Raw genomic sequence first — 134,109 nt, forward strand, 5'->3', positions numbered from 1 at the left:
CCAATGCTGGGGGGGGCCACGCGGTGCAATTTGGGGGGGGTGAAATGTGGGGGCGGGTGTGTAATACTGGGGGGCCTTGAGGTGCGATGTGTGGGGGGGTGCAGTGCTGGGGGGGCCACGCGGTGCAATTTGGGGGGACTGTGCAACGTGGGGGGGGGGGGTGCAATGCTTGGAGGGGGGCACGCGGTGTAATGGGGGGGTGCTGTGCGATTTGAGGGGGCTGCGCGGGGTTCGGGGAGCCGGGGGCCATGTAACGGGAGGGGAGGATGCGGAGGAGGCGGGGGGGGGGAAGACCGGTACCGGCAGCGGGGGTCCCCGTCAGGGCACTGCTGGGTTTGGGGCTTTTTTTTTTTGTTGTTTTTTTTTTTAAATAAATGGGCGTAATTGATTGAAAATGCTGAAATAAATCCCAATAACTTGTAAAAACTATTAGATTACAGCGGAGCTATTCATTACGCCGGGACAACAATCGAGTTAGGAGGGCCAGCGGCCCGGGGGGGGCCTCAGCACAGCCCTGGGGACCCCCCAGCACCGCCCGGACAGACGGACCTGGGCAGGCCGGGACGGACGGATGGACGGACACAGGACGCTCCCACAGCCCCGGGGACGGACGGACGGACGGACAGCCGGGGGGGGGTCAGCTGGCGGGACACGGCCCTGGCACAGGCGCCGCCGGTTCACGGGGGTTGAGCGGCCGCCGCAGGGAGCGACGCCCGCGGACGGACGGATGGACGGACGGACACCCCGAGGGATGTGGGATGGCACCGGGAGCACAGAGGCAGCACGCGCAAAGGCCGCGCTGTCGGGGTGGGCACCGCGGGATTTCTCCTCCGCCGCGGTGAGGAGCGAGGGGGGGCACGCTGGGACCCCCCGGGGCCAGACCCTGGCTGTCCTGCCCCCCCGGCCCCCCCTCCCTGTGTGCTGCGCCCCAAAAAGCTCTTTTTTTTCCCCTTAATTGTTTTTCCCCCTGGTGTTTCAAAGCAGCGGATGGAGCCGAGCGCTGTGGCCGGGTCTGGGGGTCCCCCTCTCCCCCAGGGAGCGGGGCTGGCTGCGTCCTGACCCCCCGGGGAGCATCTTCCCGGGGGGGTGTGCGGCAGCGCCAGGAAACAAACTCAAATATCCCGCTGGGATCCCTCTGGGAAAGGGCTCCCCAGCCCCAAAAATCGCATCACGGATGAACCCGGCGTGGGGCGAGCCCCGGGGTTGGGGTACCGGGGGGTGGGGTGCTGCCGGCGCATGGTTTGGCCACCGGTAGTCGGGCAGCGCTCGGAAATGGTTTCTTGACGATAAAAAAAATACCTAAAAAAGTGGCTGCGAGGATCTTCCTTCCGCCAGTGAGCGCCGGGTGGGGGGAAGAGGGAGTGGGAAAGGGCTGGGAAACACCCCCCCCCCCGGTGCTGGGCCGAGCTGGGGGCTTGGGGAGTGTGAGATGTGTGAGCCTGCAGGTTGTAGCCCTGGGCACAGGGACATCCCCTGTGGGCAACCCACACCGCCCCCGCCCCCCGCCCCGTGGGGAGACTTTCCCCGTGGGCAAACCCCCCCCCCTTTGTGGGCAGACTCCCCCCCCTCCATGGGCAGATTTCCAGTGGGTAGACATCCCCCGTGGCCCCCCCCCCCCCCCGCCGTGGATATACATCCCCCGTGGGCAGCCCCCCCCCCTCCGTGGGCTCCCCCAGCGCGGTTGATCGATGAAGCGAGCCCAGATGAGCGCAATTAAAGCCCGTTTAATGACTCTCCCCTCCCTGGCCCTGTAGCCACCTTTGTCCGTGCCCAGGGTGGCCCCACCAGGACCAGAGACAAAGGGCCCCCCCCCAGAGCCGCTGCTGCGTGCGGGGACACCTTTGGGTGGGCAAGAGAGGACTCTGGGGAAGGGACACGGTGGCAGAGGTGGGGGGGGTCTTCCTCTGCCTTGGGCACGTCTGGGGGTGCAGCGAGGAGGCTGTGACCTGCGCGTTGGCCCCGGCGCGGCCCCCGGCTCCTGCCACCGGCGTTTCGGTGCTTCATCACCCCTGGAGCTGCCAAACCCCCTCGGAAAGGAGGGGGGGTCCCCCGCCACTCCTAGGGCTGAGGCCTGCGGCTCTCCCCAGCCCCCCCCAGCTAGGGGGACCCCCCCACGGCCCGTCGCAGGGCTCTGTGGCGCGGCAGGGTCGGTTTGTCGGCGCAGAGGGACGAGGCAGCTCAGCGTCCCCGTCACCTCCGCTCCCAGCCCAGGGACCTTGTCCCCCCGCCCCGGGGAGGTTCTGTGGGTGGGGGGCGGCGGGGGGGCACGGGGCCACAGCCGCTGGGGGGTCCCAGAGAAAAAAGCAGGAACTTAACTCCCATTAACTGTCCCATTGTATCGGCCGCGGTAATAATCAGGTTTGCTAATGCAATTGCTGCTGCGACGCGAAAATCCGACTGGAAAATGTATTAGAGCAATTATCCGTCTCACTCCACAGCCGGGTGTAGCATTAATATTCAATTTTGATGTGGAAGTCCTATTATGTTAATGACTTCGGTGACAAAAGTCGTTAATGTAAGACGTTTCCTTTATGGCGCGGCATTAGCCGGGGTGAACGCCGCGGTGACAGCGGCGCATGGCGGGGTTCAGCGGGGCGCGCCGCCAGGGCAGTGGGCTGGGGAGACGGGGAAGGGGGAAACCGGGCCAGGCCCCCTCCCCGGGCTCCGCACGGACCCGCACGTCTGGGCTGAGTGGCCTCAGTCCCCGGCGCGCGGCGGAGGGGACAGCCGGTGCGGGGCCGGCGGCGGCGGGGTGTGCCGGGCCCCCGAGGAGGGCGCGGGGCGGATTAGCCGCGCTGCAGCGCATCCGGCAGCGGCGCTCCCTCCGCCGCAGATGCCCTCCTTTGTTCTCTCCCCGAGCCAGGGGAGATGCAACCGGCGCTTCCCCGCCTGCCGGAGAGCGCGGCGGTGCCGGCCCGGGGCTCGCTGCCATCCCGGCCTCCGCCGGTGGCACCGGGGCTGCTCCTCTGCCTGGTCGCGGCCACGCTGCTGCCCGCGGGTTGGGCCCGGATGGACGGACAGACGGACACAGGCAGCCGGCCGGGAGCTGGGGGATCGTGCCGGGGGGACACGAAGCGCAGCTGGAGCCCGGTGAACGGGCCGTGGCTCCTGGCCGGGGGCGGCAGTGCCGTGGCCGGCACGAGGCTGAGCCCCCGCCACGACAGAGAGTCCCGGAGCGTGGGAAGGGGTTGGGATGGGAACCGTGAGCTGGTGGTAAAAACACCCGTGACCTTCACCTTCCGGCAAAGGGCTCATCTCACACAGCCACACTGGCCACCGCCGGCCTGGGAGCAACTTCATGTGACGGTTTGGCCACCAGCATGGCCCGATGGCAGCGGCACGTGGCCAGCCGGGTGCTGGGGCCGGTTGGGAAGCCTCTCACGACCGAGGAGGAACCAGCAGCTCCCGGACACAACCCGGGATTTCTGGGTGGCCCTTTCCGGGCTCCCTGGGAGGCTCCGTCCTGGCGCAGCCGCTGCCGCAGCTCCCCGCTCCCCGCCACGCCGTGGGTGCTCGGCAGTGCCGCGTCCCAACACACGGCGGCGGGTCCCAGCCCCGAGGGGCCGTGTCGGGGGGGTTGCAGCAGCCGGGCTTTGCTGCCGGGACCCCCCGCCCCGTCCCTGACGTGATGGCCCCCACCTGGCCCCCTGAGCACAGCGGAGCCCCCGCAGCACCCCTGGATGGAGCTGGAGGGATGCAGGGGGGGCCGGGGCACCCCCACTGGGGACACGGCCCGGTGTGGGGGGGTGCCCGGAGCCCCGTGTCCCTGGGGGTGCCCGTGGGGTGCGGCGGGGTGGGGGCGCCCCAGCCCGGCCGCGGGGTTCAGGGCCCGGGGGTGCCGCGGGAGGGGGCGTCACGGCCACGGCCCCCACCCGCGGGGAAGCGGCTCCGGGTGGGCGGGACCGTTTTTTCCGGCAGAGGGAGGACGCGAGGGGGGCGGCGAGGCCGGGGCTCGGCACGTCCCGGTCGCGGTCGCCGGGCCCCGGCGGTGGCGGCTCCGCGCGCACGTGGCCGGGCCGGGCCATACGCGGCCGCCCCGCCCCGCCCCTCCCCCCGCGCGCCCATTGGCCGGCCCTTCCCCCTTCCCGCGCTCCCATTGGCCCCCGGCGCCCTCCACAAACAAAGGCCGGCGCCCGCGGGGGGCCCGGCGCGCCGCTCTGATTGGCGAGACCGCGGCGGGGGGGCGGGACGAAGAGGGGGTGGGACGGCCCTTCGCGTGCCCCGCCCCCCGAGCCGCGCCAGTTGCCTTATAAGGAGCGGGGCGGGGCCGCCCATTCATGCGCGCGGGCGAGGGGCGGGTCTATCGCGTGGCTCCGCCCCCACCCGCGGCGCGCTCCGGGGGGGCGGGAGGACCACGCGTGTCTTCTGCTGGGGGGGGGCCGGGGACACGCACCCCGCGACCCGCCCCACGCCGAGCCCCGGCTGCGGGGCCCCACGGGGGGTGACGCCCCCCCGCAGCCTCCCCCCCCCCGCCATCCCCGTCACCACGACGGTTTCCGCTTCCCTCGTGGGTAAATCCCCCGACCCCGCGGGTCCCTTCGCGGGTCCCTTCGCCTCCATTTTCCTAACAGGGACCATAAATTTCTTGGCGCTTCCCGCTCCTGCCAGGTCCCCGCGTGACACGCGGCGGCTTCCAGCCCGTGATGTGGATTGAACTTTAGTCTCCGAGCAATTAAGGTGCCTGAAACTGCACTTCATTAATGGTTGTTATGCAATAAAACCGATAAAACTGCCCTTATTTGCAATATAAAAACGCAATTTGTTTTAATTTATGTTTTTAAATACTTGCCGGGTTGTTCCTGGGCTCTGCCAAGGCATCTGTCAGCGGGGCCGGCTGGGGAGCGGGGTGGCCATGGGCTGCTCGCAGGGGGTGGGTGCTGGCCCCCCGCCGTGGGGAAGGGGGATGTGGGGTGCTCTTGGGGGCAGGGGGGTGGGCGCAGACCCTTGGGTGCACCCGCCGTGGGGCTGCAGCCTGGGGAGGGGGTTCCCCTTCCTCCAGGCCCCTGCGCTGTGACACCCCCACCCTTCCGTCCCCACACCCCAGGGAAGGGAGGACAGGGATGCCCCTGGGGTGGGGCTCGTGCCCTGCGCCGTGGGTGGTTCGTGGGAGCCCCACACACACTGTGACACCCCCCCCTCGACCCGGAGCTGCCACGGAGGTGAAATCTTTGCAGAAAAAACATCCATGAGCAGAGAAAGGCCGGGGGGGTGGAGGGGGGAGCGCCCGGCTCTTGTCCTGGGACACCGTCACCCATGAGCGGTGCAGATGTGCCGCTGCGTGGTTCTGCACACGCGTGTGCACACGCGTGGAGGCACGTGCGTCTGCGCCGAGCAGCATCATATGAAGCAGCGGCCCCTGCCTGGCTGCTGCCAGACCTCCCCGGGGGGTTTTTTTTGCATTATCATAAAGCTGCGTGGGGTCCCCAGCCAGCCCTAAGCCACCTTTTCTAAGGACAGTAACCGTGGCCCCGTCAGCCTTCCGTGGCTCCGAATCCAGGCGGGAACGATCTGGCAGGACTGGGAAGGGCTGGGAGCCGCGGTGGGGACGCTGCCGCTGGCTCCGCTCCCCAAACTGGCCTCGCTTCGCCCTTTTACCACTCCAGGAGCTGCGGTGCCCCACGCCGCGGGGCTGGGGGTCCCCAGGGCAGCTCCGCTGGCCCAGTCCCTGTCCCCGTCCCCAGCTGGCATCTCCTGGTGCCGGCAGCTGGCCGTGCTCTGGGGGTGCAGGGAGCTTCAGGGCCTCCTGAGGAGTTTGGCGTTTGCTCTCGATTTGCGGTGGGGAAATGGCCCCGGTGGTGCTGGCGAGGGTTTGGCCATGGGCTGGGCATGGACAGACGCCTGGACAGCGGCAGGATTTGGCCCTGGGCTGTTAGTAGTGGGTGAGGAGCTGGAGAAAACCCTGGTCCCTCAGGATGGGCACGGACAAGCCCCAGGAGCAGTGGCACAGGAGGAGGGGACGCTGCTGGGGGGAAAAAAATAAATAAAATAACCCTGAGGAGGCGGCAGCAGAAAGCACGTGGCTGCTGCTGCAATATCGGGCAGTTATTGAGAGCAATAAATATATTTGCTGGCTCGCAGGGAGCCCTTTGGGCTGGCGGTAACTGCCTGTCGCAGCAGCTCCCACCGGCGGCTGTGGGGTGCCCCCAAACCCCCCCCCCGGTGCCACGGCCGGCCCTGCCTTCCTTCATTTTAGTCCTTATTTGTCTAATTATTTCATCCCTTTCACAGCCCGTCCCCTCTCCCGTTTGCTGAGCAGCGTCGCGTTGAGCACCTGTAGATTTGGGGGGAAGGAGGTGGGTTGGCTGGGGTGGGGGCCCTTGTCGTCCCCATCCCCCCCCCAAGTTCATGAGGATGCTGGGGAAGGGGAGCGATGGGGGCTGGTACCATGGGGGGCATCGGGGCTCCCCTGAGCAGCACCCAACTTGGGGCGCAGCCCTGGCACAGCCTGGGTGTCCCGGTCCTGTCCCCCCGTGCGTGGTGCCGATGGTGCCGGTGTGGAGAGCGCGGCTGCCCCACGGCATGGTGAGGGGTCACTGGCAGCCAGGCACTGGCCCACCGGCTACTACAGGCACCCATGGGAGGATGGGGCTATTTTTGGAGAGGACATACGTGCCAATGGTGTTCCTGGGATGGGGGTGGGATGGAGACCACCCCAGCGCCTGCAGGCAATGCCAGCCCCAGGTTTGCCCGGGGAAGCGGTGCCGTGGCAAGCGGTGGCCGTGCCGTGGGGAGTGGTGGCCGTGCCGCAGCGTGGGGCCGCGTGCGATCCATTTATTCGGTAGCGGGAGCTGATGGGTTGCAGGCGAGCGGCCGCAGGTGGTTTGGATTGCGGCAGGGCTGGCGACACGGCGATTGGAAACACATTGTCCCGGCAGCACCGGCAGAGCCGGGCTGTGCCCAAGCTGGCCCCGGCCTGGCCCAGCGACCCCTGGCCGCATCGTGGCCCCCCTGTGCTCACCCACCCTGTCCTGGTGACAAGGTCGGGGGTCACAGGGGTGGCAGAGCGGAAGCTGCTCCCCCTGGCACTCCGGTCCCACGGCGCGGGGGCTCACAGCCGGCTGGCTCTCGGCGCTTGCCGGGCTCCCGGTGGCCGCTCGCACGCGGAGAAGCCACCTGAGCCCTTTTTTTTCTGCCAGCGCAGAGTTAGGGGCCGTGTATCACTAATTGGATAAACATGATTTCCCCTCTAACTCGCTGCAGATGTCTCCTCCGCGCGGGAGCAAGGTGCTCGCCCTTCCCAGCGGCAGCTCTGCCCTCCCCGACGGGTGCTGGGGCACCCATGGGTGGGACATGCCCAGTCCCAACCCCACACCAGCACCCCCAGCCCCTGGCACCAGGGCTGCAGGGTGCTCCTGGCCCCCTCCGTAGCGTGCTCACACGCGTGCACACTTGTCTGTGGGTTTGCAGGGGGTGGCCGCACACATGGGCGTGCGTGTGCATTTGCACACGTGTGTGGGGTGAGCGTGTGTTTGCACCCTGCTGTGTGCTGGCCCCAGGGATGCCCCGGTGTGGGGTCCGGGGCTGTGGCAGCTTTCGGGGGGCAGGGGGGGTGTCACACGGGCCTCGCTGCATGTTCCTGGGGGCACAGGGGAGCCCCCACAGCACACAGGGTTCCCCTCCCCTGCAGCCCCCCCCATCTGACGTCCATCCCATGTCAGGCGACCGCGTCCCACGTCGGGGTGCCACGTCCCACACGCGGGTGCTGCAGGCCACGACTGGGGCTCCCCCAGACCAGGGCAGGGACCCCCCCACCCCACTCCAGGGACACACAAGGGACATGGCCCCGGCACAGGAGGCAGAGAAACGCAGCCGGTGCTGGGGCCCGTGAGCCCGCGCAGCACCTGGAGGGAATTAGGCAGCCGCGTTCACCTCCCTGCAAACCTTTTGTAGAGCAAATTCCTGCGGTTACCCATTGCAATTGCTGCAAATTATACAAGCGCCGTGTGTTTTGTTCCAACGGGAGCGTGCCGTTGGCGTGCGCCGCTCTGACCTGCCACGGTGCGTGGCCCCGGGGGAGCCATCCAGAGCCCCCCCCATGTCTTTCCTTTGATTTTCTTTCTATTTTTTTGCTTTCTCCTGCTCAGGGGATGGAGGTCAAGCAGGCAGGCGGGCAGGGAGCCCCCGGGTGCTGGGCGAGTGGCCGCCGTGGCCGTGTGGGTGCCTGATGGAGTTTATGGGGCTCAGGGTGCAGCACCCACAGCGAGTTGTCTGCACAGCGGGAGGCCCCTGGGGAGAGAAATCTTGGGGTGCTCAGACCCGCTGAGAGCGGGCTGCTGGGGTGACCCCATTGCGGACAGACAGAGCCCCAGGACCACTCCGGCCAGGATGGGGAGCAGACCGGCTGCGTGCGTTGCATGTGCACAGCTGGATGTGTGCCCAGATGTGCCCCCACGGGGCTGAGCACCCGGCTGCCCATCACCCGGGGTGCTCCCACCCGGGTGTCCCCGCTGCTGCAGGTGCTACAGCCCGGAGAGGTTTGGTGGGTTCTGACGGGGGTTTGGCCCAGTGAACAGCGATGCAGGGCACGGCGTGGGCAAGGGGCCTCAGCCCTCTGTGGAGCTTGGGATGCTGGGGTGCACGGCTCTGAACCCCCCACTGCGGGAGGCTGCTGTGCCTGGGGGATGCGTGTGCACGTGTGTGTGTGCGCGTGTATGTGTACATGTGCCATGTGGGTTATGTGTGTACATACGCATATATGTGCATGTGTGTACGTGCATGTGCATGCCTTTACATGCACACGTGTGCCTCTGCATGTGAGCATGTGTGTGCACACGTGTGTGTGTGTGCACGTGTGTACAGGCCTTTGCGTACACGCATACAGAATCCCAGAATCATCGGGGTTGGAAAAGCCCTTGAAGCTCCTCCAGTCCAACCATGAACCTCACCCTGACCGTTCCCAACTCCACCAGATCCCTCAGCGCTGGGTCAACCCGACTCTTCAACCCCTCCAGGGATGGGGACTCCCCCCCTGCCCTGGGCAGCCCATTCCAAGGCCCAACAGCCCCTTCTGCAAAGAAATCCTTCCTAAGAGCCAGTCTGACCCTGCCCTGGCGCAGCTTGAGGCCATTCCCTCTGGTCCTGGCGCTGGTTCCTTGGCTCAAGAGACTCCTCCCCCCTCTCTGCACCCTCCTTTCAGGGAGTTGTAGAGGGCCATGAGGTCTCCCCTCAGCCTCCTCTTCTCCAGACTAAACCCCCCCAGTTCCCTCAGCCGCTCCCCATCACACCTGTGCTCCAGACCCTGCACCAGCTCCGTTGCCCTTCTCTGGCCACGCTCGAGTCATTCAATGGCCTTTTTGGGGTGAGGGGCCCAAAACCGAACCCACTCATCGAGGGGCGGCCTCACCAGTGCCGAGCACAGGGGTGAGATCCCTTCCCTGTCCCTGCTGGCCACGCTATGGCTGATACAAGCCAGGATGCCATTGGCCTTCTGGGCCACCTGGGCACACTGCTGGCTCATTACCAACCCCCGCCCCCAGGTCCCTCTCTGACTGGCAGCTCTCCAGCCACTCCTCCCCAGGCCTGTAGCCCTGCTGGGGGTTGTGGTGGCCCAAGGGCAGAACTCAGCATTGGGCCTTGTTGAAACTCCCCCAGTTGGCCTCAGCCCGAAGCCCATGTGTGTGCATGTGTGTGTGCATTTGTGCACGTGTGTGCACGCCCCGGGGTGTGTCCGGCTCTCGGGGGTGCCCCCAAGCAGCGGAGGGGGGGGCACAAGACCCCCCGGCTTCGCTCCCGCCCCAGCTCCCCCAGGAGCAGCGAGCACGGTCCGCCAAGGCGGCAGGAGCAGCCCCGCTGGGCGCCGCTCTACCCCGCGCGTCTCGTTGCCCGCCCCCCGCCACTTCCCGGAAGCGCCAGCGGAGCAGCGGAACCCGGAAGTGCCGCTGTGGCCGGTGCCGGGGCCGGGTCGGGGCGGGTCCGGTCCGGCCATGGCGGGGACGGGCGGTTGAGGAGTCAGCGGGGGGCGCGGGTGGCGGCGAGCCAGGCCCGGCGCCGCGGGGACGGCCCCCCCCCCCCTACCATGGCGGCCGCGTCGGGCTCCAACTGGGGCCTGATCATGAACGTGGTGAACAGCATCGTGGGGGTCAGCGTGCTCACCGTGCCCTTCTGCTTCCGGCAGGTGAGCGCTCCGCCGCCCCCGCCGCCGGTCCCCGTACCCCCTCCGTGCTGGGGACGCTTCCCCAGGGCGGCCGGTTGCCCCCTCGTTGCCGTCTCCGGTCGGGTCTGGCGGGGTCGGGCACCGGCGGGTCTCCCCGAACCGAGCGGGGCGGGCGGGGGGGTCCTGCCCGTGTCCCCGGGGCCGGTGAGAGGCGGCGGGGCCCGCCGGTGGTTCCCCGTGGTGGGGAGTGGGGGATGTCGGTCTCTGCTCTTGTCAGCTTCGGGTCCCTGCGAGCTCCTCGGCGCCGCGTCTGCCCCGAGGCCGGGCTCCGGGCGGGAGGCGGGGGGGGTGCGGGCGGAGGCCCCAGCGGCACGTTTGTCCCTGGTCCAAATTCGGGGGCGGGTGGGTCGGTGTTTTGTGGTGGCGAGGGAAGCGCTAAAGGTGGAGATTGGCTGCCTCTTACACCAAACCATGTGGTTTTCTTTGTTGTGAGGTCTTCAGGTAATCATTTCTGACTTTCTTGTGAGTAGAAGGGAAAAAAATTTGATCCATATGATAAATGCGGGTTAGCTCGGAGGTGTCTGCAAACCAGCTGTCGAGCTGTGCCCCCACTCCCCCTCTCCAGGAGCCGCCACCATCCCTACGGCTGCACCAGATTTAAATACAGCAGAAAAAGGGGCAGCTGTGATTAGGATCTGGCACCACTCGTGCCTGTTTAAAGCCACCTGCTTAAAAACTGCCCAGCGTTTAACATCCCCCGCTGCAAACACGCGAACCAGCAAGGCAGCACGGCGCTGGGAGTGAGCTTGGTAGTTAGTTTATGTTATCAAATAGTTGTTATTTAATAAGTTCACAAGAGAGTTTGCACCTTGGGATTAGGACTGGTCTTTGCTCTGTGTGAACCCGCTGAGAGCTGCGGAGAGCACGGGGGGAGCTGTGGAAGTTGTGCTCCACAAACAGCTCCCAGTTCGCTCTTCGGTGCTTAAACTGGTGCAGCTGGAAGCTGTGGGAAACAGGTGGCTGCTCCGCCTTGTCCTTGGGCTGTGGAGAGAGTAAAACCGAGCTCTGCGTCATGTTTCTCTGGGCTGCGCTGAAGCGGAGGGAACTTCCCCTTAAGAGGCAAAAGTGGGGCTGGGGATACGCGAAGGAGCCTGAAGGCGAGCAGGGGCTGGACGCCACGACTGACTTTCCATCTCGCGCTCGTCTTTTCCCCGCTTTTCTCCCGTTTCAGTGTGGCATTGTCCTGGGAGCTCTGCTGCTGATTTTCTGTTCTTGGATGACTCATCAATCCTGCATGTTCCTGGTGAAATCGGCCAATCTCAGCAAGCGCAGGACCTACCCCGGCCTCGGTGAGAATTTTCAGCTCTAGGGCTTGTTTTTTCTTTTTTAACAGCAGTTTTACTTTGACCTCTTTAATTTACAACTTTCATACTGATATTGTTGGAGTCGCAAATGGTTTCTCGATGTAGTTTTCAATTTGTGTTGTTTTCCTCTGTCAGTCTTTCCCCCCCCCCTCCCGCCCCATGTCCCCAGGGGAACGTGAGGGTTTAATTCTGCTCTTGACAGTGAAGTTAATAGGCGCAGAATTGTTTTGACTCTGCAGGGCAGGGGAGGAGATGCAGCACTGACTGATCAAAACCCAAGTTTTCGGGAGCTGGCGTAGTGGGTGTCTGGTGTAAATTATTGGTCTCGGCACGAAAGCCGCGAGCTTCCCCACCCAGTGTGCTGCCGAGGACATCGGGTTCTGCCAGCGGAGAGCCTGGCATGGAGCTCGGGCTGCCTGGATCTGAGCTGTGTGTGCGTTTATGGCAGAGCAGAGAGGAAACAGCGCGCGAGGTTTCCAAGTGGTCAAGAAAATAAAAACATCTGCAAGATTCATGTGTGGGTTTTTGGCAGAGCCTGCCAGCCCTCTTCCTCGGAGATCGTCGCCTCTGCGCTGGCGCCAGGGTTGGCCTCTGCTTGTGACCTCTCTTCTGATTCTGACCGACTTGGGGGGTAGGAGGAGGTGGTCGGGTTCCAGTCCTCTCCATCGGCATGTAAAATGACGGGAAAAGTTGCCTTTTACACAGTTTCCCTTATTTCTCAGGGGGAGGAGGGAGTTGGCTGGCATTGCCCTTGGTAAAAGAGCTGAAGAAACGCACGGCTCGCTCGCCGACCGTGCTGTTGACAGATGGGTTTCCTCCATCCTCGGAGTGCCCGGGGTGCTGCTGCTGGGCCGCACGTCTTGGCTTCTGCCAAGTTATATCTGCTAGCAACTGAAAAGATCAAGAAGTTCCGTGGTCTCGAAGGTTGCGCCTGTGATGCTGGAGGGAACGGGGAGCCCCCAGGTAGCGTCTGACTTGTCCCCGCCGCTCCCAGCCCAGCTGCCCGCGTTGCCTCTCCCTGCCCCCTCACAACACGCCTTTGTGTGCCGCTTCCCCGAAGTACAGAGAGTCCCCTCCACCTTGGAGCGTCTCCCGGGAAGAAGGGATCCTCTGCGCTCTCTGAAGCCAAGGGCCTCGAATACACAGAGGGCCAGTAATGCTTCTAAACTTCCTGGCACGCAAACGCTGGCGCTGAAAGAAATGCCTCTGCTCCCTCCGTCTGCCCTGGGAGAGGTGCCACCGGGGAGGGACGGCCCTGGGAGGAAAGGCAGCGCTCCTATAGTGCATCCTAATGCATTAAGGTTGAGCAGCTCCACACAGACAGCCTTTGTCACCGTGGGCTTGTGCCCTGGTACATCTGCGAGAGATCCTGGCAGCCCCTTGCAGCTGATTCTGTGGGAGGCTTTGGCAGGGCTGAGAGATGTAAGAAAGTTTTGCAAATTAACTTCAGTCAGCCAGTCCCTTCCGGAGGAACATTGAGAGCGATCGTTACAGCTACAAAAGAGCCAGGGTTGTAACAGGCTGATATCTAGCCCAGACGCCTTCGCTCGGCAGCGCTCTGTGCCTCAAGGGGTTGGGTTATTAAAACTATTTTGCTCTTCACCGCTGTTCTCCCGCACTGCGTGGAAGGGAAGGGCCTCGGATGGAAGCGGGGTGCAGTTCCCGGGCAGCCTTTAACCGGGAGATGAGTTAATGCCTCCCCTCAGAGCTGCTGAGAGGGGCCTGGGCTGTTGCAGACTGCCTGTGCCGGGTGCCCACCCCATCAGCAGCACGCTGCACCCCTGGGAGCAGCTCGGCTCCGCTCCCTGCAGAGAAAAGTGCTCAAATATGGGTTGCCCGTTCTAGTAACCACTTGGTTCAAAAGGGCTTCTCTAATTACCGAGCAGATTCAGCCCTGCCCAGCTTGTTAGCCAGCTAGAGATCCCATTCCGAAGATGCTCGACTGGACAATTTATTTTAGAGTCATCATCTCCTTCCTCCTTGAGAAGATAAAGGATCTAATTTTTTCCAGTGTCCCAGATGGGGACATCTGGTGTAACGTTTGAAGGCTTGTTCTCGTTAGAACATCACTTACAGCCCAGGAGACCGGTTGTTTCTCAGCGTTTCTCCGCGTCTCCGGCCCCAGCTGTAGCTGTTACCGGGAGGCACCTACCTCTGTGCGCGGAGCGAAGAGGGAGCTGGCGGGAGCAGCGCAGCCCGGCTGGAGGCTGGCTCCTTAGTGACCCACTCTCCAGGAGGGATGTTTTCCTCTTGCTGGTTCCTCTCTCTCTCATCCCTGGCCCTTTGGCTGTGTGACCGAACCCCCCGAGGGCTGTTGCCTTTTCCCCTCATCCTCACGAGTTCCCAAACGAGGTGAGAGCTGGAGGCCGAAGCGGCGCGGCCGCTCTCCGCGCTCGGGCAATGTGCCTGGTGGCGGCTGTTCCACCCGGTCTGTCACCGAGCCATTGGCTATTTTCGGTGCTACCCCACATAACAGCTCCGGTTTATTTTTTTGCTGTGGGTCTCCTGCCATACTTTTTTCTCATTCTGTGGGAGAACATCTTGTTTCCTTAATTTTTAGCTCAAGCAGAGTCCAAAGAAATCAGAGTTTGTAAGTTCATATTTAAAATAGCAGGAGATGCTTCCAGAAGCGAATAAAGTTTGTTTTCTGGCGGCCTCCAGGAATGTGTGCTGTACCTTGAGAGAAGACAAAGGGGCGTCCAGGGTGGTGGTTTGCATGTTGGGCCTCTGCAGTTAAAGACCGACAGCATCGGGCGATGTGGTCGGTGCTTGGAACAGGAGGTCTCAATTCCCATTCTACCCAGTAAGATCTAAAAATACAAGCGGAGTTTTCTTGGCATTTTCTTTTTAAGAAAAAACACAATGATTTAAAGAGTACTGATCATTTTCTGCTACAAGTATGGGAGGGAGGAAAAAAAAAAAAAAAGTCTCTTGGCAGCAGCCCTTTGGTGTGGGTTGTGAGTACTGGGTATTCTGGGTATGGGATTGAACGTTCTGGGCACCATCTCAGATCTCCCATCCAGCAACGTCAGGCGGTTCAGTTATAGTGGGAAGATAAAAATAAAAATGAGAGTTTGATTGAAATTTTGCACTGCAGTAACTTTTTGCCACACAGCATCTTATACATGCATATTTTCTCTTCCGCGCTGACTTTCTTTTAATGGTTGCCATGTGTGACTGCTACTTCACACCACTTTTTTTTTTTTTTTTAAATAGAGGAAGAAAAAAAAAAAGAACCTGCTTTCTATCTTTTCCTCATCTTTGTTCCTGTCTTATGTGGTTTTCAATTTTCAGAGGGCATGTCTGAAAAGGAAAGTGGGAGGGCGGGCAAGGGAAACAGCCCCAAAACACAACACCGGTGGGTTCCTGCTGCACTGCCCTTTGTCACTATTATTGTTTAATTTCACACTGACGCGTGTGCCACGTCCTGGACCTTTCTTTGACTAACGACAACTTTTTTTTTTTCCTCTTATGCCAGCGTTTCATGCCTATGGAAAAGCAGGGAAAATGTTGGTGGAAACAAGGTAATCTGCTACTTATTTAAAGCTTGACTAGTTTGGTTTTCTTTAATGAAAATTACTGCTCTGTAGCATTTTGTGGCCTTGCTGCGCTCTCGTTTCTTACCCTCCTGCCTCCTCTGGTCTCGGAAGCCTTCCTTGCCACCTCCAACTTGAACAGGAGCGTAAGTGAGATCCCCTGAGCGCAGCTCGCAGGTGTTGCCTTCAGCATATCCCCCCCCCCCGTTCCTGCGTGGAGACAGGAGCGCCTTCCAGACAGTGGGAGCACAGAAGTCGGGCGATGAACTCATCTCCCGCTCTGCTGCGTGTGCTGTGAAATCATGGGCATGTCACTTGTGGCCGTTTTCCAGGGGTGAAATCCCTGCCAAGAGTGCCGTGAGTGAGTGGGAGGGAGAGCGTTCAGTACCTCGGATCCACCCTTTAGCTGCTCCGGTCCTGCCCGCCGCTCGCAGCGGGCGCTGCCTTCCTCCGCGAGACGCCGGGCGGGAGGAGATGCCTTGCGGGGGAAATCCTGTCTCCGTTTCAGGACAGAGCCCGGTGCCTCGCGTGACCCCAGTGCAAGCAGACCCCACTCCGTGGGTCTCGTGGTGGGTGCTGGGACGTCATTACAGCACTGCTTTTTCCAGCAGAGATTCTTTGGTGGAGGCGTCTTGAGCCCCGGCCAGTCAGTGGTGCTGGCTCCTTCCCTCTTCCCAGCTGCAAACTGCTGCACAACACTAAAAATACACAGAATATTTCTCAGATGTTACTTCTCCGTGCAAGCAGTTGCTGTAATTGCCACAGGGATGTTATATAATTGGAACTGGGAGGGAAAGTGGTCCGTGCAATCATGAATGGGAGGAGAAGCAGCTCATAAGACAATCTTTTCATTAAAGTGTGGTCCTTTTTGTGGAAAGAAGTTTGAGAGCTGATTTGGTATCGAGGCTTTCATGGTAGGCCCCTGCTGCGGGGCGTGGGGCCGAGAGAACCTCTTGCCGATTCTTTTAAATGTTTTTGCCAAGAAATAAAGGAGTTCTTGCCATCTCCAAGGTTTGTTTTTTTTTTTTCTGTGGCTCCAAACAGCCGTTCAACCCATAAATGGGTTGTTACCAGAACAGTATTTCTAGCCAAGATGTTCGGTGTGGATGGAGGTTCTCTGTTATTTATTTTGCTAGGGTTGAATGCAGAACTGGTGGCCCTTCACGAGCCTGAGGATAAAAGTGTGGTCCTCCCCTTCCGCACCAGTAGCGATGGGCAGCCTGGTCGTACAGCTCTGAGCGCGAGCTCTATCCCTGTAGACAGAAAACCTACTTTACTGCTGGTTGCCAAACGCATTTTCAGTGTAGCTGCAGCAAAATCTGGGGCTTGTCTCCACTGTGACTTGCCAGAAGGTTGTGTCAGAGGGTGGATGTACGCTGAAGCGAGGCACGCTGAGGCTGCTCTACCTCTGAACATGAGTGAGCGACTGCACGAGGGTTTAAGTCACTTTAAATGAACCTTTTAGCTGTTTAACTCTTCTGTGTGTTCCTTAGTAAACGGGGGGTGCAGCAGGGCCCTGACTAATCGTCGGCTGCTGCGGTTGTGCGTAGGGCGGTGCCCTTGAGACCTTGCTACTAAACTTTTTGTCTTAATCCTTCACCGTCAGCTGCAGTGGATGTGGGATGTCTCTTGCTCCCAGAGCAAGGTAGCCTCAGCCTTAAGCCTCGTCCTCTCGTGAGGGCTGTGCAGAGGTCAGATCCGCTGGGAACGCGCGTGCCCGGGAGCAGGACCCGCGTGCCAGGGTTGCTGCTCCAGCTTCCTAACCTGGGTGCGTTTTGTTGGTTTTGCAGCATGATTGGGCTGATGCTGGGAACTTGCATTGCTTTCTATGTCGTCATTGGTGATTTGGGGTCCAACTTCTTTGCCCGGCTGCTTGGATTTCAGGTAAATAAATCCGCGGTGGCAGTTCCTGCCGTAGATACGTCAGAGAGCGTCCTGCCTTAGCAGCGTGCTCAGCACCCTGCGAGGCGCCCGGGGGTCACCTCGTGGTGAGCTTTAATGGCACGCCTCGTGCACGGAGCGTTGAGCTCTGTGAAGTCCTGGAAGCCCAGACATATGGCAAACAATCCGATGTGTAAAACCTCCAATAAGGCACTTCCAACAAAGAAATTCTTTTTAACTTGGTCTCTATTAATTCTGGAGCAGATTCCTGGAGGAGATGATATTTCCTGTCTTAATTCCTTCCCCAACGAGCAGTGACAGACTGTTCCTCTGTCTGAGCTCTCGCCTCCTTGCAGCCCTCTAGTTCAAGAGGGGTTTTTGTCCCATCCCTTGCTGTTTTGGTGGCCAAAGTTACCATGTGCCTGCCTCCTCTTTAAGATAAAATAATCTGTGCGCCGAGCCCGGTGCTGGCTCAAGGCGCGTGGTGGCAGGGGGTGCTCCTCGTGGGCAGGAGGCTCTCACTGCTCTTCCTGGAGAGCTGTGAGCACCAGCACTCGGAGCCGGCGCGAGGGCTGTGCTAGGAAGCAAAATGGACATGTGGAAAGGTTTTTGGCGGGGCTGTTATCTGCTCCTCCTGATGCTGCTAAGCTCCGATTAAGGGACTGTGAAGTTAAAAAGGCGCGTTGTGGCTGCAGCCAAATTAGGTATTAAATATTTCCAAGCATTTCAGAGTGTTCTGCTATAATAAATACCAATGTGAGGTTTTGATTAATTTTCTGGATCAGAATTTTCAAGCCTTCAATCTCTTGTCTCCCAAGTAAGTTTAGTTTTTATTTAATTGCATGAACATACCTAAATAGCTTGTGCTGGATTAGCGTTTAAACACCCCCCCCCCCCCCCAATACTTCCCCTTCAGCACGGACCTGTCACGCACTGTGTAGAGCAACAGTGGCACCCAGTGACTGCATAAGCTAATCACAGACCTAGCCAAAGGAATGGCAAGCTTTCAGCATCAAATCTTTAAATACCGATAAAAGCAGAATTTCACACTAGAAATCTGTCCTGGCTTTGCGTTGTTTCTCACTCTGGAAAAGTTAAGCATGTCGGGGAGTTACTTTACTGATTTGGGGGGGTGTTTTGAGTATCCTCCGCGCTCCAGTTCTTTATGCAGGTCCCTTTTCCAGGTGTCGGGCAGTTTCCGGATAGTCCTGCTCTTCGCCGTCTCCCTGTGCATTGTACTTCCCCTGAGCCTCCAGAGGAACATGATGGCCTCCATACAGTCCTTCAGTGCCATGGCTCTCATCTTTTACACCGTCTTCATGTTCGTGGTGGGTATCGACGCTGGGAATGCTGTTTTCCTATTGTTTCCACACAGATGTTCCCGCTGGGACAGCCTGCAGGTGCAAGCCTCAAGTTTAAAACGTCCTTCCTGATAATTAGTGCTGCTGATGTCGGGCATAACGAGTGGTGTGGGTGCCCGTGCTCTTGAGCTGGCGAGGTACAGACGGTACAAACTGGCCGGTGGGTCTGTAAGCTATTACACATGCTAGGGACTGTGGTGGCACAAATAATAATAAACCACAATTCGAGTTGTGGTTTATTCTGCTTGTTGGTGTCTTATAATTTAGGGCTCTGAACTTGGAATCAAAGGAGGGAAGATGTGGGGCAGAGTGCCTGGAAGCAGAAGGACTTTCATCATGCGTTAGTGTTTTGCCTTGAAAACCTCAGTGCTTCTAATCTGTAGGGGGAAGGCAGCTCTCGTTAAGAACTCAAGCATATATTTTGCAAGCTTTTTTGCAGCTGAAGCTTAATGTCTTTCAGGCTGCAAGTAATTTTATTTGTTAGACACCAACGCTTCTGTTTTTCCAGCGTTGAAAGCTTCGTGAAGTCCTAAGTCTGGTATTTGGGCCTGTACTTGTTCTTAGATATTGCTAGAAAAGTTTTTCTCCACTGAGATGAATGGATTCTTGACCGTTCCGATTAAGCAGAGTAAGCTGAGAGTTACCTAAAGCTGGCCCTGTTTGGCTTGGCCAAGCCCCATTGTATGGCACCATTTACTGAGGGGCGGAGACTTTCACTTGCTCTTTAATGACTTCAAGTTTCGCCTCATGGATGTGGAGCCCCAGCCCCATCTCTCCCAAATTTCAGGACTGGAAGAGCTGAAACAAAAGGAAGAAAAGGGAGGTGGGGAAATTCTTTCTGCTTAACTTTTTTGAGTAGGTTGTGCTGGGTCACACTTCTGAGCTTGCCTCTGCAAGGAGGCTGGAGACTGTAAATGAGTGTTTTACAAAACTGCCGTGTTCCAGGAGCTGTGCCTTTAAGAAAACCACAACATTTCATGAGAGTTGGCTGCACTAAAACATAATCTCTGGGGATTAGAAAACCCCCATTCAGGCGATATTATAAACAGGCATTCAGACATATTTACCTTCTGTTTCCTGTGCAACCCAATGCCTGCCAGTTTCCCTGTCAGTGGCAAAAGAGCTCCCTGGCCTCCTCTGGGTGCCTCACTCCCCCTGTTTTCATGAAGTTTATCCTTGTCTTTGCTGAGCTGGTGGTGTTGAATGGCTCTGGAGTAGCAGCGTGCAGGTGGGGTCCTGTTTTAGAAACCTTTGTCTCCACTGAAAAAGGATTCTCCGAGGCAAATGTCGCTTCCCGTTTGGATTTAAAAACGTGTTTAAAAGAGTGCAAAAGAAATTGCTGGGAACAATAATTCTCCCAGTTAAATGTGTCAGCGGAAATTGTTCCACCCTGGTGCGCGCTATGATGTCTGATGGCATCAAACAAGGGGAGAATGTCATAGATCTTTTAAAATACACCCCAGGATCCTTGGTGGCAAGGGGCCCTTGGAGGCTGCTGGGAGCTTTCAAAAAGTGTGTGGGAGGGGTGGGGAGCTGGGGAATTTGACTAACAGAGATCGGGCTGTGGTAGGCAGCCTAAGCTGTTCCTCGCAGAGCTGCCACATGCCTCCTTTCATCCCAGCGCTGGCGTTACTGCTGCCGTGAAGTTGTTTGGGGTTGGATCTTAACCCCTTTTCTTTCTCTTGGCTACAGATTGTGCTGTCGTCCTTCAAGCACGGCCTCTTCGGCGGGCAGTGGCTGCAGCGAGTTAGTTACACTCGTTGGGAGGGCATTTTCCGCTGCATCCCCATCTTTGGCATGTCTTTTGCCTGTCAGTCGTAAGTACCTGCTGTTCCCACTTCTGGCAGTTGTGGTGCGCGATGAGTTTTTGTGAGGGCAGAGGGTCATGAGGATCTGCAAGGGATAGATACCATCTGTTTTCCTATTTTATTTTAATCAAAATATTTTACAGCCCACTGAAGTACAGCATCTCATTCAGTTGTGACCCTTTTGTTACCTAGGTGGAGGAGGGAGTTATATTTCACTGGGGAGTTATTGTACTCGAGCAACACAAGATCACTTGGGCCAAACAGATCCGCGGTGTAATGCACGTTGCTTCTGGTACAGCTGCATAAGCGATGAATTTCCCCCGTTTTGAAGGGAATGATTTAGTACCAGGGAGGGCAGCGGGGTTGTGTTGCCCCCCCCACAGGGTAGCGGACACTCGTGGCTGCTCTCTGCTTCCCCAAATTTCTTTGAGGGTACTGAGAAGATCGCACGGTCGTTGACTTTGGAGAGTTGTTCGCGCGTTTCCAGTTACCTGCTTTTAATGAGGGTTTCCGTTGGCACGGGGAAGGACGTGACGGCAGACCAGGCTATTTGCACGTTCCGAGCAGCGTTACCTTCGGCACCAAAACGGCAAGTGAGCAATACGTGCCTGGCCAGAATAGTAACAGACTTTAAATAGAAGTCTAAATCCAAATGTGGACACGGAAAAGACCATCCTCATTTGGAAGGCTGGCAGAGTCGGGCTTTCCCCCCTGTAGTTCTAGCAAATGGGTAGCATGCCAACAGTAAATGAATGTGACAGATAAAATTTGTTCAGACTGCTGTGTTTACACCCACACGCAAGATCCAAATCATCATTTTCCACTTATCGGCTCTCTTGGCAGCTCGGTTCCTACCCGAACACGCTCCAGTCTTGCTGTTTAATGTCTCCATTACAACTGGCGAAGGGAGTTGTATTCTTTTACAGCTTTACCTTGTTAACATTTTAGAGTTTTTAAATTCCTTTTTTTTTTTTTTTTTTTTCCTTACGGTAGCCACACAGCACCCAGCACAATTTTGCTGGGAGTTGGACATGCAGGGAAATCATTTGGTCTGGACCAGTGTGCATGTACCTAAATATAGGCTCCATTACAGCACTTACGTGGCAAGCTGAACCTAAAACTATGCATTTTTTTCCAAGCATCAGGGCATTACGCTGTCCCCAGCCCCAGCAATCTTTACAAGCATGTTATTCTCAGCTAGTTAGGTTTAATTTTGCTAACCCTGGAATCACCTGTTTAAAAAACAAATTAACAGAAAGCAGAAATCCTTTTCCTTCAGCACGTAAATGCAGCATACAGTAAGGATAAATAAATGCACTATTATTCTAGCTTGAAAAACTTGACCCTGCTTTACTTGTGAGTTCAATACCCTCTGCTCTTTAAAAGCTACCCTGTTGTTGCTGAAGTTGCAAAGTAGGTCGCTCCTCTGCAGTTATGTAGTGTGGAAGTTTGCTGGGGAGCTGGAGCGCGAGGACTCCAGGGTTCCCTCTGCTGCAGCCTCCTTGCGTGACCTTGGTCAAGTCACTGAACCCTCTAATTAAAGAGGAGTCAGTAGAGCTTTCCAGGAGAAAACTTCTGATTTCTGGAGGTGGCTATTCTGGTGCAGAGGGATGCAAAAATGCTGAAATCACAGGGATAATGGAAGTCAGGGGGCTGTTTGTTGCCTCTGTGAGCGTCAGGTGCCTGCTGGCCGCGTCAGGGCTGTGCTGGGAGAGCCGCTGCGAGGTGGTTCCTGCAGCGAAGGGGAAGAACAGCCGCTCCGAGGTAGCTCTGGCCATCTCTGGAGCAAGGCTGCTTTCTCCGAGGCTGCTTGTGCTGACTTGTCAGCACAGGAGGAACCATCTGCTTGTGCCTTCTTTGAGGCGCACAGATAACGCGGGGAAGGCTCCCTGATCCTTCGCTGGCCTTCAGTGTGGTCATTCTGCTTAAAAATAAACCCCGGGCCTCTCAGGACACGCTGCCTGTTGCATGTTTCTTGTCCTCTTGCTCTGCTTTGAGAGGTGGTGACAGTCAGGAGGGCCCGGCAGCATGTCGTGGGGGCTTGAGGGACATCGTGCTGGTCCTCCAAACCCATGTTGAGCAAACGGCTGTCGATAGGCCATGGCGGGAGGTGCAGCTGGACGTCGGGTGGCACTTCCCGCCGCGTCACTGCCGTTGCTCCTGCACTAACACGAACCTGGCCTGGCTGTGCCGCCCCACACACTGCACAGCCTCTTCGCTTCCCTCCTCCTCCTTCCTGGGCCCGGCTGTTTGGCTGGTCCCCTTCCCCTCGTGGGGCTGAGGTCCGGGACGTGGTTAATCTATCGGAGGTCGCTGCGTTGAGGGAGGGATCCGAAATGGAGAGGCTCCTGGAGAAGCTGGTCTGCTCGCTCCCTGCAGTCGGGCTCCTGCGAGCTGATGTGCTCGGCTTCCTTTGTGTGGAACCGTGTGACGTTAAGGGATTAAGGGTTAAGGATTTTTCTGCTTGGCCTCAGCTTGACACACTTTCTGTTAATGGCTTTGTGCCCGCTGGAGCTGGGGATACCCCCTTCCCATCTAACTGGGTGCTCCCCCCCTTCTCGCGAGAGTTACTTCAGTAACATGAAACCAGGATGTAGCTGCTTGAATTAAAGTAACAAGAGGTTAATGAGTTGCTAAAATATGCACCTGATGTCAAAAAGTACATTCCCCAGGCTTTCGAAGTCTGTAAATACCCCAAATCCCGTCTAATTGGTGCTTTCGATGAACTGAGCTCCAGCAGCAGCGCTGAAATATGACAGGCGCTGCATTTCGTTTTGTTTGTTTAACTTTTCTTTTAGACAGTGTGATGCTCTAACCTTCTTCCTGCTTTTACTCTGTAAACACTGCGTTGCTTTAATTATCAGCGCAGAGAGCTCCAAGAACAATAATCTCCAATGGCCTGGCCCGGTGCCACTGGTGTTTCACTGGAACAAACGGTCATTCATTTTGCAACACTTTTGAACCAAAATGTTTACATCACACGTTGAGCTCCACGTGGTGGGGTGGGGAGAACAGGAATATTTTTGCAACACTTAAAGTTATGAGTGCTCTGAAATCTCTTGGCATTAGCAATATAAATTGTGGAATAGCAGCGAGTGTTTATGCTCCATAGGGGGAAGGTGTCAGGGATTCTTTGCTGCTGGGCTGAGGCAGCAAACGTGCTGGAGTTGGGGTTTTTCTCTCTCTCTGCAGAAGGTTTCCTTAAATAATTTACTCTTTTTTTTTTTTTTTTTTTTACAGTCAGGTCTTGCCTACCTATGATAGCTTGGATGAGCCGTCTGTTAAAATCATGAGCTCCATATTTGCTTCCTCCCTACACGTGGTCACCACCTTTTACATTACGGTAAGAAACTTCCCCTTCTCTTTCCTTGCCAGAAGTCACGCTCTGGAGGGGCAACAGGGATGATGATTAATCTTCAGTTGGAGCTGCTTTCTGCTTATCTGTATTTATTCTGAAAGATAAGTCATTTTGCTGAAAGCAAAATTAGATGGGAGATGATGAACCGAACAGTGCAGGAGGCGTTTGGAGAGTCCAGATTTTCCACGTGGCACGTTTCCTTGGGGGGAGGCAGAGTGGAGACCCAGCTCCTCCATGCACGTCAGCCTGCTGTCTGCCTTCCAGGGCCCAGCCTGGAGCTGGAGGTGCTCCCTGCAGTTTAGGAGAGCTTCTTTCAGCCTGTTGCAGTTGGAAAGATGTGAAGGAAGCTGTGCCTCGTAAAGCACCAGTTAATGAAAACGAGTTAATAGTTCCTGAGAAGAGCCTTGCCCTGTGAGCTAGGCTGCTGTGGGGAGTTGTGACGGCTCCTCCTCCGTTGGGCCTGGCAGCCAGCAGAGCGTCGCTGCTCTGTGTCACGGGCAGTGGCAGCGTTCCCTCGCTGTGACATCCTCCGTGAAAGCCTCCTGTATTTGCTGAGAAACTTGCCTCTGCTTTTAGGAAGGTCCTGCTATTCGTTAAGTGCCTGTCTCAACTTTTGGGGGTGCTGCAGCTGGGGCTGCTGGCCGGTTGCCTGTGGAGGTGGCCCCACGCTGGCTCCTTGGCTGGCTGGTCCAACCTCATGGCGGGTCCCTGTCCTCAACCCTTTTGTAAAGAGCAGCTGTGAACGTGCCTTGGAACCAAACGCCACCCCTTCACCTCCCCTCTTGCCGGACAGGTCGGCTTCTTTGGCTACGTGAGTTACACTGAAGCCATTGCCGGGAACGTCCTCATGAATTTCCCTTCCAACCTGGTGACGGAGATGATTCGAGTGGGGTTCATGATGTCGGTAGCTGTGGGGTTTCCCATGATGATCCTTCCGTGCAGGCAGGCGCTGAACACCCTTCTCTTTGAGCAGCAGGTAAGATCCTCTTGTGTGGCCTCTTGCTGGCTGCCTTGGTGTGCACCTTTGAAACTGGCTTTTTGAAGGGCTGCTGTCACTCTTTGGCTTCTGCTGCTGACCCGGGTGACAAACGTGGGTCTGTGAGACTCCGTTGACAACTGCGTGTTTCCGACTCGTGGTAGGTACTCGCTATCCAGAGGGACGAACCCTCAACTCACAGTGAAACCAGAAGCACCTGCTGTGTGGTAACGGTGCAGCAGGAGGCCTGGGGCAAATCCTGCTCTGCAGAACGGTTAATCTCTGGTACTTTGAGGTTCTTGTCCTCTCTGCCGAGGAATTTCGTGGGCAGAAGTGCTGGAGCTGTGAGCCTGAGGCCTGCTACTGCTCTGCTGTGCCCCGAGCCCCGTGGCTGTGACTTCCCTGCTCCGCTGGGGATTTCGGCTCTTGCGCAGAAGTGTTACACAGTTCAGAGCCGAGGTGGTTCTCCCCCTCAGAAAGAGGGAGAAATGTGCTTTTGGAAACAGAGGAGCCTCCTTATTTCCTGCTGCTCCAGCTGGCATCCTTTTGCTGGCCAACTCGATCTTGCTTTGCATTTAGCTCAGGCTTCTGTTCCTGGCCTCAGAGCCCAGCCCAGCCTCGTTTCTTCTTCCTTCTCTGTGTGCCTGCTCATTTCTGCTCTTTTATTATTATTCTCGTCCTTGCACCTTTGTCAGTAGCCGCCTGAGCCGCCTTATCCCCTCGGGGTTCAGATGTCCCCTTCCTCCGGTGCCTCCCCTGGCTGTTTGGTGCCGCTCTGGGGCAGAAGCACGCGGTGGAACACAGCCCTCTCCCACACGTTCACCTTTCCCAGGGTCAGATCTTCAGACAGCCTTTGTGACTATAGTTGGTCTGTCTGATTTAGACTGTAAGTCCCTTGTGGCAGTAGCGTGTTCTCCTCTGTGTATTGTACGGCACTAAGCATGCCGATGGTATTCAGTAAATAACAGTAAGAGATTGTGGGAATGTTCTGAGGCCTTTGTGTATCTGCATAAATAGAAACCTCTTAGGGCAGGAAATAAAACTTGAGCAATTTATAGCTCTAAATCCTGCCACTTCTGCCTGTGAGAAGCCCCCAGCTCTTTTCTCACGTCGGGAGGGCCTGAGGATGGGGGAAGACGATCAGTGAAAGCCAGTGGGTGTAGAGGAGTAAGCGCTGGAGACACTTGGGAAGACTTTGGTTCCCGCCTGGGCTCAGTTTGTTGCTCTTTGGGCTCTGAACCTGCCATTTTGCTTTTCTCTCCCATCTGTGCAGCCCAGAGAGCGGGGATCCGCAGGTTCTCCAGGGAATGTGGGTTCGCTAGGTCCTCTGCCTTCCGCATCTCCCGCTCGGAGGGCGCGGACGGGAAGCGGAGGGCAACTGGAAACCCTCCAGGATCGGCAGCTCCCATCCCCGTCTCTGCCGTTTAGCTGGGGTGTCTTCCGACAGGTTGGAGGAGCTGGTACATGTGTTGTAACGTGGCGGGAGTAGCCCCACTCCCGGAGGTGTCGGGGGACACCTCGCCATAGCAAAACCAGAGCTCTTCCCCCTGTGACCATTCTCCCTCCTGCCTTCCTTTCTCATGCCCTTGGCCTTGGGGCTGCTCGCCGAGGCTGGGCGGCTGCGGCGCTGGCACGGGGACTGGGACACAGCTGTGTGGTTCACATCTGGGGCAGGATGGAACTGGCAGCTTTGGCTCTGTGCCCCCTGTCACTCTTGTTTCGAAGGTTCAAATGCAGTTGCGTATTAAAACTGCTCAACCGTGTCTAACTGCCCCCCCCACCCCCACAGCATTCACCTCCGCGGAGACCATAGCGTGGAGGTGATGAAGCTGCTGGAGCCTGCTGGGGTAATTGCTTAGGGGCCACGGGGTCGTGATGCAGGAGCTAAACTCATTCTCCCCCTCCTGCCCTTTCTCTTCCAGCAAAAAGATGGCACCTTTGCCGCCGGGGGTTACATGCCCCCGCTTCGGTTTAAAGCCCTGACGTTGGCTGTTGTGTTTGGAACCATGGTAGGAGGCATCATGATCCCGAACGGTGAGCGAGGGGTTGGGACCGAGGGCTGGTTGCTTGGTGGTTTTTCTCTGGTCTCTTTTATTTGCTTTTCTGGGTGGGATGGCCAGGCTCGCTGGGCTCGTGCCCCAGCCTGCCCGCGGGCTCAGCCAGCTGCCACGTGCTGCTGCTCTGGCAGTCCTGGAAGGGGCCTTTGCTGACTTCTCTTCTTCTTTGCCAGTGGAAACAGTCCTGGGCCTGACAGGTGCTACGATGGGAAGCCTCATTTGTTTTATCTGCCCGGCTCTTATTTACAAGAAGATCCACAAGAATGCACTTTGTTCACAGGTCAGTGCTGATGCTGCTTGACATCCCCCCTAAGCCCTCTGCAGAGCCTGGGAACGTAGTTAATTTGACTGCAGCGTAGAAACCGCTCAGCACCTCCTCCAGCCTCCCCCTCCAGTCTGCCCAGTACAAGTGGGAGCTGTTCTGGTCGGCTGCTCTGAGCAGTGGGCACGCAGACAGCAGCGGAGGAGGTGCTGGCCCGGTGCATGGCCTGCCCCGTGCTGGAACGCCAGCTCTTTTTGTCCTTCCAGCAGCAAGCGAAACATTCATTTGGTACAAAAAATGCTGCTTCCACCCCGCCTTCTGGTGGGCGTCGGGTTCTCTATCTGCAGAATGGGAAATCCAGGCAGCCTATAAAACCTTAACGGGCCTTACATCCCAACCTGCCCGGGCTGGGTAAAATAAACACGGTTTCTCAGCGATGCGGTTCTTGCTGCTGACCCTCAGCTTTCTGGTTTCAACCAAAATAATAATAAAAAGGAACACACACATAGAGGTGTTGCTTCAGGAATTGATCTTTAAAAAATTGGGGTCGTTCAGAGGCTGTAAGAAGTTTAGCTTTTCCTTTTGCTCCAGTTTGAATTGGCCTCCTCGGGGACTGAAACAAAGTGGCTCTTTGCTGGGCTTGATCTCTCTGCTCCTGCAAAGACTCTGCTTTTGTGGGGCTAAAATTAACAGGTTTTGTTTTTTTCTAACAATAACTTAATCCACTGCCTTTTAGCAGGCCTCTGCCCCCGTGTTACCAGGCACGACAGTGCTGGGCTGGGAATAAGGTTTTGGGCAAACTGCAGAGTCAGCAGGGGGAGAGCATGACATTTTTGTGGGTCCTACAGAACTAATGGCTTTTTCTGTGTTTAATGACTTGTGGGTTTGCAAACGTACATGAAGTTTTTAAGCAGGGTGTATTTTTTTTCTTTCCCCGTGCTTTCTCTGACACAAGGAAATAGTCCAACTTTCCAGCTTTCGCTCTGAATTCTGACACTTTGGTCCTAACTTCTTTGACTGAAACCCCAAGCAGGAGTCTGAATGCCAGCCTGGATTTTTCAGGGAAACAAAGAGCACTTTCAAGAATTGCTTTCTATTCCGGCTGAGCCAGAACGTTTCTCTGCAGTGCCTTCAAACTGCACTTAGGATGTGCTGAGCTCTTAGACTGCCTGCCCAGAGGCGACTGTCAGCTGCCCGGGGTTGAACACTGAGGCTCTCACAATGCTTGACCCGAAACGCTGGTCACAAGGCTGGTGAAGATGTTTGTCCTGCAGAAATCCCCACAAAGGAATAAAGGCTTATCTAAAGCATCAGCCCCCAGGTTACCCTGGCATTTCAAGGGGCTGGTAGCAAGCTGTCCAGCCTTCTCTTGAATGATCCATCGCCTGTCAAGTTTACATACTTGCTTTGACCGATGCTCTGAAGCGCTGCAGCGAGGGCACACCTGCCTTCAGGACGGCCTGGCTGCAGAGCACCTCCCCGCTTCCCCTCTGGAGCTGAATCCTGGGCCCACCCTCTCGTCGTTCCTCCAGGTCTTCTGCAAAGACTCATTTATTCTTTCCCTGAAGCTCCGTCTTTGGTCTCCTCCTTCATTCCTGCTTTTCTTTGATCAGGCGCTCCACTCCATCAAAATACGCTCCTGTGAAAAGTGGCAGTCAAGGGGGAGAAGGAGCCAGCCCTGGGCATAGCTGTCCCTCCCCGCTTTTCCCTGTCTAAACAATGTACGCCTGTGTTCTCCCTCCCTCCCTCCCTCCCTCATCTTTAGTTTTCTTCCAGAGCAGCAGACCTCAACGCCAGCTCTTACAGTTGCCTGAATTATCTCAAATCTTGCGGTGCTGCTGCTGAAAACCGGCTGCTTTTACCGGGCCACCTCTGGCATCCAGCAAAGTCCCGTGTCGGGCAGCTTACGGGGCCGGCAAGATAGGAAGTTCAGATCTACCGAGCTGGGAAGATGGTGCAAGCTGAGGGGAAGCTGCACTAAAAGTAATAAAGAGGGTTCCAGGGGGAGGGATATGGGCAGTCCCAGATGTTTGCTGGCCAGCGAAGAGCACTGGCAGCTTCTGCCAGCGAGTTGTTAATTATCGCAGCCGTTGGCCAACGGGCCGGGGGCTGGAGGCTCGGGCTAGGCTGGGGGGTGGCTCAGTTGAAAAACTTGCTGCTGGGTTGGAAAGACAGTCAGGTAACAGAGCAGTTAAAAAGCTTGAAGTCAGGCGTGCAGTGCCGTGAACGAACTGGGGAGAGCGTTCCCTTTCTTGTGGTTAAGCGTCGGGCGTGTTCCTGTAAAGGTGCGGGTCCGTGTGTCCCGCTGCCCTCCCCTTGAGAGGGGGCACGGGGTGAGGTTTGGCAGGGCGCTGCCGAAGGTCGCGTTGAGGTCTGTAAACAGAGTGTTTAACTTCTAACAGGAAGGTGTTGGCTTCCCAGTGTTGACACAAGCCTGTCCGAGAGGCCCCTCCTAGGGAGGCCGGAGTTGCTGTTGTCCCAGTTGGGGAAGAGGAGCTGCTCGAGGTCAGGAAATGACCCCTGGGTCTCACTCCTGTGTGGATGGAAAAGAGATTCCCCTCTGCCCTCCCCTGGCAGCGTGGCCAGCGCACCTTCACCGCAGGCGCTTTCGGTCAGTACGGCCCTTCAAACACGGCAGCTCTGTCGCAGCGCCGTGGAGAAACCCGGCAGTGACCGGGGCTCTGCATTCCTTCGCCATGACTCTGTCCCTCCAAACGCTCCGTGTCCAAGACAGCGCAGTTTGGAGGATGTCGTCACTCCACACAAATGCAGTTTCCCCACTGTTGGCTCGGGCGTGGTTAGAGGAGATGGTCTGAGCTAATGACACTTCTGTACAAAGTTCGAGTTATCTTCTGGGAGGAAGGACGGCCGAGGGAGAGCGAGCAGCAGAGGAAACGGCCGTGTAAACTTCCTCTCCTGAATTCCCGTCCGTGCTCAGAGCGCTCCTCTCGGGAGACAGGCCCTTGCCTTGCTGACCTGCCACGAGAGGAGGCCGTGGCCAGAGGGGTTTGCGCGTCCTCTTGCCGTGTCCTCGCTGAGAGGTGCTTCTGGAGAAGGGTCTCTGCTCTCTCTCTTTGCTTTTCAGAGGTGTGGGGGAGATCCTTCCTCTGGGACCAGGCACTGGCTTATAACTGCTCTGCAGTGTTGTCCCTCTCCTTGCTCCAGGTTCTCAGCTCTTGGACGCTTTGGGGGTAGGTGGCTCCTCTGCCTGTGTCTGGTTCCTCGAGCCACCGGGTCCTTGCACCCCACGTTCCTCTTCCTTCGATTGCCGGATTACCCTTGGTGGTCCCTTGAGTACAAACCGCCCGGTTTTCCGTGTCATAAGTGGAATTAAGCCAAATTGTGGAGCTCTTTATTCTGGTCTCCAGTTGCTGACGGGGTCGGTGAGGAGGAGGAGGAGGTGTGCTGACAGCGGGGGCTGAGGGACGGCTGCTGGGTCACGGACAGCCCAGCCTGTGGGCTGCTCGTGGGCTGCCACGTGTGCCCGTACCCGCTGTCTGGGAAGCTCACTCCGAATGTTAAACAATCAAAAGGGTTTGAATCTGAGGCATTCAAGCCCATGGTTCCCCACTAAGATAAGAAACAACAAAAATCCTTTTAAAACATTAATGTTTTCAGCCATTTCCTACAGTTCCCTTCTCTCCCACGTTGCTCCTAGTTCCTGTGGCACCAGAATAGATCCTCTTTATGGAAATGTTCTTCCTCTCCACTGTTGTTTCTGGAAGACGCCAGAACAGCTTTCCAGTTGCAAAATGCATTTCTGCCGGGGCCGTAGATTGTGTGAGGGGAGGAAGTGGCCGAGCTCCAAGCCCAGGGCAGCAGTGGCAGGGACCTGCTGACTCTGCTTTTGGCCCGAGCGGGGTGGCAGGATATCTGCTCTTTGTGCACCCACACGGCAAGGCAAGGAGCAGATTTTACTTCTGTTTCCTTTGCAACGTCTCTAAGGGCTGGCCTCTGCTCCCTGGCCACGCCGCTCGCCCCTTGTCCAGAGCTGCTTCACGTCCCGCCAACCTTTTCCTTCTGATGGCGTCTGTCTGTCTGCGGGGCTGTGCCGAGAGCGGGGTCTCCTGGGCCCGAGGCTGTGACCGCGCTGGCCCGCGTTTCTGGGCGATCTCCCTCAGCACGAGAAAGGAGAGGAAAATGGGGAAGGAGAAGAAAACGGGGAAGGAGAGGGAAATGTTAATGTCCCCTCCCTCCCCTGGAGGTGCCAACGCTTTAACTTCTCCTTTCAATTTTACTTTATTTTTGTTTTTTTGTTTTTTTTTGTTTTTTTTCCCCCTCTGGCAGCTTCCAGTTGTAGCAACGCTCTCCTGCGGCCGTGCCTGGTTTTCCTCACACTGAGTAGCATCCGTTTGTTGTGCTTTTTGTGAATCGTGATGTATAATGTTGCGGGGTAGGGATTTTTGGGGGAAGAGGATGAGTCCTGCGGGATGTGGTCCTCCGTGAGCTGGTATCACAGCCAGAGCCAGAATCACTGGTACTCGGGGTGTTGCAGAGGGGCTGGGCAGCTTGTGTGGTTCCTACTGGGCAGCAACCAGCTCGTGTCACAAAGCAGCAGTTTCCCTTGGCAGATCGAGGCTTTTACCCGACTGCCTCGTGAAGCAGAGCGAGTTGTTCTCGTTAGGCACGTGGTGGAAAAGGCGGTGTCCTCTCTGCAGCCCTCCTGCAGCGGGGTCGGGGGTGGGAAGTGGCAAACAGCGGAGGAGCAGCGCTGTGCTGCCTGCCAGCTCGGAGCGTCGCGCAGGGCGGCCGCGGGGTGCGAAGAAAAGGGGCAGTTTGCGGCGTTGTCTTGGGTCCTTTGCTGCTGGATGCAGAGCTGCAGAAATTAGGCAGGTCCCTGGCGTTCCAGAGAGCACCATGTACTTAAATAAAATAAAAATAAAAGAGGGGAGGGAGGAATTGCTGCTGCGTCATAAATACCAATTTGCTGCAAACTTTCAGCTTCCCAGCATTGCAGAGGCGTTTTCTGGTTTGTGTGTGATGGTTCCTGTTGCTTCCACAGTCCGTTGTGAAAAGGAGCTTGTGGAGAGACACAAGTTTTTAGCAGAGGGTGCCGCTTCTTCGCCCGTTTCCTTCAGCTCAAACTCTTGCTGACTTTCTCCTACCAGTCGTTCACAGCGCCGTTGTTGCATCGACATGCGAACCGGGTTCCACGAGAAGCCCTTACTGTGACAACTGCAATGATGAACTGGGTAAAAATAATCCATTAGAGTTTAATTAAACGTCCCCAGTCAGTGTCGTTGGCCAGCAATCCACCCGCTCGGCTCTCTGAGCTGGGACCGTGCTCGCCGGGAGGAGCAGGCAGGCGTTGGGCAGCGCCGGCACCCACGGCAGACTTCCCTTTGCCCCTGTTGCACGTCACCTTGCTTGTCCTCCTCGAGTTACCCTGTGAATTGCTACTGCTCCCAGAGACTTTTTTTTTTGTGTGCAGATAGGGTTTTTTAGTCTTTCTTACAGCTCATGTTGAACTAGACCCTTTTAGATCGATTTATTGTAGAAATGCTCTTTTTGGTGGTGGTCGCTTTCTCCTTTTTGAGCTAGAGAAATTCGTAGAGCCCTTCCCTCCACGGGATCCAGATTCTGTCTTTCTATTTTTATTCTATTTGGTTCCAGCTTTCTGGAAATCGGTGAGTTACTTCTTATCAGCTTCTTGAACGCTGGCCAACAGGACTTGTGTGTGGACATCTTATTCTTGTTTTCAAAAACAAGAATTTTTAAACAGCTCTCTGGAAACCTTTCTAGGCTGTAAAACAGGTCGGGCACCTCTGTTCTCAGCCCGACCTGATTTCATGGTGTTCGACCGTAGTTGCTGGAAATACCAGGGAATGAGTCTTTGCAGCTGGACTCGTGTCTGCCACATGCGTTTTTCTCTCCTTACATCCTGTCCGCTCGCTTTCGAGCCCTTCTGATACAGGAGTCGCCTTTTCAACAGCTTCCAGCTTCGGAAACTTTCATTTGTATATCTCTACATCCAAATACAAACCCGCAGCCAGAAACTACTGGTTTTTCTTTGTCGCCTCTTAAATTTCTCTCCTCTTTTCTCCCTCTTATTGACATGTGTAATTGCACTGAGCTTTGAATTGTTCGGAGACACTGTTTGCATGAAGAATGCTCTACAGAGCAGTCCTGGTTGTTTTGCTGTGCTAACTGAAGCTCTGGCACGTTGTGCAGATGATACTGTGGATTGGCCTGGGAATACTGGTTATCAGTACGTATACCACCCTGTCTGCCACGGAGGACGCCCCTGTGAAGCCAGAAGCTGTGGGCTTGGAGCACCTGGATGGAGAGGAGAACAGAATTGACCAGGATTCAGTTAAAATCCCAGGTATGTGTCTGCTTGAGTTGTGCTTCCCATCCCAGCCCTGCTCCCCGCTTCACCTCTTTAAAAATATATTTATTTTTTAAAAAGCGTGGGGGAAGCAAAGTCTTTTCCAGGCAGCTCTGTGCATCTTCACAGCGTCCTGGGGGCTTTTTTGCCTTCGGGAAAAGCCTGGTGTGAGCTCTGCTGGTACCTTGTGGGAGCTGTTCTTTCGGGAAGGGAAAGGTGGGGTGCGGGGGCCTGGGGTCCCCGGTAAGGCCTGCGCACGGGGTGATAAATGCAGCTCTGTGAGCACAGCCCAGCGATGGCTCCGCGCTGGCCACCTGTACGAGGGGTGTGAGTGGCCAAACAGGGCTGCTTTCACCATTTCTGCCAGCGTATTGTCCACGGTTCCAATAACAAGCCATTCATTGCACTCAAAGGTATGTAAATTTATGGGCACCGACTTTTTTTGGTGGCGAGGATATAAATTTGGATTCGGTTTTAGCTCTGACAAAGCCTGTGATTATGCCTCAGCTTTGTTTACTGGTTCATGTTATTTATTATTTGTTTACTGTGGCCGTTGATAGAATTACGGCCGATCCCTCCCTTCCCCAGCTGCAGGCTCGCCTTGCAAGGCCATCGCTAGCAGGTGTCGCGTGACCCCGCGCTGCCCCTCATCTGTGCCTGCGTCCTGTTTCTTTATTTTATTTTTGTTTGGTTCTGCTCGTGCTTTTTTTTTTTTTTTTTTTTTTTTTTGTTCTTCGGGGGCCTTGAAATATCCTCGCAGAGATTGAGAACGGAAGGGAGAGAAGGGCTGTCTCTTCTGGAGATTATCCTCCCTCCTGGTTGTTGGCTGTTTTCCTGCCGAGCAGCTTTGAGTGTCTCCGAGACACCGGTGCTGCCGCCGATAACATTCACTCCTGGGTTGCTCCGTCCTTGGCAGCGGTGGGGTTTTATGCGTTCGTGCTCATGGTTTACCCAAGGCGTGCACGCCTTCTCAGGCACTAGGATGCCCGTGAACTCTGAGCAAAAGATGCTCTCAATCCCTTAATCGAGCACACTCAGCAGGGCTGGGAGGAGGGATGCAATTGAATTCTTCCGTCTTGGTTAATTTTGGAGCAGTAATGGCCAAAGAACAGCTGCTCGTTTCAGGAGGAGTCGCTAATGACACGTGTTCTTGTGACTGGGAAAATAAAAAAAGTCCCATAAAAGATGGTGTCCGCTGGAGTTTGCTAAATCTCTTCTCCACTTCTCCGCGTGAACCGGGGCGGCGGAGCAGGACGCCTGCGTCTAATCATCGCGCAGCGCAGCGACTCGTCGCCCGCCCTGCCGTACCCACCGCGTGTGCCCGGAGCTCGTCAGCATTAGCCCTTATTGCCTGGTACTTGCTGCTGGAGTAAATAATCCTACCTGGGAGGAAGGCGCTTTTAATGCTCTTGGTTCATAAACTTCCCAGGGAGGAGCTGTGCAGCTCCTAACGCGTCTGCCTGGGGAAAGCTCCAGCTCCCCTCCAACTCCAGCGCCGTCCCTTTCGTAGTGGGGAGGGGGCTGCTGGCTCTGCCCCGGGTGCTCCATCCCCCGGGAGGGGGAAGCGGGAGGAGATGGAGCCGGGCAGAGGAAGGGGGGGGACAAGGACCTCGCAGGGCGAGTGGACTGGGGCTGCCCCGGGAGAGCCGCTGCTGCCAGCCGCCCCGCGCCTTGGATCCGTGCCTCCCCGTGCCTCCGCAGGATGTCGGCTTGACTAGCAATGAGAGGCGTTAAATGGTGCCCTTCTTCCCCACCGTGGCTCCCCCCCTCATCCTCACCCGGCTTGTTTTGCAGAGGCAGGAGCCTGCAGCCTGGAAAACACTGCAGCAGCTGCATCCTGTCGCTGGAGGGGCGTGCAGGATGCCGGCTGCCCCGCGTCACCGGGGTGCCCTCGGCGGCGACACGCGTCTGGTCCGGATCCCTCGCGCGAGGCCGTAGCAGAAGCACACGTCTTCTCCCCGGGCACCGGCGGTGGGTGCTCGGCCCCTTCCCCGGGCTGGGGGAGCCTCCGTGCCCCTTCCCCACACCCCCCCCCGGCCGGGAGCTGCCTGGCCGAGGCAAAGCTGGGGGCTGCACGGGGCCTTTTCCCAGTCCTGCCTTCACCGTCTGACTTTTGCCTGTCAGCATGTGAGAGGAGTTTTATTGGCCTCTTTGATGTTGCAGAGACCAGAACTGTACAGACTTTCATTAAAACCCTGCCCTGTGGGCCCTGGGATTATGAATATTAGAACATTGCCCTTTTATGTGAACACGTATTGACCAGCAAACTCTGAATAGTGTTTTTACTAACGACACCCAAGTGCCCATTACAGCCCCTGCCTGTATTGCTTGAGGTTTACTGTCAGCAGCTCTTCGGGAAAGGTATAAAACCCCTTTCAGAAACGTTCCGCCGCTCCATGCAGCGTGTGCGCGCGTGTTAAAAGGTTGCTAAGCTGTCTGTGAAAGCTCATGAAGGCAATTATCCATTTGAAAAAAAAAAAAAAAGCTAATTAGGCAATTTCTCTCTGTATTTGAAAGCACCCTAGAGGGTCTCATGGGGTGGATTAAGATTTTGTAATATTTTTCAGCTCCTTACTTGATCATTGCTGCTTCGGTTTCTTTCTCTGGCGTTGTGCAATATCGGGTAACAAAGACCCGATTCACGCTCCTTATGCAAGAGCGCCCTTTCCCCCGCGCTCCGGGAGCGGGGGACCCTTCTCCAGCCACCCCCCGTGTCCTCCCGGGTGCAGGGATCTGTGTCATAAGGACTTGGGCGAAACCCGGGGCTGCGTTCGGCTTCTCCGCGGGTGCCGGTGTGCAGCGGGGCGTGATGCCGAGGGCTCCTCCGTCCCCGCGCCGCAGCCGCGCGTTTGCTCCCGAAAAAGGGACCTGCCTGGCTGCGGGCTGCGTCCCCGCCGGCGTTATTAGCCAGAGCAGCCCCGAACATGTGTGAAACGTGGATTATGCACAGCTCCTAATAGCTGCAGGAACAGCTTGACTCTGCTGCAGCTCTCCCTGGTGCTTTGTGCGAGCGAGCTTTTAATAGTGCCTGTGACACAGAAAAGGAACTATCAGCCTCTTGTAATTTGGGTTCGTTTTTACTGCTGGTGCGTCAGGAGACAACTGTGAACTAATTTCAGTGATGCCATTCGATAACCTTGTGAAATCTGTAACCGTTTCAAGGGGGAGGGGAGGGGGGGGCTCCTGGAGGCACAGCTGGGGCCGAGGGGGGGCTTGTCCCTGCCCTGCTCGGGGGCGCAGGGCTGCTCGCACACGGGAGGGCAGCGGTTTGCCCCCACCCTTCCGTTCTTCGTTTCCCTTAGCACGAGCTCCCGGCTCTTGCTCCACTTCACCGCGCTGAAGCGATTTAAGCGAATCTGGAGCTGGATCGGCACAAGCAGATCCTGAACCTCCATGTCCCTCGGCCGACGCTCCGGGCGTCGCTCAGCGGCACGGAGAGGGTGGCGTGTCCCCCCTGCCCCGAGCTCCCCGTGCTGTCCCTGGGGCTCCCCCACTCCCTTTGCTGGGTCCCCCTCGGCTCGGGGCGGGGGGAGCGCAGAGCACAGCGGGGCCCGTCGCGCTGCCTCTGCCGAGAGGACGCAGCTTTTGGCTACAGTCGCTGCTGCGGTGGACGAGAGCGATAGGAAAACCATGTGAGGAGGGATTTAATGCCTTTCTGGGACCATTGCTACTACCCAAACCAGGAGCGGGGCGGGGGGCGGGGGGGGTGGGGGGGGGGAAGGGAAGCTTTTAGGTTGCTAATCATGAAATTTTATTGCAGCCTAGAGAGGCTGTTGGCAAACCACAACACATACGCGCACGCACACACACACAAATCAGTTGCAGAAAGCTCTGGCTTCCCCCGGCCGCCCCGTGCGTGTGAGCGGAGCCGCTGAAGAGCAGTGTGAGCTGGGGCGGCTCGGCAGGACCCGCCGGCTGCGCCGAGGCCGAGCAAACCCTCCCGGTGCTGCCGAACGCCCAGGCCCCGGTGCTGTAAGCCAAAAAGCTTTTACAGCCTTCTCAGCCCTCGCCTGTAAAGTCCAACGCCGCTCATAAAACATTAAGAGGCGCAGAATTACTGTAACGCTCTCCAAAGGGACCTGGAGGGCGACTAGACAGTTAGAGCGATTATTACACATCCTGAACAAAATTGTTCTCTGCAAACCACATATAGCCCCGTATAGATTTCCATGCAGCGTGCGAGGTCGTTAATTCACGCCCTGATGATGAACTTAATTTTGTTTCCTGCTGAGCAAATGACGGCTTAGAGGCAACTTTGTCTTATTATGGCATGGAGGCTTTTATTTTTGTTTGTGTTTTGGTCTTTTCTTGCATTGTTTGCAGAACGGGGACCAGGCATCTGCCTCTTGATTTACGATTGACGCTTCTCCCCGCAGCGGGGCCTCTCCCAGCCCCTCAGTCGTGTCCTGGACCCGTGGGGGGTTTCACCTGCTGCAGGGTCCTCTGGCCAAACCACGCCATGCAACGCGGGGCTAGTTCTGGTTTTAACTCCTCCATTTCCCGCTTGCATGGAAAGCTTCCCCCCCTCTTTCCGTTTTATTTCCCCTCTTGAACGTCATCTCGCTCTGCCGCGGGTCGTCATCCCCTTCTGCCGTGGGAACGGCTCTGCCCGTGCTACGGTTCTGGGGATCCTCTGGTTTCAGATGTGCCGCAGCCTTCTCCAAACGCAGCCATCTCCCGGCCTCATGAACTAATTAACGAAAAACTTCTCTCCAATAGAGTAAATAATTTTTTGCTGCGAGGCCAGAATTTAGCTGGGAACATCCGCAGCCGTGCCGAGCGCTCCCCTCCCCGGCCTCAGCCTCCTGCTTCCCAGGGCCCCCGTCCAGGGCTGGGCACTGGTTCCTGCAGTCCATTTTTTCCTGAAAGGAGGAGTGTCCTGCCCTGACTTGCTGAACCCTGGGAAGTCCCTCAATGGAGAGAGGGACCCTTGGGTACTAGACTCGAATTTCTCAGAAAATCCAAGTCCTTTTCCCCTCCCACTGTCATTCCCAAAGCAAAGAAACGTTGACAGCCAGCCAGCCCCAGCGCACGTCCCTTCAACTGGGTGCGGAGCTCTGGGCCAGAGAGTCCAGGTTTCTGGAAAGGCGTTGGATCCTTCTGGCACGGATCCCTCTGGACCAGGATTTTGTACTTATTTTGTTGTTTTTTGTTTTTTTTTTCTCCCCCAACTTGGGTAAGGCCCACGCAGCTGAAGTTGTGGCAATCTCTTCTTTCCCATGAGTTCATCTTGTAATAAATCGCACCAGCCCTGCGGAGGGGGAGGAGAAAATTGAAAGATGTTTATAGAATTAATTCCCCAAAGGAAATCGCATGGGGGAGGGCAAATGGGGGGAAGAGTTAGGAATTTTTTTTTTGTTACAGAAGATAGATTTTTTTTTTTTTTCAGTGTTTGTTGGATGGAAAAAAATCTGCAGAACAACTTCAGTGCTGGGAAACAATTAGATTTCCTCCTCTGCTGCTCTTCTAGGGAAGAGTTCACTCCCTGTTTGCGCTGTGTGCGTTGTCTTCTGCCACCCTGGGGTCGGAAGGGACCGTTCCCATCCCGTGGGACATGCCACGAATTCCACGTGGTTACTCCAGCGCTGAACCTAGTAACTGGTTTACACTGGGATGTGTCTTCCAGAAACATCCCATCTCTTTGAGGGAGAGATGGGGAGAGTCCCCCGTCTCCCCCGGGAGTTTCCCCTCATGCCTGTTTAATCGCGCTCCTCAAATCTTGGTGCCTTTTGCGGGGTCGGGCAGGTCTCCTCCCTCCCATCCTCCTTGCAGCGTTCGAAGGGCTGGCGAAACGCTCGTGTGCGACGAGGAGGAAAAAAACAAAAATAAAAGTGGTTTTGAGCTGCTTTGCAACACGCAGCCCGCGCAGGCGGGTGATGGGGGGCTGCAGCCTGACCCCACCTTGGTTTCTCCTGGTGCTCGGGGGTCCAGCGCGGGGGAGCCGGGAGGATGCTACCATCTGGCGGCATGGGCTCGCAGCGGCAGCCGGCTCCCTGCCGGCCCTGCCTCGGTGCCTGGCCTGGGTTTCCCTGCCGGCAGCTCCATCAAAAGCCACCGTAGGGAAAACAAACAGGCGACCCCAGAACAAAAGCCCTGACCCCTCCGTGCTAAGGCTGGAGGGAAAAGAGCTGCTCGGCTGGTGTCGATAAAGGGGGTTGCAGCAGACAAAGCAATCGCCTCGATCCTGCTGGTGGCCTGACGCTGCAGCCGCCCGTAACCTCGTGTAATTAACTGTCCTGCGTTTGCAGAGCAGAACCCGGCAGTGGAGGAGGCGGAGGATGACCGCGATAAACCGAAGCTGCTGGAGGAGAAGGAGGAGATGGAGCAGCCGCAAATCAAGGTGCCCATGGAGGTACCCAAGAGAGAGGAGGAGAGAGGAAAGCCGGAGGAGAAAGTGCAGCTTGACCGTCCTGATCAAGGTAACTAGGAAACTGGGGAAAGGGTGCCAGCTCTGGGGCTGGGAGGTGTACGTTGCAGGACTAGTTTAGATAAAGATCCTGCTCTCTGCTCGTTACCTCGCGGACTGAAGGTGATTTAGTATTTGATGCTGCCGAGGCTCGTTAGGAATGCAGCCTCCTGATGAGGCAGGGCTGAAACGGGGCAGCAGGTAGCTGGGGGTGCCTGTTGCTTTCTCCCGTCAGTCTCGAGCCCCCTGACCCTGCCTGTCGTCCGCCCTAGGGATTGCCCTGCCCGTGGGGGAAGCGCATCGCCACGAGCCACCCGTCCCACATGACGAAGTGGTGGTGGACATGGGGCGAGAGCGGGAGGAATCTGATGAGAACAAGCTCGTGCCTGGAGGAGCCGACGATCGTCTGCTGAAGCCGGCACTGGAGGAACCAGCCGCGCTGAATCCCCAGAAAGAGGCACTTGGCCCGAAACAAGGGAAGGAAGCAATTGCTGAGAGCCAACTGCGGGGAGGGACTGACGAGCCCGCTAAAAATCCGAAGAACGTCCTGGAGGTGATCGTGCAGCAGGATGGCAGGCTGCCACACAAAGAGCTGGAGCCAGACAAACAAGCGCTGGAAGCCAAGGCGCAAGCTGCCGCGTCGGACGGTGAGAAGAAAGCTGAGGCTGCAGGTGACAGGGAGAAATCAAAGCTCCAGCTCCCCAGGAAAGCAGAGGAGGCTGTGAAGTCTGTGGAGAAGGAAGCTGACCCTGGTAAGCTCCCTCCACGGTGGCTCGTCTGAACAAACTCTCCTCTTGGCCTGTAATCCCCCCCCTAGAGACTGGGCAATTTGGTTATTCCTACCTACACCCCAGTGTTTCCTTTTAATTTCACGAGATTAGCATGTGAGCGTGCACGGCCCCTTCAGCAGCTGTTGGGGAAAAGGGGGAATCTGGTGGCTTTGACAGCTACTGTAATATCTGTCAAACAGTTGTTTGCTAGCCTGCTAAATGTCAGGTGCCATGCTGTTCCTGTGCATCTCCGAACTCACTGGGGACACGGAGCCGGGAGATCTTGACAGGTAACACATTGCTAAGTGCCCGTCTAAAAGCTAGTTAGAACCGTTCTTGCATTTTAATTGGCTGAGGTAGTTAGTGCTGGCTCACTGCCACGAGTCTATAAGATTGTTAAATATTTTTTTTTATTACTTCCCTTGCAGTTATCGGGTTGAATATAAACTGTGCCGGCTCAGGCAGGGAGGGACAACGCAACGTGGAGTCATTTTAGAGAACATCTGCTGCCGGAGCATCCTTATTGACTGCAAAGGTCTGTCGATCTGTTTGTCCGCAGGTGAAAAGCAGGAGCTGCCGCTCCCGGACAGAGCGGATCAGCTGGAGCCGAGGGAGCTCCGAAACACCGAGGAGAAGCAGCAGGAGAACGTGGAGAGCAAGCTGGAGGGTGAGCGTGCGTCCCCGGGCTGTGCGGGGAGGGGAAGCTGGAGCTGTGAGCGCAGGATTTCTCTCTGTGGGAGGACGGTGCCAGCCGGCGCAGTTCTTGGCTCTTGCCAGCACATAGCTCGAGGCCGTAGTCACCTCCGCGCCGCAGCAATTAGTGCCTGTCTCCAGTGGGCTCAGGCCTGCGGCGCGGGCTGGCTGTTCCACGGCGCAGGGGCCGCTCGAGGACGTGAGTCACGCTGGCTCTGTGCTGGTGCTGAGCCCTTCCTCGGGCTGAGCTCGCTGCCTTCGGCCTCCGCCTCGCGAGAGGGGTGGGACCCCGAGCTCGGGCTGTGCGTGGCGGGTCCCGTGGCTCTTTGCTGTCCTGGTCCGGGGGTGATGGGAGTTTGGTCCGATGAGCGATGGCAGCGGGCGGGCTCTGCTCCTGGGGGGCATATCCCCGCTCCTGGGGGGCATATCCCCCTCCTCTTTGTTTAGTGGTTACATCTTGGTTTTCTGATTCTTTTCTTTCCATTCTGTGTTGCAACGGGACTTGAAAAACTGAGCGCAAAAAGCTTAGCGCTGGGTACGGACCGTGAAGAGACCCGAGTTTCCGTGGGGTTTTTTCCATCTCGGTCGATGCCGGGGATGCTCCCCCATGAGGGTGTCACCAAAAGGTGCTCTGGACTTGTTCTGCTCCTCTGCTCTGAGCTGAGCTCCATCCCCAGAGAGGGTGGAAAGGGTGAAAAGGCTTCACAGGAGCATGGTGGAGGGCGCGCAGCCCCCGCGATGCTCCCTGCAAACAGCTGCCTCGCCGGGACCATTGTTGGGTGCTCCGGGTGTATCTGCTCTGGGTACTTCCATTTTAGAACCGTTTAAGGTGTTTTTTATGAAGAATGCCTGTTAAAATCCAGCCCAAGCGCTGGCTGAGGCCTCCTTCCCCCACCATCAAAGGAGGAGGCGGGAGATAGCGTTGCCTTTTGTTTGTGTGGAAGAGGTGTGCTGCACAAATACAGGAGTTCCACGTGTTTGCAGAGCTCTCGGTGAGAAACGCTTTGATTTGGCGTTAAACCTTTGCCTGTGTGTGTTCAACCCAAACATTCCCAGGCCGAGCTGGGACCCGGCGGGCTCGGAGGGCGAGATAGTAGAAAGACTTCTGTTTTCATTGTTTATTCTGAGCAAAGTGCGAAAAATAAACAGATCTGGAGAAGTCAATTGCTCTCTTGAAAGGACTGAATTCCCCCTCGCAGCCCAGCTTTCTGTAAACGGAGTGGAAGGGGAATTCCAGGGGCCCTCAGCTAATAGTGCCATAATGTGAACTGGAAATATTTCTCTGTAATCACCTTGCGGGTGATTAGCGGGACAGGGGCAGGCAGTGCGTGCTGGAGGATTAACCTGGACAGCATCCCTTTTTAATTTAAATGGCATTTTACAGGCTGTTAATTTTGACATTATTTCCTGTGGGGTGTAATAGTCTAGAAACACCTTGAGTTTTGGAGGAAAGCTGCTTGCTGGTGGGGGAGGGAAGCGACACGCAGATACGACACAATACGTCTGCGTGTCTGTCCAGGTGGAGAAAAGGCAGCGACGTTTCCGTGCAGACCCGGGTCTCGTAGTTTGTGTGTGACGTGTCGCTTGCAGCGAGTGCATCCACGTGAGTCACTCCTGCTCGGCCCGAAACGCGCTCGTCTGCTTTGTGTGACTTCGTGGCTGCGAAGGGCAGGGCAGGGATTTCCTCCCGTCCCGTGGCGCGGGGAGCTGGGTTTTACTGTGGCTCGGCTCGGCGGGAGGTGGGGCTGCCTCTCTGCGCCGCCGTGGGTTCAACCTGCCTGACACCTGCGCGAGTACTCGGCCGTGAAACCTCTAATTGCTGCTGGGGATCGCGGCCCTTTCACTGTGCTCAAAGCCAGAAATTTCAGCAGGATCGTTCGGTGGGTGTTTTCCTGCCGTGGGCTGGGCTAGACCTTCACTTGGCTGAGCTGGGAGAAGAGACAACAGTGGCCTCTCATCACTCTGGCTGTAACCCAGGACTGGCTCCCTGAAAAGACCCAGCTCAGCCTCTGTACCTCACACATCGGGTCGATGTTTCCGTGTAGGTTTATCCCACTGCGGGGGGTGTCTCTCTCAGAGAGAGATCGTTCCCTCTGAGGGCAGCTCCCGGGGCTGTGCCTTAGCTGACTTCTTCCAGTTCCTCCTAAGATTTGCTGTTTGTGGCCTCTCCAGGCTTGGCTTAGCTGTGATGAAGTCTTCGCAGTGCATTCTGAGATGGTCTGGGTTTGAGAAGCCTGGCTGGTCTTGAGAGCTGCAGCAGCACTGGGGCTTCCCCAGGCACCGCAGGAGGCTTCAAAAGCAGCTCGTCTCGCTTGGGCCGCCGAGCCCCTCGCTCTCGACCGACTTCTGCCGGTCCTGTCCTCTTCCAGCTCCCGTGCCGAGCCGCCGCCTCGTCCTTCCTGCGCTGGGACCCCAGCAGACCTGCTCCCCTCTACCTTTTCTTCACGGCTTTTCTCCCTGAGCCATTAACGAGAGCTCAGTTTTGATCCCGCCACCCAAATCTTGGGAGGGCGACGTCCCGCGTGAGCCCGTGCGGTGGCGAGCGGCCAGGCCGGGCTCTCGGCAGGGGTACGGCGGAGCGGGGCCGCGTCCTTCCCCTCTCCTGGTGAGCGGGTGGTGTTTGCAGAGTAGGACCTTCCTGCCCAGGAAAACCCCTGCAGCCCCTCCAGCGCTGAGAAGATGATTAGTGAGGGATTTGGGTCGTGGATTTATTTTTGTTTTGCTTTCTTTTTTTTCTCCTTTTCTAGAAGTGGGACAGGCGAACCTGCTTGATCATGCTGTGCTGCTGCAGGTGATCAAAGAACAGCAGGTCCAGCAGAAGCAGCTACTTGACCAGCAGGCGAAACTGCTGGCTGTGATTGAAGAGCAGCACAAGGAGATCCACCAGCAAAGGCAGGAGGAGGGCGGAGAGGAGAAGCCAAAGCAAGGTAAGGACGTCACCAGAGAGCGTGAGCCCTCCGCGGCTGCTCCAAGCAGCTTTTAAAATCAGACAGAGAGAGCTCCGAGTCCCTTTGGCACGTGGCAGAGTCCGCTCTGCAAAGCCATTCCTGTGTCTGACCCCAGCCTCGGAGGGATAACGCAGGGGATAACGCTCTCCCCCGCGCTGGACCTGTTCTCCTGTGTGGCCGTTGATCTCTTCTCCTGTCCCCCATTGTGCAGAACGTGGTGGCAGGAGAAGGGGGTCTCTCTCGCTTGTAAGAAAAAAGCTTTTCTGTGTCTTTTTTTGTTCTGCAGCAGAAACACAGCAGGAGCCCGCTGCGCCTTTCTCCAAGAGCAAGGAGGACGAGGGCCTCGGGGCTAAGCAAGAAGCTGCTGCAAAGCTGCTCAGCAAAGAGCTGCTGGAGCACCCTGCGCCAGGCCCGGGCCGGCAGCCTGCTGACTCCATGGAGCAGCACAGGGGGGCTGCAGGAAAGCTGGAAGAGGCTGGGCACAGGCGTGAGATTCCCGGGGTTCCTCCCAAGGAGCGGAAGGTGCTGCCACAGGAGAATGACAGAGCTGTTAAAAATCCAGCGGAGAACTGGGATCCCCTTCACGGGGATGCCCAACGCATTCCAGCAGCCAGAAACCACCTAGAAAAGAAACCCTTGGCGGAGGATTTAGGAGGAGATCGTGAAGCCAAAGCTGGAAGAGACGTCCACGAGAAGAAGAATTCCCTGAAAGCTGTGGAAGTAGCTACAGCTCCCATCCAAAGAGAACAGCTGGGGGCTGCCAAAGTTCAGGGAAAGAGTCTGGAAAGAGACTCAGGAATAGACCTTAAAGCCAAAGCACTGAGTCAGGTGGAGCCCAAAGACCTGGCAGTGGCGCTGGGCTCCTCCAGAGTGGCAGCGAGCGAGCAGCGCCTGCGGGAGCCTCGGGGAGGTGCAGACGCCGAGGGAGCTGAGGGTGCTGGCGGGCGGCAGCGGGACTCGCACAGGGACCTGCCTGGCAGAGGGGATGTAAAGGAAGAAGCTCCTCGAGAGAACGTGGTGGACGAGGCCCAGGACCCGCAGGGAGGTCTGCGGAGCAAGCAGAGGCACGGTGACGGGGCGTTCTCCAACGATGCTGAGAAGAAACCAGGCCCTGAGAAAGGGTCTGAGAAAGGAGCAGCTGCCCAGGGGGACCAGAAACTGGACCTCGACGTCAAACCGAACCGTGACCTGAAACTGCAGGCGGACCTGGACCTCCGCCGGAGGAGACGGGACCTGCTGCCTCCCGAGGAGGAGGAAGAGGAGGCTGCGCAGGGGGCGGGGGTCTTCATTGGCCTCAACCCCCTTCCAGATGTGAAAGTAAACGACCTCCGGAGCGCTCTAGAGACACGATTAAACCAAGTTGCGGAGGGGGCTCAGCAGGTGGTCCACAGCCGGCAGATCAAGCAGATGACGCAGGCGGACGGGAGCGTGTGAGCGGGGTGGTCGTGCTCGGTGGGTGGCTGCGGGTGTTGGCGGGGCTGAGGAGCTCCGGGGGGAAGGTTCGACTCCACCAGCTGGTTTTTTGGCCGCTGTCGCTCAGGCAGGGGTTGGTCTGAGCCAGCAGCACTTTGCCGGACGCAGCGCTTGGGCCCACGCGATCTCCTCGGACCTGCGAGCACCGTCCAGGGGACCGGCGGCTTCTCGAGTCTCTGCCATGGCAGCACCTCCCTGCGCGTGCCCGAGGAGCTGGCAACCGTGAAAGAAAAGCTTGTCCCGCTGTCCTCTGGCTTTCAGAGGTTGCCACCTGCCTTGGTTCCCTGCCAGACCAGCTTCCAAGGACCTTTTTCAACATCTCATCCATATCGAATTGCCTTCTCCATCCGGCTCCCGACCCCCGAAGCGAGGTGGGTTCTCCGCGAGGTTCCTCTGCCCGTGTGGGGCTTCGGGAGAGGGGACCTGGGGACCGAGGCCTCGCGGGAAGGGCTTTATTCTGGGGAAGCATCAAGTCATGAGTTGAGGACCAGCTTAGCCAATTGCTTTGGTGTTTCTCTTGAAATGGGAGCTGTTAGTCTTGCATGTTTAGGAGATAGTTGTGGTTTAGGAACCTAGTTTAGTAGAAACGCTGCCTTAAACGGGCACAACTGCTGCTGTTGTGCTGCCTCTACTCCCAGGGATTTAATTGGTTGGCCACACACTAGCAATAACACGGGGCTTTGCTCTCGCCACCCTCCCCGGATGCTCAACTCTCATCTGTGCTTTCAAGCTTGACTTCTCCTGTCCAAAGTGCATTATGAAGCTCAACCCCGGGGGCTGCAGACTGCCCCCCACCCCCTTCCCAAACCAGCTGGATTTTTCTGCAAGAGATGACTAATTTGGGAACAAAAGACGCGGCTTAGAAGGGCGGACTCGGGGGCTTGGCTCGAGCATACCTACCTCTTCTCTCTGTAACGCGGTGGAGCGTGTTTGTTTTGTGCGTTCTTCCCAGCCCCCCTCTGCGCTGCATTTTCCATCCATAGATGTCAGGACTCCGCCCCTGGAAATATATTTTATGAGGGAGGAAGGGAAGAGCTGCTTTGAGAGCCCTGGTTCGTTTCAGGCTCCCAGACAGTGATTCATCCCTTTGTGTTTTTTTTTGTGTTTTTACATCCTGACTTGCGAATGTACGAAATCGAATCCCAAAGCTCTCACTAGAATGGCTGAAATTTCCCAGCCTGGAGTCTACAGACCTCATCACTGTGGTGGTTTTTATATCCGTCTCTCAACGTGTCTTTGGTAAATTAGCCTCGTCGAGTTCGTGTCCGATGGGACCTTGCAGAGCCGGGGTCGTTATCGGACACACGGGACTGTCACAGCGGTTCGGGTCACTCGGGAACTCTGCTGCCGCCTGCCCGGGACGTGTGCCCGTTGCTCAAAGGACGTCGTCTTAATTTCTCATTAAAATGACACAGAGCCACAGGGCAACGGCCACGGACTCGGGCGTACTTCAGGAGGACCACCCGCGCCACATCCCCACGCCTGTCATGGCCTTAACCCTCAGGACCCCCCATCGTACCAGCCAGCTTCGCCATTACGCCGTCCGAAAGCACAATAACGTGGCCGCGTCACGGCGGGGAGGCGGGTCCCGGTGTCGTCCCCTGCGGCACCGACCAGCCTTTCTAAAGCGAGAGGGAGCTGGATTTGCCCTTTTTCGCCGTTTCCTGCCTGCCAGGGGCTGGCTGCGCGGGCAGGGTGAGGGCAGGCTCCCGCCCCGCGCTGCCAGACCTGCCTGTGGCTGTTGGCGTTGAGTTGGTGTGAACGCAGAAGGACCAAAGATGCCGCTGCCCTTCCTCGGCGGCGGGGAAAGGCGCAGCCCCCCCACGCCGGGCTGGAAGGCGGCCGGAGCTGCATCAGAGCGGAGGGAAGGCTGAGCTGATCAATAAAATAAGCTGAAGCATTTTGATCCGAAGTCTCTTTTTTTAAATTAAAAAAAAGAATCTGGAAGCCTTACTCAGGCCCTGGGGCTTTGCTCTGTGCCCGCGGGGAGTTTCGCTGCTGAAGGAAAAGCGGTTTTTGTGCTTTCCTCGGGCTTTTCTCCTCCCGGCCGCTGCTGGGGATGAGGCCGCGATCCTGCCGCTGCCCTCGCGCACGGGGCCTGGTTTGGGGAGAAATACGTCTGATTTGGCATTCAGGGGATCGAGCAGCTGCAGCAGAGCCGCTGCCAGAGCGGGAGCCTTCGGCAGCGGGTGGCGGGGATGCGGGGCCGCCGCCCCGGGGCACCCGGTGTCCGTCTGTCGCCTGCGCAGAGCTCGGCACCGGCGGCTCCTGCTGCCGGGAATTTGGTTGTGGCGTGAAAATAGAGGTGGGAAATGGGTCCGAATGTGGGGCCGCGGCTGGAGAGAGGAGGAAGGGGGCGGGGAAGGGGCTGCTCTCCCCAGGCCGGGGAGCTCAGGGGAGGGTTTCGGTCTCCGTTCTGCGACCCGGGGCCGCTTGGCCCGGCGCTGCTCCCGGGGCTGCCCGAGCCGGGGGCTGCCCCGAGGCCGGGGGCTCCGCCAGTTGCCTCCGGCCCCGCCTCGCTCTTTATTCTGTAATTTAAGGACGAACCGGGTCGGGTTGGAAAAGTTTTTATTTTCCCGAAGCGTCTCCAGGTCTGTGCGCGGGGTGAGGGGCGCCGGGGCCGGTACCGCGGGTCACTTCGGCGTCGTTTTCGCCTGCAAAGAGTCGCGGTTCAGGCCGGGATGAGGCCCCGGAGACCGCCGGGGCCGCTCCACCCCGCCCCGCCGGGCCGGGCACCAGGACGTACCGCCCGGGCGAAGCAGTCCTGCAGCGCCCGGAACTCCTCCAGGCAGGCGTCCCGCCGCAGCTCCGCCGGCCCGGCCGCCGCCGCGGCCACGCACCGGCCGTAGGCAGCCGCCTGCGGGGAACGACAGAAAACCGGAGCGGGGCGCCGGGATCGCCGGGCCCCCCCCCCCCTCCCGGAGCCGCCCCCCGCGGCCCCACCTGCTCCCCGCAGCCCGCCAGCAGCGCCGGGAACCGCCGCAGCCGCGCCCGCGCCCGCACCCAGACACCCCGACCCGACATCACCGCCGCCGCCTCACGGCCTGGGCGCCGCCATGGCGGAGCAACGGCGATTGGCCGCCCGGTCCGCTCATCAAAAGCGTTGCGCCCTCGCATTGGACGCTGATGGATGCCCGCCTCCAGGGCTCGTCGATAGGTGAATAGGAACGCCTATCAAAGCGAATTGGCTCTCTGATTGGGTAATGGAGGAAGGTCGTCCCCCCGGCCTTTTTGGGTTGGTCAGATCGGCCCAGCGAAAGCGTGGATTGGTCACACGAGGCACCCGCCTCCCAAGCCCCTGCTGATTGGTCGCTCGTCGCCTGTAGCTCTGATTGGTGGAGGTGCCTGTTGTTTACTTCCCGTCTGCCGCCCTTTTGCCGCCGGCGTCAGTCTTGGCGGCCGCTTCCGCCCGGAGCTCCGCCCTCCCTCTCTGATGACTGGCTGAGCGGCAGCGTCTCTCATTCTCATTGGTTCATAGAGACTTCCGGGGGGCGGAGCCGAGAGGCTGTTTTCGCGTCGGGCAGGGCCGGTGCCGGCAGTGTCATGGCGGCGCCGCTGAGAGACCGGTTGAGTTTCCTGAGCCGGGTACGGGCCGGGGCCGGGGCCGGGGCCGGGGCCGGGGCCGGAGTGGGAGTGGGAGTGGGAGTGGGAGTGGGAGTGTGGGGGGCTGCCTAGAGCGTGATGTCACTCCGCCACCCGTGATGTCATGGCTGCACCTTCCCACCTCCTATGCTCTCCGGCCCCAGGGCCCCTCGGCCTTGCCGTGGCACCCTCCCCCCCTTACTCTCTGATGTCACAGCCGTGACGTAACTTATCTCGGGGGCTGTGGTGTCAGGGCAGCGCTGTGGTCTCACCGGGGTGGGCGTGGGGGGCTTCTGCATTGGCTTCAGGCGGTGCTGGTGGGGCTCGAGGGGGTCCAGCCCCATCCAGGCTCGGGCCTGGCCCCTCTCACACCAGCCTTCCTCCTCCTCTTCCTCCTCCTCTTCCTCCTCCTCTTCCTCCTCCTCTTCCTCCTCCTCTTCCTCCTCCTCTTCCTCCTCCTCTTCCTCCTCCTCTTCCTCCTCCTCTTCCTCCTCCTCTTCCTCCTCCTCTTCCTCCTCCTCTTCCTCCTCCTCTTCCTCCTCCTCTTCCTCCTCCTCTTCCTCCTCCTCTTCCTCCTCCTCTTCCTCCTCCTCTTCCTCCTCCTCTTCCTCCTCCTCCAGCTGCCGGTGCTGCTGAGGGGCACGGCAGACGACGACGTCCCCTGCCCCGGGTACCTGTTTGAGGAGATCGCCAGTATCCTTCTGGGGAGAATGGAGGGGCCCGGGGTGGGGGGTGATCCCCGGGGCTGCTCCAGGCTGTGGGGGCCGGGGTGGGTGCGGGAGGCCCGCGGGGTGGCCACAGGCCCCCGGTGTGGCTGGGGCTGGAGGGGAGAGGTGCTGGCAACTGTGGGGGGGGTGGGTGGGAGCTGCTGCAGTCCCAGTTGGAGGGAGCAGGATCCCTAACCCCCCGCCCCAGAGATCTCCCACGAGTCGCCCGGCAGCAGCCAGTGCCTGCTGGAGTATCTCCTCAACCGGCTGCAGAGCAACTCCTGCCACGTCAAGCTGAAGGTAGGTGGTGAGCGGGGGTGGCTGCTGCGGGGCTCCCCCGGCTGCAGAGGAGCCCCGAGGCCAGGGTGATAGGCCAGAGTGCATCTGGGGTCAGGACTGGGGCTGTTGGGGCAGCCGCAGCTTGGCCTTCTCACCCTGAGCCCTGCGTCCGCAGGTGCTGAAGATCCTGCTGCACACATGCACCCAGGGCTCCCCCCAGTTCGTCCTGCAGCTGAAGAGGAACGCCTGCTTCATCCGGGAGGCGGCAGGTAATGGGGTGAGGAGTGGGAGAGCCGGGGCAGGAGGGGGGGGTGCATCCCTGCGTGGTGCTGGAGAACCCAGCTGGGCTGTGAGTGAGAGCCCAGGGTGGCTCCTGCCTGTGGGGGCTGCTCCAGAGGCCGAGCACTGGCCGGGGCCGGGGTCCTGCCCCATCCTGCCTCGTGCCTGGGAGCTGAGCATCCCCCAGCCCTCCTGACCTTGTGCCTTGCAGTGTTCGCTGGGCCCCCAGACCCCCTCCATGGCAACAGCTTGAACCAGAAGGTCCGGGCAGCCGCGCAGGTGAGTGCTGGCCCCTTTCCCCCTGTGCCGGGCGAACTGCTCGAGCCCTGTCTGATGCAACAGGGCAGCTCTGCCTCCCACACCCCCGTACTGGGGCCTGTCTGGGGTGCCCGGTGCTCCCCAGCTCTCTGCCCACACCCCTGTCTCTCCTGGCAGGACTTGGCCAGCGTTATCTTTTCGGATGCACCGCTCCCCCAGCCTGCCGTGCTGCCTGCCCGTCCCCTGCCTCCCGCGGGTAAGTGCAGGCCCCTCATGGGCCCAGTCATCTTCCACGGGCCGTGCTGGCAGCACCAGGATAGTCCCTTCGGCTGGAGCTGTGGGTGTGCAGGGGGTCTGCTTGCCAGAGGGGATGGTGGAGGTGAGGGCAGGGTGCCACAGGCCATGGTGCCAGGTGCCTGGCAGCTTCCCCTGCCCCATCACGGGCCCCAGCACTGCTCGCTGGGGGCGTCCTGGCCAGAGCAGGCTGCAGGGTACTGTGTCAGAGGGAAACACATGCCCGGGTCCTAGCAACTCCTGGCTGCCCCAGGCACTCCTCTGTTCTTGCAAGGGGGAGGAACAGCAGCAGAGGGGGACCTCGAATGCCTCTTCTCCCTCTGAACGTGCCTTGTGCCTCCCCCAGGCATGGGCTCTAGCCCCAGCCCCTGCGGCTCCCTGCAAGGATTTGGCTTCAGCAGTGAGAAAAGCGGCTCCAGTAAGTCCTTGGCTGTGCCCTCGCCTGGTGCTGCCCCTCACCCTGCGTCAGTCCCCTGCTCGGCACTGCCCTGCCTGCATGCCACAACGCCCCAGCCCTGGGGGTCCTGCCTGAGGTTAGACCAGGCTCCCAGCGTTCAGAGATGCCTAACCTGATTGCCAGCTCTCTGGGTGGGTGTTTCTGGGCAACTCAGCACAGAAAGCCTTTGTTTTGTTTAGCTCTCCCCTTTCCCAAGCTGTCTGATGGGCGCTGGGACTGGCAGCATGGCCGTGGGGCTGGCAGTGGGGGGCTCTGCCAGGTCCTTCCCTGCTGCGAGGTGTGACAGGGACGTGGGCTTGTGCCCTGTGGCCCGTCCCGGTAGCTCCCAGGTCTTCCTCACCCACCTTGTCCAGCTAAAAGTCTGGGCTGTGCCTGGAACCCAGTTGCCAGGGCCTCTCCTCTCTGCTGTCAGGCCCCCACTGTCCCCTTATGACACCCTGCGTGGCGGTGGGTGCCGGGAGGGGTTGGGTTGGGCTCCCCAGGAAACCTCTGGCCTTTCCCCAGCTTCGACGGGCGAAGCCCTGCTCAGCACCATCCAGCGAGCGGCCGAAGCAGTGGCCCACGCTGTGCTCCCCTCCCCGGAGGGGCCCCGGCCTTGCCGCGGGGAGCTCCGCGAGGACGCCTACGAGCCCGTGAGAGCCCCCTCACCCGCCAGGAGCCCAGCCGGGGCTGTGAAGCCACCAGCAGCCACCTCAGCGCACAGCACCCGAGGTAGGCACACCCCCCTCCCCCCAACCACTGGGCTGGGGTGGCTAGCAGCTGCTGGGGGGGGCCTGGGGGGGTCCCTGGGAGGTTCTGGGGCTGGTTTGGGGGTCAAACCTTGCCGCTGCTGTCCCTGCAGGGAGCCACCAGCCGGGGCTGGCCGGGGGCGGCTGGGAGGAGGCGGACAGCGGACACAGCTCCCAGGACTCCTCGCAGGGGAACGGCGAGTTGAGCCGCACCTCCGACTCCTGCAGCAAATCGGGCAGCGACAGCCACTCCGGGGCCAGCCGGGAGCTGGCCCACGTGGCCGAGAGGTGAGAATGGGGCTGTGGGGACCCCCCATTTCCCTGGGGCTTTCTGAGATGGTTCCCTCATCTCCAGGAACAGTGCCCTCGTTTTCCACACCATTAATTTGAGTCCCCTGGCACTGCCGGGCTGAGTTCTCCCTGGTGTGTTTGGCCTCCCAGGACGGGCAGCCTGCGGGTGGGCAGAGCCACGGGCAGGGGAGCTGATGTGGGAGGGATTCCCTACCCACAGGAGGGTGGCAGGGTCTGCACTGGGACCCCAGGAAGGAGCAGAGCTGTCCCCTGTCCCCACCAAAGTATGTCCCCGAGCAGGGTGGACGCTGACAGCCTGGGCGACTGCGTGCGGGAGGTGAGCCTGGTGTCGGTGCTGACCCGCGGTGCCAGGGTCTTCCTCACCAGGGAGGAAGCACAGCACTTCGTCAAGGAGTAAGTACCCGAGGCGAACGCTCCCCAGGACCGTGGGTGCTGGGGAGGGCTGCGGGGGCTTCGAGGGGCAGCCTGAGCTGCCTCTCACCCTTGTGCTCGGCACTGGTGAGGCCACCCCTCGATGAGTGGGTTCAGTTTTGGGCCCCTCACGCCAAAAAGGCCATTGAATGACTCGAGCGTGGCCAGAGAAGGGCAACGGAGCTGGTGCAGGGTCTGGAGCACAGGTCTGATGGGGAGCGGCTGAGGGAACTGGGGGGGTTTAGTGTGGAGAAGAGGAGGCTGAGGGGAGACCTCCTGGCCCTCTGCAACTCCCTGAAAGGAGGGTGCAGAGAGGGGGGATGAGTCTCTTGAGCCAAGGAACCAGCGCCAGGACAAGAGGGAACGGCCTCAAGCTGCGCCAGGGCAGGGTCAGACTGGCTCTTAGGAAGGATTTCTTTGCAGAAGGGGTTGTTGGGCGTTGGAATGGGCTGCCCAGGGCAGGGGGGGAGTCCCCATCCCTGGAGGGGTTGAAGAGTCGGGTTGACCCAGCGCTGAGGGATCTGGTGGAGTTGGGAACGGTCAGGGTGAGGTTCATGGTTGGACTGGAGGAGCTTCAGGGGCTTTTCCAACCGAGGTGATTCTGTGATTCACCCCCCTGACTGCCCCTGCGTGGATCTCTGGGGCTGAATCGCTGCCAGGCAGGAGGGCAGCAGGTTCCCGGGGCTGCAGGTGCTGTGTGTGGCCGTAACCCCTTTCCCCTCGGCCAGGTGCGGGCTCCTGAACTGTGAGGTGGTGCTGGAGCTGCTGAGCCGGGCGCTGGAGGACCCCAGCGACAGCGTCCGCATGGTGAGCGCACGCGGTGGGTGCGGTGTGGAGGGACGGGGAGGGGAAGAAGTGTGGCTGAGCCGGGGTGTTCCGGTGTCTGTCTGTCTGTCCTGCCCGGCTCAGCCGCGCTCTCCTCCCCGCAGAGGTCCATGTGCGCCATCTCCTCCCTCATGTGCTCCGACCTGCTCTCCCTGGACCAGATCTTTGCCGTCACACGGCAGCACCTGCAGCAGCTCAGCCAAGGCAGCCCCGGCCCTGTCGCCAACCGAGCAACCAAGGTGAGTCCTGGCACGTCCCTGTGCCCTCTCCTCAGGGTGAGCAGCTCCTGGGGATTGTCCTGCCCATCCTCGGGGATACGGGGTGGTTCCGTGAGTGTCCCAGAGGGGTGGGAATTGTCCTCCTCTCCCGGGAGCAGGGAGCCGTGGCAGGGTTTGATTTTTCCCTCCCCAGGAGGCAAAGCTGAGCCCTGGGAGGGGACACTGGGGCTGATCCCCAGCACTGGGGAGGGGTGCCGGGGCCAGGCCCCCTTCCTGCTGCTACTCTGACTCCCACCCGTCCCACTCCTCCTCCCAGATCCTGCGGCAGTTCGAGGCTCTCTGCAGAGACCAGCCCTCCCCCAAGAGCACCCGCTCGGCCTCCGACCCCTCTGCCCTCACCGTGGGCTCAGCCCCGTGCGCCGGGGACCTGCTGACAGACATCCCTCCCCTGGCAGGCGAGAGCATCCTCACCCCCCTGAGCACGGCCCCACTCCCCGTAGCCGTGCCGGCCCACACCGAGGAACAGGGGCTGGAAGCGGAGCCCCACGGGCAGCCCGGGGCCGTGGTGCCATCCTGTCCCTGCGAGCGGGAGGTGGCGAGCAGGCTGGCAGGGGACGTGGCGGCTGCCCCTGTGCCCTCCCGCAGCCTCTCCCTCTTCGCTGGTATGGAGCTGGTGGCTCGTCCCGGCGCCGTGCTCTGCCCAGACTCTCCCCCAGCTGAGCCGCGGACGCTGTCCCGGCCTGAGGATGGACAAAGGGACGCAGAGGGCAGCCGACAGCCCTCAGCCTTTGCTTTTCTCAACATGTAGCTGCTGTCGGGCTCCCGGGGGGCTGCGGGGGCTTTGCCCTCCCTCCCCGCGGGGCCTGTCCGTGCCACGGCTCCTTGGGGGGCTTGTCTGCGGGCTCCGGCTGCTCCCCCACTGGGACCCCACTCCCCTTTGGGGAAAAACAAAAGGGGTGAGGGAAGGGGGCTGCCGGGGGGCCACGGGCTGTGAAATAGCCACGGGGGCCAGGGCTTCCATAAGGTTATAATGTCCCGCTCACTGATTTTTGGGGTTTTGTTGCCAAAAGTCCCTGGTTTCCTGGAGCTGGCCGCTGGCCCCCCTCGCTCGGCTGGGCTGTGCGGGGGAACCGAGGCGGAGCTGGGGGTGGGGGGCGGTTTGGGTACCCTGGCACGGCCCTGGGGTGCTCCTGGGTGACCCAGAGCCTGCGGCTGGGGCGGGAGAAGGCGCCGTCCCAGGGGGGCCGGGACCCACCAATAAACCCCGCGCTCGCCTCTGGGAACTTGCGACTTCTTCCTGCGCCGCTGCTGGGGCCTCCCCCGCGGGTCCTCCCCCCGCCCAGTGCCGCCCCACGGCTCCCTCCGTGCCCCACGGCTCCCCCCCACGGCTCGCCCCTGCCCCACGGACCAAGCCCCGCCCCTCGCCCCGCCCCCTCACCTCTTGGCCCCGCCCCACCATATCATCACGACGGGCCCCTCCTTAGGCTACGCCCCCAAACCGCACACGAGCCCCTCCCTCCTTCCTCAAACCACGCCCATCCACATGCCAATCACACCGGAACCGCCCCTCCCCCTCCCTCTGCCGCAGGCCACGCCCCCTAGTCCCGCCCTCCGCCCACCCTCTTCTACACCTCAGCCTATCCCCGCGCTTCTCCTTGCCCCGCCCCTCCCTTCCGATTGGCAGCCGCTTCGCCCCGCCTAATGGCTGGGGCGGGCCGGGGCGCGCGGCAGCGGTAGGTTGCGCGGGAGCGAGCGCGGAGCGGCTTGAGGCGGGGGGGGGGGGGCGGGCACCGGGGCCGGGGCCTGCTCCGAGGTGGGGGGCCGGGGGTACGGGGGCCGGGGCCTTGTAACGGCCCCGGGGCGCCTTGTGGGGTGGGTGGTTGGAGTTAGGTAAGAAGGGCGCCGGGGCCTCGGGTGAGGCCGGGGGCTGCGGCTGAAGTCCCGGCCTCGCCCTCGGTGCTGCCCCCTCAGGAGGCCCCGGCGGGGTGCGGGTCCCTCTCACCCTCTTCTGGGCCCTTCACGCTCCTTGGAGCCCCGCACCCGTGTCGCCGCTCCTGCGGGGGGCCTGGCCTTGGGATCTGGGGGGGGCCTGGGCCTTGGGAGCCTGGGGGCCTGAGCTTGGACCTGCGGCCTCGGCCTGGGGCCTAGGAGGCTTGGGGCTGAGTGTCCTGAGCCTGGGCTTGGGCCTGGGTCCTGGGGGGCTTGGGGCTGGGTGTCCTGAGCCTGGGCTTGGGCCTGGGTCCTGTGAGGCTTGGCCTCTGTGTCCTGAGCCCTGTTTTCCTGGGGTGAGCCCGGCGGTTTCCATCGAGAGCCTTTTGTTTACGCGGGTTGTTGGAGGCCGAGGCATTGCCAAGGTCTCCGGTGGAGCCCCAGGAGGGTGGTGAAACCAGAGCTGCTGGGGAAGATGAGTTTAGGGATGGTTTGGATAGCGGGATGTAAAGAAATAAAGCGACATCACGGTGGGATTTGCCTGGGGACAGCGGCAGCTCCTGGCTCGGTGCTGTGGTGGGAGGGGATGCAAAGGGGTGAAGTGGGGAGTGTGCTGCCCCCCCCGGGCTGGGACGGGGGCTCAGCTCTCCATGTGCCCTCCGAGAGGGCACAGCTGCTTCTGAACAGCTTCTGGGCAGAAATGGGGAGTGCTCAGTGGGGGAGGGATCCCTCTGGAGCTGCCCAGTTGCCGAGGCAGGGCGCTGGGTGAGCTGAACCCCCTGGGCTCAGCAGAAGGGGCTGTTCTGGGCTCGCATGATCCTTTGCCAGCCATGATGTGTATGGAGTGAAGGAGCGGGGCTTTTCTCAGCTGCCTTAGTTGCCCGTTGGCCTTTAAATGAGCATTCTGGCCCATAAATGGGGCAGCAGGACATGGGATGGCTGGGGCGTTAGGTCAAAGCAGTGAGGAGATGGGTGCTGGTGTCGGGCGCTGTGAGGAGTTCACCTGCAGCCTCCCCAGGCCTCGCATTTGGGGTGGTTTTGGCATGTGAAAACACGGAGGAAGGTGTTTTGTCCCACTTGAAAACATTTACGGCTCTGCGTGCCGGCGTTTGTAGGAGACAGCTGGGAGCAGAGTGCATAGTTTCTTTGCTGCACGAGGCTGGAAAGTGCCTTCACTTCTCTGTCTGTGCTTCCAGGGCCCCTTCTCTCTGCTCAAGGATGAAGAGCACCCGCAGCAGCTCGTCCTTCCAGGGCGCTGGTTCTGGTGGCGTGGAGCTGAGCCTGACCGGCCTCCCCGCGCCAGTCTCGCGGCGCCCCAGCAGCGCCTCTCCCGCCAAGCACATGGCACGCTCCATCTCGGTCACCGCTGACGGCAAACCGAAGAGGAACGCTCCGGTGAGTCCTGGGCAGGAGAGGGTCCCTTCCTTGTCCTTCATCTCCCTGCGCTGATTTCCTTCTGGAAACTCCTGAGTTCTTGGTATCTTCTGCTGGATGCTGTGGTGTTTTCAGGCCCAGCCTGCTCCTTGCTGAGCACACTCTGTTCTGGCTGGGGTCAGCAGGAGCTGTGGACGCAGTTTCTCGCTGAATGGGGCATTCTGTGAGTGTTTTTTCAGCCCAAGTGCTCACAGGGCTCTGTTAAGATCCAGTAGTGGAGAGTCTCTGCTCTCTTTGCTGAGTAATCCCTGCTGCCTTGGCAGGCTTCTTCCGCCCTCATTTGCAGGGCAGGTAATGAGCGCAGCCTGTCTCCGCTGGGGAGCTCACGCAAACGAAGGGGTTTGTGCTGGCTCAGCAGCGTGGGAGCCCGAGAGGGAGCGGGGTGTCACTGCACTCTGCCTCAAGGTTGGCAGCCGTGGGGATGTGGGAAACATCTGTGTCGGGGCTGCGTTGAAAGGGTGGAAGGGTGGCACCACCAGCAGTGATATTTTAGGATTCACAGGGGGAGCCTGCCTAGGCCTGGCATCCCAGCTGTGCCTGCCCGTGCTTCTCCTTAACGTCACTGCTGAATTTAGCGCTTTCCTCCGCAGGAAGATGCGGGATCCCGGGCGATGAACAACCTCCGGAGGTCCAACAGCACCACCCAGGTTAACCAGCGGGTGAACAGCGCGCGCAGGTACAGCTCCAGCCGCCGACGTGGGTCCATCTGTCCCAGGGATGGGACTGTGGGAAACCCCACCTGTCTGTCTGACCTCCCTTGTCTGAGAGGGAGCCAGAGCCTTTCAAAAATGTACATTAAGCTCTGTCATACACATTGGGGGTTATAACCTGGCCTTGGAAAACCGAGGTCTGGGGTTTTGTTTGCTTTTTTTTTTTTTGGAGGGGAGGTCACTTGTTTAGGATTTGGGGAAGTAGAGTGTGTTTCTGTGGCTGGGAAGCCTCTGTTGCAAAAGACACTCAATCTAATTCCGAGGGATGGGACTGTTCTATTACAACAGCCCCTCATGGACCCTCTGGACTGCGCTGGGAGATGAAAGGTTCTTCTTCTGTCTCCAGTGACCTCCTGGCGCTGCCTCTGAATTGTGATTTTCCGTTCTCTTGTTGCCCTGTGCCCGTCCCTTTAATATATTCCATCTCCGCACGTCACGCTGAAATCTAAAGCTCTGTAAAACCGAATCATTCATAGATTCCGTGGTGGTGTAATGTTCCTCCATCCCTTTTCTCCCCCATGGTGTGACGGCAGGCGGTAGGTGTGCCTCGGCTCTGCGCTGTGCGTGCTGTCAGCGTGCCCTGCCGCCATCAGAGCGTGCTTCTCGCGGAAGCAGCCCGCGCGGGATGCGAACCCTGCTGTCTCTCTCTTGTTCCCGTTTGTCTGCCTGCAATATTAACTCCTGCACACGTGTTGTTTCCCCCTCTCTGCTTTCCCTGGGTTCGGGCTAAAGCTCGGAGCAGACGGGAGACTTCCTGACCTTCTTTGAGAGCGGTTCTGGGGGAAGAAAGAAACTGGCAAGTCTGAGCAAAACGTCCCCGGAAAAGAAAACCACGTGGAACATCTTGGTGAGGACGGGGGCGTCCTGGGGCGGGTGGGCTGTCCGCTCTGCCTGCCTGAGGAGTCAGCTGCCTTTGGTGGAGGAGAGGGAGGGTTTCCCTAGACCCGAGGAGGGGTGGTACAGCTCATCTGTGATGGCCAGGCTGGGCCTTCCCCAGTCTGCAGTCAAAGCTGGCACGGTTGGGATGGCCAACGTGCTCAGCCTTATCTCTGGCCCAGGGCTTTTGGCCCAGCACCTCTGTGCTTCTGGCGGAGACAGGCAGAGGCACAGGCAAAGCCTTGAGGCTGCTGTGCTGTGGAACAGAGATTTCTTGCGTGGGGGAGAGAAACTGGCTTGCGAAGGAAGAGGGTGGTACTCGAGGACGTGGGTTTGGCGCTTGCCTGCGCTCACGCCTGCTGCCTCCATGGCAGGATGATCAGCCGCGAGCATTCCCGGGCCCTGCCGGCTCCCGCGGCGTCGAGCCACCAGCGGGCATGAGGAGGAAAGAAGCCACCGTGCTTCTGGCAGCCAACTTCACCGCCAACAACAGGTAGGAGAGGCGGTGCTGAATCGGAGCCAGGCTGGTGTTGGGAGGAACTACACCGAGAAAACACCTGGGTGGAGGAGGGGGTGCTGGTGCTCTGCCTCTGCCAGGGCACAAGGGTCAAGTGCGGGGCAGACTGATGGCGGCGTGTACCAGGCTGGCTGGCCAGGACGCGTTTGGAGCTCGATGGATGCGTGGGAGAGGCTGTTGTCGCTCTAGAAACAAGTAAAACATGAGCCCTTCAGGGCCGGGAGGGACTTAAGCCAAGGCTGCGAGTAGAATAGCCTGAAGAGCAGGCTGTGAGGTCTGCTCGGGCTGTGTCTGTCTGTCTGTGCACGGGGAGCGAGGAGTGAGCTCGAGAGAGCGGGCGAGTCAGTCGGGAGGCTCCTCGCCTCGGCGGCTGCTCCAGTCAGTCACGGTTGGGTTGAGGGATGTAACGCAGGGAGCGTCCGTCGTCGGTGCGTCCTGTCCCCTTCGGGTCCAGCGAGTCCTAACGCCTCGTTTTCTCTCGCAAAAGGAGCAACAAGGGCGCGATGGGCAACTGTGTCACCACCATGGTGCACAACAACTACTCCACCGCCGAGAAGGGTCCTGCACCCAAAAGCTCCAACCAGGCACCCAGCTCCCTCAAGTAAGTGTGGTGAGGTCCTGGGTAGGGGGACTGTGCTGACCCCCTGTTCCTGTGCGGATGTGACACGGGATGGGGCCGGATGGGGCCAAGTATCTTCGTTTTCTCCCTTAGCAACGTCGTCAAAGCGACCTCAAACGAGGACGGTGAAAGCAGCAGCTTCGTCAAGTCGCAGAAGAATTTCTCCAGCAACAACATCATGACCCGCAACAACAACAGCAGCCTGCCCCGGAGGAAGGAGGTGACCGAGGAGGAGGCGGAGAGGTGAGGCAGAGCCGGTGCACAATGAGGCAGGAGGATGGTGCCAGGCAGAGGGCTGAGCTCCCGGGGAGCTGGGACTGGTTTGCTCTTGTCCTATGGGCCTCCAGATTTAGGAAGGGCCCCTCTTAGTGCACCTGCAGAGGCTGATTTACCCTCCCCGTGACTTGGCTCTGCGCTTTGACCAGTCCTTATCAAAAACCCAAGAGTTCCACCCCAAAACTCAGCCCGGGAAAAGGCCTCGTGGAGTCGGGGTGTGAGGGGACAGAAGTCCCGGTGCCGTGGGCGAGCTGCCCGCGCTCTGCTGCAGCAGGATGGGGCTGGCGGCTGCAGGGGGGGACCCTGGGGGCCGCGCTGACCCTCCCTCTCCCCACAGGTTCATCCAGCAGGTGAACTTGGCCGCCGTGACCATCCAGCGCTGGTACCGCCGCCACTCGCAGCGGCACAGGGCGGCAGCGGCGGCTCTGGGGCGGCTGTTGGCTTCCAAACGGGAGGTCAGTCCTGTCCGCTGCCTTGTAGCTCAGAGCCTTCTGACACCCGTGTCCCGCTCGCCTCGCTGGCAGGGGAATTTGAGGCCGTCTAGTCACCCCCCAACCGAGATCTGAGCTGTGGGAGACGAGTGGACTTTGGCTCTGCATCTAGCCAGCCCCTCGCGGTCCAGAGAGCCGGGGAGGGTCCCGTCCCTGGGGAGATGTGCTGGCTGTGCTGGGGGAAAGCCCGGCTTTGGTTCCGGGGGGAGTTCAGGCCGGGAGCCCCTGGGCTCAGCGCTGCACGGCTCCGGTCTACCAACCCCCTTCAGCTACGAGCGGGCAGATGCTTGGCAGCAGCAGCACAAATCCTGCTGAATTCTTATTGTCTTGGACACGCTGGTGGCCAGAGGAGGGATCCCCTGTCTCAGCTCCTCGTAGCGAATCAGTAACGAGTTGGCTCTTTAGAGAGCGACGACTCATCTGCAGCTATTTGTGTTTCTTTGTGTTTAATTATTTATCCCAATAACAAAAAGTACTGTAGCTCTTGCATGTGAGAGTCTATTTTTAAGCCTTGTCTCCTCGGTGGTTTCAGACCCAGATGACTAATAATTGCATTTAGTATCTAAAGAAAATAAGCTGCTCTGAAGTGGAGCTTTTCTGAAGGCTCTTTACCTGCACGGAGGGGAGGACAGAGGGGATGGAAAGCCTGAATATGGGCTGACCTCAGATGCAGTGTGCCCTTTCCCACTTTTCTGCTGTGGGTGGTGGGTGCTGCAGAGCTCTCAGTAACATTTTTGACCCTCTTCTCTGGAAGGAAAGGCAGCAGCAGATGGAGGAAGGGAATATCCTGGATTTACGCGAGAGGAAGGACAAGGAACGCCAGAAGATCCGAGAGGAGAAGGCACGCCTGGCCAGGCGCGCTGCCATCCAGGTAGGGCCAAGGCAAGGGTGTTGTGGCCTGGGTGAGGCCAGTTTGTTGGCATCTTCTTGCGAGGCAGCGAGAGGGCCTCTGCTCTGCATCTCTAGGGCTTTGCACGGAGCAGGATTAGAGCCAGCCGTGGCAATGGAGTGCTCCCTACGGAGCCGGAGGTGCCGTAGAGCGGTTTCCCGTTGTGCTCCTGCCAAGCCTTGGCAGCTCATTCAGAGCTTGGAAAGACAATGCTGGTTTCAGTCTCATTTTCGGGAAAAGGGGTGACCACGTTGGACCAGAGAGCCTGTAACTGCAGCTCCCCGGAGTGGCTGAGGACAAGAATGCCCTGGGAAAGGGACCCTCCTCGTGAGCAGGTCCCTCTGGGGTGGGCTGAGCGCTGCTCCGTGCCTGTTGGCAGGAAGCACCTCGCTGTTTTCACCCCGTTCTTGCAGCCCCATTTGCAGCAGGAAAGGGCCAGTGCTCCTGGGGCACAGACTGGGGGGCTGGCACAGACTATGGAGAGTTGCGTGTTGCCTTGTGGTATAGCCAAAGGTTTTTTAAACCCCCAATTTCTCTTTGCCCTAAATGGAATCATGTTTCATCGGGGCGGAGGAGGAGGGGGGGTGTCAGGGGAGACGCAGCAGTGAGCAGCTGGAGGACGCCGAAATGCCGCAGCAGCCTTGCAGACACGTGCTTGTGCCTGAAGTGATTTCCCAAATCTCGGCTGAGGCGTCCCTGGGCACCGCGGCGTCGCTGCGCTGCTTGGCCCTTGGGATCTGGGGGACCTTTACGGAGCAGCAAAGGACGTCGTGCAGGGGCGTGTGAGCAGGGATGGCAAGTGCTGGCCAGACCCTGGCCACCACCAGAGCAGCGAAGAGAAGAGCTGCTGTTCCTGTGCCTCCCCTTTCTCCAGAGTTGTCCTTGTTAACCCTTCAGCAGCAAGCGCGCAGGCTGTTGCTGTCTCCCAGGCCCTTGCCAGCGCTCGAAGCAGGGCAGGTACGTGTCAAAACACACCCTGTGCCGGACAGGACGCTGACGCCTTGTCTGTCCCTACAGGAACTGCACCAGAAAAGGGCCCAGAAGACTTTGGACGCAAAGCGCTTGGCAGAAGAAGAGCTTGCGCTGGTGAAGGAGAGCAGAAGGGTAGCAAAGAAGAAATCTGCCAAACCTGCTTCTGCAAGGAACGTCAGTCCTGCCAGCAGCGTCACCAAAGCCAATAATGCTGGTGAGTCCCTTCTGCAGGTCTCCGGTGCTTTTGGAGCAGCACGTGAGGGGGAAGGAGGAGGATGGAGGAGCAGTTCTCGCTCTGGGGAGCTGCTTCAAAGGGGCTGGTTGTTGCAAGCACCTGAGAACAGTCTGGTTCCTGCAGAGGCCAATTTCCACCTGGTAACTGCAGAGCCAGAAGAAAGTGGCCTCGCAGACCTCGGCTCTGCGCCCTCGCGGGACCCTGAGGCCGAGGACAAGCTGCAGGTGGGTCTGGCTTTGCCTCATGGGGCTCCTGGTACCACCTCTTCTGCCAGGGTGGTTTTGGGGCCTCCGCTGACTTCTGGGGAGATCCAGCAAATTGTTTTATTGCAAGGTGCATCGTCTTCTCCCCTAGGATGTGAGCTCCAGAGAGACGGGCGGCGAGGATCTGGAGACGGTGGTGACTGCTGTCAGCAGGGCTCAGTCCAAGGTCACGCTCAATGAGCTGCTGGACACGCTCAGGCTCTTGGAGGAAGAGCCAGAGCTGCTGCCCCCACCGAAGCTCTTCAAGAAGGACAGATATGCCTGGGTAGACGGGGTAAGCAGAGGGCTGAGGCCAGTGCATCCATCCCCTGACAGCGACGGCTGCCTGGGGAGAGCAGGTTCCCCTGTGGGCTGCCTTCTGCCAGCGCCTGCAGGGGTGGGGAGGGTGAGAAATACAGCTGGTTCACTGCTGGAGAGAGGCAGAGGAGGGGGGAGGCTGGTGCAGCCAAGACTTGGGCATCTGCAGGGAGGAGTAAAACCATGCAAGGGGTGTGGCAGGAGTGGGGTTAGCACAGGGTGGTTACTGGGGTGCAGTGGGAGGACTGGGCTGCAGTGATGGGGAAGAGCCAGCACCTCTTCTCCTGAGCCTTCCCCTGGGTGCTCATTCACAGCTGTGTCTGCCCAGCAGGAGCCCAGCTCCAATTCCTTAACTGCTGACAACTTGGAGAAGTTTGGGAAGCTGAACCACTCCCCGGGGGTCCCCGAGGACGGGGCCCTGCTCTCAGAGGCCAAACTCCAAAGCATCATCAGCTTCCTGGATGAGATGGAGAAGTCGGAACAGGAGAGGCCCAGGTCGGCCGCCTCGGCCACACAGCGGGAGGTGAGTGCTGAGGCGAGGGCCCATCTGTGTTGGAGAGGTGAAGACCATGGGGGAAAGGTTCCCAGTGCTCCCCACCACCTTTTAATCATTTTTTTGTCGTCGTGGCAGGGTCTCCTCTCAGAAGAGGAGCTGGCTCACTTGGAGCAGGCCTCAGCTGTTGCCACAGAGGTCACAAGCTCCATCATGAGGCTGAAGCTGGAAGTGGAGGAGAAGAAGCGAGCCATCAACCTGCTGCAGACAGCCCTGGTGTGTGAGCCAGACGCATTTGTGTGCTGGGGAATGAAGGCCAAGAGCCCTCAGTCGATGTTTTCTTGGGACAGTGGCTCTGAAGCACAAGATGAGGGCTCTGTGGTGAACAGGGATCCCCAGCTGCAGTGCTCCTGGAGCTAGTGCTGAGGAGCTGGTGGGTGTGAGGGCGTGCCGCAGCCTCTGTCGCTGTTAGCGTGATGCCCTGCAGGGTCCTTCCCACTCTGGTGGGGGCTTTGCTCCGATTTTTACCTGTCTTGACTTGAAAACCTTCCTCAGACTCCCCTCCCTGGCAGGTGCCTGACTGGTCGCTCAGGACCTGGCTGAACTCTTCCTGTGCCCCCTGGGGGTTTGGGTGTTCTTGCTGACAGCGGGGCAGGAGCTGAGTCCCTGTGAGTCTCAGGGACTTTGATTTAGCTCTGTTCCTCCTTGTTCTGGCCTGACGGTGCCTCACAGGTCTGACAGTTACCTCCTGTATGCACGCTGGTGTAACTTCCCCCTCTAATGTCTTGTGGCTGTTTCTCCCTTGCATCCAAAAGGCTCAGCAGAGGGAACTGACTGTCCGACACGTCAATCAGACCGAGAAGGAGCTCGGCCACCAGCTCAGGCTGCAGAGGGAACAGTATGAGGCAGCTATCCAGAGGCATCTGGCCTTCATCGACCAGGTAATCTCTCATCCCAACTCCAAATGATGCTTCTGAAGCCAGAAGCTGAGCTGGCTCTACCCTGCCTGGCCGCCTGATACCTCTTCTTCACCCTGCCTTAGCTCATCGATGATAAGAAGGTGCTGAGTGAGAAGTGTGAGGCTGTGGTAGCTGAGCTCAAACAAGTGGATCAGAAGTATGGCAAGAAGATCACGCAGATGCAGGAGCAGCACGAGCTGGTGAGGGGACAGGGAAGGTGGCAGAGGCAGGGGGAGGAGACGTGCCGTGGCCAGAGTTGGTTGGTTTTGCTCAAATGGGGCCTCTGCCCGGAGCAGTACGGCCTCTCTCACCTCGGTGGTTGTTCTGGGGAGCCCTTTGTGCACAGAAAGGCCGTGTCGCCCGCGGAGCTTTGCTCTGGCTCCCCAAGAGGCTTCTGTCCTCTGCTGCCCAAAGCCGGGTGCACGGATCTGACCAAGAGACGGTGGCAGCTCCCAGGGGCTCTGCTGGGAAAGACCCTTCCCACACATCCTGCCGTGGGCAGAGCTCTCCCCAGGCCGGGGGGCGACTGCGGGATCTCGCTTTGGCAGAGGCGAAAGCGGCTGCTGGCACAAACCCGATGCTGCAGAGGAATTTGTACCTGGGGTCGTATCCTGAGCTGGGTGACTTCCAGCCCCCGGCGCAGGCGCAGGGCTGCCCTCAGAGCTAAATGGGGGTAAATTATAAAGCACCATGGGGTGTATCCGCTGAGGTTCGCTGGGCTGTTGCCCTGACCAGCGCCCAAACACACAGGCGGCTGTTTCCCTGGTGAGGCTGTGCTGCCTGCTCGGGCTGGCAGCTCCCTGGGGAGCGGGCAGAGAGCTCCCTCTCCTGCAGACGGAGACACCTCGGCTGGCCCTGTGCCGGGCCTGGCAGGAAGGCAGCGCTGCTGGCTCGCAGCTCCGCCACGGGACTCATCCTGGCTCTGCTTGTCAGCCCAGTCCCTGCTCGCACGGGCTCTGGAGCAGGGCAGGCGTTCACCCCAGTCTGTGCCTGTTCAGACAGACGCCCTCCCGCAGACAAAGCGAAGGCTCACTTGGCTTGCTTGGCTGTACTGTTTAAACCTGAGTTTTGAGCCCAGCCGAGAGGAAGAAGCCAGCACAGGGTTGCTGTGCTGGGTGCCTGGAGGGGCCCCTTCCTGCGCGGGGCCGGGGGGAACGGGGCTGGTTTTGCTGCCGCAGCCTGTGCGGGGCAGAGGAGGTGCCTCCGTTACCTCTCGCTCCCCGCTCACAGCAGGGCAGCAGCGCTGGGAACGGCCCAGGAGCCTGACTCCGCTCTGCGGCCCCTTCGTTGTCCCTGTTCCCTTTGGCTGTGCCTCCCCTCGCTCCATGGGACCCCGGCCCCCGCCTCCAGCCCTGCCCGTGGCTCTCGCACACACACGGCTTTTTGGTTTTGCCTCTCCCCTCCCATCTCCCCTCTCCCCTGTGACTCTGCGATTCCCCTTCTCTCTCCATCCCCTCCTTTCTTTCTCCCCAGGTCTGGCGCACTTTGGGCCCCTTTTGCGAGGTAAATGTGGTCTTTGCTCTTTTTTTTTTTTTTTTTTTTGGTGCCTTGCCCTTCTGCTCTCATGCCCTGGCCTGCTCTGGCTCTGCAGGCGCCTGCAGGCAGCAGGGCTGGGCTGGGATCTCCCCGTCTGCAGCAGGGTCAGCCCCACCAAGGAGCCCCTTCACCACGTCTCCCCAGCCCACGTACTCAGCTGCTGCCTTCAGCCTGTCCCTGTCTTCCTGTGCAGATTTTCCTGCCCTTTTTTTCCCCTAAGAGCTGTGCGGGCAGCCCCCTGCTCTTTCCCTCTCCTCTCTGCGCCGTGGCCGGGTAACAAGCTCCTGGGTGTCCAGCCACACACTCATCCTTGGGAGCTGTGACACGTCCCATGTCCTGCACGCGGATGTCATCTGCCCGTGCTGAAATGGAGCCGTTTCTGGCCCAGCTTTCCATCGGCCAGTGCCTTTCTCACCAGAAACCCCAGCACAGAAATACACGGTGCTTCGACCGGCTTTTGCCGACAGGAGTGCCGGGGAAGAGCTCCCTGGGCAGCAGGGCCTGGGTGTTTCTGTGGCTTTTTGGCCAGAGCAGAGGGTTGAGGAGGAAGGGAGAGCAGCGGCTGTGCCTGGGCTGTGCAGCCTCTGAGTCTTTGAAGAGTTTTGGGGTGCTGCAGGAGCTTGGTCTGCAGTGGTACTGTGGTGTTGGGAGGTGTGTCTGTCTGTCCTCCTGCCGGAGGGTCTTCCATGCCAGGGAGAGAGGAGAGGCTGGAGAAGAAAACATCTTCACACACAACCCCGCATCTGTCCTGCATGCCGGGACGGTCGGCAGCCCCCCGTTCCCCTCTGCTCTCTGTTGGTGCTCTCGTGGCTCAGCCAGTGAGCGTTTTCCCAAGGGTTTTGCTCTTTTCCCCCATGCTCAGGGTCTGCGGGGCAGCAGCAGCCCCATCCCGTGAGAGGGGAGAAGGCGCTGGCAGAGCATGTGGCTGCTTCTCCAGCCTGGGAGAACGTGCCTGGCCGGGGCTGTGAGAGTCATCTGCCTGCAGCTCAGGCTGCCTGCTCTTGCCTGCATCTTCCTTCTCGACAGCCGGGCTCCCAGGCTAGTGGCTGTTCTCCCCTGGTTTGTCTCTGAATCTGTCCCATTTGTTTCTAAACAGGAGATCAAGAAACTGAAGGAACTGATGAGCGCAACTGAGAAAATCAGGCGGGAGAAGTGGATTGATGAGAAAACTAAAAAGATCAAAGAAATCACTGTGAAAGGTACGGGCACGGTCCCTCGGCGGCGGCAGGAGTTGGGCCGGTGCAGGGGTCGCATCCGTCTGGTCCGGGAGAGGGTCAGAGTCCGGGAGAGAAGCCTCTGCCAGCTCAGGGAAGAGCTGCTCAGTGTGGGCAGACTCTGCTCCCTGTGTTCGGTAGAGACGGATGCTAGAGGGCAAGAAAACCCGTGTGTGCTCGGCTCCTCTTTCTCAGCAGCCCCTCTTTGCTGAGTTGATGTGTTTGCAGCCTCCTTGCCAGTTGGCCAAGGCCAAGGGCACCGTTGTTGGGGTCTGTAGAGCTCCAGGGCTGAGGGGTAACTGTCCTTCCCGCTGCCCCAGGGCTGGAGCCGGAGATCCAGAAGCTCATTGCCAAGCACAGGCAGGACATCAGGAAGCTGAAGATGCTGCACGAGGCCGAGCTGCTGCAGTCGGACGAGCGGGCTGCCCAGCGCTACGGCCGGCAAGCGGAGGAGCTGCGGGACCTGCTGGAGCGGGAGAAGGAGGAGCAGAGCCAGCGGGAGAGGGAGCGGGCCCGGCAGCGGTACGTGGGGGGCTGCACCGTGGTTTGGGATGGGGGTGAGTTCCCAATATTTGCAGCAGTTAATATCTGCAGGGAGCAGCCTCTTCTCTCCACCAGCCCGAGGTGGGAGATGCTGGTGAACCAGGGGTCAGACCAGCCCCTGATCAGCTCTGGAGGGGATGGGATGGGGCAGGGTGGAGGGTGGATGAATGCCTGAAGCCAGGCATGTCCCTGAGGCCGCTGTGCCCCGCAGGTGCGAGCAGCAGCTGGAGCAGGAGGAGCAGGCGCTGCAGCAGCAGCGACGCCGACTCTACGCTGAGGTGGCCGAGGAGAAGGAGCGGCTCAGCCAGCAAGCGGCCAGGTGAGAGGGCTTGGGAGCGGTGGGGCTGGTTTCCCCAGGCCAGGCTTTGGTGGGAAGGGGCTGGTGCTTGAGGAGGAGGAGGAGGAGGAGGAGGGACGGCGAGGCCAGGCCGGCGCGGACGTTGGGAGCTGCGGTCTGTGTGCGGGCAGGCAGAGAGCGGAGGCAGAGGAGCTGCGGCGGCAGCTGGAGGCGAGCAGCTCGGCTGTCACCAGGGCGCTGAAGGAGGAGTACGCGAAGGAGAAAGAGGAGCAGGAGAGGAGGCACCAGGTCTGGTTTTCCCCTCACATCTGCGTCCTGGATCACTGTTCTCGGGTGCGAGCAGTCCAGTCCCCACGCCGGGGTGGTGCCGGGGGCTGCTCCCAGCCGGCGTAGGGCTGAGCAGTTGCTTTCTTGTCTCTCCCCAGGCAGAAGTGAAGGTCCTGAAGGACCGGCTGGAGATGGAGAAGCAGGCCTGGGAGGCGAGCTACGTGAAGAAGGAGGTAATGACGAGAGCTGCTCTTCTCCAGAGGTGCCATCCTCGGGATCTGAGAGGGTCGGAAGCAACGTTTGCCATCTCTGTCCCCAGGAAGCCTGGCTGCTCTCCCGGGAACGGGAGCTGCGGGAGGAGGTGAGGAAGGAAAGAGACAAAGAGATCGAGTTGGTGATCCAGCGCCTGGAGGCCGACATGTCCTCGGCCAAGGAGGAGTGCGAGAGGGCAGCAGAGAACAGGTAGTGAGGAGTGGGAGGAGGGAGCCCGTGAGTCCCAGCTCCTCACAGGCAGGTCCCCTTCCCCTGAGCCCTGCGCATCTCTCCAGCGAGCTCTGGACACTGCAGCTGGAGGGTGTGAGCAGCGTTAGTGCAGGGAGGAGTGACTGGTGGGATTGAAGTTTACCTCTCGCTGAGGAAATGGCCCTGGATCTCCCGTGGGGCAGATCCCCCCCCAACTCCTTGCTGCTGTGTCGGGGTCCCTCCTGCAGCACGACAGTGCCTGGGGACAGGCCCTGCAGTGCTGGGCTGAGCCAGGCTGCCTGTCCTTTCCTCCTGTTAGGATTAAGAGGATCCGAGACAAGTATGAGGTAGAGCTCCAGGAGCTGGAGAGGTCTGAGCGGAAGCTGCAGGAGCGCTGCAACGACCTGAAGGGGCGGCTGGCAGAGCTGGAAGGGGAGAGCATTCGTCTGCAGGGCCTGCTGAAGCACAAGGAGCAGGAGGTGGAGGAGATCCAGAAGGTGAGTGCTCCGTGCCCTGCCGTGCTCTGGCCCCCCGCATCGCCCCGTGCCTGTCAGCGTCTCAGTGTCCCCTCTCTGCCCTGCTGCAGGTGAGGGATCAGCTGGCCCAGGAGCGGAGCAGCCTGGCCGAAGTGATCCGGCAGGAGTTTGCCGACAGGCTGGTGGGGACGGAGGAGGAGAACAAGCGGCTCAAGGCAGAGATGGCGGAGATGAGAGCCCGGCAGCGCCTGGAGCTGGACAGGGTAGTGCGTGAGAAGGACAAAGAGCTGGAGGAGCTTCACAGGAGGTGAGGCTGTGCCGGGCTGGGCTCACAGCTGGGGCTGCGGGCGCAGAGCTCCCCGGGTGCATTGCAGGAGCATGTCTGCAGGGCGGCATCCTCCACAGAATCCCAGAATCATCTGGGTTGGAAAAGCCCTCGAAGCTCCTCCAGTCCAACCATTCACCTCACATTGACCGTTCCCAACTCCACCAGATCCCTCAGCGCTGGGTCAACCCGACTCTTCAACCCCTCCAGGGATGGGGACTCCCCCCCTGCCCTGGGCAGCCCATTCCAACGCCCAACAACCCCTTCTGCAAAGAAATCCTTCCTAAGAGCCAGTCTGACCCTGCCCTGGCGCAGCTTGAGGCCATTCCCTCTGGTCCTGGCGCTGGTTCCTTGGCTCAAGAGACTCCTCCCCCCTCTCTGCACACTCCTGTCAGGGAGTTGCAGAGGGCCATGAGGTCTCCCCTCAGCCTCCTCTTCTCCAGACTAAACCCCCCCAGTTCCCTCAGCCGCTCCCCATCAGACCTGTGCTCCAGATCCTCCGGTGCAGTTTCCAGTCCTGTCAGGGCAAAATGGGCAGTGGGGTCTCACCCGAGCTGGCTGCCTGCTCAGCCGCTGTCAGTCCTCTGGCCCTTGTGACTTCTAGCCTGCTCTGTGTCACCCTGTCCCCAGGGCTGCTCCCTTGTGTGCCTGGAGGACGCGGTGGGCAGCTGGAGCAGCATGAGGGCTCCTGCCAGCTCTGTCTGCGGCTGCTCCCTGGCAGGGGCACTGCAAGCCAGCCCGGTTCACGGTCAGCTTCCGGTAGGCTCTGCCCTGGGGACCACACGATACCCATGATTGCAGCCACAGCATCTTGCTTGGCAGATTTACCCCTCCAGAGGGGCTGGGAAACCGATTTCCCCCCTCCCCGAGCGCAGGGGAGGCAGCAGCCTGCTGCTGGGTTGGGGCTCGGCCAGTTGCTGCAGAGCCACAGAGCTTGGGGACAGCTGTGGTGTCCCCAAAACGCGCCAGGGTCCCAGGCTGTGTCTGCGGGGAGCAGGGGCTGTGCCGTGGGGCTTGGCTCCATCCTGCGCTCAGTGGGGAGACGGTGCTGGGAGCGTCGGGCAGAGCCATAAGGCTTCCTCTTCCCTCCAGCCTGCCTGCGGAGGAGGCATTTTGCAAGTAAAAGGAGAATCGGAAGGGGAAGCGCGTGGTGTCCTGCGGGAGCTCTTCCTGCGTGGGGCAGAGCCGTCCCTCCTGTCAGTGTCCCTGCGGAGCTGCTCCCTGCCAGCGGTGACGAGAGGCTGTTGGACGAGCACTCGGAGCTCTCTGCCTCTCCCGGGTCCTGCCGAGTGAATCCCACTCGCTCAGAGCCTGGCTCATAACTCGAGTGTGAGATAACGAGGATCCCCTTTCCGCTTCCGTCCCTTACGTCCAGCCTGGCAGAGGTTGAAACGTGGAAAGTCTGGTGCTTGGAGAGCTGGGGGGAAGAGTCTGGCTGTGAGGGAGCAGCCGTGGGCTTGAGAAATGGGAAGAAACTTAAAATCCCTTCCCTGTGGTCCTGTTAATTAAGTTTTGTGAAGCTAATGTCCCCTTCTTCCTATAGATGACATAACGCTCACTAAAGGAATAAAGGTGCTTGTAGAGGTGACAGCACCCAGAGCTGCTTCTGCCGCGCGTCGGGGCGGGGGAGAGGGGCTGAAATCACCCTCCCTGGGCATGGGGCCAGCCCAGTGGTGAGGCTGTGGTCCTCAACCTCGCTCTGTCCATCTGCTCAGGGTGAAGACAGCGGTCGTGAGGAAGGAGGAGAGCGTGAGCAGCCTTCGGAAGCAGTACGAGGTGAGTGAGGGCGGCAGCCGGCCCCCGCTTCGCCCCTCGCCCGCGGCTCTGCCCCGGGGCGCAGCGAGCTCTCCCTCCCTGTGCCCTGTTGCAGGCGGCCGTGCAGAGAGCCGACCGCCTCGAAGCCCTCCTGGAGCAACAGCGAAAGCAGCTGCTGGTCACCAAATGACCCCCCGCCGATGGGTAGGGCTTGGGGGTACTCCGGGGCGCCTGCTGGACCCACCTTTGTGGGGAGCGGGCACCTGGGGCTGGGCTCAGGCTCTCCCCTCCCTCAACCTTCAATTTTCACAGCCTGGTCCCGGTGCTGTGGCCGTGAGCCCGCCCAGGGCAGCCTGGGGGTGTTCGGGGGTTGTTTTAACAGTAAATCTGTGTTGGTTTCTACAGCTGTTTGTGTTTGATCTGTGTCCTCTGTGGGCGCGGGGGGCTCTGCCCTGGTGCCACCCACAACTTCTTTCTTTGCTGGTGTGGGTGGGCAGCACCCCCTCCCCTCCCCCCTGTTCCTGCTTCCCGAGACCTTCCCGTGGTGGGATGTGTGGGACCTGCGGGGCTGAGCTGGGCCATGGGAGCTTCCTCTCAGGAGCAGCTGGAGATTTTAAGGTTGGGGGGCCGGGCTGTGGCCCCCCCATTCCCACCAGCCAGCGAGGGATGGGTGGTGGTGGGTGCTGTCACCCCACAGCCCAGGCACACGGGTGCTGGCTCCGACAGTGCCCAGCTCTGCTCCTTCTAAAACAAAATATCCAGGATGCTGCGGGGAGGCAGTTTGTGATCCTGCAGCCGCTGCTACCTGCAAATCTCTCAGCGCCCTGTGACAGCGACGGGAAATGCCTGGGCTGGGCCGGCGGCATCTGTTTCCTCTCGGTAGGGAGCGTGCGACCGCTCCTCCACAGCCTTTTCTCTCCAAGGAGGCCAGGGCTTGGTGCGGGGGGCGAGCAGATGTTCGCTCCTTGGAGCCCCAGGGGGTTTCTCATCCATCTCGCCAGCCCGTGCACTCGGCTGGGCAGCGCCAGGTGGGCTGTGGGGCTCCCTCTGCCCCCGGCAGCGCTGCCAGAGCTCCCTTCCTCCCTCGGGGGAGACCCCCGGGTGCTGCTGAGGGACCCTTTGGTGCTCCAGCCAAGTTTGGCCACTTCCCGGCACTGGTGTTGGTCCTGGCGTGGGCTCCTGGCTGCAGCTGCGAGGGGGACACGGTCCCAAGGCCCCCAGGGCTGCCCTCAGCCCCCACATGCCCCTTACCCACACCCGTGCTTGGGCACTGGCCAGGGGTGGCTTGACCATGGGTGTCGGGGGCCAGGGGCGGCTCCTCCAGCCCCGGGGTGCTGCTGGCTGCAGCAGCGTGGCTCCTTTCTCCTCTGGGGCTGGTCTCTGCTCCCCCCTCGCTCAGCTTTTCCCCTCTCAGCCCTCCGAAGAGGCAGCGAGGCTGGGGAGGAGCAGCGGCTCCCTTTGGCCGGGAAAAACTGAGCACTGGGCTTGTTTTCACTGCTCTTGCTTTTCTAACGACTGTTTCCTGAGCGCCGCTTCCGTCCTCCGCCCCTTCGCAGCCTCCGCTTAGGCCACCCCGAGCCTTTTGCTGGCAGCTCCTGCTCCCGGCCCTGGTTGGGTGCTGGAAGCTGCTGTGGTCAAATTGATTAATCACGCGAAATCTGCCGTGGGAGGAGAAGAGGGGGTCACCCCCCTTGCTGCCTGTGCGCAGCCCCCCTCGATGATGTGCAGGATGCAGCACCCTGGGCCCTGTCTGGCATCACCACCTGCGTGGTGGGCACCCCTGGGTGCCCCGTGTGCCCAGCCCGGCTCCTGCAGCCTCCCCTGGGGCTGGGTCCTCCCCCCGGCGCTGGGTTCCTCTAGCACCTTCCCCTCCCTGCCCCTCCCCAGCGTCACCAAGGCTCATTTCTAGGCCAGTGCCCGGTTCAGGCATGAATAAATCAGTGGTGTTGCATAACCGGGGACGCAGATTTTCACCGGCTGGCTGCCTGCGCCCGGCTGCTGCGCCAGCGCCGGACACCCCCCTCCCTGCACCCCGGGGGTCCCCTCTGACCAGGGTTGTCACCTACGTGGTACAAGCCCCGTCCCTTGCCGGCCAGCAGCACAGCGGGCGGTGAGCCAGGCTGGCGGTGGTGGCTCTGCCAAAGATCCCCAATTAAGGAGCCCGTCTCCCCCCCTCCCCGGGCCAGGATTAGGTGGGATGAGCGGAGCCCCTTGGCGGCCGGTGAGCCTGGCCGCGGGTCCGGGAAGGAGGTCAGGAGCGCAGGGTGCTTTTGGCAGCCGCCGCGCGCAGAGATCGCGGCTCAATCTGGTGTCTGCCCCGGAGGGGATTAGCCGCGGCCCCAGACAAATCAGCTGGGAAGCCAGAGCAAGTTGGCAGGATCCGTGCGGGGTAATCTCCCCCACTAATTGGGGCCGGCGTGCTGCTCGCCTGCCTGAGACGGGGCGAGGGGATGGTGGTTGGGCTGGTGCCACCTCGTCCCCTGCTGCAGCCTGGGGGGATCCTCGCTGGGGCTTCTGGCCTCAATTCTTCTTTGGGATCTTCTCTTTCACAGCCACATCAGAAAAGCACAAGGAATCAGGGCGAGAGGAGGGTGGTGGGGGGCACAGAGCGGGCCCAGGGGTTTGGGGGACCTCGACATGGCTCAACCCAGCTCCCAGCTGTGTCAAATGGAGCTGCCGGGGCTGAGCTGCCCTGTTACCCCCCAACACAACAGCTGGGTGATTTCATCGTCTCCCGCTCGCCGAAGCTGCCACTGCCCCTGCCCCGGGGCGGGAAGGCCTCGAGTTCATCCTCCTCCCGCTGGGCTGTCGGGACCAGCTGCACGTGCTCGAGGTGTCGAGGGCAACCGGGATGGGCTGGTGGGTGCCCAAGCTGGACTGGTGGGTGCCAGCGAGGGCTCTGCGCAGCCACCCACCCCCACCGCTGTGACCCAGCCGCACGAGGAGCGGGGCTGGCCCGGCCAACCGGCACGTGGCCACCCACTCCCTGCGGCACCGGGACGGGTCTGGTTGCCACCGCAGCTCTGAGAGAGCCCAAGCCTCCCCCCCAGGGAGCCGTGCCGTGTTTTCTCGGCTGTTTTAAGGCGTGGGAAGGCGTATGGTGGGGCCCGTGGGGATGTGGCCCTTCGCACGGCCAGGAGGGACCTGGGGAGGGGGGAGAGATGCCTGTGGGGCTGCACCCCAGCTGTGGGCACCAAAACTGAGTGATGGGGGGGGTCAGCGGTCCCCTGCTGCCCCTCGCTGAGAGACCTTGGGGGCTGCGCGGGTCGGAGCTGCGATGGAACGCGGGGGCTCGGGGAGGCGAGCTGGCTCCGGCTGCCGGGAGCGTGTTTGTTCTCCCAGCAGTCTGTGATTTTTCCAGGCCTGTCTCTATTTGCGGCGATGTGACATGTGCAGCGCGGTGTTCTCTGCGAGCTTGAAGTCGTGTAAAAATTTAATCGTGTACGCAAAATTTGGCTTTAGATATTAAAACCGACTGGAGGGCGGGGGGGGCAAATGTGAGCCCCCTGCGAAGAGCTGAGCTGGGAGCTGATGTCCTGCATGGGGACGGGACGGGATTGTCCCACCATGATCCCGAAGGAAAGTCCCACTTGGGGTGGGTGGGCTCGGTGACCGGTGGGCTCAGTGACCGGTGGGCTCGGTGACCAGTGGGCTCAGTGACTGGTGGGCTCGGTGACCGGCTGCACCCGTGGCTTTGCCAGGGTGGGGGGGAGCTGGTTGGGAGCTGCTCAGGGCCATGGGTAAAGCCACAGGGGGGTCAGGACCGTTTGGATTTTAGGGGGGGTCCCGTGTTTGGAGGGTGCAGTCCCACGAGCATCGAGCGCACGAGGTCGAGCTGGGAGCCCCCCCCAACCCGATGGGGACCCCACGCCGGCTGGAGGTGCTGCTGGAGGGAGTTTGCTCCCCCCATCCCAGGCTGGGTTTGGGGGGCAGCAGGGGCAGAGATTTGGGGTGCGGGGTGGGGGTGCCCAGCCGGGGTGCAGGGTGGGAGCGTGGGGTGTGTGTGTGTGGGGCTGGCTGGGGGGGGGCGATGGCGAGAGGACGGCTTGGGGGGGGCAGAGCCGCTCATCCTGTCCCCGGTCCTGGGAAACCGGCGGGGTCAGCACCGGAACAGCGCCGGGAGCGGGGGGGCGGCTCGGTCCTCCTCCCGTGGCGGGGGGGTCCCGGTCCCGGTTGGGGGGTGGGGAATGGGGGGGGGGGGGGGGGGATGGTGTCCCGGCCGGGCCGCGCGGCGGCGGCGCATCCCGGGGGAGCGGCGGGTCCCGGTGCGGGCCCGGGGCTGCAGCTCCGGCACCTGCCGCCCCCGCCCGCCGGAGCCCCGCTCCTCGGCGGCGGCGCGGCCCCTCCCCGGGGCTCGGGGCGCGGGGCCGCGGCGGCCGCCATGGAGGAGGAGCCGCCGCCGCCGCCGCCGCTGCCGCCGCCGTGCCCAGCGCGGGGCCAGCGGCAGCCGGCGGCCGTGAGGCTCCCGCCGCGCCATGGGCCGCCTCGCCGCCGCCGCTGCCATGTCGGCCGCTTTCCTCAGCCCCAGCCTCGCCTTCAGCTCCCACTTCGACCCCGGTGAGTGCCGCAGCCCCGCTGCCCCCCCCCTCCGCCTTCCCCCCGCCACCCCGAACCCACCCCGGTGCCCTCGGGGGTCCCCCGTTCCCGCCCCCCCCCCACCTCCGCGGCTCCCTCGCTCGTCTCTGCTTTGCCGGTGCACGGTTGAGCGAAGCATCCCCTCGCCCTCATCACCGTGAAATGTCACGTTTCGGGATTCCCATTCCCGGTCCCGGCAGCCGGGCTGGACCCGCCGCCTTCGCCCGCCTCGGTGGGGCCGGGGGGGACCGTTGCCGCAACCGGGCGGCATTTTGTTCCCCGGGCTGGAGCGCGCGGAGGAATCCCGGGGGCTCTGAAGGCATCTCCCGGCTTGAAAATAGGATAATAACAACAGGAGTGATGGGGATGGGGAGAGGGAGGAAGATGGTGCCAGGGGCTGAGCCTGCGATGCCTGCCTGACCACCGGCCAGGGGGCTAGTGGTGGCCCTTTGGGCTGGGAGAGCCGGCGGGGCTCGGCGAGGAGCCGGGGGCCGGGGAGCGGGTGTTTCGGGGCGCAGGCGGTTATGTAAGGCGCCGTGTTACGGCCTCGGCCGCGTCGCAGCTGCAGGAAGATGCTGCAGACGCGGGAGCGGAGCAGGGGCTGGCTTTTGTGTGCGCGTGTTTTGGGGCTGCCGCAGCAGCAGCCTCCCCCCTCTTCTCCCTCTGCTTTTCCCTTCTCGGTGGCCAAACGCCGGCAGCTGCCTCGTGTCCCTCTGGCTTGCGGGGCTCACACCCGCGCCGGGCACCGGGAGCCCCTCGGGCGCGGGACCAACGGAGGTGGGAAGCCCCCGGCGAGGCGCGGGGAGGTCCGGTGGGGCTGGCGGTGAGCTCAGCACCGGCCCTTTGTTTATGAAACCGGGGAAAACGTGGGTCAGGGTCCAGCTCCCTGACGGTTCCCACACCTCTCCCATCACCTCCTCCGTCACCACGAAGGAGGCGAAGCGTTGCCGGGGCCGGCGGAGGCTCTGGCTGTCGGTGCCGGGCTCCTGCATCCCTCCCAGCCCTTCCCGCGCCGCACGCCGCTCCCCGGCCCTGGGTCTGGCAGCTGCCGACGCTCTGAATCCGTGGAGGGATTTAAACATGAACCACGTCAGGACTCACCAAACCACGTCCCCATTGCCGGAGACTTTGTTCCCAGCCTGCTCGGCATTGATTTCTGTTCAGGAGGAAACCTCTTTATTTGCATCTAAAATGCGGTAGCGCTGGGAACGGAGCCCTGTTTACTGTCCTCAGCCTCCGGCGTGATTCTGCTCTGGGTTTTTGTCAGGCGCCCCATTTGCTGTGCTAATCCCGTCAACCTGGGGATTTGCAGGGCATGTTTGATTTAAAAATCCTTCTGCAAGAAGGTTTCCATCGCTGCCCGTTGCCACGCTGCCGCGTGCCCGGGCCCAGGGCTCGGCCGCCGCCGTACGGCTGCCACCCACGGTTACTGGCAAGGAGAGGAGTTAAAGGGGGGGGACAAACCGTATTCTCTATTTCACGGCTTTGTTGATTTTATCCCTTTGGCAGCACCTCCTGCCTGCGCCGCGTCGCCGGCTGCCCGCGCCAGCCCATGGGGTTTGCTTGTGCCAGCCTGGAAGCGCTTTGCAGGGCACGGGGTTACCGCGGCACCGTGGCCGGGCCAGGACCGGGAGTTCTGGCTCCGCCGAGGGGAGCAGAGACGCTCCCGGCCCGGTGACTCCACGTTCCCTGGAGACAGGGACAGTGGGAAGCCGCAGTGCCGAGGCTGGGCACGGTGACAGCGGTGTCACCTGGGCGTGGGGGTGCCGAGGGGATGTGCCAACCCCCAGGCTCAGCTCAGCTGTTGGATGTGTCTGTGCCATGTGCCGGCTGCCCGTCCCGGCGTGCCCGGCTCGGGGGGCTGCGTTTGCTGTGGGGGGCTCCGGAGAGGGTTCCCAGCCCAGTGGCCTCGTGGTTCTCGTCTTGCTTCGCCCATCCACAGGCCAGTCCCCGAGATGCTCGCGCGTGGTGCATGGAGCAGCGGAGCCACCAGCGGAGCACCGGCCACCCCACCGCCTGCCCCGAGCCTTCCCGTGGGATTTGGGTGCCCATTCCTTGCCCTGGGAAGTGCCGTGACCTGCTGCAGCCCGGCTGAGCGGACGCTGCTTGGAGGGCAGCGGGCAGAAGCGTCGCCTCCCCCGTGTCACCCGGGTGGGCAGCGCTTTGCTTTGGTGTCCCCGGCACCCCGTCCTCTTGCAGTGAAGCCGATGGCAGCTGCTCGAGGACACGAGGACGTCTCTGCTAGGGGAAAGGGCTGCTGCCCTCCTCGCCCTGCTGCCTGCCCTGCCTGCCCTGCTTGCCCGCCCCACTCCCAGCCCTCACTTCCCCGTCTCAGACCCAGGAGTGTGTTTTGAAATCGTGAGAAACATCCTCTCTCCCCCACCTATTTCTTCTTCCCCTTTTTTTTCCTTCCTGGCCCTTCTCCCCCTCCCGCGGTGGCTGATGAGGCGTCACTGGCTGCTGGTGCCTGCGGTGTCACTGCTCCCCGCTCTGGCTGTGGGACCCCACGGTTTGGGGGGGTTGTGTGCCGGGGCAGCGCGCTTGCGCTGGGGTCAGCCAGAGCTCCGGTGCTGGCTGGGGATGGGGGTCAAGGCCGAGGGAGGGTGGGGGTCCCCCCAGCCCTGTTTCCAGTCCCAGCTGGCACATGCTGCTGTCCTCTGCCCCAACCCACATGGCAGCAACAGCTCAGCGAGCGCTGGTGCTCCGCGTCTGGCGTCACCGGCCACTCCTGGCATGAGGATGGGAGAGGACTTAGGGGACCATCGTGACAAACAGGAGGGGACCATCGTGACAAACAGGCCGTAGCACCCAGATGGACCAAGGGCTGGGCACCCCCTGTGCTCCCACCCTGGTGCCGCCCGTGCTGCCGGCGATGCCAGGGGGAAGGTGCCGCTGAGGCTGGATGCCAAAGGGGGATTTGGGGCAGGGAGGTGGCAGCTCCTGGGACAGGATATGAAGGTGGTGGCAACCGGGAGGCGTTAACGCCCAGCATGGCCGGGGCGGCACCGTGGCCACTGTCCCCTCTCGCCACACGTTTGCAGCGAGGGGACGGTGCGTGGGGCCCGTCCGTCTGTCCGGGCTGGCGGGCAGCAGGAGCCGGGCACGCAGGCGAGGGGTGAGTCGCGGTGCCTGCGGGGATGCCGGGGATGGGCAGCGCTGGGATGGTGTGTGGCGAGTGCCCGGCACAGCCTGGGCTGCCCTGGGAGGTGGCGTTGGCACAGCACTGGTGGGCAGCTGGGCCCCGCTCGGCACAGGGACGGATCCGGGCAGCGGCAGCGCCGCTCCCCTGGGGTGCCACTTCGCTGCCCGCTTCTCCCCTCCTTCCCTCCCTCCGCGTGCCGCTCCCTCCCCGCACCCCTGCCCAGCGCACACGGGCGATTGCGTTCTGGATGGCGATACGGATCCCTGTCAAAGCCAATTAGGAGAAATTAATACGCCGGGGTTGAAAGGGCTCCGCGCTCCCGGGGCGGGGAGCGGGCTGTGACTCACGGGCTCCCTGCCTGCCGCTCCCGGCTCTCCGTGGGACACCGTGTGCCAGAGCAGCTCGCGGGCTCGTGGGGCAGAACTGGCACCGCCAAGGTGCTGCCCGGCTCGGGGCTGCGGCGGGGGCTGCGCTGTGCCGCATCCTTCCCGCTCACACGAGGGGTCTGTATTGAGCTGGAGGGGGGGTTCCTGCATTTAGCCAGGGCCTGGCTGCCTGCAGAGCGGGCGACTCGTGCTTCCCAGGTTTTGCCTCGTTCGTGTGATGCTGCCTCGCCATCCTGCTGATTCCCTGGGCTGGAAAATCCCCGCCAGGTCAAGTCAACGGGGCCGTTGGGCCACTCTTGTCCCGCAGCTGAGCCTGTCCCTACTCCATGCCGCACTGACTCGGCTGCCTGGGATGGAGGGAGGGAGGTCCCGGCTGTGCCCTGCAGCCGCTGCTCATCTCCGACTGCTCCTGCCCCGGCGATTGCTCCGGCACGGGGCTTTGCTCATGGGGGTGGGCCGAGCTGGAGGGACCCTGCGGGGACACGGTGCGGGGCACCAGGCTGGGGTAGCCGGCACCTCGCCGGGGTCGCCGTGGCGAGGGCTGGAGGGTGACGGTGCTGGCGCTGCAAGGAGCCGAGCTGTGCTGACTCAGCGTGCCTGCTGGCAGGAAAATAAATCTCCTCTGGGCATTAATCCCCCTGACAGCCCAGGGAAGCGTTGGCGGAGCGTGTGGCGTGGCTGTCGTAGGGCAATTACTGACATAATATCGTTTGCCATCAGCTGAGCTCCGAGAGCTGCTCCAGCCTGGCCTAACGGCCGGGGGGGTGGCGGGGCCGGGGAACATCTCGGCTTGCACCTGAGCTGGCGTGGGGCTCCCGGTGGTGCTCGGGGCTGGCCGAGGGACGGAGAGGACGTGGGGCTGGCGGTGTGGGAGAGCTTCGCACTGGAGGAAGGGGGAGCAGGTCCAGGATTTCCTGCGGAGCCACCATCCCCCAGCGCGGGATGAAGGCAGTGAGCGTCGGGGGGGTCCCGCTTCCCGTCCCGTCCCCTCTGCCAGCCTCGGCCGGCGTCCTCCTCCGCAGCCTGGTGCCAACAGCCGTGTTAAAGCGGTTTGTTTTAATTACTGGAGCAAAGGAAAATTCCAGTGTGGGCAAACGCAGTAAATGGAGCAGCGCTGCCTGCCTGGCCGGGCAGGGCCCGGCTCTCCCGTGGGCAGGAGCGCTCCCAGGCCCCCATCCCGGCTCTGCTGGGATGTCCCGCTGCCGGGTCACCGTGTCGGCCTCTGCAGCCCTTCGTCTTTCTGAAATACCTGTGAGGTTTTGTGCTTCTCCGGGCGCTCCCCCCGCACAGGCTGCGGTGGCTGCGCCCCAGGCGGGTGTTGGGGAGCTGGGCTGGGACCTGCTCTGGCTTTGGGTCATCCCCGCCGCCATCGCGACGGCAGAGCAGGTTTTTTTAGGGCTCCCCAGTCTGTGTGTGCCCATGCACGTGGGTGATGGGTGATCTGGGTGCTGCGGGGCTGGCTGAGAGCTGGCGTGGTGCAGAGGGGTGCCAGGCTGCCTTGGTGCTGAGCATCCCTCTGGTTCGTGCCCCGAGTATCCTCGACACTGCGTCCTGCTCCCTACCAGGGCCATGATGGGGACACCCTGGCAGCTGCCTGGGAGCCGGGGGTCTCCCCAGCACCCCCCCTGGCAGGGCCATGCAGGGCCCTCGGCTCACGCTGCTGCCTGGGGCCAGGACAGGCCGCCGCGGCTCGAGGCAGCTCCGGTCCCGTGGCCGGTGATCCCCAGGGTCCCCTCTGCACCCCTCACCCAACCTGCCCGGGTGGTGTTTGGGCGTGCAGGGCTGTGCCGTGCCCTTGGGTGCTGCCGGGAGCGTGGCGATCCTTGCGGCGCCGGCACCGCGTGGCTCTGAGCTGTGGAGCAGGTGGGAGGGGAGCCCCCGTGGAGCCCCCGGCCTCGCCGCCGCAGCACCTCGAGGCTCGGTGGCAGGGAGAGGTGCCCCGTGGCGGGGGCCAGACCCCCATGCCCCAGAGCATCCCCCTGCCCGCTCGCCCCTCGGCCACCTCTGGCACGGGGCCCTGCTCCTCTGCCGCTTTGCTTTGGAGCCAAAGCTCGTTTCATAACGCCGCCGAGCATTTCTGATAAAAATAGGCTGCCCCGCTCCGCGCTGCCTCTCTCCCGCTGTTACGTAAACGCTGCTCTGCCGCTTGGCGAGAGCCGCGTCTCGGCCGGTGCCACACGCTGCCGGCGGCGGGACCGCGGTGCCACGCTCATGGGCAGCCCCAGCCACTGGCTCCGCTCCCGGCACCAAGGGCCAAGGTCGCTCCCCGTCCCTCGGGTTTGCCGTGGTGCAGCTGTAACATCCCTGCCGGCACGGGAGGCTTCGCTGCCCCTGGTTCAAACCACTAAACAAGAGAATTTGGTTTAAATAATCCACCGAATCTTGCTTTGCGTGTGTTTCTATATATTTTTATATTCTCGGAAAATGGAGAAAGTGGATCGCGGTTGGGCTGTGTCGGCTGGAAACCCAGCTCTGCGGCAGGGCAGGCTTTGATGGAGGAACTGGATTTTTTGTTTCTAATCAGGCTGACACGCTTGGTGTGCGCACAACAATGATGCGGCTTGGCCTGTACTTATTACAGTCCTAATTTTTATTTCATCACGTTAGAAAATGATGGATGATCTTTTTTTATTTTCCATCTAATTATTTTTTTACTGCTAATTCATCCCGAGATGATAAAACCAGAATTAAGAGGCAAGAATCAATCCTTTTAAAATACTTCTGCGTTGGTTAAATAAGCCCACATTAAAAGATACATAAGGAGAACAGATTAACAAGGCGTGCCTTGCATTTAAAATTAACCAATCTATTAATCACCGGAGAGGTTGCCCGAATGGCTCTGGCTCTTTCTGGTGGGAGAAGGTCTCCAGGGCTGGGGGGGGTACAGGGTGCTGCTTCCTTGTGCCCTGGTTTCGGCCGGTCGCTGCGAGGGGCTGGGGGGCTCCCGCGGTGGCTCGGTGGAGGGTGCTGCGGGTACCGGCTTCGGGCCGGGCTCCCGGGGGGCACCGAGGGGCAGTGTCAGCCCTGACCCCGCTCCCGGCTGCTGCCGTGGAGGGGGGAGATCCAGGCTCAGGGGTGCAGCAGCTGGGGCCACCCCACTTCTCCCCCTGCCACCCAGTTTCCTGGTGCCTCAGTTTCCCTCGGGAGCTGCAGAGGGACTGCGAGGAGCAGCGGGGCGTTTGCGTGCTAAATGGCAGCGGATGGTTTCTTGCCGCCTGGCTGCGTGTGGGTGAGCAGAGCGCTCGTCCTCTGGGGTGTAAAATTGCTTTCCTGGACGCTGCCCATGACCCGGGGATTAACGCGCTACCAGGGCTGGGGCTGTGCCGGGAGCGCTGCCGAGGCAGGGGAGCGTGTGGCTGGTGGTGCCGATGGGTCCCTTGTGTTCAGATCCTGCCCTGCACCCTGCCTGAATCCTGCCCTGCACCTGCCTGAATCCTGCCTGAATCCTGCCCTGCACCTGCCTGAATCCTGCCTGAATCCTGCCCTGCTCCTGCCCGAATCCTGCCCTACTCCTGCCCGAATCCTGCCCTGCTCCTGCCCGAATCCTGCCCTGCTCCTGCCCGAATCCTGCCTGAATCCTGCCTTGCTCCTGCCCTGCTCCTGCCCGAATCCTGCCCTGCTCCTGCCCAAATCCTGCCCTGCTCCTGCCTGAATCCTGCCCTGCTCCTGCCCTGCTCCTTGCCCAAATCCTGCCCTGCCTGAATCCTGCCTTGCTCCCTGCTTGAATCCTGCCCAAATCCTGCCGTGCACCCTGCCTGAATCCTGCCTTCCTCCTGCCTACATCCTGCCCTGCTCCTGCCCTGCTCCTTGACCAAATCCTGCCCTGCCCAAATCCTGCCTTGCTCCTGCCCAAATCCTGCCCTGCACCCTGCCCGAATCCTGCCTCTCCCAGCTGGGCACCTGCCGCAGGGTGCTGCAGCCCAGCCCAGGAGGTTCTTGGGGTGGGGTGGGAGTTGGGGGGGGGGTCAGGGGAAGGGGCAGCCCACGCTCCCGAGGCCGGGGAGCATCCGCCACCTCCCGGGCAGCCCTGTGAGCCCTCGCCTCTGTGCAGCCCCTCGGTGGGGAAACTGAGGCACGGGGCTGCGGCTTGCGCCAGGTCCTGCAGCGAGAGGCCAGGCGGCAGCGGGGGGGTTGTGACGGTGCCCCGCAGCTTTCACCCCTGGAGCCATCGCCTGCGCTCTGCCCGCTCGGGGAGGGCGCTGGGCAGCCCTGCCTGTACCCGGCTGGGTGGGCAGGAGCTGGGCGCTGCCTGCCCGTGGCTTCGCCCTGGGCTGGGAGCCCTGAGCTGTCGCCGGGCTCCGCGGGAGTCCCGGCTCGTCCCTTCCGCACACGTCAGCCGTCGCTCGCCGTGCCGGGCTCCGCTCTCCGCCGGGGAGCGACGAGCGGCGGCCGCAGCATCGCCCCAGCTCGCCCAGCGGCCCAGCGGCAGCGTGCCATGGCCGGCGAGGCGACCGCAGCCACCCGCCAAACGTGAGTCAGCAAAGGCACCGGGAAGGGCCCTGCTCCGCTTGCCGGCACGGTGACCGGCGGAACGGGCAACGGCGTCGTGCTGCAGGGCCAGGACCCCGCGCCTGGGTGTCCCCCCCCGACTTTTCCCGCCCCTGAACCGGCCGTTCAGGGCTGCGATCTGGGCCGCGTGGGCAACGCAACAGGCTGGGGGGTGCAGGCAGGGCTGGGCCAGCTGTGGGGTGTGTGGCAGCAGCGCTGGGGGGTGGGAGGGCAGAGTGTACCCCGCCGCACCCCACTGCACCCCTCTGCGCCCCACTGCACCCCTCTGCGTCTATCTGCGCCCCACTGCACCCCGCTGCGCCCCGCTGCGCTCCGCTGTGCCCCACTGCGCCCCGCTGCAGCCGGCGTCCCCTGGTCTCGCTCCGTTGCCATTCTGCTCCCGTTTGCCGGGGCTGGGGCTGTGGCCCTGCTGCTGTCACCAAGCCCCCCCTGCCTGACCCCACCCTGCCGGGCTGGCCGGGGTAAGAGGTCTCCGTGGCTTGTAGCCAGCTGCCAGTGCATGCCAGCCCTGCTGCCGGGTGGGTCACTGGCCCCCTGGGTGCTGGGGGCTGCCTGAGTGATGCAGCAGTTCCTGCTGGCCAGGCTGGAGGATGCACTGAACTGGCTGTTCTCAGCCTGACCCCCGTGGCGAGGCCGACTCTGCGTGGGCAGTTTGGGGGGTGCAGAAGGGACCCCCGTGGCTGGAGGGGGTGGTGGTGGGGTTTGTGGCGGTGCCAGGCAGGGCTGTGTTGGTGTCCCGGCCCCCCTAGCGTGGTGACCCCCACACCTACCCCAGCCTGGTGCCTGTGCCGGCACCGTGTGCAGGGCTCAGCTGTGGGGGTGCAGCCACCCCCCTGCCCCAGTGGCGCTGCTGCGGTGCTGCGTGCGCCCCCCTGCACCCCAGCTCGGCTTGGGCCGGCTCTGAGCACCCTGACCTTGACCCAGAGGCCGTCGCAGCGGGCAGGCATCCGAGCAGGCTGCCCGGGGCTGGTGCCAAGCACCGAGGAGGGCACGGTGCCATGCCGGGGGACCCCGCTCCTCCGGGGAGAGCGGGGAGCAGAGCCGCGGGGTGGGGGGCAGGATGCGGGGGGGACCCCGGCTTCTTCTGAGAGCCCTGGGTGGGGCCCTTCCCACCACAAGTGGCCAGGCCTGGTCCCGGCATCCCGGTGCTCCAGCAGCTGGTGCCGGTTTTGCATTTGACCTGGTTTTGGGAGCGTTTGGCCTCTGAACCGAGGCCGCGTCACCCATCGGTTACGGGGAAGGGCAGCGCTCGCTTGCCCGGTGGCGGTGGGTCGTGGTGGTGACCAGGCTGGGGGCGGCTGGTCACGGCTCCCAGCTCGCCGGTTGTACCGGTGGGGAAACTGAGGCAGGGCCGACCCTCAGCGGCCCGTTGGTTTGGGGAGAGGTTGGTTTGCCAAGCTGCAGTTCCCGAGCCGGGGCCGGGGGCCGGCTCAGCTGATGGTCCCCGCTGGAAAGGCTTCTGCCGCCGCGCTCTGCTCCCCGTCGACGTTCAAAAGGCTCTTTTCAGTGAGTCATTTTCTCTCTTGCTGTCCCACTATCCAGGGAAAATGGTGACATTCGCGGTACAAAGTGTGTTCACCATGGAAACCAGCGGAAAGGAGGGGGAACGCCACCCCCCCCCGCTCCTCCCAGGTTCGGCTTTGCATCCACGAGCCGTAGAAGATGGCTCTCGAGCTCCTTCGCAAGCACCCGCGAAGAGTTTGGTGTGGCCTGGGCTGCGCCGGAGCACGCGGGGCCGGTGCGTCCACTTGCCGCCGTGCCAGGAGTTGGGGCGCCCCATGCGCACACCCCGCAGTGCCTGGGGGGCAGCGGGGTGGTGGGACCTTCCCCCCCCACAGCCCCTCTGTGCCCTTTGAGACTCGCGCCGGAGCGGGGGGGAACCGGCAGCGCGGCGTCACGCCTCGGCACGGTCGCGGCACGGGGCCGGTGATGGGGCGAGGCGTCGTGGTTCACGGAGGGACCGTGGCGCTGGGGGGAGGTTTGGGTCTGGGGGTTATGGCTGAGCACCCGTCCCAGCCCCCATGGGGAGGGCACCGCGGGGGGCACCGTGGGGCTGTGTGCGGGTCCCCGGCGAGGCCGGTGCCGCTGGCAGTGCCGTGGCCCTTCCGGCTTCCTCCCACCACAATCGCGCCGGTTGTTCGGGCAGGATCAGGGCAGAATAGTAATGTGGCAGCTGCAGGCGGGGGCCTGGCGGCGCCGCGCAGCTGGGCCAGGGCTGCCACCGTCCTCCCTGTCACCCCGAGGGGACACGCAGCCGTGGGGTGGGATGGAGCGGGGTGGTGGGTGCCACATTTGGGGTGTGCTGGTGCCTGCAGGGTGCCGGTGCCCAGCCGGGAGTGGCAGCGAGGCCATCGCCGTGCCCGGTGGGCTGCGGGTCCGGAGCCGGCGCGGGGCTCGGGGGCAGGAGCTGCGGTTTGCCCAGCGGTGGGGCAGAGGCAGAGCTGTTGGTGGTGGCCGGGGAGCGGGGCCGGGGGGTCCCGGCAGTGCTGGGGGGTCTCTGGCAGACACTTCCCCTGGGGGGGTCCGTCTGCGGGACAGGGCAGGACCTGGGCACCGGGGAGCGGCTGAGGCCGTTGCCGTACCCGCCAGAGGGCAAAGCCTGAGGGGGGGCTCGGCTGGGTGGGGGTGCTGGGCTGGGGACCCCCGAGCCGGCCCAGGCCCCCCTTCACGGGGTGTCATTGTCACCCTGCGGCTGCGGGGATTGTGCCCCCATCCCCCCTCTGTGCAGGCTCTGTCCTGCCTCGGCTCTGGGGGTCCCTCCTGGGCTCCCCCCTCATCCTGGCCGCGAGCTGAGCCAGCAAGTGGGGGTACAGTGGTGCTGGGACCCCCCACCCCAACGAGTGCTCCCACCCCGTGAGCCCCAATATGTTCCTGCATCCCATGACCCCCCACCCCGGCACAGCCTCATCCCTCCCTTGTCCCCCCCTGTGCCCTGAGCCCCCCCTGTCCCCGCAGACGGCACCCCCCTTAGCGAGCTCTCCTGGTCCTCCTCACTGGCCGTGGTGGCCGTTTCCTTCTCGGGGCTCTTCACCTTCATCTTCCTCATGTTGGCCTGCCTGTGCTGCAAGAAGGGGGACATCGGCTTCAAGGTGAGCTGGGGACGGGGGGACACGGGGGGAGCGGGGGCCTTCCCCAAACCCCGCTGGGACTGGGGTGGGGGGGGCTTCCCCCTGGGAGCCCAGCGAAGGACAGAGGTGCCCGGAGGATCCCGGCTGCCAGGGCCAGACCCAGCGCCGGTGCAGGATGTGTCCCGGCTCAGGATAGCGTTGCTCAGGGGGAGCTCAGCCCCCTCCCCGGAGGCTGCCAGGGCTCAGCATGCTTGTGGGCCCGATCCTGATCCAGACAGGATCCCCACTCTGCACAGAGCCTGGATGCTGTGGGGCTCAGCATCTCTGTGGGCCGTATCCTGACCCATCCAGGCTCCTGGCTCTACAGAGCATGGACACTGCAGGGTTCAGCATCACTGGGGGTCGTATCCTGACCCATCCGTCCTCCCAGCTCTGCAGAGCATGGACCCTGCGGGGTTCAGCACCACATATTCTGACCCATCTGGCCTCCTGGCTCTACAGAGCATGGACACTGCGGGGCTCAGCATCTCTGCGGGCCGTATCCTGACCCGTCCAGGCTCCCAGCTCCGTGCGGGGCCAGGCCACGCCATGGTTAAGGGCCGCAGCAGTCCCACCCGCACGCCCCCGGGGGTGGGAGGCACCCTGACCTCACAGGCACAGAATGTGCCGAGAAACGGTTTTTCCCTAATTGCTGGGATTTTTGTGGAGGCTTGTGGCGCCCGCAGCGGGAGGGGGGTCAGGCGGGGGGACGGACATGCTGGGCCGTTGTGTAACCATCCCACACCGGCCTCAGCACCTCGCCACGCCGCAAGGGAACAATGACCCCCCTCGTGCCCCCGCACCGGTTATATAGGGGCGCACGGCCGGGGCCGGCCGCTGCCCGTGTCCGGCGGGTCGCGGCGCATGGCGGGGTTGGCAGCACCATGAGGCAGGGCTGGGCCGGAGCAGGGCGAGATGCTCACCATCGCCTACCTGCTCGCCCAGGCGGCTTTCAGGAGCTGGAGGCTGGCCGGAGAGCGCAGCCAGGTAATAGGATGGGGTGGTGGGGAGGGGGGGCCTGCCCCAGGGCCATCCCCATGGAAGGGTGGGAGGGGGGGTGTGCCAGGGGGTTGTGTGATTTTGGGGTCCCCGTTCCCCGGGGGCAGTGCCGAGGTGGAGGGGTGCCGGCAGCAGGGAACCCACAGGGTCAGTTGTCTCTGCTCGGTGTGTGCCCCCCCCCTCCCCCCCGCCGTGTCCCCCCTGGCCCAGGAGTTTGAGAACGCCGAGGGGGACGACTACGTGACGGAGCTCTCGGCCCAGGGCTCGCCTGCCCCCCAACATGGCCCCGAGGTCTACGTCCTGCCCCTCACCAAGGTCTCCCTGCCCATGGCCAAGCAGCCAGGGCGCTCAGGTAAGCCAGGTGGGGGGGGGGGGTAAGCCAGGTGGCCGGGCACGCCCCCTCCGTGCGCCATGGTTGGGGGTCCCGCATCACCGGGCTGTGGGGATGGTGGGTCCCCTTTGCTGAGGAGCCACGGCTCTGGCAGGAGCTACTCGTGGGCAGGGGACAGGCAGCTGTGGTCTTTACTCGTGGGCAGGGGACAGGCAGCTGTGGTCTTTGAAGGGGGAGGGGGCTGCCACTGTCTCTCTGTGCAGGGGTCCTGGTGGCCTGTCCCCAGCCCCAGGCATGGCACTGGCCCAGGGCAGCAGCGTGCACCCCACTGGGGTGGGACGGGACACAGGGACCCCAAACTGTGACACCCGCCAGCCCCGGTCCTGCGTAAACAAGCCCATGAGTGGGAGAGGAATGTGGGGGGGTGCCCGGCCACAGCCCCCTCCCACCCAGGGTCGCTCCCCGGCCTGGGGAATGGCAGCAGTGTGGGGGGGGGCCGGCGCGGTGCGAGGCGGCGCGGTGCAGCCCAACAATGGCCCCATTGCTGCCACCCTTGGCATGGGTGCCTGAGGGGCAGGACCTGTGCCGGGGTGGGGAGGGGGGGCCGGGGAGGGGCTATATGCCAGAGCTCCCGCAGGGCTCGGCTTTGAGGGCCCTGGGGAGGAGAAGGGGCAGGGAGCCAGCTCCTTGGGGACAGCGGTACCCTGCGTCGGTGGATGCCTGCGGGAGGATGCCCGGACAGGAGGATGCCCTGGCTACAGGGTGCCTGGGGATGGCCACTGTGGGGGCCGCTCTGGAGCCCCCCCGGGGTAGTGGGTGGCACGGTGGGGACACCAGAGCTCGGCCGGGAGCGTGGGGTGACGCGGGCGGGCAGGCGGGCGTGCGGGCAGCTGGATGTGCTCTGTTACAGTGCAGCTCCTCAAATCGGCGGACCTGGGGCGGCAGAGTCTGCTCTACCTGAAGGAGATCGGGCACGGCTGGTTCGGCAAGGTGAGGGGCAGGGGGTCCCCCCCACCCCGGGACACCCTGCTGGGGCGCTGGCTGCGGGGCCTGGGCTCTGCGGGATGGGGCGTGGGGTGAGGATGGAGGGGACAAGCCTGTTCCTTCGCCCCAGGTGTTCCTGGGGGAGGTGAACTCGGGCATCAGCAGCACCCAGGTGGTGGTGAAGGAGCTGAAGGCCAGCGCCAGCGTGCAGGACCAGATGCAGTTCCTGGAGGAGGCGCAGCCCTACAGGTAACATCCCCGGGTGGCTCCGCGGTGCCACCGGCAGTGGGGATGCTGATGGATGGTACCTGGGCCCCTCCATGCCACCGTTGGCTGCCGGTTGCCCCGTGGAGGTGCCCGGCCGAGCTCTCCGGGCAGCACAGCTCTGTCCTGGCCCCGTCACGCGGCTGCCCGGGCTCGCTGCGGCAGGACCGGGACCCGGTGGCTGTGGCGCGGAGGCAGCAGGCTGCGGCGAGGTCACGGGGGCAGAGCGAGGACGAAGCTGGGGCGGGGGGGACACACAGAGCTGCTCCCTGCCCCAGCAGAGCTGAACAAATGTCCCTTTGTGGTGCGTCCCGGGGCGCTGGGACGTGCTGGTACCCGCTCCCGGCAGCCCCCGTGCCAGCCCCCAGCGCAGCAGCAGAGGAGGCAGGGAGACGGTTCCCGGGGTGGGATGGGGGGGCTGACGTGCACCCCCCCGGCCTTGCTCTGCCCCGCACAGGGCCCTCCAGCACACCAACCTGCTGCAGTGCCTGGCCCAGTGCGCCGAGGTCACCCCGTACCTGCTGGTGATGGAGTTCTGCCCGCTGGTGAGTCCCCCACGTCCCCTGCACCCTCTCCTGCTCCCCAGGGTGCTGCCGTGGGGCTGGGGCATGGCTGACCCCCCCACCCCCTCGGTGAGCTGAGCACTGGGGAGGGTGACGGTGACACTGCCCTTGCAGGGTGACCTGAAGGGGTACCTGCGGAGCTGCCGGGGGGCCGAGGCCATGGCCCCAGACCCGCTGACGCTGCAGAGGATGGCGTGCGAGGTGGCCTGCGGCGTCCTGCACCTCCACAGGAACAACTACATCCACAGGTAGGCTGGCCTGGCACCCCGGGGTGGGGAATCGGGGCAGGGGCCTGAAGATGTGGGGTCCCCCAAGACGCCGGCGTTCCTGCCCCACCGCTGCTCCTCCTGCCCAACAATATCCTGGTGCTGAGTGAGTTGCAGATGGAGACTCCAGCATCAGTGATTTTGTTGAGGAGGGGGTGCATTGCCATCGGGGGCCACCGGATCTGCCCCACCCAAGCCAGACTCTGCGGGTGGGTGCCCAGTGCTGCGGCTGGGGGGACGCAGGGTCCCCGGCTGTGCTGGCAAGGGACTTTCCAACAGGCCTAGGGGGGGGCTGTGCCGCGCCGGAGAGGGGGGGGGGTCTCGCGTGTGCCCCGTCTACGTGACCCCTCCAGGGCTGGAGCAGCTGCCTGGGAGCCCGGCCCTGTGCCAGGGCTCACGTTGCCCGGGGCCACCCACTTTCTGCTTGGCTCAGCGTGTGACGGACGGACGGACGGACAGACTGGAGGCGCAGCTGGAGCCGCGCAGGCATTCCTGCTGTGCATTTGGTGGCTGGTTATCGGCACGCCCGGGGTTTGGCGGTGAGACCGCTGGGCCCCCGCCGCTGCGCAGCCGTCCCGCTCCCGCTGCCAGCCCACGGTGCTGCCTGGGGAGTGGGGGGGTTCCCTGAGCACAGACCCTCGGCCCCCCAGGCGGTGGGTGCCCCCCCCTGCCTGCCGTGGCAGCGGTGACAGCCCCGGGGTTTGCTTGGCAGCGACCTGGCCCTGCGGAACTGCCTGCTCACCGCCGACCTGACCGTCAAGATTGGAGACTACGGGCTCTCGCACTGCAAGTACAAAGTAAGGCTGGTTTGGGGGCAGAGGGGGCTGGGGAGGGGCAGGGGGGGGCTGCATGCCGGGACCCCATGATACACACACACACTGCAACCCCTCTCCATGCTCACATCTCACCCAGGGCTTTGCTGGGGCAGTGGAGAGGGGGGGGGCTGTCCTGCAGACCACCCTGTGAGGGACTCTCTGTACCCCAGGACCAGGCTGCCCCCAAGTTTGTCCCCCCTTTGGCCTGGCAGCTCCCCTTGAGCACAAAGAGGGTTTTTCCCCCCCCCCACCCGAGCGCCGTGTGATGCACCCAGGGCTCCCCGCTACTGCCTGGGCTGGCCTGGACGTGCCCCTCTGCCAGGGCCAGGTCCCTGCAGGCAGCTGCCAGCACATCAGCCTGGGAGCTGCTGCCTGTCTGTCCTGCCTGCTCTTGGCTGTCTGCAGCTGAGATCGCAGGGCTGGGGCTGGGGAGTGGAGGGGGCTGGAGGGGGCTCAGGATGGGGAGACAGGGGGGAAGGATGGGAGGCAGAAGGGAGAGGTGGGTGCTGGGCGCTGGGGCAGAGGGAGCAGAGCATGTGCTGGGGGGGGCATCAGGGTGCTGGAGTGCAAGCGATGGGTGGCTGGGGAGGATGGGGGGTTGGTGGTGGGGCCGGGGGCAGCTCTTGCCGTGGTGTGGCCAGTCCCTTACGTGTAGGTTTGACGTTCTCTTCTCGTACTGACCCTGCATACTTGGCAGGACGACTACTTCGTGACGGCCGACCAGCTGTGGGTGCCGCTGCGCTGGATCGCGCCCGAGCTCATCGACGAAGTGCACGGCAACCTGCTCATCGTGGACCAGACCAAGTCCAGCAACATCTGGTGAGCGTGGTCTGGGGGGGTACGGGGTGGCGGGGGGGCTGCTGCTGGGCTGGCAGCCCTGGGCGGGGGGTGTCTGGCACGAGGGCGGCCTCAGTGGGACGCGTCGGGTGGATTGGCTTTGGGGCTGCCCGCCCCGGCAGCGGGGTGGGGGTGTCCCCGTGCCCCCAGCATCCCGCCGTGCCCGCAGGTCGCTGGGCGTCACCATCTGGGAGCTGTTTGAGCTGGGCAGCCAGCCCTACGACCACTACTCCGACCGGCAAGTGCTGGCCTACGCCATCAAGGAGCAGCAGCTCAAGCTGCCCAAGCCCCAGCTGAAGCTCTCGCTGTCGGAGCGCTGGTGAGGACCCTGGGCCGCATCCTGCCCCCTCCCTCTCCCCCCGCCCATCCCCAGGCGCTTGGGGCGGGGTGGTGGTGGGGGCGCCGGGGCTGACCCTCGCCCCTCGCTGCGGCAGGTACGAGGTGATGCAGTTCTGCTGGCTGCAGCCGGAGCAGCGCCCGACGGCGGAGGAGGTGCACCTCCTGCTCTCCTACCTCTGCGCCAAAGGGGCCACGGAGGCCGAGGAGGAGTTTGAGAAGCGCTGGAACTCCATGAAACCCAACGGCAGCGCCAGCGCCAGCCACCACGGCCCCGAGCTCTCCTCCTTCCCGCTGCTGGAGCACTTCTCGGCTGACGGCTTCCCCTCGGACGGCGACGACATCCTCACCGTTATGGAGACCAGCCACGGCCTCAATTTCGAGTACAAGTGGGAGCACACCAAGACCGAGCACTTCCAGGCACCCCTGGGGTCCCTCAGCCCCAGCAGTGCCGCCCGCTACCATGACCTCTACTACCCAGCCACAACCGCGGGGCGCCTGAGCTTGGGGGTCTCACCCTCCTGCTACGAGTGCAAGCCCGCGGGCTGCCCCGGCCTGCCGGCCCCCGGCGTGGTGCCCATCCTGGGTGCCCACAGCCCCTCTCTCGGCAGCGAGTACTACATCCGCATCGAGGGGCCCGGGGAGGGCAGCGCCGAGCTGGATTACGCCATGTGCGCCTACAGTCCCGCGGGCGAGCGGGGGTCCCCGCGCCCCCCGTCCTGCTGGAGAGCCCAGGGTGCCCGGAGCGGCAGCGCCTACGACTCCGACAGCAGTCCCACCGTCTCCCTCAGCATGGAGCCACTGCTGGGCCATGCGCCAGCGGGCGAGGGCTCCTGGGAGTGCGCCGAGTACTACCCCTACCCCTGCCCCGGCCAGGAGCCGCGGGGCTACGAGCCGTCCCCCAGCCATGGGGCCGAGGGGTACCTGCTGGAGGACGAGCCCACCCAGCCGGGCAGCCAGGACTGGCCCGTCCCCACCTTCCAGCCCAGCATCTTCACTGACCCCCTCGGCGTCTCCCCGTCGGTGAACTGCGCCTACAGCCCCCGGGGGTATGGGGAGCCGCGGGCAGCCCCCCTGGGCGGGCGGCAGAGCGGGGCCCGGCCAGACTGCGTGACGCTGGAGCTGGGCGAGGACAGCCCCCCCGGTGCCCCCCGCCCGCAGGCGCTGAGCCCCCCGGCTCAGCAGCATCCCTGGGCCTCCAACAGCTCGTCCAACAACAACATCTGCAGTGGCAGCCCCGCGTCCCGCGAGCCCCCGGCCGGCGACAGCTGGTGCTACCGCCGCATGATCACCTTCCGGGGGCTGATGGCCAAGCCTCTGGGCACCGTGCCACGCGGCCAGCCCCAGCTCGGGGGGTCCCCTCCAGGCCACGACTTCCGCCGTCTGCGGCAGGATCAGCCCCCCAGCATGGCCGGCGGCTCCTCCTCCCCGTGCCGCTCGCCCTCCCCGCGACGCCAGGCCTGGCACAGCCGTGACTCATCAACCTCCGGCGGCTCGCAGGCAGCAGCGCTGGCTGGCAGCCCCGGCACGCCGTGGGGCCCCGGCACGGCCCCACCAGCTGGAACGGGGGCCCAGCACGATGCCCGCCCGGATGAGAGCGCGGAGGGGAGCAGCCCTGCCCACAGCCCGCTGCCCCTCGCTGCAGCGGCACCGGGGACGGGGGAGGCCGCCCCCATGGCTGGCGCCACCACCCCGAACCCCGGCCCCCCCGCCGAGCCTGGCATAGACAGTGCCCAGCCCGCGCCCGAGGCCTCCGAGGCGCCGGCGCCCGGGGAAGCTACTGCTGAGAGCAGCACGTGTGCTGCCGGCGACGTGGAGCGGACGCCGGACAAGACCTTCTCCAGCGCCAGCTTCCCCAGCGCGGAGGAGGGGAGCGACGAGGACACGGCGGAGCTGACCTCCGGTGTCTTCACCGACTTCTCCGGGGACTACATAGAGCGGGCAGAGGCGGCCCCAGCGTTCAAGTCCCTGCAGAAGCAGGTGGGGACACCAGACTCCCTGGAGTCGCTGGACATCCCCTCCACGGCCAGCTCCTGCGAGGTGTTCAGCCCCACCGCCTTCGCGCCCACTGGCCAGCCCAAAGCCCTCGACAGCGGCTACGACACTGAGAACAACGAGTCCCCCGAGTTCGTCCTCAAAGAACCCCACGAGCCCCGAGAGCCGGAGGCCTTCAGCCAGCTGGGGAAACCCCCCCCGGGGCTGCCGGGGGGCGAGGGTGAGGGTTCGGCCCCCGAAACACGGCTCTCCACCTCCCTTGGGGCCGAGCTGCACAGCCTGGCGGAGAAGAACCCCTACCGCGACTCTGCCTACTTCTCTGACTACGACGCTGAGGCCGAGCGCGGCCCCAAGGATGAGGAGGACAGCGACGGGTCCCGGACCCCCGAGGCAGAGGAGGGTCCCCGGTCCCCTGCGCAGGACCTCGGGCGAGCCCCTGGGCTGGGAGAGGACCCGCTGCACCCCCCAGGGGCACCCGGCAGCCCCCTGGCAGCGCCTGGCATTGCGGTGCCAGCGGACACACCGGTGGTGGAGAGTTTGGTGGGGGACTGGCAGGGGGCAAAGGCCGGGACCTCCCCGGCCGCCCCCATGGCGCAGGCGCCTGGCACTGAGCGACCCGCTGGCACGGGGCTGGTGCCGGGCAGCTCCCCGCACCCCGACGGCGACGTCTGTCCCCTGGGCTCTGCGTCACCCAAGACTTTCTTATTGACCCCGGTGCCAGCGAGCCCCGGGGAGTCGGCAGCCATCGGCGCCACCTGCGTCCCCGAGGGTGTCCCTGGACTTGGGGGAGCCGCAGCTGGGGGCGAACAGACTGTGCCCCCTGCGCTGGGGCTTGGGGAACCGGGGCTGGGGACTGGGATGGGCGACGCGCCGGGGGGTCCCAGCACGCTGCTACCAGGGAGTGAGTCACCCCCGGGCCTCTCCCCACTCCCGTCTGCCCGGGAGCTGCGGCCGGCCGCCCCCGAGCGCCGTGAGGAGCCGGAGGAGGAGGAGGAGGACACGGAAGACAGCGACGAGTCGGACGAAGAACTGCGCTGCTACAACATCCAGGAGCAAAGCGAGGAGAGCGAGGAGGAGCCGGCGGCTGTGCCCATCGTGGTGGCCGAGAGCCAGAGCGGCAGGAACCTGCGCAGCCTCCTCAAGATGCCCAGCCTGCTCTCTGAGGCCTTCTGCGAGGACCTGGAGCGCAAGAAGAAGGCCGTCTCCTTCTACGATGACGTTACCATCTACCTCTTCGACCAGGTGGGTGGCCACGGGGTGGGCAGAGCTGGGGCGCTGGCCGCAGCCCTGCGGCATTTTCGGGTGCTGTCCCCACGTGTCCAGCGAGGGTCCCTTCCCCTCCTGCAGGAAAGCCCCACGCGGGAGCTGGCTGAGCAAAGCTTCCCAGACCCCCCCCAGCCCTCGGAGCAGCCCCCCGCCGCCGACAGCCCCCCCAGCCCCGCGGACAGGCTCGGCGCCTCGGACGACTCCTCGGACGGCAACGCCTCGGAAGAGAGTAAGAGGCCGGAGGAGGGGGGTGGGTGGGTGGGTTATAGGGGAGCGGCGGTGGGTGACCCTGGCGGTGGGCTCAGCCCCTTCGCTCCGTGTCACAGGTGGCGGCTTCGAGTGGGACGACGACTTCCCGCTGATGCCGGTGAAGCCGTCCCTGATGGCCTCGCTGACGGGGACGCCGGCGGAGCCTGACCCGGCCGTGCCCGCGCTGGTGCCGGTGCAGAAGCAGGTGCTGCCCATCCAGTTCTCCCGCTTCACCGTCTCGCCCGCTCCGGTCTCCCGGTTCTCCATCACCCACGTCTCCGACTCGGACATGGACTCCATAGGAGGTGAGTCCCTGCCACCCCCGGGGGGACACCCTGCCCTGCCCACCCATGTCCCGTGGGAGCCCCGGGACCCTCTCACGCCGCCTGTCCCGCTCGTTGCAGGCAGCAGCGAAGACGGCGACCGGGAATGAGCCAGCCAGGACGCCGGCCGGGCATCGCCCCGGCACCGGGTGGTGGAGGACGGTTGGGGCCGGGCGTGGGGTCCGGCCGTGGGCTCCCAGACCGCGCGCTGGACTTTTTTTAGGCAGATTTTATCGAAAGGAGCTCGTTTGCTGCTGTGAGTGGGAGCGGGGCCGGCGCGGCCGGGGCCAGGCGGTGGGTGACGGCCGAGGGTGCGCGTGCGTGTGCGGGTGGCTGTGTGTGTGTGCGTGTATAAAAGACACATATATATATATAGACATATATATATATATAAAAATTATAGCATTTAAAGGGTAGTGCCCTGACCTTGCTAACATTTGCGGCGTGTTGTCCCCCCCGCCCCTGCCCCGCAGCGAAGTCCCCCCTCCTTGGCTTCTTGCCCACGTGTGCTCCCCAACGTGGTGTATGTCCCCACACCCCTGTGCTGCCCCCCCCCTGCCCTGTGCCGTGCACTTGACCTTGCACCTCACTGCCGGTAGCCCCACGTACCGGCTTGGCCACCCCACGGCTGCCCCACGGTGGTCCCGAGCGAGGAGCCACCCGCCACTGCTTGATGTCACCCCGAGCACACCCGCTCCCTGTGCCGGGGCTGCCGCTGGCTCTCGTGCCCCCTGTGCCCAGGGTGGGCAGCACAGCGTGGTGGGGGGGGGCTGGGGGGGGCGGGGAGCTCCCCCCCCCCGCCTTTGCTTTTTGGGGAGCAGTCCCGGGCTGGCAAGGGACCCCAAGGGCTGGCGGGACCCCTGCCCTGCTGCGGCGGGGAGCGGCACGGGGAGGGCTGGCAGGGGGGGTCCCAGCTGGGACCTGCCACCCCCCTGGGACCTGTCAACCTGACTATTTTTGTATTTAAAGAAAAGGATAAAAAAAAAAAAAAAATCAACCCGAACCCACCCTAAAAACAAAACTTGCTGTCGACTGAACCCACATTGACGCGATTTTAAGTTATTGCTGCCAAAGAGACGTAATGAGTCGGCGGGGGGGGGGGGTGGGGGGGGTGGGGGGGGGACGGTGGGGGGGGCGCTCGTGGTTCTTTGTTCAGGTTCTTTTGTTTGTTTGTTTGTTTTTTAATTCATTTGAGGCTTAGGATAATTGTGCAATTCCAGCTTCCAGAAGGAAATGGAAGTAAGCGGAGCTGAGCGAAACCTTGAAATCAGGGCTGGTTCCTTTGGGGTCTATAGACCAAACCCTGAGGTGAGAAATGCCCCCCCCGCCCTCCCACCCCCCCCACCCCACGTCCTGCAGCCCCCCCCCGTCCCCCGCCAAGCTCCCACCGCCCCGTGCACATGGGCCGAGGCCACACGTGCTCGTGCACGGACACACGCGTGCACGGACGCACACCAGCACGTGTGCCCACGTGGGACGGGGCCGGCGCTGGGGGGGGTTCTGTGCCACGCTGACGCACGGTGCCGCGGGACGAGCCTGTCACCGGCCTGGCACAGCCCTGGCACCGCTCGGGGCCCAGCCTGGTGCCGGGCACAGGCGTTCCCGTCCTCACCCACCTTCTCCCACCCCCATGGTCCCCAACTGGGGCCCTCTTGGCGCTCAAGAGGCTGTTGGAGGGACCGAGGGGGCTGTGCCCCCCCTCCCTCCCCTCCAGGGGGACCCCAGCTTGAACCCCAAAACCCAGGGCAGCTGTGCCTGCCCTGTGCCCCCCCCCCACTGCTGGCTGCTTCTCCCTGGCAGCCGGTGGCCAAGTCACCCATTGCCATTATTTAAGTGTTTTATTTAAGCTCCAACCTGTAACGCCCCCCACCCCACCCCACCCCCCCATGCCCACCCCCCACCCCCCACCCCCCCCCAGCCCCAGCGCTGCTCTTCCAAGCTCTTTGCTGAACACTTTGCAGCTGGGAGGGGGGGGGCTACCTCCTCCTCCGGGGGTGCAGCACCCATCGGTGGTGGTGGGGTGCAGCACATGCGGGGTGTGTGTGTTTCTGTGCTGGGGGGGCCCTTCCTGCAGCACCCACCCTCCTGCACATCCCCCCCCCACCCCCACCACCCCCCACCCCTGCCTGCATTGCGGGGGCTTCGCTCAGCGCTGCGAGGGGGGGGGTTGTGTGGTTTGCTCGACACCCCCCGCCTTCCCCAGGCACCCAGGGCGGTGGGGTACTGGTCCTGGACCCCCCCCTCACTTTGTGTGTGTCCCCCCCCCTCCCTGCAGCCCGGGTTTGGTCTATGGCGCCGCAGGTCCCTGCCTCTGGAGGGCAGCATGAGGACAGAGCTGTGGCTTGGATATTTTTTTTAATAGAAAGGCTATTATTACATTGTCTATTTTATCAATACGGGTCATAATTGCTGTATTTTTTATCAGTGCTGATTTCCATACAGCTCCCAGCATGTGTGTCAAATCTCATCGGGCCAATAATAAAGTTTTTAAAATATCTTAAGCTGTTTCCTGCCCAGATCATTGCCCCGCACGCAGGCAGCTGCCAGGCGCTGCCCGGGATGGAGCCCAAAGATGCTCCGGGCAGATGCCTCCGGCCAAGGGAAACACTGGGGGTGGGAGGGTGGGGGGGAGATTTTATTGCTCATAAATTACTTTTTCTCATCAAAAATTATTTCAGGTTACATCTTGCAGGTACCACCAAGCCAGGAGGTGCAGCAAAGCCCCGGGGGCGGGAGGGGCTGGCTGGAGCCTGGGGTGGCTGCCCAGGGGTCCCAGGGTGGGGTGGGGGTGGAGGTGGCGGGGGGGGGGGGTGGGGGGGGGGGGGGGGGGGCTGCAGCCCCCAGCATGGGGCTAGAAGAGGATGGTGTTGGGCCAGTGGACCCCAGGCCTGCCCCTGCCGCGGGCTGTGAGCCCCCAGCCCTCTCCCACCCCAGCAGAGCCCCTCCCCTCGCCCCTGCCCTGTCTGGCCCCCCCATCCATCTGCTCCAGCCCCCCGGGAGGGGAAGAAGCGGCACATGTCAACCAGAGACCCTTGTGCACAGCCAGAGCCCGGGCGGTCGCAGGAGAAGCCACTTTGGAGCTGCAAAACCCATCGGAGGGGACCAACGCGCCCGACCGAGACCCCGGGGGGGTCTCTGTGCTCAGCAAAGCCCCCGCTGAACGGGCCACGGTGCGCCAGCAATTGAAAAGTGCAAAATGACAAATACAACGGAAAAGGCAAAACCTCTGAGGGTGCTGCACCCCCCCCCTGCCCCTGCCGTGCTGGCTCGACTCGGGCGAGCGGCAGCTGTGGGAACAGCCCAGGAGCGGGCGCGCTCGGGGGCACACACCCCGGCAATAAGCTTAGCAAGTGTGTATATATATATATATATATTTATATGTATATTTATCTATTTCTCTCTCTCATGCAGCCCTAGTAATAGAGGAAGAGCAAACAGCCAAGCAAGAGGTCTGGATGGGAGAGCCTTCTTGAGGGGAGCACCCCTTCAACCGCCGGGCACCCCAAGGCACGCTTAAACAGAGCCCTCACCTCCAAAAGTGTGGGTTTTTTTGTTTTTTTTTCTAGCTTATATTTTACAGCAGTACCGTAATACCCTACCAGACACAGAGAACTGGTGCCGCAGGAGCTCTGGGAGCGGAGCTGTCCCTGTCCCCGTCCCGGTGGGGGCTGCGTGCCAGCACCCCACCACCTCCCAGCGCGGGGCGGGCGGCCGGGGTCTCGCAGGAGCCTGGGAGCTGCTTACAGCTCCCACCGCCCCCTTGGCTGGCACAGGGGATCCCGCCTACCCTGCCTGTCCCAGGGGTCCCTCCTGGCCGGGCAGGGGGGAGAGGGGGGAGCATCTCCCCTCTGCCATCGCTGCGAGCCCGAAGCGCAGCTCATCTCTGCAGAGCTGTTTTCCAGCTGAGGCCGTTCCCCCAGCCCTGGCGAGCTGCTGTTAAGCCCAGAAGCAAACCTGGCTACGGGACACGCTGGGAGCGCAGGGAGGGGGCAAAGGACAGGCTACACGGCAGCGGTTTGACCCTCTGCCACTGAGAGGAACAAGCTGAGTCTAGAGAAGAGAGAACTAGGGCACTAGATTTAGCCTTTGGCTTTCAAAGCAGCAGGATTAAATAAACTCCGCCTAAAAATGAAGTCCTGGAAAGCCGGACATGCAGCGGCGAGGAGGCGGCGGCGAGTGCCGCGTGGCACGGCGGGTGCCAGCGCTCCCGGATCAGCTGATGAGCGGAGCCGAGCGGTCGTTCGTCACCGTTGGCTTCAGCTGGACGTTGGCAAAGGGGTTTCTGCAGAGAAAGAGGAAGGCAGAGTTTAGCAGGCGGGATGGCGGCAGCGGGGCCTGCGAGGACGGGGCACCGGCACAGCGACCTGTCGAGACCCCAAAAAGCTTTTGCTGCAGAGTGGAGGCAGCTCTGCTCGCTGGGTGGGCTTCAAGGCTGAGCCCAAGCCTGAGCGGGGCTGTCAATGAGCTGGAACCACCAGCCCCGTCCCCTCCAGCAGCACTGGGGAAGGGGTTAAGCTGGAGCTGCTCTGCCCTGCAGAGCCCTTGGGCCGAGCTGCCCAAGTGGTGGATAGAAGAGATGAGCCAAGGGCTGCTGCATGCGGGATGTTCTCCTACCTCACTTTCCAGCAGGCCTAAAGCTGGGGGTGCCAAGTGGGGGCTGGGGCTGGAGAAGCTGCTGCAGCCCCCCAGGCTGGGCTTGAGCCGTTCCCACACGTAGGAGCACCCCGAGATCACCCGGCTCTGCACCGAGCCGCAGCGGGGGAGCAGGGGGTCACACATGGGACGTGTGGGGACACCTGGGCAGGAGCAGAGCCTGCAGCTCCGTGCCATGCCGGCTGGGAAGCCTTCGGAGGAGCCAGATGTTGGAGAGGCAGAGGAAGGGTGCCCAGAGGAGCTCGGCAGGGCCGTGAGGCCGAGCACAGCCCGGCTCCCAACAAGACAGCTTTGGCCACCCTGCGGAGTGGCACCGTCCCGCAGCCAGAGCTGTGAGTGGCCGCGCTGAGCCGGGCTTTACCTACCTGGGGTGTCCCCAGTGCCGTCCTGCTGCCACCGGCATTTACCGGCGACGGGCAGGAGGTGACTCCTGGGGAGGGGACAGGCCGCCATGGGGGTACCGTCAGCTGCCTGGGGTGCACCTCTGGGCCACCCATGGGCTGCCTGGAGCCGTCAGCTCCAAACCTGTACCCGGCACAGGGGCTGAGGGAGCCGCAGAGCCACAGCCCCCTGCCCTCCCCAGGGAGCTGCACAAACCTTCTCCTTTCTGCTCCACCAGCTGTGTACCTGTGGCAGCGAGCCCTGCTCAGCCCCGGCACTGCCACGTCCCATGGCCGGGCCACCGGCAGGTCCCCCTGTGGGGCACAGCCCTGGCGTCCCCGCCACGGGGGAAGCGTTAGCAAGACAAACACGACTGGGGTTAAACCACGTCAGGGGCAGCCGCCGTTACAGGCTCCCTCTGCCTGGACCCAACCAGCTTTGGGATGTCCCCATGGGGCAGGAGGAAAAGGCTGGGTCCCCCCTGCCCCCCGCCCCCAGCCCCTTTCCCAGTTTGCTTTTGCTTTCCTCAAAAGATAAATGGCTTTTGCTTAAAAATAGGGTAATTAATTTCCCACCTAATTAATGCAGATTCTTAGATCACTTTTCCCCCCAGGATGCCAAAATAGATTCTCAGGACTGGAGGGAGAGGAAAGGTTGCTTTGATGAGTCACCAGGGATTATTATTTAACTATTTTTGTTCTGGCAGAGAAGAGCCATTGCTCTGGCAGCCACGGAAAAACCAGCTCACGGATCAAAGAGAAACGGGGACGGGGCTCTCCTGGGCTCTGCAATGCCGGCGAGGGGGGTCTCGGCTCCTGGGGAAACTCCTCCGTCCCTGCCCTGGGGCCACAGCCGGGATCGGGACGAGGAGGCTCCCAAGGCGCGTCCCCAGGGTTGTCTACAACCAAAAGAAGCTGCTCAAAAAACTTGACATTAGTGCGGATCCGCCCGTCCCGCAGGAGAGGGCTGGGGACGGCGACGCAGCGATGAGGCGCTGGTGGGACAGCGGAGACCTACGACCAAAGAGGCTGGTTATGGGGAGCAGGGGAAGCAGCGGGAGCAGCAGCTCAGCAGCCCCGGGGGGAGCGTGGCCCGGGGGGCTCCCGGCGTGGCGGCGGAGCGAGGAGCCGTGCAGACGCAGCGCGGTTAGACCGGGAGCTCCCGCCACCGGGCCTGGGGACAAGCGGTGAGCGAGGGAGGGGAACTCGCTCGGCCGGGTGCGGGGGGGAAGCAGAGCGGTGGCACCGTCCCCACGCAGCCCCACGGCCGTCCCCCGCTGCCCAGCACCAGCACACCCAGGGCTCAGCCCCCCCGAGAGCATCAACTTACTAACTATGGGCAGGGGCACCTCAAAACCTGGCCACTTCAACATCGGGGCTGCAAGGGAAAGAGAAGGCAGGTTGGAGGACACCGGGACATGCTCCGAGCCCTTGATGGGAACAAAAGGTGTTGGTTAAGGAGAGGAACCGGGCTACGAGCCGGCGGCCACCCCGGCACGAGAGCCCGCTGCACACAGCACCTCCGGGCAGAGGAAAGAGGAGGAAAAAGAAGAAAAAGGAGGAAAAGTTGTGTTTATTGAGTTGCTGGTGCTGCCCGCTGGCTCCTTGCGAGGAGGGGAAGGAAGGGCACAGCCAGCCAGGAGCCACCTGCGGAGAGGAGAGGCCAGGCATGGCGGGGGCTACGGAAGGGAGGGGGGCGGCTTCCTTCCCCCCACCCCAGCCATTGCCGCTTTCCCACCGCCGCAGCCCCGTGCAGCCAGCGGCAGCAGCCCCTCGAGCCGCGCACGGAGCAGGGAGTTGGCCCTTAAACAGTTTTAGCTGCTCCCGCTCAGCAAAGCTGTTTAAAACCCGCAGGGGCTGAGCGCAGGCAGGCAGCACCCTGGGTCTCCCACGGCCGCCTAACGCTGAGGGGATGGAGAAAGGCCAAAAAACAACAATAAAAAAAAACCAAAACAAAAACCAAAAGGCATGGCAATGCGCAGTGGGCGATGCAGGCGGTGATGGGCAGCACACAGGCATGGCAGCCGAAAAAGACACCGAGGCCCAGCTCAATGCAATAAATAAAACTTTTATTCAAACAATAACTCAGTACAGGGCACATTTCTCTCTGGCTTTTAAAAAAGGTTTTTCAGCACTCTACAATCTCCATACAGGCTTTGCTAGGCTGTGTTTTTTTTTTTTCCCCCCTCTACATTCAGTCATTCAGCATGAAATATCCTGGGTTAAAAATCTTTAGCAAAATTAGGACATCGATGCAGGAGGGTCTTGTTACAATACGCCCACAGGCGAGTATATAAAACAAAAACTTGTCTGTGTGTGTGTCTGTATTGCCAGCAATGTCCTAGTAAACAGGCAATGTAAGAGGTTTTAAAAATCACATCAGAAAAAGAAAGCGTGTACAGCTTGGCGGTGGAGACGGCCACGGGCACTGGAAGGGCTACGGCCGGGCTCGGCCACAGGAGCGGGACCCCGAGCGCCGAGGTGGGGGACCCCCGGGCGCTGCCTCGCTCAAGCCCGGTTTAAGGATGCGAGCACATCCTCAGATGGCTCCGCACCAGCCCCCAGCGCTAACGTGAGGTAACAATACCTTGCTACAAAAAATATATATATATATATTTATAAAACAACCAGGAGTAACCCTTCCAGGGGGGGCTGCCGGCTGCGCCCCACAGCCGGCAGGACCCCAGCCCAGAAGCAGCCCTTTCCCCGGGGCAGGGGCTCTGCACCATCCGCTTCTGCCAACGCCACGGCGGCAGTTGGATGGAAGCGGATCGGGGCGAGGGGAGGCGCGGGGCTGCTGCTCCCCGTGGCAGCGGCATCGCGGGCGCGGGCAGCCCGGATGCTCGGTAACAGTACGGACACCAGAGGCCATGCATATTTGTTCCGGTCTGGGAGGTTTGTCCAGGCTCGTGCGAGGCGGCTGGCGTGCAGCCCCCGAGGAGGGATAGTGCATCGCTAACATTCACACAGGAGTACAAAAACTGGGTCCCACTAAAGTGTAAACTGCATCCAGGCTGCTTCAAAGCGAGCACAGACCGATCGGCAGTTTCTGCTCTGAAAAGACTTCAGAAACAAGGGCACTGTGAACACCAGGGAGGGGTGGAGAAGCACCATGGTTTCCTTGAAGATCACAAGAGTTTAAAATCCAAAAGTAGAGGAAGAGAAACGAGGGGGAAAGAAAAAAAAAAGGGGGGGGGGGGAAAGAAGCAGAAAGCTCTTCCAAGCAGCAAGGGGCCGCCGCTAGCCAAGGTGTCCTCACACCGTTGATACCAAACTCCCACTGCCGCTGCGGAACAAAGCACAGGAGACTGCCAGAGTGGCCGGGACCGCCGGCGCGCGCCGCGAGGCAGCACCGTGCCCAGGAGCCCAGCTCCCTGGCACGGCACCACAGGGACCAGCACCCCGCCGCAGAGCTTGATCCCTGCCCGGCACCTGGGGGTTTGGGGTTTAGCCCCAAAAACGAGACAGGGCGGCTCCAAGGCAGAGGGAATGGGGATGGAGGAGCTGCTGGGTGGGAGAAGGTGCCGGGGACAGACCCCGAGAGCGTGCGCTCTCTGTGGCCTCGCTATCTGGGAGCAAGCCCCAGAGAGGGGCTGTGGAGACGCGACTCACTCCAGAGGAGCACAAGGGGTGTGAGGTTGGGGACAGCGGGGGCTGCCCCTGGGACCTGCCCTCCCCGGGAGACACTGGGTCCCTCCGTAATCACAGACAAGACCTGCACCGTGTCCTCCACCACATGGCCCCATCCCAGCCACCGCCTGCGCCCCAGGGAGCCCATGCAGGGACCCCCACGGGGACACGGCACCATGGCCTCACCCAGAGCCAACACCAACAGTTCGCTTTCAGGTAACGCTAGAGGAAGGTGAAGTCTTACCTGCTGACGGACCTCGTCCCGTAGTCGTCGAGACCCTGTGGAGAGGAGGGGAGGAGGCACGGTGAGGGGTGGGGGACGTGGGCTGTGCCCATTCAGGTGCCACTGGAGGGTCACACGAACAGACCAAAGTGCATCAGGACCCAGGGACACCAGGGCCGAGAGCCAATGCATTTGGAGAGAAAAGCTATGGAGATGATTTGAATGGGATTTAGACAGCAGAGAGTAAAGCTGCATCACTCTCTTCGGAGCAGGACTTTATCTGGCAAGACAAGGGAAAGCAACTGCCGGGAGAGCCCCGGTCTGCTCTGCCCAGCCCCACTGTGGTACAGAGCTCCAGCCGCTTTCGAGGTGTGAGACACTCAAAAAGGGATTAAACAAGTCTGAGAGACACCAGTGAAATGTTCTGTGGAAAGACATGTTTTGTCTGTATTAACTCCCACCAGAAATCCACAGGGTTTTGGACCATTTTCTCCTTCAGCCGGTACTGAACAGCCTTTGCAGTGGGGAAGGACTCTGCTGGTCCAAGGAGCAGGTGGGGCCTGGGCTCAGAGGACATCCCTTGAGGACGCTGCTCCTCGGGCGAGGACCTGCCCTGGGATACAGCCACGGAGCAGCTCTGCTCTCTGTGACAAACACAGGACCACTCCAGGAAGGAGTGGGAGTCACTGCTCTGAGCTGGCCACACACCAGGGATCAGAGACCCGCGTTCCCACTGTCCCAGAACGCTCCCAATCACAAAACCCCAAACCCAGCAGCAAACCCTGCTGGGAAAACCCAGCAAAGAGCAAGAAGTGGGGCTGTGCTTCTGTCCCATCCCCTGCAGAGAGGGGCCAGATCCTGGTTGGAGCTGCCACCTCTCCGGAGTGCCCCGCTGAAGGGTTGGGGGCTGCATGGCTGCCTCTCCCCCTCCTCATCCTCTCCCTGTCCGTGCTGGGTGCTCCAGGGAAGCCGACGTGGCTCATCACCACGCTCATTCCAGTGGGGAACCCAGAAGCTCAGTGGCTCCTGGGTTAAGCTGGTGCCATCCACATGTGCGTTCTCCCCAACTTGTTATCCAAGAACTCTGAGCTCATTTTGGACAATCACCAGCCCTGGCTGGGGTCTGCCCCAGCCCCACCGCTCACCCCAGCATCCCCACGGGCCCATCACCGGCTCCAATCGGCATGTGCCAGAGAAAACGCTTCCAGCTGCCTGTGAACAGCCTGTTTCTGGTGGGAGGCTCCCATGGAGTCAGCAAGTGTTGTCCTTTGGGGGTTTACGGTGCCGTTTTGTGCCACTCTCCCTGTGCCTTGCCCGTTCCACCCAGGCGAGCCAAACCGGCCCATCCTCCCCATCCGCTGGTCTCCTCTCCTGCCACCTCCCTGCATCCCCGTCCCTTGTCCCTGGGACAGATGCTCGGCAGGAGACAGGGCCTCGGACAAGGCACACGGGTTGCCAGGCAAAAGCGGCCAACTGCCCGTAAATCCCAAGGGCAACATTGCGTGCGTTCGGACTTACAGCTGTCGACCTAGTGTAAGGCTTGTAGTGAGCGGAGGGTGGTTGGCAGAGGCCACTGGAATAGTCTTTAATTGCACAACCATAGGGCATTAGGTAGTCCTACAAACAACGAAGACAGGTTGGAGAGCAGCCCTCCTCCACCTCCACGTGGTCCACGCCACGCCAAGACTGAGAAGATGCTTTAACACATTTCACCCTTCTGCTTTAAAACCGGCGGCGGGACGGGGATACCGCAGACACCCAGGCCACCGCGGGCAGGGCTCCAGCCGGGACCACCGCCCTAGGATGTGCTCAAGCATCTCCCACTTATAAAAAGTCGCCCCCCTTGCCCCGAAGTGGGAGAAGCTCCCGCTGCCCCGCGGGCTCACCTGGGAGAAGGCGGGCACGGCCACGCTGTACGGCCTCTGCTTGAAGGTGTTGACGCCTTGCGGCGGGAAGGCCTGGGAGGCCATGCCGTAGTCGGGCGGCGGGATGGCGATGTCGTCCTTGTCCAGCAAGTTCCCGGTGCTGCTGCTCTTCCCTTGCTGCAGGCTGGGGCAGGGCACACAAGCAGAGGCATCAGCACCAGCCCACCCTGGGCTGACACCCCCATCCACCCGCAGAAGGGGACCCCATGGCCAAAGCCCCCACCCCCCCCCCCCCGCCCCCGAGCCTAACACCCGCCTGTGCTGGGAGTTATTCACAGAATCAATCCCAGAATCATCTGGGTTGGAAAAGCCCTTGAAGCTCCTCCAGTCCAACCATGAACCTCACCCTGACCGTTCCCAACTCCACCAGATCCCTCAGCGCTGGGTCAACCCGACTCTTCAACCCCTCCAGGGATGGGGACTCCCCCCCTGCCCTGGGCAGCCCATTCCAACGCCCAACAACCCCTTCTGCAAAGAAATCCTTCCTAAGAGCCAGTCTGACCCTGCCCTGGCGCAGCTTGAGGCCATTCCCTCTTGTCCTGGCGCTGGTTCCTTGGCTCAAGAGACTCCTCCCCCCTCTCTGCACCCTCCTTTCAGGGAGTTGCAGAGGGCCAGGAGGTCTCCCCTCAGCCTCCTCTTCTCCAGACTAAACCCCCCCAGTTCCCTCAGCCGCTCCCCATCAGACCTGTGCTCCAGACCCTGCACCAGCCCCGTTGCCCTTCTCTGGGCACACAAATGTGTCCTAACAACACGCTCCGGAGGAAGGGGAATATTCCCATCCCAAGCCCACAAGCCTGCCCCAGGAGGGGTGTGGGGACCCACCCGGGCAATGCTCCTACCTCGCGTGGACCCGCTCGCTGCCATCGCTGTCGAGGACTCGTGTGTAGGAGAAAGGAAACCAGCCCCTCCTGAAAGGCAAAGGCGCGGGATGAAGCCAAACCCACGTTTATGCGTGGAGGATCCAGGAGAGGCTGCACCCGGGGTGCAGCGGTTCACGGGGACAGCTCTCACATTTTTGTTTTCTCGCTCTCTCCGTAGTGCCAGCCGTCCCTGGCCTCTGGCACCAGCAGCGTGATGAGGTCACCCTCCTTGAAGCTCAGGAGGGTGCTGTTATCTCCGGCAGCGTGAGAGAAAATAGCCTGCACCCTCGTCCTGCCGTTCCTCTCGAGCCCTGCGGCCATGGAGCTGGAGCGCGGCAGCGTCTTGTTTTCGGCTGGTGGGAGACAGAGACCAACAAGTGCCCCAAGTCCGGGACGCTGCGGCCATACCCGGGCACGGCCTGGCACAACAGGTTTCTAACCTTGCTTATTTTACCCCAGGTGCTAATAAAACCTTCAGCATGACTCACACCTTCCCCCTTAATGAGCAGGACCCCAGGCAGGGTCAGGCCACTGCTCTTGGCACTGCCCGCCGGTCACGGCAAAGGGAACAAGCCTCCTTGTGCGAGATTCCTCAAGATTTTCCCTCCTGGAAATCCTGTCTGTGGGCTGAAACCCTGTCCAGCTGAAAACCCATGGCAAATCCCAGCTTTACTCCTTTCCTAGCCAGCACCACGGCACCCCGGGAGCCCCCGGAGTGGAGGCCTGGGAGGACAGAGCCTCACCTGATGCGTAGCTGTTTTTCGGTGGCACGTTTTTGCGAACTGGGAGTGTATTGGAGTAAGAGTCACTCAGCTGCTTCTGAGGCTGGGGAGGAGATAAAGATTTGGGCTGTGCTGGCTTCATCTCAGACCAGTGGTTGTACCCATCGCTGTCTGGGCCTGAGACTCCATTCATCACCGGCATGGCCTCCTGCGCCGACATGCGCTACGGAGAGAGGAGAGGAGGGGGGGGGGGAAGACGGGGAACGTCTTCATTAGGGCATCCCACCGCAGCTCCCGCAGCAGGACATGGCTCCAGGGAAGGTGGTTCACAGCCTGTTGGGTTTAGTTCCCTCACTTGAGACAAACTGCTCTGGGGGGGGGCAGCGGGGTCAGCTCTATGGTGTTTTACTGCTCCAAGCTGCCTCGCACCTGATAAACCCCTCCTGAGCTCTTACTGCTCAGCTTGTGCCCCCACATCACAGGGGAGACCCTTTTTTGAAGGGTCTTTCATCTCAGGGGTCACTCCAAGCTCCTTCTCCTGTGGTTACTCCTTGGTCCAGCCCCCCAGCTCTGGGACCAGCCTGGCCAGGTGAGTCCAGCCCCCAGGTTCCCCAAACCCCCCCGGGGAGCCCCTGCCCCTCCGGAGCTCCACAACCCAGGCGGGATGGGATGGGATGGGACAGGCTGCCCGTCCCCACGTCAGCCGAGCCGTCCTCCTCCCCGCATCGCAGGGCGGCAAGCGCACGGAGCTGCCCAGCCCTCCGCGCCGATGACGCTCCACCAAAAGGCAACTTGCTGAGGACAACGGTGACACTGGCCCAGGCTTGTCCCTCCAGTTTTGCTCAGAAGGGCAGGACAACTTCCACCACGGAGATACTTACTCCTACAAAAGGTGCCAGCTCTGGGGGGACAGGGAGAGGTTTGGCACCAGGGATGGGGTCAGAGATGATGAGGTTGGATTTGGATGTAGATAGAGGGTTGGGCATGATGGTGCCATTGCTGCTGGCAGCCATCTGCTGCATCAGCTGTACAGCCCGGTCCGGGATCTTGTTGGGATCCGAGCAGGACTGCTGCCACAGCGGCAGCTTCTGCGTCAGCATCTCCTTCCCCTGCAACAGAGAAAGACGAGGCGTGAGGGCACAGGGGTGCAGAAAACCCACCCAGCTCCACAGCCCTCCCTGGGCAGCACTGCGGGATGCAGAGCTGGCCTGATCCTGGCCACAAGATTGATCGACGACTCTGTGCATGGCACAGGTGAGATAAAACATGGGGACTGACAGATTCCAGGCTCTGACAGCAGCCGAGCCAGGAAGGTGTCATGGAAACTGGACAGGAGGGAAGGAAAACGTAATTCATCTCCCCAGCTCATTCCAATACCCTGTGAGGGGCAGCTCCAGGGGCTGTAGGGAGCTGGGCAGGGTGCTGGGCTCAGCTAGAACTAAATACAAATGGAAAATAAAACCCAACCGAAGGCTTGGCAAGGCCCAGTCTGCACTCCTGCTGTCACCCAAGGGACGAGCTGCTTGTTCTGTGCTGCTCAGCCCCAGGAGCCTCTGGCCCCACCACCCTCAAGAGCTCAACCCCGCTGTTCCCTGCCCGTGGGCAGGACCAGCAGCCGCCATCCACCGCCGTGCCCCGAGCCACGGGAAAAGAAAAAAAAAAGATTTGAGCTAAACTTGCCCTTATTCCGCTCACACCCCCGTGCCCTGTGAGCCAGCATCCCATTGTGCGCCACTGAGGGAGGAGACGTCCCAAACCCCCCCGAGGTCATTCCCCAGCCAAACGCCACCACGCAGACCCCCACCACCTGCCCGAACACCGCGCCATGAGGAATCATGGAGGAGTGGCTCTGGTAAGCCCGATGGCTAGCTTGCCCAATGGCTAGCTCGCCTGATGGCTCGCTCTGCAGCAGAGGGTGACCCGACGCCTCTGCCCAGCTTCACAGCCGGTCTCATCTGGAGACGACTTGGTCCCCAAGTATCAAAAAACCCCTCCAAATCCAACTTCAAAGTGCCAGAACGTTTCCCCGCTATTGGCCACCGGCTCCAGCCGAGGCGCAGCCTCGCTGCCCAGACTGTGGCTGCTGCCAGCGTCCTCGGGAGCCACGGGCAGCAGCAGGACAGTGTTTTTAGCCAGCAAGGCCCACCCAGCTGCCAGGCTGGTGCAGGGCCAGGCACCTGTGTCACACACATGCCCACCGCGCTCTGGACGAGACACCTGCAGAGTCCTCCTTGCAAAGTCACCCTCCACATGTTGCTGCTGCAAGAAGTTTTTGGTTTCACCCTGCTGTAGCCACGCTGCAGGTGCCGGCACCCTCATGCCTGTTGTCACCCCACCCCGGGGGGGGGGATATTTTTTCCTCCTCTGGCACTACAGGAGGAGTTCGCATATGCCAAGCACGGATCCAGCCCGCAGCGCAGTGCGAGGACAGTGCTGACTAATCCAAACTCCTTCTCCTGCTCCCCGGTGCCAAGCGCGGCGGTGACAGATGGGTGCTGCGAGCGACAGGGGGTGGTGGTGGGGAACAACCAGAACGGGAGCACGAGGCTGCGGGAGCAGCACCGACACTCCCAGCCCTCATCCGGATGGATTCCGCTCCGGACCAGCGCAGGGGGCCCTGGCTCCCCAGGTTGGCTACTCCAGCCCGGGGCCCAGGAGATGTGAGCTGCCAGGAATGGGCAAGAGGGGGTTTGGAGCAGCAGTTTAGTCTCTGGTTTAATCAACCCCTGGCCTTAGCAAAGGTGGGAAGGCGAGGGTCAGAGTGAGCCTTGCTGGGCGGGCAGTGCTGCTCCAGCTCCGAGCAGGGACGTCACTGCTTTACACTTCTCCTGCTTTTGTAAATCATGAGCTGATGTGTGAGGAACGTGACCAGCCTCTGCCAGGGCAGCACCCTCAGACCTCGGGGACCGTGACCGCCAGCTCTGCTGTGCCAGTGAAGCCTCACCGCGGAGGGGGTGGCACTGCCTGGGCAAGCAGGATCCGCTCCCAGGCTCTGCCACCGGCAAACCACCGTCGCTCCCGTCTACCTCGTGCAGCCAGAAGCTGCTTTGAAACGCAGAGCAGCACCCAGGGGAGACGTGCCCCGTCGTCAGCCTCTCCCAGCACGGGAGCACCTGGGACACCCTGTCCGTGGGTCACCCACTGGTGTTTTCCTTCCCCTCTGCCCCCCGAGCTGTGGGGGCTGCACCAGCCGCAGCATTCAGGGTATCAGCTGGCTCCATAGGCAACAGCTCGTGACAGGAGCATCCTCCCAGTGCTGGGGCAGCCCAGGGGCCACGGGAACACGGCAGCAGACTGGCAGCTCTGGTGGGGCCGACTCACCTTGGCGTGGTAGGTGATCGCGCTCTTGGCGACCGCGCACTGTTTCTCTACCAGGAAGCAGAACCGCCTCCTCTCTTCTGTGAGAGCCGTCTTGTAGCCGTCGGAGACGTAGTTTTCCAGCTCGCCTTGCTTGTTGCTGATCGCTTCGATGTACTAGAACAGAGGGAGAAGCAGAGAGGTGGCTGCCTCCGCCGCTTTGCCCGCCGAACGCCTGCACAGGGTAAGGGGATGGTGCAGCTCCTCCAGAGAGGGCTCAGCGGTGCCGTGGGGCTGAGGGGAGGGGGGGCAGCAGGCAGGGTGCCGGCAGGGCCCCCCCTCCCCAGCACAGGACACGCACACATGTGCCTGCACGGCCCTTCCAACCCACCCTTACTCATTGGAGCCCCCCCACGCAGAGGCGCTGACTCAGCGCGTGGGCCGGGAGCGGCGCGGGCGGCGGGACGAGCTGTACCGCGTGCAGCCGCCCTCTCACCAAACGGGCACCGGAGCCGCGCCCAGGCACTCGCACCCGCGGCCCCGGAGGTCACCCCCATCACCCAGGGCTGGCAGCGGCCCCCACAGCCCCCCCCCCCCAGCTCACCCCTGCCAGGCACAAACCAGGCTGAACACCTCCGGCACCTCCTCTGCTGCCGCAGCCTTTGCCAAATCCCTGCCCGCTGCCCAGCGCTGCCCGCAAGGACAGGCAGGGCCGTGCTCTGGGCCCTGGGGGCTGCAGCGGGGACAGCACGTGAACACAACCATCAGCAACGCCAAAACTACCGGCAGCGCTTTCAGTTTGCATTCGCCAGTCGGGCACGCGGGGGACAGCGGGATGGTGCCAGGGCAGGCACCTCCCTGCCCTCGATGCTGCACCGACACCGGGGCCCCTGCCAGCGCCAGGCAGAGATGCTGCAGACACGGGACATCCTCTGCTGGCACCAACTCCTGCTCTGCCTACGTGACTTCTGCCAGCACGGCTCTGCCATACGGGGCACAGAAGCGGCGCACGGGGCTGGGCTCAGGCTGAGCCGTGCGATGCAGACGTGGCACACGGGAAGGCTTCGGAGCAACGCCCGGGACCGCAGCGCTGCTGCTCGGCTGCACCATCAGCATCCCTGAGCACCGAGGGCACGAGGTGGCCCCAGCCTGGCCACTTTCTCCTCCCTCAATCCTCCCAGGATGCCCCCAACTCCTCTGCAAGGAGCTTCCACCCTTGATGTGGCACCGGGAGAGCTGCTGCCAAACCTCTAAGAGGAGCATCTCCCACCCATTGCTGTCCTGCCCTGCAACACCTCCTTGCCACCGGCTCTTCCCTGTGCCGGCAGCGCCACACCGAAAAGCCACAACCAACCACGCAGCCCAGGCACTGCTAAACCTGTTTCAGAAGGTCTGAGCTTCCCTGAGAAGGGAATTAAACTGGAAATTCAGGGCCCAAAGCAGCTTTACTTCTTTCTTCATGTTTAACAGTTATTTTTAGCTTGTTACAATAGTTATTACTCCATAAAATGGAACAAACCTCAACAAAAGCAGTAAGATTAAGTGACATCCCAGACTTCAAAGGGGGCTTATTTCAGAGCTGGGGCATCTGCTGCTCCCACCCTGCTCAGAGCATCCTCCCTGGAGAGCAAACCCTGCACGGAGCCTGTGCCGGACCCAGCAGGTTTTGGGTCTCCCCACAGGCACCAACATGGGTTGGGGAAAGGGGGACAGTGAGAAATGGGTAAAAATCCAGTTTGCAACTAATAGTCCTGTTTCAAGAAGAGTCTTCTTTCCCCCAAATGAGAAAATCCAGCACAAACACCTGTATTTAGGAACAGAAATAAATGAAGGTAATTGATCTGACACCCCTGGGCGCAGAAGCAGAAATAATGGGGGTATTTGCATCACCCCCAAGGGAAGCTGCGGGGAGAGCTGAGCCGGGGGCCGGTGGGGATATAGGGAAGGGCGCTGGGAAAGCCAGCAGGTAGCCAGGCTGTGCTGGAGGCACTGGGGCCAGCACGGCAAGGGAAGAGGCGGCAGCAGCCCCGGGCATGTGCCTGTGGGGACGGCGGGTGGGAGCAGGCGGCCGTGGGAGGACGCGCTCCCCGGAGTGGGCTCAGCATCGCTCCCGGAGCGGGCTCGGGACAGAGGCACTGCCGGCAGCTCACCGCCTCCTCCTGGGTATTATTAGCCCCGGGAACAGCACAGGGACAAAGCCCAGAGGCGTTGGCCCGGCAGCGGTGATGGGGAGCCGGGAGGGAAGGATGCCCCCACGCCCACCCAGGGTCTGCTGCCCCGCACCACAGGCAGCTCCCGAAAAAGTTTCCTTCCCTCCTCTCCCGAGGGAAGCAGCAGGACGATGCTCCCCCTCGGGCAGAGCCCCGTTTCTGCAAGGAAACACAACCCTGACGGCACCTGAAATAGCAGAAGCGCGGGAGCAAGCGCGGACCCCAACACCCTAAACTCATCCTGTTTAATTTACTAACTGGGCCACCAAGAACGAGACTGTGCGGAGCGAAATGAGTCCCCCGCCGGCTCATTTAGTTTAGTAGCACAAGGACCATCCCGCCACGATTCAGGTTTCCCCAGGTCAGACACGGCCGTGCCCCAGGTACGGGCAAGACTTGGCTCTAGTCCCCACCACACCGTACACCGCAACACAGGGGGAATAATTCTTCAGCATAGCAGTGTCAGATTCTTCGTTTTAATCATGATTTAAATACGCAAGTTAAAGCCTTATTTACATCCCTGATTTCAATCTTGTTTTGCAAGTATACTTTTAATTATTTCACTAAAGAAAGGCTTGTCTTCATGGCTGCAGCCAGTTAGAACATGTCGATTTGCAAGTAGAGAGCCTATGCTCTAAATTTAGTGTTCTCAGCGCTTTATATACTTTATGTAAATATGCCTGATGTGCCATTGATTTATTCTGAGCCTTGATTTTTACACGTTATTACAAAATGGTGAGCAACACTTCTTGTTCACTAGATAGTTTTCATTTTGGATTTGCTCAAAATGACAATGGGCTTTCAAATAATGCGTAGAAAGACAATTTAAATAAAAACCTTGTTAAATATGCCAGATGCACAGGAAAAAAAAAGGAACACGTAAAGCACGATGTGAGATCTCATGACCGTATGCCAAGGAGAAGCACTGTCTTTATTCAGGAGAGGTGCTTCACCTGCAGCCAGGTGCCTGTCGGGCTCACGGCTGCTGCTCACATCTCCTTTCCCTGGGGATGGGGGGGATCCTGCAGCCATCCTGCATTTTGAGCCCCAGCCAAATGCATTTCTCAGCTTGGCACAACCTGACAAGGGGCGCTAAGGGCCAGGGAAGGTGCCTCCCTGCTGGCCTCGGCATGCTCAGGCTCTGCGGCTCGGCAGCATCCTCTCCGAGACCTCACCGACAAGCACGTACTGCTCGAGTGCTGCATTTTAAATTCAGACCCTGATTTAGGTTGTCAGCTGAAAATTCAGATTGTAAGCATCGTCTAAATACAATTCCCAGTTTAAAGGAGGAAAAAAAAACCCTCCACATTTGTGACCTGAGCACCCAAGGGAGCAGGGACCCGGCCAGCGTGGCGGTCACGGCCGTGCCAAAAGCCAGAGCACGTGCCGGAGCCACCCAACAGCTCCAGAAATCTTTTCTGGGTTTCTAGGTTGAAGAGGCCTCAAATAACTCCCCCGCCATCCCCCCCGCCCCCCCCCGCCTCCCAAACGCATCCACTTCCAATTCACCGGGAGCCGCTGACCTAATTAGCAATGTCAGCACGCAGTGGCGCCGGGCACAAGCTTTGGTTGAAGATGCTGCTGCGGCTCAGGGGCAGGAGCCAGCGAGCGAGGGCTCCTGCCTGGCCCAGGGAAGAGCAATCCTGGGGAGGGGGAGCCCCGGCTGCACAGGCAGGGGTGGCTCAGCCAGGGACGCCCCGGTTCAGCCCCTCCTGGGTGCCCAAGGCCAGGGGAGATGCTGGAGCAAAGCTTGGCCACGCTGGGTCCAGCCAAAGCCAGGCAATCTCCATTCAGAATCCAGAGCATGTTACCCCAACAGGTCAGACAGTAAATTAGGAACAAGAAAACATGAAAGAGGAAATAATGCTGCAAAGTCCCCAGCTCAAACAGCCGTTGTCATCCCCGGCACAGAAAAGCCAGGGCACACAAAGGCCCTGCTGCTTATGCTAACATCCTCCCAATGCCACTCCAAAGCTGCCAGCTAGAGGTGTGCGAAGATGAAAAAGCTTCTTACAAATGTCAAAACCTGAGTTCTTTTCAAGTGCACACTGCCACCGGTATAGTTAGTGCAGGTGAAACAGCAACATCACTACCAAACTCCAGTCAAGCCTTTAATAACCACCCATCCTTACTGGAAAAAAAAAAATCAGTTCAAACCCTTCTATCCAAGCCAAGAACGTGCAAACCAGTCAGGAACATGAGCCAAGGGCAACACTAATCACCACCACGCTGAGCACGACTGCAGAAAGAAATCATTACAGGTCTTTATCGGCGATCAGATGTGCCTGCCACCGCCAGGAACACGGGCTGAGCCAGGGACCCGCCACAGGGCCGAGAGGGAAGCGACAGCAGGCAGAAGCCGGCAGGGTTGCCTTTCGGGGTCACCTGCTAGCCACGGTGGGCACAACAAGGGGGTTTTTGAGCCCAGAAAGACAGTAAGACTGCAGGGGAGCGTGGGGTGGGCAGGCTTCTAGCCGGCGTCGGGAGAGATGCAGAGCAGGGAGGGGAGCGTGACTCTGCGCCGGGAGGGATGGGGCAGAGCGGTGGCACAGAGCCGCAGGGAAGAGACAGAGGAACGAGACAGGAAGGGAGAGGACACCGAGCTGTGGTGGATGCAGCAGGCTGAAATACCTGGAAGGAGTAAACACCAGGAGAAGGGAGGATTTATTTAGGGAACCACAAGGGAGAATAATTAGAAAGTAATGGGATAAAATAAAAGTTAGGCTGATTAACAGGAGAAGAGTGTCTAAGCTGTTGAACAGTCTCGAGGAAGAGCAGCTGAAACCCCACCACGGCAGACGGCCAAGCTGAGGGAAACAAGAAGCCTGGGGATCCTCGACCCTGACGGCTCCTGGGGAAGGAGACAGCTTTTCCTCATTCCCAGAATTTAGTCCTTGTGTGGAAGCCGGTGGACCCTGGAGTAGCCTCAGGGGAGACATTGTCCCCTCCCAGCTCCCTCCAGCCTCCATCATCGCCCAGATGGAGAGGGAGGTTTGTTTAGCCAGAGCGATGCTGTATTTGAGCCCTGGGATATCAGCTGCTCTCCCCAGCAGAGCACAGCCGGGAAGGTGACCGGAGCCCGAGGTGACCTAACCTTTCTCATAAAGACAAATAGAGTAGCAGACCAAACTCTCTCCTGCAGCTGAGAACACCCATACTCGGGTCACCATGGGAGCCAAACCACGTTTCACTGCCTGTTGCAAGGACGAAGCACCCGGCAGAGCCACGGGACCCCAGGTCACCACAGCATCCGCTGGTGGATGGTTTCTGTGCACCTGGCACACGGTCACCCCGAAGCTTTGCATCCTTCCTGAGGAGAAGGCAACCCCCCTGCCCTGCAGAAGTACCGACATCTCCAGCTGAGGAAGGTTTTTTTTTTTAGTGCCAGCACCCGCTGTGCTGCCCACCAGCCTCCACCATGCCAGCTCCATCGCCCCGCGGGCAGAACCCTCCTCCGGGATGCTGGGCTCCCTCTCCTCCCCCGAGAAGGGCTGGCTCCCCTCGTTACCTCGCCTGTCTCACACATCTGTTGGTCGGGGCATCAGCCTCATCCTTTCACTGTTCCTGTAAAGCTCCATCCACGCACGCATGTGCTATTACATAAAACTGCCAGAGAGCAGAACAGCAGGCAAGCGCCTTCTCCAGCCGGCTGTGCGGGGGCTTCACGATCAGCTGCTTAAAACGTTCCCCTAATAGGGGGACACCCCAGATCAACAGCTCAATGCACAAGGTTTGGTACCAAAACGCTTGTCAGACACGGCCCTGACCTATGCCGGCATGGAGGCTGCAGGACCAGCTTTCCAGAAGAGGCATTTGAGGCATCTCAGCCCAGAGGAAAAGAAGTTTAAGACTTCATTTTGCATATCTGTAACAGCTGCTTATAGATTTGTAGAGCCAGTTTCAGGAAACCACGCTTTGTGCCAGAGCCTGCAGCTCACCCGGGGCTGAGGGGACGCTGCCAGCCAGCCACGGCGGCTGAGCAAACCCACCCCAGCCACAGCCACCGGCAAGAGGAGATGGAGACTTTCCTCCTCTCGGTGCTGCCTCTTTCACAAACGCTCCCAGGCCACGGAGTCTGAAAAAGCCACTTCGGTGCAGATTGCAGAGTAAACAAAGGCAAAAACGGACACAAGGGACGAGCTCTCCAGTGAGGTCCCGAGACACGGGCAGGTAACGCTGCCGAGCCACGCGATCGCTCAGGTGGCTGCGCCCCAAGCAGGGATCCCTCTCGGTCCCGGCCTGCCCACGGTAAGGACGATGCTCAGACCCTGCCCACGAGCAGCTCAGCCCCAGACCTGATGCGTTTCACACGAACTTCCCCTCCCTGCACCCACTGACTGTTCGCCGGGTTTGGACTAACTCGGCTTAAAGCACAATCAAACCTGGAGAGAGTTACCTGGAGTCACTGAGGTTTTACATAATTCTTCCCTATTTAACTTTTACATAAGCCCTTGTAACCTGGTTTGTGCAAACTCCTTATCAGTTAGAGCTTCCTGACCTATACCTAAAATTATTTCTCCTGATGGGAATATCAAAATGAGGTTTCAATTACAAAAGTTTATAAACCCCTCCCGGTTATTTGGCACAGTGGTATTTAATGCTTAAAATACTCCCATAGGAGCAGGTGTAGGTGTGGGGAGCAGAAGCACATCTGGGCAGGAGCTGAGCTCAGCCTCCGCAGCCCACCGCCCCGGCTCAGCAAAGCCCTGGTTTTGCAGGGGCTGGGAGGAGCAGGGAGCTCCCTCTGCCCCTCCGGTGTTACCGTCCCGGCTGCTCACTGGCACGGTCACGCCAAAAGCCCTTTTGCTCAGGTCAGGCACAGCCTTTCACCACAAACAGCCAGCTTCAGCTTCGTTATTTAGGATGAATTAGACAGCTTCGTCTCAGCCCAACGGAGAAATCCAATTGCTCGTAGCACTAATATGATTTGATAAATAGTTTGAACCAACATAACTTCATTGTTGGGCTGCTGATTCAATCAAGGTCCTAAACCCATTGTGACCTTGATTTCATAGCTTGATCATAACCAGCGTTTAATGAAATTACAGCAATTTAGCTTCCTTGGTGATCTTCATATTGTTTTCATTCTTCTTCATAAAAGACATGAAGTGAATGGAATTGGCTTATTCTCCCGGTTTTCAACACAGGTCAAAAAAATTCTCAGTAACTACATAACTAAGATGAGACATCTGAGGCAGTTAGCTGTCTCAGCTTTCATTCCTCGTGTATAACAAAAGCTCTGGTCTGATTCATAAGGAATAAAAAGCCGGGCTTTATTGCGACATTCAGCAGTAACAACCCACAACCACAGCATCTCTCTTGACCATGACAGACAAAGCTTGGAGATGGAAAATCACTCCTGCAGCCTAATTGCGCTTTGAGCCGCTTTTAAGCTACATGAGTTGTCTTTACTGCAAACCACAAGGTGTTTTAAATCCTCAACCATGTTAATCCTGTGACACCCGTCCTCATCTATTAAACTCCACAAAACCAGCACAAGAGACAGTGGCCGGGTGACGTGGGACTCACAGACAGCCCTGGATCAGCTCTCTCCATGTGGAAGCCTCTTGCAAGTGTCCACAAGCATCGTGCCGCTGCCTAATCCCGAGCAGACCTCAAGCCCTGGGCTCCCAAAGCTCACCAGCCACGAGATGATGAGTTAGGTGCAGTGCCTGCTGAGTATCAGCATTTATTTCTGCTTTATAAAAGGGGAAAATCTGAATTGAAGAGTCACTGGTGAGATGTTTGGGCTGTTTTACTGGGTTTTCTGATCAATCTAGCAGAGCACGGAGCCCAAGCTGCGCTGGTACCTTGGCCCAGGTGAGGGCTGTCCTCTGCCACCCAGCAAACCAGAGCCCGAACAGCCCCAGATCCCCTCTCACCACGACAGAGTGAGACTGTGTTAGAGAAACACATCCCGGAGCTCCCCGAAGGACAGCACTGCCTCTCCCACCGCGCTCGTCTCGCCCACCCGTCTCGCTTGCAGGCGATGACAAGATGTGGTCACTCAACAAGTGGCTGAAAAGGCAGAAAGGAGCAATTCTGCTTCCTGTAGCATTAAATATGAAGAGAGATGATGACAGAGCATCAGACTCCTGGCTGCTGACTGCTAGAGTAGCTTAAGTGGATGAGTCTTCAGAAGAGGAGTAAGATGTTATTGCTTTATTGAAGGAGATGACTGATGGAGCTACCAGGACGTTTCCCTCAACAGCAGCTTCTCCCATTACGAGACAAGTAATCTGCAGCAGTCCATTAGAAGAGCTGCGTCCAGTTGGCTGATCGGCCTGTGGTCCCCTGGCACCAGCCTGATGAAGTCTTCAGCTTCCCGCAAGCATCACGAGGTGCCTCCAGCAGCCTCCTCGGAGGCCGCCGAGGGTTTTACAAGCCGGCCGCAGGGGTGGCCCTGGGCCAGCTAAACAAACCGAACGGCATGCAGCGGCTCCCCGGGGAGAACGACGTGGTTCTCTGTTTTAAGCTAGTTAAGAAAGTTTCTTGTGGAGCGAAGGCCCACAGTGTGACACCAGCAGCTCTGCAGATGCTCCTGGTTCACAAAGCCCAGTTTTGCTAAGCCCCACATGAGGCTCTGTCCTCAGGCCGGTGCCAGCACCCAGTAGCTCCAGGCTGGATCCACCACTGCAGCAATCCCCCCACTCTCTGATGGTACGAACAGCATCAAGGGTGGCCCAAGACGCTCTTTTTCTCTTGAGAGGAAATACCATCACTGCAGACAGCAAAGAACAGAGGGAAAACCGCGCTCTTGCCTGAATTCAGCAATTTAACTTTGTATTTTGATCTAAGGGCGGAAAAAAAGAAGCGAGCAGCTGAGCAGTCTCATAGCTCTTTAAGCTCAAAAGCCATCATAAGGCTTTTTCAGAGATAAGCGCTTCCTAAATACTTACTGCTGAAAGATTAAGAGACTGAAAGCCTGATCCTGCTTCCCTGCCCAAAGCGGCTGTGCTGACAGGACTACCCCATCCCCGCCACATCACAGCAGGAGGATCAAACCGTCGCTCCTCTCCCAGCTATATAAATCCGACCACTGGGATGGATTTTCCCCTCCTCCGACGCCGGGTGTGGGATGGGGATCCCTGCACAGCAGCAGCCCGGGGGGGTTAGGCAGGAGAGGGTGGCTCTGGCAGCAATTCTGCTCTGTTGTCCCTATCAGCAGCTTTCGCAGGTGGGGGATAACAAAGGTTTGATCCCTGAGTTTCCCCACACGGAGCCTCGTTGCCTAACAGGGCTCTTCTCGCTCAGCAGGAATTCCGGAGCGATCCTGGAGACGCCGTGGTTTAAGGGGCTCAGCTCAAGCCCTCAGCAGGCAGGACACCCCAATCTGCTGCGCCCCCCCGTTCCAGCCCTGCACGCGCTCGTGAACGAGCACGAGCCCGGTGCAACGTGCTCTGGCTCAGCACAGGAGCCGCACGCCGAGCCGGGGTGGATGACTCCAGGTGCGTTTTTCTCCTTCAGTGCTTATTCTGATTCACACCACCGAGAGAATGACTGATTCCCCAAATTTTAGCACAATTAAGAATGTCACTTCCCCAGCACAACCTTCACGGTAACTCTCTGCCGATTACTTTAAATGCCACCCTGTGCACAGCCCCGGCGCGTGAAGTGCCACCGACATTTGGATCCCCTGCAGCAGACGCGGGTCATTTTGACACGCGGCATCCAAAGTAACAGATCCTGGTCCCAACACCACGCACACTCCCGTGCCTCAGACAAGACTAGGTAATTTCTGGCTTCAGGGCTCATCTCCCCCTTTTCAGGGTACTACCGGTGCTGCGATCGTTCAACAGCCTTAACGCGAGTAGCAGCACGAGGCTGTTCAGCCAGGGCAGGTTTGCAGGTGGGTGCATCAATGATTCGTTAAAGTTTGCCACATTCAGCCACGCTCTGGGCAAAGCTCGAACCAAAGGTTGCAGACTTAAGACGTGAATTCCTGCTGCGAATGCATCTGTAACCCGAATGCCCCTCGGCACGTCCCGCCAGGGATGTGCCCTGGATGCTCTTCAGCAAGATCCCGACCCCGACTCCCTCCCTGCGGGAATTCTCAATGCCCTGACCTCCGACACACACCCACCCCCCCCAGCACAAACCGTCCAGGCAGGTACTGTGAGGGACCCCAGCCCCCCGGATTAGCAACCGGCGCGTGGTTGGCGAGGGAGCCCACACCGCGATCACACCGCAGTGATTCACCGCAGCCGCCCCCGGCCCGTGCCGCCGCCCCGGCGGGCTGGGGGAAGGGGCACCCCGGCAGCAGGCACAGAAAATATTTAAGCAAAACACCATCCAGAGGGAGATGGCTCTGGCACAACAGAAATTAATGATCTTTTTGGGTTCATTCATCAAGCAAAACAAAAAAATTAAGCAGCGCCAGGAGCGGTGGATGGAGCAGGGTTAGTCACCACCGCACCGCCCGGCGCAACATCTGCCTTCAGCGGAGCTCGCAGCCTCCCCCTCTGCACCGTCCTCCCCCGGGGTGGCCACGAGACCAACCCGCTCCCATCACCGGCGGCCGCCCCCTCCCTATCCACACTTCCCACGCCCCACCACGCTCCCCTAATGCTGCTGCGCCCGCTCCTCTGCCGAAAACAGCAAGTTTTGATCTGAATGCCTGCGAGAGCCAGGCCACCTCAGCACGTTGTACCAAGGACGAGGTGCCCGTCCCACCCGCGCCCAGGGTCCTACCTGCAGCTCCTTGTCCGAGTACTTCTGGGGGTTTTTGCTGCCTTGGCTCTTCTTCCGAAGTTTCTTCAGCTCTGCCTGGCACTTGTCGAGCGAGTCCCCCTTGCTCCTTTGCTCTGTCTGGTATTTTTTCAGCGCAGCCTGGATGTGACAGGAGAAAGCTCTGAGCAGCGGAAGCTGGAGCCCACCTCGGCCACGGCTCCTGCTGCCGAGGGCTGGCAGAACAAGCAGGACCCCCCAGCCCTTTGGGAGAAGCAGGATCCCTGTGGTCCGGAGAGCAAACAGGGGCTGCAGTGCTCTGACATCGGGGAAAATGTTCTGTGCGTGGTGATGCGTGTGATGGCCGGGGACCCATCTCACCGGCGGCACAAGTGTCCCCTGAGCGGGGAGCCGGGCGAGGGGGCAGCTGGGCAGCAGGAACGGGAGACACCGAGACACCCCAGGCAACGTTTGTGCTGCTGGACTACACGAGTCCATAACTCACACTCAGGTACCGGGAGTCCAGCTCCACCTTCTGCTCCAGCTGCGTCAGGAGCTCGTTGTGGAAGGACTTGAGCTGCGGGCAGAAAGAAAAAAAAACATGGTTCCGTGGTGAGGGCTGGCAAACCCTGCCCGGGGAGAGGGTCTGTACAGACAGAGCAGAGGCTGACAGCAGCGAGGGACAGACGGACGCTCAGAGGGGGACCCAGCAGGGCAGAAGCAGATGCCCAAGCAGACCAGACCCTTTTCAGCTCAGCAAATGTGCTTCAGAGGGGCTGGCATCACCCAGACAAGACATGGAAAACCCTTTTGCTCGGCTGCAACATCAGCAGAGCCTGTGGCCAGGCCGAGAGCCCAGCGCGCCAGGGCCAGGGCACTCACCATCTCCTCCAGTTGGTTCTGGATCTGCCTGTGGACCTCTGCCATCTGGAAGAGCACGTCTCCTGCAAAGACAAGATGTGGGGAAGGGGCTTGAGGCACTGAGCTTGGAGGGACATCCCAGGGCTGGGGGAGGTGGCACTCCACTAGCAGGGAAGGGCCCACAGCCAGACCCGTGGGTGCTCCTGGAGTGCCCCTGGTGCCCATCTTCGAGGAGCTGTAGGTGGGCAGATGCTCATCTGAGACACTTGGACCAACACACACGTCTTGTGTAGCATGAAGGGAAACAGGGACAAGCAGCACTGGGAGCCCAGCACCCCAGGGCAGCCCTGCCCGTGACCCACAGTGTCATCGGCCACCCCAGCTACGCCACGGCTCTGCCCACGCTAGCCCTCAGCCTGGCCGCAGGGACGAGACGGAGGAGCCAGAGATGACAGGACCAAGAAAGGTCCCTCACCTCAACCTGATTCCCAATCCGGATGCTGAAGGGAGCAGCTAGAGATGAGAGATGCTGCACTAATAACTGAGATGGGAATTTAAATCGTCCTGTTACAGCCAGGAGCTCTGCCTGGTGCTCTCCTGGGCGTGCATACCACCCGAAGGCAAGCGCAGAGCTCCAGCACCGAGGCAGCAGATAGGCACGACCCTGGGACTCAGTCCAGGTCACAGGACGTGGAGCTGCAAACAGAGTTAAGCCCCGGGTTGAGATTTTCCTCCAAACCACTGGACCTGTCCAACCTCGGGGGCTGAACCATGCACGGGCAGCCCTGCCCTGGGCAGGCTTGCCGGGCAGCGAGGGCAGAGCTGCAGCACGTGGCTGCGGCAAACGCCGCCGGTCAGTCTCACCAAAGCTGCCCACAGCTGAGGGATCCCAGTTCTGCTTTTGCTCTTCCTTTTTCTTTTCAAATGCAGAATGCATCAAGTCCCACACCCACAGCGCTCTTCCTGGGAGGAAGGGCAGTGTCCTGCCTCAGCAAAAGCCCCGACGTGGCTGGAGCCAGACACACACATGGGAGCTGCCGGAGTGTCTTTTAGGAGAGGAGCCAGTGCTACCGCTGGACTAAAAGCACCATCTCCAGATCAGAGGAAGCTTTCAGGGAGAGTTGAGCTCCGTCAGCTATTTGTAAGGGCTGAGTTAGGAAGCTCTTACTTCCAGCACGGTGGGTCGCAGCTTCCCAGGAGGCTTCCAGCCTACGCGGAGCTGTTTGCAACTGAGAGCCACGAGCCAAGACACACAGAGCCCAGGTTTGCTTCCACACGGGGCTGCTCACTCCTGTCCTTGCAGCTGTGGTTTTGGTGTATTTAGGGAGTGAAGGAAAACGTGAGTCCTCTGCAGACGACGGGACCCTCCTGGGCTCCAGGACAACTGCGTCCTCTGTACATGGAGTCAAACCTCAGCAACAGCGAGACTGGGATGAGCCAAACCAGCGTCTCACTGGTGCAAGGGAACCACTGGGACCCTTGTTCAGCACAAACAGGACGGGTTACGCTGGGCCAGCCCCAGCCCACGGCTTGGTCAGCCCATCCCTGGCACACCACGTGCCCGTGGGCCACATGCCAGCCGGGTGTCAATACCACCGGCCGATCAGGAACAACCTGGCCCAACGTTTCTTTGCTCTCGTGGCTGGAGCAATTCGTACTTTGCACCATACACTGTGTCTCAAAACCTTCTGCAAACATCAAACCTGATCTCTTTTTTGTCCTTGGCAGGCACCAGCCCCCTCCGCCACAAGTCGAGGCAGTAACAGAACCAGCTGTGGCACCGCAGGCGCTCAGCCAGCGCTGACTGACACCAGGGTCACCGTCCCCCCGTGCCCCTCACTCGGCTCCTCGAGAGACCAGCGATGCACAAGGCGTCCCACAGAGCGAGGAGGGGACCAGTCGGTGCGACTGCACCCCTGCTCCTTCGCCAGGAGGAAACCCTGTGCCAAGATTTCCGCAGCCTTTGAGCCGGCTGTAACTTTTCCAGCCGCTTCGCAAGGTGCTGAGCGAAGCGGAGCAGCCCCCGGCAATTACGCACGTCTGTGGTGAAGAGCTTCACGCATCAACGGGGAGGTCCGGGCAAGGGGTCACCACCACGAGCCCGCCAGGAAATCGCTCTCCAGTTGGGCTGCAACAGCTCAATCATGGGAAGTGCTCAAATTCCCACTGCAAGGAGGCAATGACGTAACGCCGTGGCTTGGCCGAGATTGCTTTCAAGAGTGTATCAACGCAAGGGTGGCTCGCTTATTATTTTCAAAGCTTGCACCACCCCCTCTCTCCCTTTCATTTCCCGTTTGGCCAGGGTGGAAACCCTGGCTGGGGGCAGGGCTGACCGAGGGCTTTCTGGCCCCCAACCCACTTGGAGAGCAGGGCCCAGGGCGCTCAGAAAGAATACACATATCCCCAAATCCAGCCCGGGGTACACCCAGCCCCCTGCACTGGGCCAACAGGGCTCTGCCCCCACCCAGGGAATTCACTTGTTCCCAGCAGCCAGGGAGGTTGTGCGGTTGACTCTCAGATACAAATCTTTTTGTTTAGACTTTCTCTTCCACCACCACCCCCTTGGCTCTTATCACGGCGAGAGGGCAGGACGTTTCAGCCCCACATCAAAGCAAGCAGCGGTGCAGAGCCTTTCCCACCCAGCGTCCCCACTCAAGCTGCTCCGTGTCCTGGCCCAGATGAGGGGACACTGCCATCCCCCCCTGCACCATGCCCCCCAGTTTGCAGTGGCCTTGCCAGCAGCACAGCACAGCCAGCCCAAAGCCAAGAGCTTCCTCTGGAGCATCTCCCCGGGCTGGGACAGCCCAACCAGCTCCGAAGGAATCTGTTCCAGGCTTCCCACGGCCGCCACCATCGCTGGGAGCCCACGTGGGGCAGCAGCAGGATTTGAACTAAATCCCCTAAATAGTAGCTGCGGCGCGGTGTGACTTCACACACAGCACCTCTGACACCCCGACACCTCCACACCACGAGCTGCTGCACCGCCGCAAAAAAAAGCTACAGACCTTGTTAGACATTAAGAGACATTTCACCCTGAAACCGCCAGTGTGGCAGCAGGGAAGAAGTTAAACTGCGACTAAGAGATAGCATGGTGGTTGGAAAACCTAAATATTTCAAACTCTGGCTCAGAAGAGGATCCATTGTGCTGACGGTGGATACCGCAAGGCGTTAGCAGAGCTTGGCGCCAGGGCCGGGAGCACGGCACACGCCCCGGCCACCCACGCCACGGGCGTTTTGCATCACCGACCAGTGGTATTTGTAAGTTAAACACGGTTAATTATCGCTGCGCAGCAGGACAGAGAACAGGGCAAGAGCTTGGGTCACAGTGTAAACTGTATACAGAGTGCGAGCACCGCGCCAGCCTCGCTGCCAAAATGCACATCCTATAGGTCAAGAAACCCAAGGTCAAGTGCCTCACCTAAGCCCAGAGGCAAAAATAAAGAACAGGGGAGGGCAGGACTGCAGAGCAAGGGTTTCACCTGCCCGTGCCGGGCTCACACACCTTTCCGCAGGCTGCAAAGCACAAACAGGCGAGGAGGAGTTACTATTTACGTCTGTGTGACTCACAGTATCGCTCTGGGAGAACTGCAGGGGCTATTGTGGGCCCTTCCCTACCACACCCAGCCAGGAACAGGCAAACAGGTTGTTCCACATCCCTCCCATTGCTATCGGCACCGCAAGCCCCACGCAAGGAGCCAGCTGCCCCTCCAGAAGGCAGAGCAGTAGGAAACCATCTCACAGGGTTTTGCCTTTGAGTTTTCAGAGCTTAAGGATTTTATTTTCCTTCCCCTCTCGAGCTAGATACGAGCTATTTTTAATAAAAATACCAAACAATGCATCAGCAAAAGAGCCAAACTGCTCCGAGCCAGAACATGCTGATTCTTGTGCAGGGCTGAAGCAGCCCAGCCTGTCCTGCAAGGGCACCGGGGGCTGGTGGCCAGCGGCCATGGGACCGGCTCCATGGCTTTGCTGGTCCCCACTTTGCCAGGGCCACCAGCCCCCATCTGCCACCAGCCCCAGCTTGGCAACAGGGATGTTTGACAAGGAAACAGCACTGCATCCTCACCAGCATCGCTCCTTGCTCCTGTAAGACGGAGGGTGCAGCACCATTGGCATCGCTCTCCCTCAGAGCCACTTGCTCTGGAGCTTCAGATCCCAAATAAAGAGCATGAAAGGATGAAACAAGGAGGCCAGGGGCTCGGCTCTTCCACTACTGGACATTGTGCTGGGCTTCTCCCTGTTGCTTTTTGTTAAGAGAGATCAGGAAAGGCAATGGTGCCTTCATAGGAAGTAACCAAGCTGGCAGAAAAGGAATATTAGCTCGTTAATGAGAAAAAGCAACAGACAGTAACAGGGCAAGTTGTTTGAGCTCCTGAAGCCTAAGAGGGGGAAAAAAAAAAAAGTCTGCTTTTCAATGGCTGATTAAATGCTATTAGCGGAATCCTTTGATGCCAAGCAAGCACCCAAACCCAGGGAGGGGATGTGCCCACACCAGCACATTGTCAGGGCAGGCGGAGGTGCAAAAGCACTGGGGTGGGTGCCTGGAGGGGCCCGGAGGTCCCTGCACCAGGCACTGCTGACACAGGCATCCCCGCCTCTCCTCCCAGGCTTTGCTGAGCAAAGGTACCTGCTGGACAGGAGAGCTCCATCGGTTTGGGTTTTTTTGTGGGGGAGTGGGGTGGAGAGCATCAGCCTTGTGCACGTTATTGACAAAGCACTGCTTCAGGGTGACATCCCACCCCCCTCGATTGGCAGAGGCTCGGCGGGGGCTCTCAGCCCAGTGGTTACCAGTTCCCCTTCCAGCACTGCGTGCTGCCCAGTTTCACACTTTCCATTTCCCCCCAGCTGCTGCACTGCCCACCGAAACCAGGGGCAAGCTGTCGCCCCCCCCAGCTCCCGCGGTCACGGCTCCGCCACATCCCGCTGCCGCGCGGCCGCTTCCCCCCGTCCTGCAATCACAGACTGGCCGCAGCTCCGCTCGCACCTCACGCCACGTGCTCAAGATCTGACCAAGCCAGATTTAAGGCAGAAGCATGCTACTTAAAGCTTCTGCAATTATTTCCCCCTCCCCTCTTCCCTCATATTAACGTATCTTGATCCAAGTTCAGACTCGGCACATGCCACGGACAAGCCCTTGAGCCACGGAGCGTGGCGCTTCGCAGCCCAACGCCTCGCCCAGACAGGAGAGCTCTGACTTGATCAGCGCCGACACTCAATCGCAAGACAACTTGGGGGAAGATCCGTGCGTGTGCAGCGGGAAGGACATGCGTGTGGGGAAGCGATCAGGCTTCTCTGCGCTGATTCATCTATTTCCTCTTCAAAAGGGTTTCACTTCTCACAGCCCCAAAGGATGGTACCGATTTGTTGATGTTCTATTAGCGACTCATCAGCATTACAATGATCAGCTCTGTTTGCAGCCTCTGCTTCAACCCAGCCTGGCAAAGCTTAAGACATTTTTTATTTATTTATTGAGAGACAAGGTAAGGAAAAAAGCAAAAGCTTCCCAAGGCACTCTGACTCAGGCAAGTTCAACGGCACATTTCCAGCCATCAGCTCCCTCAGGCTGAGCAGTCGCCACTGACACTTTTACTGGACAGATTAGAGACCTGGGTGACCTGCGATGCCCCGCGCTCCCCAAGAGCCACCCCTGGACTGGTACAGATCATCTATCTGTATCATGATGTACAGACCAGCAAGTCCCTAGTGCCCAACTGCTCTGGCAGCAGCTAAATTGGTGACACAGGATTAATTAGCGCAGGAGAACACAACTGCACAGACCTCACATTCACCAGCCTGGAGCCACCCCGCTCAGACTCACACGAACCGATCACCCTGCACGCCAGCAGTCCCAGGAGGGGAAGGAAAATGTCTCCAGGACACGGGGCTGGCCACGCAACAAGCTGTGCCCCTTCCTAAAATCTGCCAAGCTCACAGCTCTGCTGATGGACAGGAAAAACCAGCCCACGGCCACACGCGCAGCCCCTCCGTCCCCCCCAAAAGGATGGAGCATCCCTGTGGAAGCTCGTCCCAGCTCGGTGCCCGCAGCAGGTAGGCATCTCTGGAGGATGTCACCACTGAAGGTGAAACTCAAACGTTACACACAGCTGCCACGTGTTAAAAACCCCAGCCAGGCAACCTGCTCTTCACAGATGCTCATTTAACAGCCCTCCACCCTTACTTACCCAAACACAGGTTGGTGAGAACAAGCCTACTGCTATGGCAGTCTGCTTTTAACCAGAAGACGTGAAGGCAGTGAAAAGGCAACACAGACAGCAGAAGAGTCCCTTTCTGAGGCAGGCAGCAGTTTTTAAGAGGTTTTTCTTGTATTTCTGCACCCTTAGCAAGCCCATTCCTACAGGTTCCTTCCCTAAGTGAACTACACAGCTTGGGGACCGAGTCCTGAATTTCTAGCACGATTTCTCCAGCAAATTAGGCCTTTTAACAGAATCGCAGGTGGAAATGCAGGTCTAGAGCATCCACTCTTTCACCAGCACAAAGTTGTTACCCACAAGTCATTAAGTCCAATTTTAAAAGGATCAAACGCCAAGATTACCACCGCTCTCCCACCCAGGAGCTCATCTCCAGAGGCAGAGGGACCCCACTGCAGGGACACCCATCACAGGCAAATATTTCCTGGAGTCCAGTTTTCATTTTTCCCAGGCCCTGCTCCAGCAGATCCCCGACGGACATCGGGGACCACCAGCTCTGCTGGTCCCTGATCACACCTTGAACCCAGCAAGGACCTTTGACTCGCAGGATCTCTATCTGCGTCTCCACCCTGCAGGCAGCCTCTACCCAGAACAACCGCAAATCCAATTAACAGATTAATCCCCCTCCCCAGAGGATTCAGCACAGCACAAAGCCTCCAAACCCTGCCACCGCTAAGAGCCAGCCCAGACTGAGGGGCTGCAGTGGGGACAGGAGTCTGACCTTGCCCAGCAGCCGTGGGCATCCCACCGCTCCGGGAGCTGCCACCTTGGCCGTGCCCAACCACAGACCCCGCAACCTCAGGGCACAGCGTGCTGGGTGGAGACAGCTCTACCCCGCATCTCTCCGTGATGCTCAGCAGAGTTTTAAAAGCTGTACGGAGATGGTTTTAAACTCTTGAAGCCCAGCACTGACACCAAACAGCTCCGCAGCGAACGACTGGACCACGAAGGTGCCACCGGTCCTGATTTATTGTGCAAATTGCGTATCGGAAGAAAGTTGTTCTCTACCAGAGGGTCATTTCAGCTCAACAATGGTCAACTAATTACTGCATATCTTGCGCCATGCTTCAGTCAGAGCAGCCCTCACTAATTCAAGAGGACCTTTGAGAACAGCAACTGCTAAGCAAATCCACCTCCAGCCCTGAAGGAGTTTCCCGCAGGTGCTGTTCAGCCCCAGCACCCCAGCGCGCTCCCAGCCTGCTGGAAACTGCCTCCGGCTCCGCTCACCAGGCACGTGCTTCCCTGGAGAAGAAAACCCCTTCCCGTGACTTTGCCATGGCCTAGTTTTCAAGGGTGACAGAAGAAACAACATTTTGAGTAGCATCCAAGAGACCTAACACAGGAGCCAAACAAGGGCCAAAGTCACCCGAGCACTCGCCTGCGTGAGACTGGAGCCACTTGGAAGCGTCCGCAAACCATTCCCAGATCGAGCTTGGAGCAAACCCTCCCTGATCAGACACGCAGCATTCACGCTCTTCACACCAGCTTCTCAGCTTCCCAAAAGCCACTGCAGCAACCACCGACATGAAGAACAGCATAAGGAGCCTCTCCCAAAGAGGAACTGGGGGCGTGGGTCTAATCCTCCCAGTGCCAGAAACGGGGCAGCAGCCCAGAGCAGAGCAGGGATTTTCCCAGGTTGTTGAAAGCATAAAACTGCTGAACCGACAGGGAATTGCACAGAGCAAACTTCTGCTGCAGGGGCACAACTGACAGCTACACCCCGTACCTGGTCAGAGCATCACTTTAGTTAAAAAAACCCCGTGAAAACAGACTTTGAACACCCCAAACCTGAGCAGTGGGGTTCAGAGGTACACCCCCGCCAGACACGTGCACCGGAAAACTCAAGCCACGGAGCCGATTGCAGCTCAAGTACTTTATTATCACTAGGTTTTCCATTACCACCCAGGATTATCCTGTCTACACACAGTTGCTAAAAATCTGATGGAGAATTTACAAAAAATGTGAAGTGCTAAGCAGCTGGTGAGCAGAGACCTAAGCTTGGAGGCAGCTCTCTGGCAGGCTAAAATGTTTTCAGCGAGATGAACGTGCAGCATCACTACCATCACAGGAACATTTTTAAAAAAAAAAAGCCAGCACTGAGCAGAACAAGCCACCCCGGCCAGCCAGCATGGCTGCGCACAGCCGGGGACCGGCCGCCGCCGGGCAGTTCTCCAGTGCCCAATTTAAGGAGCAAATCCTTGGAGTCACAAGTACTGTTGGAGAGATGACGACAGGAAGACACGGCCGGTTTCGAGCACCCACCGAAAGAGCCACAGCAGCTCACCCGGCACAGGACAGCCTCTGAGTGTTCGCCCAGCTCCCCAGAGCTCCTGTGCTGCATCACCCAGGGGTGCAGAGCCCCCACAGCCACCCCAGCACGGGCAGCATCACTGCAGGGCAGGCAGGAGAGCCAGGGACAGATGTGGCTGCCTTCATCACCTTTTAAACATGGGCTCTGTGTATTTTTATGTTTGACACCTCCTGTCCCAGAAATAGCATCAAAAAAGCATCGACATTCAGAAAAGAAAGGGTTAAGGAGGGGGAAAAAAGATATCTCAGATTCTTTTCTGAAGGCTGGAAACAGATGTGAGCTGCAGTCCCAACCAGAGCATCCCGGAGTCCTGCCTGATGTCTCAGAGCAGCTTTCCCTGCGCTGTGGCTCAGGGAGGGAGCAGCAGGGGCACAGCACTAACGCACGCGGCGGTTCTGAACATCCCCAGCTCCTGCAGCCTCTCGTAGGGAATGAAATAACCCAGACCCCAGCGCTCCTTTCCGGCACTATCAGCAATCACAGCGCAGGGACTGATAAGGTCAAGGTGTTCCCAGGAAAAGTCGTACCTTTGGCGAGCACAGCCCTGATCCAAAACATTTTTCAGCCCCTGTTTACACACCCCGCTGGAAGGGGGTTGTGTCCCCAGCTGTTATCAGCTCCAGTAAACTGCAGCCAGAAATTTTATCTTAACTTTCTTCTGCACAGAGCAGCTGCCACAATAAATATCAGCAAGATCAACAAAGCAAGAGGTCTGAGGAGCAGCCACTCATCACAGCTCTGGGCTGAGCAGAAGCTGCCAGGATCCTCCCTCGGATGCACTCACACCACGAGTGGAAGGCACAGTAATTTGGAAGCATTTTAAACCAACCCCAAAATACTCAAGCCACACTCTGAATGCACGTTGGGAGACTGCGGGAGGGCGCTAAGGACACCGGCTGTCAAACCGCCGTCCTTCGGCGAGGAAGCAGGACCCCCAGAAGACACCAAAGCCAGGTTTTAAGCATGAGCAAAGCCTGGAGCTGCTCTGAAGGGGAGGCAGGGTTTGCAGTCCCCAAGCTCCCGCCCTCGCCCAGCTGAGCCACCTCTAATAAGGCTTTCCCAAGCTTTCACTTCCAGGAGGACAGAGCTGCTGCGTCTTTCACCCCAAAGAGGCAGAAGAGAAAGCCCTTAGAAGGTCTGCACAGCCCTTACAATCTCAGTTGCTGCATGCACCACACGCAAGGCTCTCTTGTTTTATTTATTAAACAGAAACAGATTGCTATAGGCAGCTTTAATCCAAGTGATAGAATCGGTTTCCATAGACACTTGCTGCTTCCCCATCAAAATTCAGACACAGCCAGCGAGCTGTGCACGGCTGAGCTGGGCTGGAGCAGCCCGGGGCTGGGGCAAGGGGTGTCTGACACTGAGCACAGCATGGCAAAACCAAAGCCTGACCCCTCCGAGGGGCTGTTCACCCATTGCCTTTGGAGTTATTTCAGCTCAACCTCTTCTCTGTTAATTGACTGCCTCAGAGATCGCGTTAATGAGCACCGTTTGCCACCTCCCAGCACAGTGATCTGGTGAGCCAGACCTGTGGGAGGAAAAGTTCACCTGGGACTGCAAAGGCAGCAAGACCCAAACCCATCTCAGCCCCACAAGAGCCTTAACGAGAGGCTGCAGCATCCCCAGGGGGAGCTGGGAGAAGCCTCAACCCATGTTTGCGCAGCAAAACAGCAGCGAGGAGGGAGAACACGGGAACCACGTCCAAGCGATG

General features: G+C 60.8%; 6 protein-coding genes across 28 annotated transcripts in view; 4 read left to right on the top strand and 2 right to left on the bottom strand.

The window, feature by feature from the left end:
• The first annotated feature begins 9,873 nt into the window (after positions 1–9,873).
• Positions 9,874–47,220, top strand: SLC38A10 (solute carrier family 38 member 10). 3 transcript variants are annotated; one of them, XM_074847344.1, is made up of 17 exons: positions 9,874–10,114; positions 11,325–11,442; positions 14,936–14,981; positions 16,784–16,877; positions 18,059–18,202; positions 19,928–20,052; positions 23,284–23,386; positions 24,195–24,377; positions 26,300–26,411; positions 26,608–26,714; positions 32,868–33,021; positions 39,273–39,443; positions 39,703–40,182; positions 40,760–40,867; positions 43,641–43,820; positions 44,128–45,271; positions 45,382–47,220. In XM_074847344.1, exons 1-17 carry the CDS (start codon positions 10,016–10,018, stop codon positions 45,395–45,397), a joined length of 3,384 nt encoding a protein of 1,127 aa, XP_074703445.1. In that variant the 5' UTR covers positions 9,874–10,015; the 3' UTR covers positions 45,398–47,220. The 3 variants fall into 3 exon arrangements, with proteins under 3 accessions (XP_074703445.1, XP_074703446.1, XP_074703447.1); XM_074847345.1 differs by having other exon boundaries at positions 44,131–45,271; XM_074847346.1 differs by lacking the exons at positions 9,874–10,114; positions 11,325–11,442; positions 14,936–14,981; ... (1 more) ...; positions 18,059–18,202; positions 19,928–20,052 and adding an exon at positions 20,242–20,636 and having other exon boundaries at positions 23,288–23,386.
• A 645-nt stretch (positions 47,221–47,865) lies between these two features.
• Positions 47,866–48,388, bottom strand: NDUFAF8 (NADH:ubiquinone oxidoreductase complex assembly factor 8). The gene is made up of 3 exons (XM_074847372.1): positions 48,258–48,388; positions 48,061–48,171; positions 47,866–47,968 (listed from the first exon to the last, which is right to left on the bottom strand). Exons 1-3 carry the CDS (start codon positions 48,336–48,338, stop codon positions 47,948–47,950), a joined length of 213 nt encoding a protein of 70 aa, XP_074703473.1. The 5' UTR covers positions 48,339–48,388; the 3' UTR covers positions 47,866–47,947.
• A 421-nt stretch (positions 48,389–48,809) lies between these two features.
• On the top strand, positions 48,810–54,943 carry TEPSIN (TEPSIN adaptor related protein complex 4 accessory protein). Of its 3 annotated transcripts, none has more exons than XM_074847366.1 (13): positions 48,810–48,899; positions 49,517–49,589; positions 49,812–49,903; positions 50,058–50,151; positions 50,373–50,440; positions 50,597–50,675; positions 51,060–51,131; positions 51,675–51,881; positions 52,012–52,186; positions 52,490–52,603; positions 53,350–53,441; positions 53,551–53,685; positions 53,981–54,943. In XM_074847366.1, the coding sequence occupies exons 1-13, from the start codon at positions 48,858–48,860 to the stop codon at positions 54,382–54,384; spliced, it is 1,647 nt and encodes a 548-aa protein (XP_074703467.1). In that variant the 5' UTR covers positions 48,810–48,857; the 3' UTR covers positions 54,385–54,943. The 3 variants fall into 3 exon arrangements, with proteins under 3 accessions (XP_074703467.1, XP_074703465.1, XP_074703466.1); XM_074847364.1 differs by having other exon boundaries at positions 53,350–53,428; XM_074847365.1 differs by lacking the exon at positions 51,060–51,131 and having other exon boundaries at positions 53,350–53,428.
• A 407-nt stretch (positions 54,944–55,350) lies between these two features.
• Positions 55,351–71,904, top strand: CEP131 (centrosomal protein 131). 4 transcript variants are annotated; one of them, XM_074847347.1, is made up of 27 exons: positions 55,351–55,397; positions 56,790–56,988; positions 57,618–57,703; positions 58,470–58,584; positions 58,988–59,106; positions 59,618–59,731; positions 59,843–59,992; positions 60,363–60,480; positions 61,271–61,387; positions 62,423–62,591; positions 62,736–62,836; positions 62,967–63,149; positions 63,501–63,695; positions 63,804–63,941; positions 64,481–64,606; positions 64,708–64,824; positions 66,098–66,127; positions 67,257–67,359; positions 67,695–67,896; positions 68,129–68,236; positions 68,386–68,503; positions 68,641–68,715; positions 68,802–68,944; positions 69,264–69,441; positions 69,531–69,727; positions 71,461–71,521; positions 71,616–71,904. In XM_074847347.1, exons 1-27 carry the CDS (start codon positions 55,366–55,368, stop codon positions 71,688–71,690), a joined length of 3,369 nt encoding a protein of 1,122 aa, XP_074703448.1. In that variant the 5' UTR covers positions 55,351–55,365; the 3' UTR covers positions 71,691–71,904. The 4 variants fall into 4 exon arrangements, with proteins under 4 accessions (XP_074703448.1, XP_074703449.1, XP_074703451.1 ...); XM_074847348.1 differs by having other exon boundaries at positions 63,504–63,695; XM_074847350.1 differs by lacking the exon at positions 66,098–66,127.
• Positions 71,905–75,911: 4,007 nt separating this feature from the next.
• Positions 75,912–98,948, top strand: AATK (apoptosis associated tyrosine kinase). 7 transcript variants are annotated; one of them, XM_074847744.1, is made up of 14 exons: positions 75,912–76,057; positions 87,068–87,201; positions 88,429–88,570; positions 89,460–89,539; positions 89,664–89,782; positions 90,255–90,342; positions 90,475–90,608; positions 91,339–91,423; positions 92,121–92,260; positions 92,448–92,597; positions 92,713–95,851; positions 95,957–96,104; positions 96,181–96,429; positions 96,529–98,948. In XM_074847744.1, exons 1-14 carry the CDS (start codon positions 75,976–75,978, stop codon positions 96,555–96,557), a joined length of 4,719 nt encoding a protein of 1,572 aa, XP_074703845.1. In that variant the 5' UTR covers positions 75,912–75,975; the 3' UTR covers positions 96,558–98,948. The 7 variants fall into 7 exon arrangements, with proteins under 7 accessions (XP_074703845.1, XP_074703848.1, XP_074703847.1 ...); XM_074847747.1 differs by having other exon boundaries at positions 96,202–96,429; XM_074847746.1 differs by having other exon boundaries at positions 92,139–92,260.
• Positions 98,949–99,802: 854 nt separating this feature from the next.
• BAIAP2 (BAR/IMD domain containing adaptor protein 2) overlaps positions 99,803–134,109 on the bottom strand; it is a 46,757-nt gene continuing 12,450 nt past the window's right edge. The window contains exons 4-17 of one of the 10 annotated variants that reach the window (XM_074847761.1): positions 123,897–123,958; positions 123,520–123,591; positions 123,039–123,176; positions 112,162–112,314; positions 109,722–109,949; positions 108,862–109,063; positions 108,270–108,471; positions 108,098–108,166; positions 107,220–107,382; positions 106,852–106,950; positions 105,355–105,389; positions 104,751–104,760; positions 102,811–102,901; positions 99,803–100,729 (exon numbers count right to left, since the gene is read on the bottom strand). In XM_074847761.1, coding sequence (XP_074703862.1) covers positions 100,704–100,729; positions 102,811–102,901; positions 104,751–104,760; positions 105,355–105,389; positions 106,852–106,950; positions 107,220–107,382; positions 108,098–108,166; positions 108,270–108,471; positions 108,862–109,063; positions 109,722–109,949; positions 112,162–112,314; positions 123,039–123,176; positions 123,520–123,591; positions 123,897–123,958 — 1,550 coding nt within the window. In that variant the 3' untranslated portion in view covers positions 99,803–100,703. Of the gene's footprint in view, positions 100,730–102,810; positions 102,911–104,623; positions 104,767–105,354; positions 105,390–106,851; positions 106,951–107,219; positions 107,383–108,097; positions 108,167–108,269; positions 108,472–108,861; positions 109,064–109,721; positions 109,950–112,161; positions 112,315–123,038; positions 123,177–123,519; positions 123,592–123,896; positions 123,959–134,109 lie in introns of those variants that run through there. The other 9 variants (XM_074847753.1, XM_074847755.1, XM_074847752.1 and 6 more) reach the window with 9 other exon arrangements.

Source organism: Strix aluco, chromosome 21 (assembly GCF_031877795.1).
Source record: "Strix aluco isolate bStrAlu1 chromosome 21, bStrAlu1.hap1, whole genome shotgun sequence".
NCBI lineage: Eukaryota > Metazoa > Chordata > Aves > Strigiformes > Strigidae > Strix > Strix aluco.

Coding starts and splice junctions, on each gene's coding strand:
- SLC38A10 (XM_074847344.1), top strand. CDS start 10,016: ATGGCGGCCGCGTCGGGCTCCAACTGGGGCCTGATCATGAACGTGGTG. Junction 16,878..18,058: donor CCCGGCTGCTTGGATTTCAG/GTAAATAAATCC, acceptor TCCCTTTTCCAG/GTGTCGGGCAGTTTCCGGAT. Junction 24,378..26,299: donor CCCTTCTCTTTGAGCAGCAG/GTAAGATCCTCT, acceptor TTTCTCTTCCAG/CAAAAAGATGGCACCTTTGC.
- NDUFAF8 (XM_074847372.1), bottom strand. CDS start 48,338: ATGTCGGGTCGGGGTGTCTGGGTGCGGGCGCGGGCGCGGCTGCGGCGG. Junction 48,172..48,257: donor TGGCGGGCTGCGGGGAGCAG/GTGGGGCCGCGG, acceptor CGTTCCCCGCAG/GCGGCTGCCTACGGCCGGTG. Junction 47,969..48,060: donor AGGACTGCTTCGCCCGGGCG/GTACGTCCTGGT, acceptor GACTCTTTGCAG/GCGAAAACGACGCCGAAGTG.
- TEPSIN (XM_074847364.1), top strand. CDS start 48,858: ATGGCGGCGCCGCTGAGAGACCGGTTGAGTTTCCTGAGCCGG. Junction 48,900..49,516: donor GGTTGAGTTTCCTGAGCCGG/GTACGGGCCGGG, acceptor CTCCTCCTCCAG/CTGCCGGTGCTGCTGAGGGG. Junction 53,686..53,980: donor TCGCCAACCGAGCAACCAAG/GTGAGTCCTGGC, acceptor TCCTCCTCCCAG/ATCCTGCGGCAGTTCGAGGC.
- CEP131 (XM_074847347.1), top strand. CDS start 55,366: ATGGCTGGGGCGGGCCGGGGCGCGCGGCAGCG. Junction 57,704..58,469: donor CGGGTGAACAGCGCGCGCAG/GTACAGCTCCAG, acceptor TTCGGGCTAAAG/CTCGGAGCAGACGGGAGACT. Junction 61,388..62,422: donor CCAGGCGCGCTGCCATCCAG/GTAGGGCCAAGG, acceptor CTGTCCCTACAG/GAACTGCACCAGAAAAGGGC.
- AATK (XM_074847744.1), top strand. CDS start 75,976: ATGGGCCGCCTCGCCGCCGCCGCTGCCATGTCGGCCGCTTTCCTCAGC. Junction 91,424..92,120: donor TCTCGCACTGCAAGTACAAA/GTAAGGCTGGTT, acceptor CTTCTCGTACTG/ACCCTGCATACTTGGCAGGA. Junction 92,261..92,447: donor ACCAAGTCCAGCAACATCTG/GTGAGCGTGGTC, acceptor CCGTGCCCGCAG/GTCGCTGGGCGTCACCATCT.